This window comes from Zootoca vivipara, chromosome Z2 (assembly GCF_965207765.1).
Source record: "Zootoca vivipara chromosome Z2, rZooViv2.hap1.1, whole genome shotgun sequence".
In the NCBI taxonomy this organism is placed as follows: domain Eukaryota; kingdom Metazoa; phylum Chordata; class Lepidosauria; order Squamata; family Lacertidae; genus Zootoca; species Zootoca vivipara.
Genome location: NC_142585.1, coordinates 18,221,962 through 18,365,831, shown reverse-complemented (window position 1 = coordinate 18,365,831; position 143,870 = coordinate 18,221,962). Strand labels below are relative to the sequence as shown.

The following is a 143,870-nucleotide window of genomic DNA, read 5'->3' as shown; positions in this document are numbered from 1 at the left end:
GAAGGAGAGGAAGATAAAGGGTCGGGGACACCTGCCAAGAGATCACAGCCTAAATGTGAAGCCTTATACACAGTCACACGGGAGTTAGTCCCATTGAACTCAATAAAACTTTTATTTCCACAGGTGGTTGCAGTGTGAAGTTGCCTAATTAAATATGACCTCTGGTTGGACCCTGGTATCCCCCAGCCCCTAGCTTTGCAACTGACACAAAGCACACAGATTTCAGTAGAATTCGCAAGGAGGACAGTAGCAACTTACAGGCTGTCATCCGGAGAAAGGCTGTCGTTGTAAAAGGAGGAATTCTGGCTTTCCATCTCTGCAAGCCTACAGGAAAACAGAAGAGGGGCAATGAACTGCAGGGAAGTAGCGAGGAAAGACAGAAGATTTTCCAGAAGACCCCAAAAGGTACCAGGTGGCCACAGCAGGAGAGAAATTGCAGCTCTCACGAGGGTAGGAAATTCTAGGTACGAAACAAGCTCCTCCAAATTAGCAGTTTAAATATTGCCTTGCCTCTTACATTCCACTCTAAAGCATAGATGCCTAGTGCTGGTTGCACTCCTCTAAATTCATCTCTGCAATAAGGAGGTCCAAGCTGGATGTTCCAAGCTTAGACCACATGGCTTACACAAGCCACATTTGTGTTTCTATACAAATACTGTAACATAGAAACATTTACCATTTTGGAATCTAAGGTGTCCCACCTGTCTTTTCTTGCTGCTGTATGGAAAAGCACATGAGTTTGATGTTTGAAGAGTTTGTAAGTAAAACATTTTTAACTTACCAAACGTCTGGTCTCTTTCTATGCTAAGGGAAGTGGGGATATTTTAAACATCTTCTAGCCTACATTTCCATGTTGCATGTTTTGCAGTTTTAAATCTGTGCTGGAGCTCTCTCTCCAAAGAGTACCTGCCCCAAACCTGGATCTAGGCATCTAGAGAATTCTCCATTTATTAAAATACCCCTTCCCAAAGAAAAAAACCCACCACCCATCAGAAAACAGGATCACTGATAACCACCCCTGATACCACCATGAACAAACATAATCATGAATACACTATTAAAGGGACATCTGAAGAAGCCCACAGCTGGAAGCCATCAATATTCCAGGAATTTTAAGTTTCACCCTTAAATGGAACTCTTGTCTTCTTAGCAGTGCTATTGTAACCAGGTCCGTATAGAACTTGTCTAAGGCCCGGGGCAAGAGAATTGCTAGAATAAAGTTATAAACTCAAACAAAAGGAAGCCAGTCCCTTGCAGGGGCCCCTGGCCAGCTTAGCCTTCTGAGGCCCAGAGCAAGTATACCCAGCTGCCCCTCACCCTGCAAAGGCCTGATTGTAGTGGTTGGAGTGTTGGAGACAGTCACCTTCTGCCTTTGCTGCGGAGGGCTTTTCTGATGTACCAGGTTTTTCTCCACTCACTGAACCTGTCATACTGGCTGTGCCACCCCATACCACCCAACATCTTGGCCCGGCCTCTTTCTTAGGGGTGTCAAGTGGTACCTGCTGGCGAAGTGTTCTATCCGAGAGTGAGTATCTGCATGAGGTAACATTGGAGAGGAGGCTGGCCTGAAAGGAACAAGCAGAAGTCACGAAGGTATAAAATTGTCAGCTGTTGCCTAGCAGGGGTCTAATGAAAGTGTCATCTGCACCGGTCGTCCATCAACTACCAAGGCAGGTAAAACAAGGTCCTTGCATTAATTTACAAAGCCCTGAACAACTTAGGTCCAGCGTACTTATGCTTGAAATCTTCTGTCCCAGCTCAGTCACTGATATCATCTTCAGTAGTGTCATTGGTCACCTCCTGAGTTTATGAGGCTCGTTTAACATTGACAGAAAACGGAGGCTTCAGTGTCAACAGCATAGTCCTGTGGAATGCTCTTCCAGCAGAGATAATAATAGTAGTAGTAGTAGTAGTAGTAGTAATAATAATAATAATAATAATAATAATAATATTTATACCCTGCCCATCTGGCTGGGTTTCTCCAGCAACTCTGAACAGCTTCCAGTACATATAAAAACACAATAAAACATCAAACATCAACAAATTCCCGAGACAGGGCTGCCTTCAGATGTCTTCTAAAAGTTGTGTAGTGCTTTATCTCACTGGCAATTGATGGATTCAGTAGGTGTCGTCTATATTACCCTTTAAGCATCTCCTGAAAACTTTACAATGCTGTCAGGTTTATGCAGACTATTAAGAAAACATCTTTCTGTTATAGTAAGCTGATAATCTGTGATATTACTCTTTTTACATGGTGGGGTGTATGTGTGTGTGTAACACTGTTGTAAGCAACTTAGATTTTTTTTTTTAAAAAAATGAAATTGTGGTATATAAGCATTTTTATAAACAAATGAACAACAAGTCTGTGGGGAGACCCCTTGACATTTGGGAAGGGGGTGTTATCTGCTGTAACGGGTGGGGAAGCAGTGGCCACCCGTATGCTGTTGAGCTCCTGCCAAATCTCCCACTAACTGATATCTCCACAAGCCCAGCTATTACACCAGAGTAATCACTGCCAATGACTCAAGACTTTTCAAACACACACACACACACACACACACACACACACACACACACACACAGAGAGAGAGAGAGAGAGAGAGAGAGAGAGAGAGAGAGAGAGAGAAACGGCACAAGGATATGGCCCCTTTGATGCTGTTGGATTCCAACTCCCATCAGCCCCGAGTCACTCTGACTAATGTCCAGGAAGGATGGGAGTATTATTCCCATAACATCTGGAAGATCACAGGTTCCCCTCCCCATGGTTACTATGCAACTGTGACTTCTGAAAGCTGACAGCAAAGGATCACAGAAAGCTGCCTTATGCCAGGTCTGGGTATTCAGCTCAGTACCGTCTTCTCTGACTGACAGAGGTTTTCTAGGGTCTTGGGCCAAGTGGGGTCTTTTCCATCTTCTGCATGCAAAGCATTTGCTCTGCTCCTAACCTACAGTCTCTTCTCCAATCCGAGCACCAGTTGTGCATGAGCATTCCTAGAAGGAATGGAATGCTGGACTTAGTGGAGACATTGCTTCTCATCACTACTGAGCTGATGGCACCCTGATGTGGATTCTTTCACCTTCAGCTGTGATGGCAGATGAAGTTTGTACAAAGTTAGCTTTGGAATCTTATTATCCTAGTAGTAGGAGTAGCTGGTACTAGAAGATGGAACTGGAACTTTTTACAAGCACCACACAATATCCATTCTGCAGTTGTAAGGAAACAATGGTGGAACTCCTTGCCCATTGATACTAGGTAGGCCCCTTCATTGTATTATTTAAAGTGCCTACTAAAAACTTATTTGCTAAGGCAAGTCGAACCAGATATGGAAAGCTGACATACATTTCAATAGTTTTCTTTTTTTTATATAATGTGAATTTTTAACGACTGATTTTATTCATTTTTGGAATTGTTTAAAGTCAACTTGTCTTTAACCTCTGATTTCTATAGTGAACCTTAATGTATATTTTATGTAAATCATGTAAAGAGATTTCAACAATTACACATTTAATTACATAAACTTGCCACCTTCCAGTGACCCACACCAGGCCACCCATCCACCGTTGATGGGGAATTCTTTGCTTCCCAGAATTCTAGGTTTGGTCTAAGTTCTGTTGAGGCCAGAGATGGGGAACATGTGGCCACCCAGATGTTGCTGGACTCTAGTTACCGAAATCCCTGAGCAATGGCCATGCAGATAGGATTTGGGAGTTCAACACCTGAGGATTGCATGTTCTCCATCTCCTGTTTCTTCTCACCCAGCAAGCATCATGAAGATGTCCACCGATCAAGGAAGAGGGTGGGGAATTTGTAGCTAGGACCAGGACTTACGTTTCAATGAAATCTGCCTCCAGGACAGACTGGACCGGCAGGTACCCTCTTTGGGGATGCTTGCTGAAATACTGCTTTGACCGGAACTTGTTTTTCAGGGTAGTGGCAAAGTCCCTCATGTTCTCACTAGAGGTGGTCTGCCAGAGAAGAACAGAGGAGATTAAGGCTTCGTTCACACACCTGTTTACTGCACAATCACTATAGTGATTCATACACTATATATAGTAAACGTAAGATTAAAAAATAGATTAACCTGATAGAAAATATACAGAATACTACTGATCCTAACTTGAAAATCATTCTCATGCATTTGTTAAGAGTGTTTTTCAAAGTTATTTGGGTTGTATCCAGAATTCGTAATACTCAGATCTGGTCCCCTGAAATTAATTGACATTAATTTCTTAGGTCCCTTAATTGAAATGGGTCTACTCTGTGTATAATTTAATTGAAGAAACCCTTCCTTTGATTTTTCTTAAAAGCATAGTTGTGGATCCAGCATTGAATTCAGTTTGAAAAAACAGGTGCCCAGTTCTCCAGAAACTCATTTCCTCTTTAATAAGACTCATTTGTTCTTTAGAAAAGATGTCAATGTGGACATTACTGTCTTAATAATAATAATTTATAATTTCTACCCCACCTATCTGGCTGGGTTTCCCCAGCCACTCTGGGTGGCTTTCATCAGAGCATTAAAAACAGAATAAAACTTCAAACATTAAAAACTTCCCTAAATGTTACGACAAAAGCTCTTACCTATGAGTAAGAAAGAAAGCTTTATTCAAGACTTGCAACAGTACAGGTCAGGCAGGCTACAATTACTGTCAAATCCCACATATTTTAATCTCCATTATTCTATATATGGTGTTTTAGTTTTTTTTCTTCATATTTAGCATATTCTGGTCTAGCAGCTATTATATGACTAGTCAGTCCTCTATGCTCTTTCTGTATTTTTGTGTGCAGGCTGAATAAAAGAACATTGGGTCAAGTGTGGAATGATTGTTGTTGTTGTTGTTGTTGAGTCGTTTAGTCGTGTCTGACTCTTCGTGACCCCATGGACCATAGCACGCCAGGCACTCCTGTCTTGCACTGCCTCCCGCAGTTTGGTCAAACTCATGTTAGTAGCTTCAAGAACACTGTCCAACCATCTCGTCCTCTGTCGTCCCCTTCTCCTTGTGCCCTCCATCTTTCCCAACATCAGGGTCTTTTCCAGGGAGTCTTCTCTTCTCATGAGGTGGCCAAAGTATTGGAGCCTCAGCTTCATGATCTGTCCTTCCAGTGAGCACTCAGGGCTGATTTCCTTCAGAATGGATAGGTTTGATCTTCTTGCAGTCCATGGGACTCTCAAGAGTCTCCTCCAGCACCATAATTCAAAAGCATCAATTCTCCGGCGATCAGCCTTCTTTATGGTCCAGCTCTCACTTCCATACACCTTTGTCGGCAAGGTAATGTCTCTGCTTTTTAAGATGCTGTCAAGGTTTGTCATTGCTTTTCTCCCAAGAAGCAGGTGTATTTTAATTTCATGACTGCTGTCACCATCTGCAGTGATCATGGAACCCAAGAAAGTAAAATCTCTGCCTCCATTTCTTCCCCTTCTATTTGCCAGGAGGTGATGGGACCAGTGGCCATGATCTTGGTTTTTTTGATGTTGAGCTTCAGACCATATTTTGCGCTCTCCTCTTTCACCCTCATTAAAAGGTTCTTTAATTCCTCCTCACTTTCTGCCATCAAGGTTGTGTCATCAGCATATCTGAGGTTGTTGATATTTCTTCCGGCAATCTTAATTCTGGCTTGGGATTCATCCAGTCCAGCCTTTCGCATGATGAATTCTGCATAGAAGTTAAATAAGCAGGGAGACAATATACAGCCTTGTCATACTCCTTTCCCAATTTTGAACCAATCAGTTATTCCATGTCCAGTTCTAACTGTAGCTTCTTGTCCCACGTAGAGATTTCTCAGGAGACAGATGAGATGATCAGGCACTCCCATTTCTTTAAGAACTTGCCATAGTTTGCTGTGGTCGACATAGTCAAATGCTTTTGCGTAGTCAATGAAGCAGAAGTAGATGTTTTTCTGGAACTCTCTAGCTTTCTCCATAATCCAGCGCATGTTTGCAATTTGGTCTCTGGTTCCTCTGCCTCTTCGAAATCCAGCTTGCACTTCTGGGAGTTCTCGGTCCACATACTGCTTAAGCCTGCCTTGTAGAATTTTAAGTGGTATGATAGCCTATTTTTATTCTATCAAACAGTGTATTTTCTTCCTATATCTTTTTTAAAATAGTGTAGGCTTGGTAATGCTGGTAACATGCTATGCAGCCAAGCTGGGGAACCTGTGCCCTACCCCAAGTGTTGCTGGACTACAATTCCCATCATCCCTGACAATTGGTCATGCTGGCTGGAGCTGATGAGAACTAGAGTTCAACAACATCTGGAGGCCCAGGGGTTTCCCACCCTTGACCCAGGCCTAAGTAATGGGTCCAGAGCTTGTTCCATGAACAGCTCATTGGTCAAACATGAACAGTGTTGTTGGTCAAATACCAGTGTCCCCCAAACAGTTTTCTCCAGACAACTCTTTGCCTATATTACCATTGTGTAGTATTCCATAATGGGATAATGCAGCTTGTTGCCTTTGCTGGCTCTCCCAGTCAAGAAGCAAGTCTGGCAGATGTCCACATTGAATTGCTTCAGGCTTCGGTACCTGGAACAAAGGGCAATCAGGGCTGGGTCATAAAACCAGCAGCATCAAAATAATAAAGCATTTCCTAGATTCCACCCATGTCAGGATACAAGTAGGGTTTGTATGTTTGGGGAGGACCATTGCTCAGGGGTAGAGCATTTGCCTTGCACACTTTAGTTCCCAGATTCAATCCCAGGTAGGACTGGGAATGTCCCCATGACTCAAACTCTGGAGAGCACCTGCCAATCAGAGTTAACAGTACATACTGAGCTAGATGGATGAATGGTCTGACTCAGAGAGGCTTGCTTGGCACCATCATTACATGTCTTTAGGCGCTAGGCAAAAACATTCCTCTTTACCCAGGCCTTTGGCCATTTAATAATCTATGGTCTATTAAAAGCCATGTTTTGGAGAGAGGGGCGTTGTTATTATGATTATTTTATTATTATGCTTTTTATTATGTTTTGATTTTTGTGCTCCGTAAAATGTGCTCTAAATGTTATGCACTGTCCTGGGATCTTTTGAAAAGGGTGGTATCTAGATTGAATGAATAAATAATAATACAAAATAATGAGGCAGCTCCCGACGTTCTTATTAATGCCCACTTCCACTTTTTTTAAAAAAAGGCTTTCACATAGCACATACTAGAAAGAAGTGTTTCGATGTGCAGGGATGTTTTTGCTGTAGGATTGCATTTTAATATAGGAACATATGATGAGCTATAGAGGAAAAGATCTATCAGCAGCTACAGTGGTGCCTCGCTAGACGAAATTAATTCGTTCCACGGGTCTTTTCTTATAGCGAAAAATTCGTCTAGCGAATCCCATAGGAACGCATTGAATTTTTTTTGAATTTTTTTTGCCCATAGGAACACATTAATTGAATTTCAATGCATTCCTATGGGAAACCGTGATTCGCTAGATGAATATTTCGTAAAACGCATTCGTCTAGCGAGGTAACCTCCGCTCGAAAAATCCTTTCATTAAGCGGAAATTTCGTTAAGCAGGGCATTCGTTAAGCAAGGCACGACTGTATTACTTATAATAGCTAGGTCATGGGTAGGCAACCTAAAGCCCATGGGCTGGATGCGGCCCAATCGCCTTCTCAATCCGGCCCATGGACGGTCCAGGAATCAGTGTGTTTTTACATGAGTAGAATGTGTCCTTTTATTTAAAATGCATCTCTGGGTTATTTGTGGGGCATAGGAATTAGTTCATCCCACCCCCCCATATAGTCCGGCCCACCACATGGTCTGAGAGACAGTGGATCGGCCCACGGCTGAAAAAGATTGCTGACCCCTGAGCTAGGTGGTACCTCTATGTACAGGGACATGGGTGGCGCTGTGGTCTAAACCACAGAGTCTAGGGCTTGCCGATCAGAAGGTTGGCAGTTCAAATCCTCGCGACGGGGTGAGCTCCTGTTGCTCGGTCCCAGCTCCTGCCAACCTAGCAATTCGAAAGCATGTCAAAGTGCAAGTAGATAAAGAGGTACCACTTCAGCGGGAAGGTAACCGGTGTTTCCATGCGCTGCTCTGGTTCGCCAGAAGTGGCTTAGTCATGCTGGCCACATGGCCACAGGGACAAACGTCGGCTCCCTCAGCCTACTATAGAGTGAGATGAGCACTGCAACCCCAGAGTCGTCCGCGACTGGACCTAATGGTCAGGGGTCCCTTTACCCTTTACCTCTATGTACAGAGGGAATGGACCCGTGGACATCAAATGTCATGGGCCTAAAGACAGACGAAGAACTCCGCTGGATCAGACCAATGGCCCAACTAATCCGGCACCCTGTTATCATAGTGCATATGGGAAGCTGTCTACTGTAGCACACCCCGTACCTGAATCCTTTGATTGGGCATTGTCGGCAGACAGAGCACTTGGTCTGGTGTTTAACTTGTTCAGCTATAGTCACTCGATGCAAGACTGCCAGCCACACCATTGACTGTGGCTCCAGGTTAGCCCATTCCAGGAACTGGATAGCCTCAATTGCTGGTTTCCCATTACCCTAAGAGGAAGAGAAGTGAGGCAGGTGCTGATCGCTAGTCATATGAATGGATTGCAGGGCTGCACATTTGGTATATACAGTATATCCCCTTTCCCTTTCAAAATGGCCCTGTTCTTACTGACTTCCTTGCCCCTACAAATGTCTTAATTTGCTTAAAATGATATAGCGCATAAAATTTCCTTGAAATTCTATATTGTGATCTTTAATGACTTTTTTTTATATCACCCTTCCGATTCCCACTGTACTTTCTGTTTAAGAAGCAACACACAGCAAAGCAACCAACATTTCCAATACCAAAAAAATGTTAAAACTAAGAAGGCGGCAGATCTCAAAGCAGCATTGAAACAACCAGAATCAAAACGTAAGGGGGAAAGCTTGGTTCAAAACAAAAACAAAACACCTTTGCCTAATGTCAAAAAGATAACATTGTAGGCACCAGGAGAACTTTGCTGGCGAGAACATTCCACAATTGGGGTGCTACCAACCAAGAAGGACATCTTCCTGATATCCACTTACTTCATCTCAGATTGCAGAGTGTCTCATTGAAAACTCTCTACTGAAGATCTTAAGGACCTATGAAGAAAGGTGGTCCTAAGCCTAAGTCACAATACTTGATGCTAAGTGGACTTTCATCTGAAGGCAGTCTTTCCTGTAGTAGCTTTCTGTCTATGGAATGCTCTTACCTAGGGAGTCTTGCCTGGCATTAACTCTGCCATTGTTTTGGTGCCAGGAAAAGAAGTTTGGGTTTGTTTTTTCTGGGTGTTTGAGCAGCACCAAAGACTGGGTGTCTTCACTCCGACTATGCTTTCTATAAGCTTATATATTTTGATTACTGCATTTTATGCATGTCTTAAATTTCTTCAGGACTTTTTGGTTGTGGGAAGTGATTCATAAATTCGACAGACCTAAAACAAAGGGATAAGGCTGCCAAGAGGTGGCAAAGGCAGTTGAGTGCCTTCTTATTAAAAGACTAAGGCACTTTTCATGTTATGGTAGCAACATAATGAGCAAGTTACATGTGCCTTCAACCCTGCACTGTTGCTGGAACGTTAAAGGCTGAGTGCAATGTGGGTGGAACCATGAGGCCTCCGCCCCCCCACCCCCGGTTGTCCATTTGTTTTGGCTGCTGGGTTTTTTTTTGGGGGGGGGGAGCTGTGCAACTGGGTCCATCCATGTGTCAACAGGTCTTGAAATGTAACTTGCAGCTGTGAGGGAAGGAACCACAGAAAAGCCACTCCCAAGCCACCGAGAGACACCCAAGAAACGTGACCCACTGGCTCCCTCAACAACTCTCGTGGCAAAATGAATCTCTTCTCAAAGCACCACCTGTGTCACGTACAAATCGGAAGCAGCTGCGAACGCTGGGCTCCACGTTGCTCCCTCCAAAGGCTGCCACCTCCCCGAGCTGCCGTGGAACCTGGATGGCCTCGTGAAGAAGGATGCCAAGGTGCCGCTGGTCACAGAGTCCGCTGGCATTTGCCACCTGGCTGAAGAGAACTGAAAGGTGCGAGGGAAGAGCATGGGGGCCCCACAAAGGGTGGGATGGGGGGGGGCAAGACAGAGAGAGAAAGAAGAGAGACTCAAACTGCAGCTTTCCCCAGAGCTATGAAAACATGGGGAAAGACACGCATCAGTGGTGAAAGTCAAGCTTTTAAAGAGAGACGGCATCCCTCTTAACCATGGCCCATCCGCACTATAAATTTAAAGCAGTATCATACCACTTTAAACAGTCAAGGCGTCCCCCGAAGAATCATAGGAATTGCAGTTTGTTAAGGGTACTACAATTACCAGGATCCTTTGAGAGAAATCATGATGACTACAATATTATGCAATTAAGGAAGGAGGAATCTGTCAGTTTCGATTTCTCTCAGTTTCCTCCTTTTTATAAAACAATTTGCAGTTTTTTTTCCTGCCGCCCCCCCTCAAAAACTCATAAAAATTCAGCAGCAATTTAGTGTAGATTTCTCTTAACAAACATATTTTTGCTCTCTCTCACACATATATATTCTCCAATGTAATCCATCTTTGTACATATATTTTCACTAATATTTTGCATTTTATGCACCATTTCCCCCAAAACATGTTTTTTTTTCATCCAGATGGTTTGGTTGAAGAAATGTACCACAAAATTCAGGGAAGTGCAAATTCTGAATGACAGCTTTGTTTTGTTTTGCATATTGCAGGCATGTCCAATAGGTAGATCGTGATCTACCGGTAGATCACTGGACACATGCGGTAGATCACTTGTAGATCATTGGCTCCCCCCAAAGAAGCTGAACAACTGTGGCTCCCCTTAAAAAAGCTCAACATTTTACCTCCTCCCTGAAAAAGCTCAACAACTTTGACCTGAACCCCAAAAAAGGGGTTCGACTACGTCAGACCAACACGGCTACCTACCTGTAACCCCAAAAAGGGGGTAGTTCAATGCCAGTTTTTAACTCTGTGAGTAGAAACTGCAATCTACTCACAGGGCATATTGACTTGAGAAGTGTGTGTTAGTTTCACATTAAAATGCCAACAAACTTGCATTTCTACAACTATACCTGTAGTAAAGATATGCCCTAAAGCAGTGGTTTGAACTTCCTATCTCTGAGTAACCTTTTCAAACCAACCACCAAAGCTGGCTTTGCCATCAGGCAAATTGAGGCAGCTACCTCAGGTAGCAGAAGTTCCCAGTCCTGTGGGTGCACCTCAGGTGGCACTGAAGTGGCACCAGTATCAGCTGAAATTGCACCCGAAATTGCACAAGATCTTGCAAGAAAGCAAGAAATTGCATAATTTTGGTAATATCTCGCCGAAATAAGGCAAGATATTGCCCATAATCGGCACTGATGGCCGCTTTGCCCCTGCGCCTATGGCAAAGGCAGCAGGGCAGGTAGAGAAGTGGTGCCAACGGCAACAAATATGGCAGCAGAGGTGGGAGCAGAAGGGCAGGGCAAGGTGGCACTTCCTGTTTTACCTCAGGTGGCAAAATGGGATGCTCGGCCCCTGTAAACTAGTAAGCCACAGAACCCTTGCATGTTGCCAATTGCCTTCCACCCTGCAGGGGCAGATTCAGGGAATGGTTGGAAGCTGAGGAGTTGTGGCTTGATTTTGATGAATGGGCACCGGGAAAAAGGGTGTGTGTGTTGGAGACTGGCTTGGAAGAAGGGATCAGTGATCTGGGGGAGCCTTTAACAGCCAGGAGACGAGAGTCAGAGGCAGGAGAAGCTGCAGGATTGGAGAGGGGAGAACAGGTGCAGGAGGAGGGAGAGATAGGTCAGGCTGGTGTAGAGTCAAGGGCTTCCACATCTCCCCATCCTGCCCCTAGCTCTCCTGCTCCGCTGTCTCCCAGGACCAGAAGAGGACTGAAGTGGGAGGAGCAGAAGCTTACACGCAGGCAGAGTCTCCACCTGCTTGGGTGCCGCTTGGGTAGGGGAGATACATAAGCAGGGGCAGATCCTCTCTGTCACAGCAACTGCACACCTAGGAGTGGCTGAGAGACATAGGACTGGTGGTCCTGCCTTTTCCTAATTTGTAAGTGTACTTTAGACAACGAAGAGCTAATTCATCTCTCTGGACATTCCTCACCTGTCAGCACTGTGATAGGCAGGAGGGAAATAGCTGGTCTGCTTTAAAACTCAGTGGAGCACTGTGGAAGCCCTGGTCCTTGGAGCAAGGCAGGACTGGAACCGAGAGGGTGCCTTTTCTATCATGCAGAATGGCATGTGCAGGACTGTTTTGTGTGCAGGCCTATTCATGCAAGGAACCCATGAAAGAATGCTCTCTCCTCCGCTGCAGGAAACAGGAGCTTTGTGAGCAATATAAAAGGCTTCCTGCCATATTTCCATCTGTGCAATACTGGAAGGGATGCAGGCAGGTGAGTTGTGATGCAGCTTTGACTCCTCCTGCACTTGCCTCTCTCCACCTTTCCAAACCTGAAAGCCTCCCACACTCTGGTTTCATCAACCATCTCCCCCGGATGACTCACATTGAAATTTTTCCTTCACCTCCGTGCCACACAGACATGCTATGCCTGTCTTGAAGGAGAGAGCCCGCATCTTCCCGCTGCGTCCACTGGAAGACAAAAGGCGCAGGGTGAGTGGGGTTGGGGGGAAACCTGGAAACCCCCCTTTTTTGGTTCAGTTTACAAGTGTCCAATTTCTGCACAGCAGAGGAGACTCTGTAGTGGTTTCCACCCAACAGTGCTGGCAGAACCAGGCCCCCCAGAACAGGCCTGCAAAGGCATGGTGGCCCACTGGGAGCTCAATAAAAAAACATGCATTTCCAGCCTGCAACTGCAAAATCAGGATGCGTACATAGCACCTTGCAGGCAACAGTGCATAGCTGGTGGCCTGTGTCTTGCTTGGCAAACCCAACCTATAAAAAAACAGGCTTTTCCTTGCAATGCCACATCATAGCCATCCAGACCTTCATTGACAGAAGCCTCAGTGGAGATACCAAGCAATCCAATCCACCTTTGCCCCTGAAGACACAGACTTTATGAATATTCATGTTTAGAGGCAGTCTGCCTGCTTTTATCAGGTGCTTGGAACACAGAACAACCATCTCTACAATACACTGCTTGTGGATTTCCTATCATAATCATCATTTTGTTGCTTTTTTCAGAAAGGTGAACTCAAAGCAACTTACAAAAACAAACATTTATGTAGGAAAATTGAAAATACCCACAATAATTCATATAAAAGAACAACCCCATCCCATTAAGACAGGATTTCCCAAACTTGTATCTCCAGCTGGTTTTGGACTACCAGTGCTCAGGGATGATGGGAACTGTAGTCAGGGCCGTCTTAAACGCCCCTGCCGCTGTGGTGCGCCAGATCTCTCCGGCGCCCTCCCGCCCCGTTTCCCAGCGCAGTGGGCGGGTGGGCGCAGCGGCGGGCGGGCAGGCACAGCGCGATCTCTCTGGCGCCCTCCCGCCCCGTTTCCCAGCGCGGTGGGCGGGTGGGTGCAGCACGGCTCCCACAGGCGCAGCTGCGCGGCGGACCAGCCGCCACCGGGGGTCTACCTAGAGCCGGGCCTGACTGTAGTCCAAAAACAGCTGGAGACCCACGTTTGGGAAACCCTGCACTAAGAGAGATAAGCAGGAGATTAAAGTCAAAGCCCTGGGAGGATAACAATATTCAGATGCCTAAAAACAGATAGTCATGGTGCCTGCCGTGACAGCATCCCACAAGTGGGGAGGACCCACTGGCAAAGCCCATTTTCACGTTGCCACACTCTGCACCTTCCTAATGAATTTTTATACCCCGAAACTGGTTTCTAAGCAGTTTACAAAGTATAAAACCAGTTACGCAAGCATTAAAATACAAGCTTCTAATATTAAAATACACAATAAAACAATCACATTAAAACATTACTAGTCTGCTAAGGCATCTCTTATTGGTATGGATGCCTTTATGGGTACCTATCGAAAACATTGAGCAGCCAGTTCAAGGTCATGTCAACGCAGAGGGGGACGTTCACCAGGATGCCTCTTTCCTCCTCGAGCCGCTCGTAAAGGGCGGTCAGGCAGTGGATCACCTCCACCACATCCATCACGTGGTCACTGGGCTGCAGCTCATGTTCACTGAAGACCTCCAAGGCTGTTGGTAGCGTCACCAAGTCCACTGTGGGGCCCAGAGAAAAGGTGGTCAGAAACAGAAGTGGGAGATGAGAAAAACCAAAAAACCCCAAACCTGTTATAGATTTGTCACAGGAAGCAAGAAAGGTTCTCTCCACTCATGACAAGGATAATCAGGGCTACAATTAAAAAGGTACGAAGTCTTTGAGTTTGAAAACAACTCAAGGCACAGCAAAATGGCGTCACCCATGATACCAACTAATAAAAAAGAGGCACCCTTTGCAATTGACAGTTGTTGTTAATTTCATTTCTGTACTTCCTTATATTTTTCAGTGTGTGTGTGTGGGGAGACTTCCGGCTTCCTACTATGAAATATTTCGAGATGTGTTAACATCCCCACTGAAACACTTAATGAATGGAATCCTCCCAGGAAAGCAAATACCAACATCATGGGAAAATACATATATTACACTAATCTCTAAACAAGAGCAAGATATACTCCAACTTAAAATCTATAGGCCGATTTCCTTATTAAACAATGATTACAAGATATATGCAGCTAGTATAATGGCAAAAAGAATGAGAGCAATTCTAAGAAATTTCATACATGAAGATTAAACAGGTTTCCTGCCATTGAGGCAGTTAAGAAACAATAATAGGCAAATATTGAATATAACTGAACTTTTAGAGAAGAAAAAATGGAAAAGAAACAACTTTAATGTTATTTGATGCAGAAAAAGCATTTGACAATGTTTCTTGATGAGAGTTATAGAAGTTATGGATTTTGGGACTGCCTTCACCAAAGCGCTAAAAGCCATATATACAGAACAATGGGCAAATATAACAATATATGGCAACCTAAGCAAGAAGTACAGTATGAAAAATGGTACTAGACAAGGATGTCCTTTATTGCCACTGCTCTTCATTCTAGAATTAGAGGTCCTGGCAAGAAAAATATGAGAAGATACAGGAATAAGAGGAATTCAGGTGGGACAACAAATACTGCATGTTTGTGTGTTGCTCCTTCATACATATTGTAGCTCCAGTTTATAGAATGTGAAAACTGGCCCTAATTAGGCAACACGGCTGGTACAAGAGGAAGAACAGGAGGGAATTATGGGGCTTACATCGCAAGGCCTTCTGTACACGGCGCAGTTTCATGGCTGTGCGATACGCAGAAAACTTGATGTTGTTCAGGTCAGCTGTAGATAAGGACAGAAAGGAAAATGAAACCACAGGCTGTCCTTTGCCAACTTGGTGTCCTTCACCAAGGTTGGCACTATTTCCTTGTCATTCTTGCATTGCCAACTTCATGCACTGCAAGTGCTTTGAACCTCAACTCCCATAAGCTGCAGGTGACATACATAGTTCTCTTCCTCCACATTTTATCCTCATACTGTAACTACCCTGTAGGTTAGGCTGAGAAACAGTGACTGGCTCAAGGTCACCCAATAAGTTTCATAGCTGAGCAGGGAGTTGAACTCCGGTCATCCAGGTCTTAGTCCTACAGTCTGACCACAACACCACAACTCCTGCGGTTCTTGTTACAAAATTGGACCGAGAAACACCCCCCCGTCCTTCACTTTATCCCAAAGTGAGGGTGCTTCCTGCCTGTTGCTACTATTGAGTGGCATTTAATCACATGGGGGCAAATTCATGTTATGAAATAGTTGATGGGGAGGTCTTGCACAAACGAACTCTCTTCCCCAAAAGACTTGACTTTTTACGATAAGGAAATTGAAGAGGGAAATGCACTGGAAAGTGGGTGGATGACACTTGCTCCGGCACAATCTCAACTAACCCAAGCAAATCAGAATAAATAGCCAACATTATCTGATCTCCCTGTAAATAAATCTGGATGAATGCTCAAATAATAGGAAGCACCCTGAGAAAGACATCACATCCAATGCAGAAGCTTCTCCCCCTCCCCCCACTGGCAGACTGTCTAGTAATCCATAACAATAGTTGTGATGCAGACCTTTCAGGCTTTAAAGTCCTTCTTACCCAGTGTCTGGTATAACTCAGTCATCTTGGGATGGTCCCAGCATGTTGTTTGAGCCTGGTGGCTGAAAAGATAAAGAGGTTGAGAGGAATTCAGTAACAGGGAGTTACATATTATTTACATGTGTGTTCCACATATAATTTTTTTTTTTTACGAGTTGCTTACCGGTGCGACTGTAGACATTTTGTCATGGACCAATGGTACCAAATAGTATGGGAAATAGTATATGGAAAGAGAACCCGCACAAGTGACGCTGGCACAAAAGCCCACACATACACTAAGTAGAAAAATAGAAGCATTGCCTCCCCATGCACCCTCCCCCTCTTTTCTTCCAAACCTAACACTGCATGCAGCAGTAATGTCTCACAACAAATGAAACTGATCTATAGCAAACACAACTTGAAAAAACAGACCATGTACGTATTTTTTTTGTAAACTAAGAAATCTTTAATAAAAATTAATTTTTTTAAAAAAACAAAAACTGTAGACATCTTGTGTGATTTGGGATTGGGAGAAGGAATGTCCTGGAAAATCCCAGAGGATGCAGGTACGGATAAATAATTGTTTATGCTGATGTGCAAATCACAGCAATGCCAATCATGAAATAAAGCAATATGGTGGTTCAAACATGTGGGTGTTTTGGGGACCCCAGACTCCCACAGCGTCCCACAGAGAACTTACAAATCTTATTGACTGCAATGTGGGGGTAGGTTGTGGGTACGATGGTTGAATATGTGGCAAGAAAAACTGAATACTGCTCTCAGTCACAAGGGTTAGGACAATACCAGAAACTCATTCAAATGCAGTTGCACACTCACTTGATGTAGTATGGGACCTTATTGGGAGAAATTGCTCGTTCCCAGGGGACTTGGACTGAGGCTGCAAGAAAAAAATAGACAGAGGAGATGGACAGAAAAGGCTGATAAGCACTTTGCATATGATTTGAATGCCCCAATTATTTACCAGCAACTACTTCTATTTTCTAATCCTCATACCTGGAAAAACACAGTTATGCAACAAAGTTTTACTCAGAATGGACCCATTTAAATTAATGGATCTAAGTTAATCATGTTCATTAATTGCAATGGGTCTTAGTAGGATTTGCAATGGATACAACCCAAAATCCCTTCTTTTGGTTCCTATTTTTGCCTGTCTGGGCAAATGCCTTACTAAAATATTGTTGATGTGTGTTGTCATTCTTCAGGGTTCAGCTCCTTTCCCAGGGTAGCTAGAACAGGGATGGGGAAATATGTGGCCCTGAAGATGTTGCTGGACTCCAACTCCCATCATCCTTGACCATTGGCCATAAGTTTGAGAAAGCAATAGATGGTGCAGCTATTGCAAAGGAAATGAATGCATCACATATATCGCAGGCAGTACAGCTTTTAATTATGGACAGCAAACCGTGGGAAACCGTGGACTGAGTGGTCCTCACAAAACCATCTTCAGTATGAAGACATTCCAGCTGATTAGTTGCGCTTTCTCTCCAGATCGTCCATTCCATTCCACTTTTCCGTTCAAAATAAGCAACTAAATCATTGCCAGAAGAAAACTAGCAGGGAGTGGGTGGGGCTAAACCTTTTCCCCTGATAAGCTAGGGTATTTTTTTGTCTGTTTTTGTTTTTACTACTGGAGAGACCGTTTAAACATTAAAAATGGTATCCTCGAGGCTGGCAAACGGTAAATATTTTAAAGCAATTAATTAATTAATTATAATAACTGTATTAAGCATAAAATGTTGTCCCCACATCAGATTATTTTAGTCCCCTTGTCAAAGCTAAGGAAAGCTTTATTCAGGACTGTGGGAATGATAACCAGAAACGACGGCTAAAACAGTCATAAAGGAAGTTCACAGGCAAGTTGTTGTTGTTTCTTTAAGAAGATAAAATCTGGGCCCACTTCAAGTTTTGAAAATAAACCAAGCACATTTTAAAATCATTTAGGGGGGGTGAGACTTGTTTAACAAGCTTAGCAGTCTCAGGGCAAGTGAACAGATTCTATTGTCTCATTCAGCTGCACACATGAAACATGCTAAGGAGAAGGGAGAACATCTTTTCCCCACTAAAGTGAAAATGCCTTCGGCTGTAGACTTTGTCTACGTACTTGAAAGGAAGTGCTGTGATCCTGGCCCAAAGTCTCGGTGGGCGTCCTGAAGGTGCTTCAACCGGTCATTGATGGAGACCTATGCAGAGGTTGGAAATATTAAAGAATTTTCTTTTGGGGGGGACATGTAGCCTTTCAGCTTGTCCAGCACAGAACCCAGATGTGCCTCCTATCTTTACAGAGCAGGCTATATTCCATCCACACAAACATCATGAGGTTTCTACACAAACACTACCCTCCACCCAGGCAAGTATAAAGTTCTACACAAATATAAAATAGGAGACATGGATTGCCACTAGTACACGTGGAAATGATCTAGGGTTTTTAGTAGAGCATAAAGCTTATCCTGAATCAAGAGCGTGATGCAGCAGCAAAAAAAAAAATGCTAATGCTATTCTAGGCTTCATCAACAGAATATAGTGTCCTGAACAAGGGAAGTAATAGTCCCATTCTATTCTACCTTGATCAGACCACACAGTTTAAGAATGGAGACAAGCCATTCACCTGCGGAGCTTATAGCCAGGCCTGCTGTAATAAATAGCTGTGTAAGCCTTGGGGAGGCAGAGATGCGGGAAGGCATCAGAGGAGGAAGGGAAAGAAAGCGGGACAGAGGCCTGTGTTGCCCACAGTACCCCTGACCATCATTCAAGGCACCCCAGGATCAGTGACGGAGGAAGCGCTCAGGCACCCGGAGTGGCAAACATGACGTGCACCCGGGGGCAGGGCGTCGCTACGCAGCATGCATGTGCGGCATTGGTACGTACGACACACATGTGCGCTACGTAGTGGTTTGGTGGTGGCGGTGCTCCAGCACTGTATGGATGGTGCTGGGATCCTCTGCTCGTGGCTGCAGCGGCTGCAACCATGAACTGAGGATCACGGCACCATCCATACGGCTCTGGAGCACCGCCTTGTCACCCCCGCAGATGTGGCACCGGGAGCGCACTGCCCCCACCGCCCCCACTGCCCAGGGTGCCACAGCATACTGGTTGAATACCACTGTCTCAAAGGGTGACACATGAAGGATGGAGCAAGTTTTGTTTTCTCCAGAGGGTAGGATCCGAACCAATGGATTCAAGTTAAATGAAAAGAGATTATGACTAAACATCAGGGGTAACTTTCTTACAGTAAGAGCCGTTCAACAGAGGAGCAGACTTCCCTAAGAAGTGGTGGACTGTCTTTTGGACGTTTTTAAGCAGAGGCTGAATGGCCATCTGTCAGGTATGATTCCTGCATTGCAGGGGGCTGGACTGGATGACCCTCAGGACCCCATCCAACTCTAAAATTCTACAAGGTCCTTGTGTCTCCTCCCTCACCTGCAGCTGTTTCCAACGTGTGTTGATTTGTTCCAGGGCACGAGAGTTCTCCATGGACAGATGCACATCAGAGATAGCCAACTGATGTGCAAGGTCATTCACAAGCTTCACTGCATCTTTCATGGGGGACAGCTCCTCTTTGAACAACTGGAGATCCATCCCATCCCAAAGGAAAAAGAAGTCAGAAAGTCAGAAGGAAGGAAGGGGGGGGGGGAGAGCCAGCAACCAATGATCTTTGATTGTTTACAAATGGGGCTGAATGCACTCGACAACTCATGATGACCCAGCTCATATTGGAAGTGGTGGAAGAAAGCAATCAATCACAGACCTCTTAAGATAGATTGGAAGGTTGTTCCACTCACAAGTCCCTTGTGGAGCACTTTTTAAGTGCCCAACTTTTTAAGTGCCCAACAGCTCACTGGTGGTCAGATGTTGGTAACCACAGTTCAAGGGTCTTCGCCAGCCCTATGCTGAAGGATTGCACTTCATGGAACTGATAAAGTGGACTTTAACCCACAAAATCTTATGCGACAAATAAATTAGTTATGGTTTTAAAGTGCCACAAGGTTGTTTTTAGCAACCTCAGTGTCTGCCCACTCCCTCCCTCCAGGTCATACCTTGGTGGCCTGGATATGTTCTGGCAAAGAGTCGATGAAGAGATCTCCAATGGGCTCCCAAGTCTCCCTCACACTTTCAGCTTGGTTGAGGGTTGTGCTGAGCTCCTCCATGGTGGCCTTGATCTCCAGCAGCTGCTCCAAGGTCCTCTCGATGTGGCGGTGCTGGTCGACGCAGCGGGCAGTGAGCTTCTCCCACAGCTCACTGGCCACAGTGGCCTGTTTCCACACAAAACGACTGATGTTCTGGATCCGGTGTCTTGGGGAAACATCTAGAAACAGAGCAGGAAGAAGACTGAGGGCAACTGACCTGGAGGCTAAGCATGAGGACGGCAGCCCTGAGGAACTCAGAGAAGGTAGAAGCAGAAAGGCAAACAGGTATAGGCACTTTGTATTGCAGTTAAATGTTATTAGCACAACATCACCCTGATGTTTTGTGAGAGGGTGGTATATAAATACTTTTATGAATAAATAATAAATTGTGAAAGGGTGGGCTGGGGGAAGTTCAGAGGGCCTGCCTAAAGTTCCCTGTGCCTCTTGTCTACACCCAGGATTTCCCAAACGTGGGTCTCCAGCTGTTTCTTGGGCTACAACTCCCACCATTCCTACCTACCTATCAGGACCAGTGGTCCTGCACATGGGGAAATAAAACACTTGCGGGCATGAGCAATTCCACAACAACACACCTCTTTAACCTGGTTTTTTATACTTGAGATGTACATAAAGAAGGCTGATCGCCGAAGAATTGATGCTTTTGAATTGTGGTGCTGGAGGAGACTCTTGAGAGTCCCATGGACTGCTAGAAGATCAAACCTATCCATTCTTAAGGAAATCAGCCCTGAGTGCTCACTGGAAGGACAGATCATGAAGCTGAGGCTCCAATACTTTGGCCACTTCATGAGAAGAGAAGCCTCCCTGGAAAAGACCCTGATGTTGGGAAAGATTGAGGGCACTAGGAGAAGGGGACGACAGAGGACAAGATGGTTGGACAGTGTTCTCGAAGCTACCAACATGCGGGAGCTTCCAAACTGGTGTGCTCTGGTCCATGGGGTCACGAAGAGTTGGACACGACTAAACGACTAAACAACAACAACAACAATTTTTGGATCCAGCTTGCTTCTGTAATTTTATGTTGTTTTAAACTGTTTTTAACGCTGTGTTTTAATTATTGTAGCCCACCCTGGAACCTGGGGTGAAGAGCAGGTAATGAATTGTAATACCAATAGCAATACTAATGGTAACATCGACGACTCCAGTCTGGAAGACTCCAGTCTGGAAGCATGGTACCCCCCCCCCCAAATCTGACCACCTGACTTCCTTAATTGCTTTGGGGTGTCCCTGTCCATCCCATGTAGCTCATCACCACCATTTGAAAAGGGAATCGGTCCTTCCTGCAGCCTTGAAGACACCCATCTAGGAATGAGATTAACTTCTATTGTATCCTTCTGGAGGTCAGGAGTATATTATCCTCCAAATGCGCTCATGGAGTATTCAGGACAGGGAAGGATTATGGGATCTCTCCACGGGGACAAAGAAGGTCAGCAGGTCAGCCTGGAAGCATAAAAGCCATGTGCCAGTGAGCTAGCATTGCCTTTTGGCTTTGGCCCAGCAGAACGAGAAGAGTCTGTTTGAAAGCGCAGCGTGAGTGGACTGGGGGAAACAGCTAAAGTTATGTAGGAGTGTAAACCTTTGCTGTCGGAATTGGAGTCCTCCACTTCTTCAAATGGATGCTGAGTGAGGAAGGCCTGAGCAGACTCCAGGACAGAGTAAATGTAGGGGCCCCGGGACTTCACCTCTTCCATAAATGCCTGTGCCAAGGAGAGAGAAGCAGGAAAGATTAAGGGAGCTGCAATAATACACTGCCTTCCAGCGCCAGCTTGAGGATTTGGGGGTATACCCTCAGGAATGTCACCCTCAGTGGACTCCCCCCAGCCTGAAAGAGGTGAGACTTCAAAGTGGGGTGAACTAACAATTCTCTTAGGCTGCCTTGAATTTTTATTTTTTATTTTGGTGCAAGGTGGCAATGGTAGCATAGTTCAGAGAAGGAGGCCCCCTCTGCTGGTCTCGGGGGCCCTGGCAAATGCCCAACCTGGCCAATCTTGCAGCACACTCAGCTGACACAAGGCACAGGACAGGGGAGCTTATGTGCTTCCACAGATAAGGTGTCTGCTTACCCATTGCCAAAAAGAGAGGACAAAATGGATCTTACATACGATAATTTACATGTACAGATGCAAATTTAGAGAGAAATATTATAAAAGAGAACTAAAGTCCACCTCACCATATCAGGCAAGGCCCTTGCAATTGAAACCCCCCCCCGCTCTCCCTTCTTGGGGGGTTATCTATCTTTTAATTAGACTTGGAAGAGACAGCCTTTCAATACAGAGCACTCCTTCAAATAAAATTAGGTGGATGGTGCATGGAAACGTTTCCATGGTGAGCCCCTGGTTATGGAGTGTGATTTTATTGCAGGTTGGTTTAATTTGCAGAAGGTGACTTGAGGGCCTGTTAAGGTATAGGGCCCTCACTGCAGCTGCCCCAGCCAGCGTGGCTACCAGTCTGAGATGATGGGCTGTAGCCTAGCAGCATAATAAGAGTCCCACTGGATCAGACCAAAGGCCCATCTAGTCCGGCAGCCCAACAGATGCTCATGGGATGCCAACTTCAGAGGCATATTATTTCCTCTTATCCCAGTAGAGGTAGTTCGCAGACATTGTGCCTAATAACCATTAACAACTTTATTCTCTCTCCCCCCCCCCTTTAATGCCGTGCTATGCCCTCTGGGACACTTACCGCATGCCTCTCCTTCTCCTGCTGAACCAAGAGGACGTCCCCACGAAGTGGCAGCTGGGCAGAGAGCTCCTCATCTTTTTGGCCGAGCCAGTCTATGATCTCCTGCAAGGGAATCTGCAGCTTGCTGCTGTGGTCTGAGAAGGCTTCCAATCGAGCCCTGGGGAAACGAAGGTGGGAAGCAGGCAAAGAAGAATGAGACCACAGAGATGGGAAGCGAAGTATTTGAAGCAGAATGCTGAGAGGGTGACAAATGAAACCATCTCGGGAGTATGTGTTTTGGATACTCAGAATTAAACCCTTCCCTCTGTCCATTGGCCGATGTCACAAGTGATGTCAACTGCCATCACTATGGCTTGAGAAAAATGGCTTCATGACCTCCCACTTCTCTTCCCTCCCTCCATTGGCTGTGAGAGATAATTCTCCCTCACACCGTCAATGCTTGCAAAATGCAGGCTTCTATCTTCCTCTCCCCTTCAGCTAATGTGGGATAGGGAGAAAGAAACCTGCGTTTTGCAAGCACCAAGCATAGGGCTAGCAACGCCCCTTGCATAGTGCTTCCCAAGCATCCAACAGATTTTTGACAGGTGGGCAGGACAACCTGTCTGCCAGTTGTGTGACATCAAAACAACACTGTGAGATTGACAGGTAGGATGCCCCATCTGCTTGCCAAAGTTGGTTCGCAAGGTCCAGACCAGAGCCACAATGGTTTCCCACCCCTGTAGTGTCTATCCTCTCCCATGGGGATTTCAACTTTGGCTTCAGTATCTGTCAGACTGGCTTCTGTAAGCCAAATGAAAACAAGGCACTTTGCCACACATCTCTCAGCATCTCACCGAAGGCTGTGCGATTTCTTTTTAATCTCATTCCAGCAGAGATTCATCTCAAGAGGCATCTGTGGCCCAATGGCACCATTCAGAGGCTTTTGGCTCACACAGGCTGGTGTAGCACCATCTTGGGCTGTTTTAACCTGAGCATAAACACAGAAAGCAGGAAACACTATTATCAAATGAAGAGAAAAGGCACTTGGTACCCACACAGCAAGGGAGCGCAGTAAATTTTTTATCCTATTGCTCCTCTTCTTTCCTTGTTGGGGAACAATTGTGTGGGAAGGGATGTATAGGGAGTGTTCTAAAAATCTATGATTAATACTGGGTGCTGCTTTATAAAAGACATCTTAGTTTATTAACCACCTGATTTTTAGTTACTCAACTGCTTTTCTTTTGTATTTACAGTATCATGAAAAACAAGAGAAAAAGGGGGGAATCATCTTTGTTTTGTTTTTTGCCTTATTAACCAATTTCATTAAGCAATTTTTAAAGCTCACAACGACAACAAAAATAGTGTGACAGCACTTGCTGTTGTGAGTATTAATGGATGTTCAATTCTTATTTATCAGCGGTAGTTGGGATTTTTCAATCAGTACATATTAGGGAAGGAGAAGATGGTAACAGTAAACAAGCACCAAATCCAATCACTATGATACAACTTGAAATAGTCATAGCTTCCCACAAAGCATCCCGAGAGCTGTAGTTTGTTAAGCGTGCTGAGAGTTGTTAAGTGACTACCTATCCCCCTGACAGCGCTCATCTTGCTTTATTGGCTGAGGGAGCCGGCATACAGCTTTCGGGTCATGTGGCCAGCATGACTAAGCCGCTTCTGGTGAACCAGAGCAGTGCACGGAAACGCCGTTTACCTTCCCGCCGGAATGGTACCTATTTATCTACTTGCACATTGATGTGCTTTCGAACTGCTAGGTTGGCAGGAGCAGAGACTGAACAACGGGAGCTCACCCCGTCACAGGGATTTGAACCACTGACCTTCTGATCGGCAAGCCCTAGGCTCTGTGGTTTAACCCACAGCGCCACCCTCTGAGGGGAATAGGGGGTTGCTTAACAACTCCCAATACAAACTACAGTTCTCAGGATTCTTTGAGGGAAGCCACGACACTTTAAAGTGGCGCAATACTGAATAGTGCAGATGGGTGGGGTGGGGAGTGGGGTAACTGGTGATGGGAAAGACACAATACCTTGTAGAGCTACTGTCAGTCATAGAATCAAAGGACAGTAGAGTTGGAAAGGACCATGAGGGTCATCTAGTCCAACCCCCTGCTATGGAAGAGTTTTCCCCCCAGGGTTAATTGTATCTGCCTGGACCTTTCATGTGTTAGGTGAATGTGATAACTACTACACTGTGGACATCAGAAGTGAGAAACCTTCAAAGGAGTCTGTGCCCATTCCCAGTGCAGACCCCAGCTGCATCTTCCTCTGCCTCACACCTGATGTCAGGTGTGGGGTAAGTGGGTGTTATTTGGAGGAAATAGCTTTACAGGTCTAGTTAGGTTCCCTAGGAGACTCTTGAGAGTCCCACGGACTGCAAGAAGATCAAACCTATCCATTCTGAAGGAAATCAGCCCTGAGTGCTCACTGGAAGGACAGATCCTGAAGCTGAGGCTCCAATACTTTGGCCACCTCATGAGAAGAGAAGACTCCCTGGAAAAGACCCTGATGTTGGAAAAGATTGAGGGCACAAGGAGAAGGGGACGACAGAGGACGAGATGGCTGGACAGTGTTCTCGAAGCTACGAACATGAGTTTGACCAAGCTGTGGGACAGCGCCGTCTTAAGCGCCCCTGTCGCCATGGTGCGCCGGATCTCTCCGGCGCCCTTCCGCCCCGTTTCCCGGCGCGGTGGGCAGGTGGGCGCGGCGCTGCTGCGCGGCGGGCGGGCTGGCAGGCACAGCGCGATCTCTTCGGCACCCTCCCGCCCCGTTTCCCAGCGCGGTGGGCAGTTGGGCGTCGCGCGCAGCTGCGCAATGGACCGGCTGGCCAGCGGGCGGGCGCAGCTCGCGGCGCCCTCCTGGCGGGCCGGCGCCATGGTGCCCTGCGCCACCGGGGGTCTACGATGAGCCGGCCCTGCTGTGGGAGGCAGTGGAAGACAGGAGTGCCTGGCGTGCTCTGGTCCATGGGGGTCACGAAGAGTCAGAAACGACTAAACGACAACAATAACTACTACTACTACTACTCTTGGAGTAAATGGACAAAAAATCTGGACTAGTAGGAGGACACTTTCTATGTATGTAAGTGGGATCTGCAACAGAAGGTTACAGTGTGGAGTGTTGTTATTGAGAGCCTTCCTGCACAATGCCTCATTCTATTTCCCCTCCCTCCTAGAGCAGTTAGCATTTCAAGCCCATTGTGCCTGCTGGGGTCGCCCTCCATAGCTTCCTCTCGCCACTCCTTTAAATGTTTTTTGGTTGGTTTTTTTTTTTTGGTAATTCTGTAAATTCTGGAGTTCCCTCTCTAGCCTTCTGATACCTCCCTCTTGGGCCATTTTGTGGTGCCATTTTGGCTACATAGCAATCAGCACTCACACTTGAGCATTGCAAATACAGGGAAATATAGTGGGGGGGGGGGAGAAGAGAGGGTAAAATCACAGCTGGCTTTCTCATAAGGAACCACTAGAGGGCAGAACCTGGCTGGGCTGGTCACTCACAAACTGCCGCTTTTGCTCTGTTCTTGCTCCTGCATCACAAGGATGGTTTCTGACTTGTCTTTTATTTTTTTATGGACTAGAATCTTGGTTGTATACCAATAGTCTTTTCATGGCAGGAAAGCACAGTCTGGATCTCTTAATACATAAGGCATCGCTATTGGGATTAAGTGATCCTAAGCATACAAATTTCTTTAGGGTGCAAGAAATACTTTATTAGATTGGACCAAGCTCTGCACAATAAACCATTCTTTGCAGGAATCTAAACAACCACAGATAAGAGAACATCCCTATATTAGCAATGCAATGACAGTCCACAATCTAACAGAAAATTCCCCCTACTCTTTTTTAACTTCTGAGGGTTAAATGCCCTCCTCCAACCAACTACCAGGCATGTCCAACAGGTAGATCGTGATCTACTGGTAGATCACTGGACACCTGTGGTAGATCACTGGTAGATCACTGGCTTCCCCCCCAAAGAAACTCAAGAACTTTGGCTCCCCTAAAAAATGCTCAACATTTTAGCCCTTCACCTCCCAAAAAGAGGGCTTTCCTCCCACCTCAGAAAAGCTCTACAACTTTGACCTGAACCCCTAAAAAACGGGGCTTTCCTCCTCCCTAAAAAAAGCTTAACAACTTTGACCTGAACCCCCCAAAGGGGGTAGATCACTGCCAGTTTTTAACTCTGTGAGTGGATCGCAGTCTCTTCGGAGTTGGCCACCGCTGAACTATGTCAAAGTTGGGGAATCTCTGGTTTGCTAGTCAAACTTGAACTGCCAGGAGTTCAAATTTGGCACACAAACCATGGCCACCTGGCTCCTCACACAATAGCCAATTCCAATCAGTTTATTTCAGCTTTAAGCTCATAGAACACACAATAGCATATCAGGAGCATTAAAGTGTACCCCTAACTGTGTATTGGGGCAAGGGAAAGCAGGCTTCTGCTGACTGGAAGGAGAGCCAAAGCCTGCTTGGGAACCACTGGACAAGGGATCTGGGCAGGTAGGCAGGATATCACAGCATCATGTGATTGGTAGATGGCTTGACCTGCCCATCTGAGCCTGTTGACCTGCAGGGATGGAGCCAGATAAGGATCTGGTCCATAGAGTCATAAAGGTTCCCCACACCTGAACTGAGCAATGGGAATGGGGCCCATAACACGTGCTATTTCCCAATGTCATCAGTGGGGACTTTCCATTTATTCTGAACAGGATGCATCGGACAGCTGCATTTCAACTGGGAGCATGGCAGGGACAAGGGTGAAACCTCACTCCTCTGAGTCCTGGTCCTGTTTCCAAACAACAGTTACACTGCACTTAATTACATTATTAAAGCCATATAAGAGTCTAGCCTTGTGCCAACTTAAAAGACTTACATAGTGCAGGACTTTTGGGCTCAGACATTGTGTCCAAACGTTTCCCCCCCCCCCATTTTGATTAACTTCCAGCCTGAAGAAGAGTTAAGAAAACTCAAAAGTTGGCTTTCTGTTTGGTGGTATTTTCATCAATAGGACCAGTGCTTTCCCCCCTAAAAATGCTTAGGGGTACTCTCAATTTCCTACTCATATTCAAATACTGCCCCTCATTGAGGCCAAACTTGGATTCACAAAATGTTTAGGGATATGCGTACCCCTGCCTCCCCCAAGAAAAAAAAAGCACTGCATAGGACCCCTCCAGGCAGCCCATTTAATCAGCTTTCATCCTGATTTGCATGTGTGAAGCTTATGCTGAGGTTAGTTTATACCTGGTCTTTATTGAGCATTCATCCTGATCTTCTTGTGGGGTGTTGACTCTGCTCCCTGTTAATCATTTGTTCATCCTGCATTTTCCCCATCACTTTCCACAGATGTCTTTTTTAAAAATAAAAATTAAAAAGTGGGTTTGTTGTGCTACTTTAAGCTACTTTAAATCTGCCAACCTAAAGTTCTGGTATGTGCTTTAATCACTTCTACAAAATACTGAAAGTCTGGAGTCAACCTCTAATCAGTATATTACCCTACGGTTCCAAAAGTGTCCCCCGCCCCCTCGCCTTCCCTTCATGGACCAATATACTGTAGTTCCCCACACCTTCCCTTTCACTGTATCCTCATTGCAACAAGACCTGTTGAATTTCTACCAGTAACTCAGATATTAAAGGCACAGGATATTCTTTCCGGAGACAAGCCGCTGGGGCATATTAAGACCTGAACAATTTGGAATCAGTTACAGGTAGGTAGCCGTGCTGGTCTGGTGTAGTCAAAACAAAATAAAAAAATTCCTTCCAGTAGCACCTTAGGAGACCAACTACCCGGTAAGTTTGTCTTGGTATGAGCTTTTGTGTGCATGCACACTTCTTCAGATACACTGGTACAGAAGTCACCAGATTCCCACATATAGTGAGAGGGGTGGGGCACCACTCAGAAGGGTGGTGGGAAACCGGACTGTTTATGACTGCATTTGGTCTTACAGGAAGAATTTACAACTGTTTACAGCTGCAATTTGTCCCACAGGGAAAGCGAGGGGTGAGATGGCTAAAGATAGCTTTATCATGTATAATGAGATAAGAACCCAATGTCTTTATTCAGACCAGGTCTCTCCATGGTTTTAAGTTTGGTGATAAATTGCAGTTCAGCAACTTCTCTTTCCAGTCTATCCCTGAAATTCTTTTGTAATAAGACAAGCTACTTTGAGATCTTGTATAGAATGTCCTGGGAGATTGAAGTGTTCTCCTACTGGTTTCTCAGTCTTGTGATTCCTGATGTCAGATTTATGTCCATTTATCCTTTGGCGTAGGGTTTGGCCTGTTTGTCCAATATATAGAGAGCTGAAGGGCACTGTTGGCATTTGATAGCATTTGGAACCACATTACCTGCAAGACTGCCTGTCCCTACAGAGACCAATCAGATCACTTAGATCAGGGTGGTCCAATGCATGACCCTCAATGCCTTTTTCTTTTTTTGGCAGCCCTCAGTAACATGCCCTGGCCCACACCAGTCCTTGTGCTGCCTTCCAAAAGCCAGTGGGACAAGGCAGTGCGCAGCCCACAGGCCTTCTGTGTCAAAGTACTCTTGAAGCCCACTTGGTATGAAAAGTTGGGCTGCCCTGACTTAGATCATCTGGAGAAATTCTACTTGAGGCATCACACCCCACAGAGTACGAGAGTACAGTGACCCCAAAACAGGTATTTTCCACTGTTGCCCCTATAATGTGGAATGCCCTTCCCTTTGTCATCATGAAGCAACAACCATTGCTTGTTTTGGATGTCTTGTAAAGACTTTATTTTTTGCGGAGGCTTTTTCCCTGACCTGTAAGATTGAACCCTGTTTTATGCATATGAATTCCCGAAATTGCTGCTTTATTTGCTTGTATATGGTTTTTATATTGCTTTATTGGTATTAGGGTTGCATTGTTGTTTCAGCGGATGTTTTCCTGTTGTACAAAAGTGCATACTGCTTAGATTTTTTTTTTTAAAAAAATACTGAGTGGTTTAGAAATGCTTTTAACTAAGTAAGTAAATGAATAAGACTACTGAAGCATCTGAAACTGAGGCAAGGGAAAAAATGGAACATACTTCTGACATTTAAAAAGAGAACAGATACACTTGTTCTATTTTAAGAGAGCAAGGATTCTGGATAGCAATAACAAATACAAAATAATGAATCACTCCCAGAAGAGGCATGACTCTTCCATCCTTCTTCAAATGAAACTATAAAAAGACTTCATATGTTTCCTTAAAAATGCCCCAAAATATGTTTTCTTAACTAGATGTCTTTCAGACATATGAATTATTTTTGATACCCAAAATATGTATTTCATGATTGAGCAAAATGGTATGATCAAGGTCTCAAGCAGATATAAAAGCATTCTGTTTCTTTTCGTCTGTGGCCAATGGAAACTGGAACTGCAGAGATGTACAGGTTTTACATTGGTGTTGTTTTTCACAAAGCACAAGAGTGTTATAATAAATAAAACTTACAGCAGTGAATTAATAGTAATCATTCATATCCAATCTGCTATTGGTTGTATGAGCATCCAAATGATGTTGGTGACTTTGGTGATGAAGATCTGCCAGAGTCCCTCTTTACCTCTTTCTGCACCAGTTAACATTTAATGTATGACACATAGAAGCAGCAACGAAATGTTGCAGCGTGAATGGCTCCTGTTCAGGGTACTCCAATCCATCCCCTCATTCCAAACAATCCATTAGGATTCTGTAACCACTCTCAATCCCCACTGAGCTGTTTTTTAGGATCCACCCTTGGATTGCTCCCATTTGTTTTGTACTTCTGCAAGTCTTGGTGATCCCCCAAGTCCAAGCCTGCTGAGATGTTGTTTGTTTGTGTGTTTGTTTGTATGTGCATGGATGCATTTATGCCTGCATGTGCACACACCATTTTAGCTATACAAACAGCCACATGGAAAGCCTGAACATCAGAAATAGTAATACCTGAGTGGGATCTGCAACAAAATGCTGCAGTGTAGAGTGCTCCTTGTTCAATGTTCCATTCACTCCACAAAATCCTCTCCCCCTCCAGTTTTCATTTCCACCCTTAACGGTCTGCCTTCCAAGCCCACTGAGCATGCTCAGTTTTCCTTGGACTTGGGATGTTTGGCGGATCTCCCTCTTAGGATTTTATTTGCTAAATATTTTTTCATGCACTTGCAAACCCAAACCTGCTGATGTTCTGTACATGGGTGATGCTGTTTTGGCTATTTAAGGACCGGCACTCAGAGATTGGAAATAGCTACAGTATGCTGGGGGTCAATAAGTGTTTAAAGGTGGGCCGATGAAGCTGCACACAAACTGAGATTTGAGTGAGCAAGTGTCAGGACTGGGAGACTCACATTCAAACCCAGCATGCATGGCCATGGCACCAAAATGGGGAATTTTGTGGGTAGTTGGGCACCCAGGGTCCCAGGGAGTTGTCACCTATATCTCTTGGCTTAACACACTTCACAGGGGTTGTTGCAAGGAAGAATTAAGGGCTTTATTTGGAAAGAGACAGAGAGTATACCACCTTGATCTCCTGGGAGTATAGGAAATTGCCTTATGCCAAATCAGACTCATTGATCCATGTAGCTCAGTATTGTCCAAACTGACTGGCAGTGATTGTCCAGGGGTTTCAGTTGAGTGTCTCTTCCAATTTTACATCTGCGCATGCCTGGGATTGAACCTGTGGCCTTCTGCATACAGAGCAGATGCCCTTCTACTGAGCTACAGCATTTCCTTGCAAAAACCAGTATAAATGTGCAATTAAAAAAACAACCAGCATCCTTGGCAACATTGCACGGAGCAGCATCTTGGATCATTCTTGGACATGTGCAATGAGAATTGCAGTCAGTGAGCCCCTGCGGAGGTGCTCAAGGTGGCTTTAAAAACATAAAAGCAAGAATGACTCAACCATTAAAATATAAACCATCAAACTTAACACCAGGAAGAAAAAACCACACACCAAGAAAACACAAAACAAAACACAAAGTGAAGCATCAGTAATCAATACAGTAAGGCAGCAACAGAATCAAGGGTTTCTCCATTGTTGATGGGGCTGCTGTTTGTAATGATTTTGGATTATAGATTCCCAGTACACATGCCAGGAATTGGGAGTCTTGGGTGAGGCCCTGAAAAATATAAAGCAACTCTGAAGGCAGAAGTGTTTCTGAATTTGTACAGAATGCATTACTCTTGCTGCTGAATAACCACAGCCTGATCTCAGTACAGCTGGAGTGACATGATTAATTGATCATAGATTAATAAAAATGGATAAACACAAAGCAATTAGCATAAGAGTATGGAAAGTTTCACATAAAAGCAAAAAGGTAATTCTTACTTTACCGTCTTGTGTTCAAATTTGTATTGATGATAGAATTCAACTACTTTTTAAAAGTAACTTAGGAAAAGTTACTTAAAGTGTTAGATATTACATTTCCTAGAGTGTATTCCAGAGTGTGTTACAAAATGTGTTATATACGGTATAATAGCACAATCCACAGATTCCATCTCTCCAATTCAACAGGGACAAATAAAATCATTAAATGGAATTTTCTTAAACCAGCCAATTAGCAAGGCAAGGGGCAGAGTATTAAAAATGGAGAAGCATAAATTTGTGTATTAAAGTGAACAAGCATGCTTTTGTAAACAGCTAATGTTTGCAAGTGCGAAACTCAGGTAATACCTTAATTTTGGATATAAGAAGAGTAGAGAGCAAAATTTAGCCTCTGCAGTTTTCAGATGGTGCAAAAGCTAGATCTGTTAGCCTCTAGGTAACAGAGAGAAGGGTTATACAGTAATTGCCCAAAGAGATACATCAGGTAGGTTTTCCTAGGTAAAAGCCAAACCTTCTGGACAGGCTTGGGCTCTGCTTAGGACTGTTAGATATCCTGAGTTTACAGACAGATTAGAAACAGACTCTCAGCATATTGCAAAGGAGATGAAGCCAAACCCAACAGGACATACATGCCTCTCCTAGCAATTTAACCAAATAGTAAGTTTTATTAGATTACAGGTTTTAGTGTGACAAGAGTTTGGGGGGGGGGCAGATTGTCCCTTTGCTTCTGGCTCCTCATTACTTCCATCTGCCTAGTGTCCCTGAGAAGGAAGCTATAATCAGTGGGGTAGCATGGGTTGCCAGAGCCCGGGGCAAGGAAAGTATGTTTGGCACCGCCCTCTGATAGGCTGGAACAAAGGGGCAATAGCTCGGTGACCTACTCAAGTGGCAGCAGTGGCACCCTATAAGTGTCAAGCACAGCGGAGAGCAGGATATAGGGGGAGGTTGTTGTTGTTGTTCAGGAGTGGGTATCTTTCTAAAGCTCATGCAGAGGGCGCCCTAGCAACAGGCCGTCACTCAAATCCACTCCTCAGTCCTTCCTTCATGATCATCGGAAGATATTCTGTGTGAGCAGGAGGGTGCGCTGTTTTTAAAAAATTATTGTCTTATTTTTTCTTTTGGAATGTTGTGCCCCTAAGAATTTTGCGCCCAGGCAATTGCCCCTATGACTCACCCATAAAAAGGTTTTTAAAAAGGGTAAAGGACTCCTGGACTGTTAAGTCCAGTCAAGGGTGACTATGGGGTTGTGGCGCTCATCTCACTTTCAGGCCGAGGGAGCCGGCCTTTGTCCAGACAGCTTTCCGGGTCATGTGGCCAGCCTGACTAAACCGTTTCTGGCGCAACGGGACACTGTGACAGAAAGCAGAGTGCATGGAAACACCGTTTACCTTCCCACTGCAGCAGTATCTATTTGTTTAGTTGCACTGGTGTGCTTTCAAATTGCTAGGTTGGCAAGAGTTGGGGCAGAACAACAGGAGCTCACTCCAATGCGGGGATTTGAACTGCCAACCTTCTGATCAACAAGCCCAAGAGGCTCAGTTGTTTAGACCACAGTGCCACCCACCCATGCTACACCACTGGCTATAATCCAGGAACTGTATATCAAACCTTGAAACCTGGCTATCTTAACTTCTCATTTAAAAAGTAAATGCCCAATAAACGCACAGCCTGCTGTGGGCTATTTTGTCCAACTATTTATCTGCAGCATTTATTGGGGGGTGTATTGAGCAGTTAGCTTAAAGGCCAGGAATCACTGGATCAGGCTTGGGGAAACACTGCCTGAGGGTGAGATACAAGCATCTTTCTATCTGCTCATGATGCCAGCTAGGGAGGGAATAGAGATTCATTCCTGCTTGCATTAAAAGGGGAATTTTTCACTTTCTGAAACAATACTGCCCTCTGGGTCCTCTGGGAGGAATATAAATGCAATGATAATAATGATAAGTGGAATGGAATGCAGCCAACTTTTGAAATCTGCATTTCTCCAAACTTTGTGATACAGTTCTGCAAGCCAAGTTATGTGTACAAAAGAAGTGAAAATAACATTAAAAATGTGTCTCCTAGGCAAAAGTACACACAGAAATGTGTGTATTCTTATGTTGAAAGGGACTTTATATAAAAAAAGAAGTCATGCTGATGTAGAAATGTGGAGAGCTAAAGACTGGGAAAATGAAAAAACAAAATGGCCAGATTTGCCCATCCCTATTTTTCTCCATGGTTCCATTCCCTCTCCTTGAGTCTGCATCATACCCTCCCCTCCAATGTCTTGTCACAGTGTTTGCCTCTTACGCCACTGAATCAATACCACAAGCCTTCCTACCACGGCTTGGAACACCTGGAGAGCTGGTTTCAAATCCCTCCTCAGCCACACAGTAGGGTGACCTTGGTCCAGTCTCTATTTCTCAACTTTAACCTACCTTGCATATTTGTCATTAGGATGAAAGGGAGAGAACATACGTTCACCACCCAAAGTTCCTTGGAGGAAAGGCAGGATACAGACAACAATTACAAATGACTAGATTTATTAAATAGCTAGAAGCCTCAGATCTGTTGCTATTCGGAATTCTAAGAAACCAAACATGGGGTGCAGTTTGGAAATTCAGTTGCATCCAAACATAGATGAAAACCTGCTACTTGATCTCAGGAACTATCATGCAAAATTCGAATGTGTTATCTTAAGAGGTGTCCAAATGCAAACAATTTTCCAAATGTATAGTAGAACAGCAATACTTCTACTGTTGCTGCTGCTGCTACTATTGCTACTATCTCCCTCCAATATACCACCTGCAGAGGAACTGTCTTATGCATGCAAGCCCTTATGCCTGGTTTTGCAAAATGCTATTGTGAATTGACATGTGTTGCTGATAGGTTATCTTTTTCCTTCTTTGAGCTGTTATGGAAGAAACTTAAAAGCCAATAAACTGTGCATAAAAAGTTCAAAGCAAACTCACAAGAAAGTCCCACCAAGTCCCACAGAGTTTACTCCCAGGAAGGTGTGTACAGGTCTGCAGTCTCACTACGGAATAATGTTTGCTTAGATAGAAGTCCCACTATGCAACTCCCCAGAAAATGGTGAACTGGATTGCAGGTGACATTATCTGTTGAGCTCACTGCTGCAGAACAAATTTCCTTGATGGAGAAACCCACATGCTTTGAGACTGACTTATTTAAATTAGAATTGCCTCTTAGTGGTCCTGCCTCTTTCCTATTGTTGGTGTACTTCCCCCTTTCTGATTTCTTAACACCAGAGGTGGGAACCATTTTCAGCCTGAGGGTCACATGCCCTTGCAAGGAAGATTCCAGAGGCGAAAGTGGGCAGAGTATTGAAACTCTTATCTATGTACACCAGTTTATATATTCCCAGCCGTGCGAAAATCAGAAGTTTCCATAAACACACATACATAACACTCCATCCAGGGAAACAGGCTCAAGCACACTGTACTGGCTGGGGGATGATAGAAGCTGTAGTCTAAAACATCTGTAAGGTGCCGGACGGTGGACCTAGGACCTTCTGCATGCAATGCAAAAGTGCTCTACCGCCTAGATATGTCACTTCCCTGCACATAGAAAACTAGCATGTCAAGGGGAACTTGATTCTCTGGCTGGGGTGGAAGCAGCTGCCATATTGGGGCAGGCTGTTGCCTTCATGTTCTGATGATGGGCCTCAATAAGGCATCTGGCTGGTTGGCTGGCCACCATGAACTGTGGAAGAAAACAAGCCCCCCTTGGCCTTGCTCTTCTTCATTTTGGAGGCTCCAAGTACTGTATATAGACTGCATACCTTGAAGATAGATAATGGAGACATGGATTTCGACATGGTTCCACCCCACCCCCCCAAATCAAGAGTGGCTTGTGAGCTTCCCAGTGGCACTTGGCCAAGTTTTGCTGGAAGCAACTCCAATCAGGTCCAGCCAGCTTTGCCAATGGTCAGGGATGATGGAAGCTGGGAGTCCAACAACATGCTGAGGGTTACAGGTTCTCCAGCCCAGGTCTAGATGGATCTTGGCATCCAACAACCAACTCTCATACACACACACAGCAGCTTCCATTTTTTGCAACCCGCTGCTGACATTTTCACTAAAGAAAAACACCACTGTGACTTTATTTGTGCTGGCCATAGTTTCTCCCTCTGACTAATTAGCCATTAGTCCTCCAAAGCGATGTAGCATTTACTGCCTTCCATTAGAAGGCATCAACCCCAAGGGCTTCAGGAATAGCATACTCAAGCATCATAATGCTCTCCGCAGAAGGGCACCCTAAGGGAGCATTGTTGTTGGGGAGGGCAAAGACTACTCAGCAGCAATATTCCGTGGTCTGTTAGAGCAGAAACAAAAACAAAAAACACAACCTGGTGTGCGGCTGGGTGAATTCTCCAGGAAAATCTCTTTTAACACAGATTTGCTTGTAAAAATCCATGCATAGCATAATTACAGTGTCCTCTTGTTTTAATAAATCCGCAAATCCACAGGATGGCTTAGGAATTATATGGAAGAAATTCAAGTGTTAAGTATCGCATCTGGCAAACTAATTCTTAATATTTTGAGTCTTAAATTTTTTTAGTGAAGAAACCTTTTAATGTTTTGATTGCTTTTCTTAAAAAAGAAAAGAAAAGAGCTGTGCTAAACAGAATCTAATTTCAACTGGAAAACTCTGCAAATCTGCAATACCCAGTTAAACTTTCTGAGAAGCATCAATTCTGAAAGGGTGCAAAATTACGCACCTGTGCTAGGGAGCACATTGCAAGTACAGCAGGAGCTCATGCGCACACACACACCAAACAGTGCAAAGGAAACTTAAAAAGATGAGCATTATAAATCATTCATGCCACAGCTGCTGCATCTCACGATGCCTTCACATTGGGAAGCTGGTGCCTTTTCATGCGCTGATTCTCACAATGCTAAAGTAGGTTAGCCTTGCTCTGTCAGCCAGGAAGAACGTTTAAAGTTGGAAACCCTAAGTCCAGGAGGGGAAACCCCAGCGGAATCTGGGTCTCTTTTAAAGCAGCAGCTTGCATTAGAGTCACAGCAGAAGACAACTCCACAGGGTCCAAAATCTGCTGCCACGTGGAGCCGAAAGACAGCCCAAGCGTGCAAAGCTTGCACAAGAAGTTCACAACACAGCAAGAGCCAAAATGTGAAATACACCCACCCACCCACAGACACAGAGTTAGACATCCGAACCTGAAACAAAATCTTCTGGGATGGGGGAATCAGTTGTCTCCAGCTCAGCATCAAAACTCCAACTGCTCTCTACTGCAGGGATGTCAGGCTGGCTAATTCACTCCCACTCTGCCCAGATCCATGTGAACTGCTTTATTTTTAGATCCATGCCTGCACTCTGCCTTTGCAGACAGCTCTCCCTTACCTGGGCAGACACGAGGATCCCCAGCGGGCCTCCTTGGCAGCTCCATGGGAGAGCATGTGTTGTCGACTGGCACCCCTCCCAAAGCCATCCAAAAGGGAGATAAAGGAGGGACCGGGAAAGCAGGCAGGAAAGGGAGGGGAGTGCAGGAAGGAGTGGTTTGCTACCCTCTCTTTGCTGACCCCCTAGGAATCTTGCAGGGGGGTGGCAGCAACAGCCACCCTTCAGGCTGTGAATTGCAGCTTTGTCCATATGGAATTCCAACACTCTCCAAACCACTTGATTCTCTGGCTGGGGTGGAAGCAGCTGCCTGCGTGAGAGGGAGGCTGAATGTCACAGGCAACCTCCTGCCCTCCCAGAGTGGACTTGTGACAGTAATGCTCAACTGCAGCAAAAGGGTCGAAAGATGAGTGCCCCCTCCCCAAGATCAGAAGAGTCACCTTGCTATATGGATGACCCAGTGTAGGCCATGCCTGTCAGATTCCTCCTCCTTGGCCTCAATGCTTACCCTTGTAGAACTCAGTAGGGAGGATGGGGGGGGGGCTAAATTTGACTTGTAGGTTCTGCCTGTCACTGTCTCTTGTCTCTACCCACTGCTGGTATCCTTGCCTTCTGTCCCACCAGTTCTAATGGGCTCCAGCCACCAATGCCATGGAGTCTGTTTTCTGATGGGAACCGCTGTGAAACCGGTGTGGAGGAAAGATCTTTCTTTGGAGATTGGAAGAAGAAGAAGAGAAGAAGAGTTTGGATTTGATATCCCACTTTATAGGGGTGGGACCAGGCATTCCCTGGCTGCCAGTCTTCCTTAGAGACCAAACATACTTCCCGACTGTCACTATTTCCAGGTGGGATTCAACCACACACCAGCAAATCCAGGCTTCACAATCAACATTGATTTGTTTCACACTTGCACAATAATTTCACATAATCCACCACAGCAAATCTTTATCATTTTTGCAATAAAGGAATTGGCAGAAAAATGTGTAGGATAATCAGGAGGGGGGGGAGGGAAGATGCCATTTTTATTATGCATTAATGGTGACATACTCGTAATGTTATTGCGGGAGTTGTAGATGGTTGCGCTTTCAAAACTGTTCGTTTCTGCAACAGTTCCTGTACGGACATATTGCTTCATTTCCAATCAGTGCATGTTCTGTAGCTTCCTGATGAAATCCTGCAATTTTTCATATCACAAGGATTTCTACGGACTGTCAGGATTTTTCAGGAGGAATTTGATCATCTACCAGAACTTTAGGTGTGTGTGTTTTAAGTGGATTAAAGAGCTGTTGCCCTAGCACAACTAATCCACTTTTCAAAAAGAGAGACAGTGCTGGACTTTTTCTGGTTTGGAAAGTGATGGGAAAATGCACTGAAAAGTGTGGCATGAACAAATGACTAACAGGAAGTTGTATAAGCACCCCACAAGCAACTCAGGATGAGTGCTCATTGCCATAAAAAGGTAGAGGTAAAGGACCCCTGAACAGTTAAGTCCAGTCAAAGGCGACTATGGGGTTGCGGCACTCATCTCGCTTTCAGGCTGAGGGAGCCGGCGTTTGCCCACAGACAGCTTTCTGGGTCATGTGGCCAGCATGACTAAACCCCTTCTGGTGCAACGGAACACCGTGATGGAAACCAGAGGACACAGAAACACCATTTACCTTCCCGCCACAGCCATACCTATTTCTCTACTTGCACCGGTGTGCTTTCGAACTGCTAGGTTGGCAGGTGCTGGGACAGAGCAATGGGAGCTCACCCCATTGCACGGATTCGAACCACTGACCTTCTGATTGGCAAGTCCAAGAGGCTCAGTTGTTTAGACCACCTGCCACCTGCATCATATAACCACTCTGTAAACAAATCAAATACTCAATAAAAACGTACAGAACCTATTCCCTAACTTAAACTGTCTGGAAGCAAATCATAGTGAACACTGAATAAATGTTCTAGGTTTGTTTGGTTTTTATCCCACTCCTGTTGTGCTGTAGCGTAAGGGTGCCCTTCCAGTAGCATTGAGAAGCAATCATAGGACAATAAATGAAGTGGAGTGATGTATGGATAATCCAGTATAAATACTCCATTAATGCATTATCAATGTGCCAATGACATGTTTTAGGATACATGTTTCGCAAGGAGGAGGAGGAGGAGGAGGAGGATACCAGTTTGGAGAAACTATGACTGCTTGATGCCATGTCATGTAACCCCTGACTCAAACAATGAATGCTCAGTAAACAGGGGACTGTTGTCAAACCTGCCTGCAAACTGTGTGGAAACAAATAACAAAGAATGCTCAATAAACAGGTTGTCTGGAAGCAACCCAGGTTCCCCGCAGGGAATACTGAAAATTCCTGGGATTCACCACCCCCTTCAGCACCAAAGCAAGAGGAAGAATGTCTTTGTTTTGGCCAAGAGGATTCCGTTCCTGTCAGTAATGGTCTCCCACAGACTCCCCCCCCCATAAGCTAATGTTTCCATGCTCAGTCCCACCTACAGGCACATGATAGAAAGCTCCCTCTTTCTCTTTGTCTCTGCCCCATGTTTCTTTCCACCAGATGACCTCCTGCACTCTTGCATGCCTGTCCACCACCTCTGCCTTTCCCTCTCTCCCCCGCCCCACCTCACAGCTTTTAAAATTTCTACAGTGAGATGTTTGCAGGGCTGAAGCTTGCCTTGAAGCCATTGCAGAAGCCATGTTCTTTGTCGGTATCAGGAACCTCTGGTCCTGCAGATGTTGTTAAACTACAACTCCCATCATCATCATCAACAACATCATTTAATTTGTATGCTGCCTTTCCATAGTGAAAACCATGCTCAAGGGGCTTACAACATGAAAAGATTTACGTAATTGCAAACGTAACTTAAATAGAAATAAACAATAAATAATACATATCAAAAAAGTAAGGACCATAACTGAACAATTTCCACATAAATCGTAAGATCTAAATATGAAGATATGGAAATTTTATGTCAATAACAACAACAACCCCCCCCAACAAAAATCTCTAAATAGCCCAAGAGTATGCTCAGCAGTCTCAGTTTTTACAGCTGGAGTCAGGGCCCCACCCTTCCAGGCCAGGTGGGAAAAGACCAGCAAGGCAAGGAGTGTTGGCTGCAAGAAAACCACTTCTGCTTTACACGGAGGTGGTGTTGTGGGCTTGGCCCGACTGAAATCTCATGATGGGGGCTGAGAGATCAGCCCCCTCGCGAGGGGGGAGTTCCCGCCTCCGTCATAGCCGGGCTGGCCAATCGGGTCAGCCGGGAGGCGGGGCTTCCCCTCTTTTAAACTAAGCCGAGGCGGGAACTCAGCCTCTTTAGCCCCGGCTCCCAGCGCGATCGGATCACCCACCCACCCGGCCGTTAGGCTAGGCAGGCTAGGCCGACGCTGCTATGGACTTCGGTTGGTCGCCTTGGTTGGCTGGGGGGGCCTGGTAGGACCTTTTCCACTTGGACTAGCCAAACTGGTTTTTTCGCCTACCTCATAGCAATTCGTCACAACTTGGTTTGGCGGTTAGGCATTGGAAATTTGCATAAATGAAGAAAGGGGGGCAGATTACATCATCCTCTGCCCGAAATTGGAGATTTAATCCCGTTAAAGAGGTTCCGGGGGTGGTAGCTTTGTCCTGAGCCGGGGGTGGTAGCTTTCTCCTGAGGTCAGGGCCTTATAGCACCCCCCAACGATGGCCACAGGAGGTGTCTCAGTAGATGTACATCACTGGGCTCCTTTCTGGTGGTTAATTTCTCCCAGACTGTAACACACGGGTTACAGTCGGATATACCCAGTTAGGTTCCAATGCCTAAGCCAATACCGCTCAACATCCGAAACCAATAAAGTTGTGGCCTTTTCACCCACTTTAAATCAATTCACTGTGTCTTGCGTCTTATTTCCTGGGGAGGGAGGGACATTGCCACACAAAAAAATAAACAGAGAGGAGAATTTCCTGGATGCCAAGATACAGGTTTTGGGCAAGTACTTTTTGGTGACAGAACCCCAGCAGATATTTGAAATCACAAAATATGCTGCAAATTAAAGTGTGGAAATATAGGCTGTTAGACCTTTAAAATACCGTAGGTCCTTCTAAGTTCCATCCAAAGTTTCTCTCTTCCACCAACATAGAAAAAGACCACATGTTTGGTAAGTTTAAAAGAGTTTACTTACAACTCTCCAAAGATCCAATTCATGTACTTTTCCATATAGCATTCAGAGAAAGTTGCACAGGCAGTAAAACTTGGCTTAGTTGCAGTGGTGAAAGTTCCTAAATTAATGTGATAGGAACTCAAGAGTGGCTTGTAAGAGCCCTGCAGTCTGAGCTTCAGCAACCAGCTAAGACACGGGTTGAGGAGGAACAAAGTCTTGATTACATAGTCCCTTCCAAGGTGAGCTAAGCCTGGTGGTACAGCTTATTCTATGGTATTAACACCTTCAAGCATTAATTAGTCTTAGTTATACGAGGCTGGTTATCTCACAGGAACCAATTTCCAGGATTTATGGCCATCATCCCTGGTCAATTGAGGGCTAAAAGTTCCCCACACCTGCTTTCTGTGGTTGCAAAACAGGGACAGACAACATTTTTGTTTGAGGGCGGCATTCCTTGGGTGGAAAGTGGCTGGGAGCTACAAGACAGAAGTGGGTGGGCCTAAAGGTGGAAATGGGTGGGGCCAAAGGTGAGTGTGGCAAAAGCAAAAAGTGCCCCCCTCTTTGCCCCTAATTAATTTATCATTCATTCATTCTCACTCTCACACACAAGCCACACAGTTTTTGTTCCTTGGGATGGAAATGCCCTTCCCACATGCCAGAACCACAGCACATAACTAATATTTAATTAATGTGTCCAACTTGCTGCCATAGGACATAGGGAAGACTACTAGAATATATCGCTTTGAAAAGAGGGATCAGGTGAATTCACGGAGGAAGAGCTATCTAATGAGACAACAGCTAGGACAGAAGTGGGGAATTTCACGCCTGATCCCTCCAAATGCCCCTATTTGGCCCTTGGAACTCCCTGCAGCCCACACCCCCTCATTAGCCACCTGCTTCTCCCCACAATAGTAATAATATTAATATATTTATATGCTGTCCATCTGACTGGGTTTCCCCAGCTGCTCAGATATGTTGAGCTGTTGTTTTCTTTCACTGTATTTTTTCTTTCACTTTTTTTTAGTTATAAGCTTTTGCAAAAACAGTTTATAAAAATGTCACATATAAACAAAGACATCCCTACCCACCCTAAAGAGCACAGGAACCAATAAATATAAGGAGTTCTTACCTGAGACTGTGCAAGGGAGGTGCTGTTGCGGCGAGATTGGTGGGTGGCATGCCACTCATGACATCTGGGGAGGGTGAAAGAACATCCCTGCATGACCATTGGCTGCATTAGAACAGACGCTCATGAGGGCATATCAGCTCTGGAACGCTAGAAATGGAAAAGGTAGTGAGCAGGAGTTACTTGATCACTTCATGGATGAGCCACTGGCCTGATACAGCAAGACTCTTCTTTGATTCTTATGGGCTTTTAGAGAGTTGGAAGGGCACTCAGAGGTAATCAGGTCCAACCCCTCTGCTAAATGCAGGATCTGCAATGTTGGATTATCATCATCACCACTATTATCTTAACTGATTTACTGATCACTTTCAATCTAAATCTTTCCATGGGGTATTTTAGGCTGGGAAATAGTGACAGACCTCAGGTTACCAAGTGAACTATGTGTCTGAGGGAGGATTTGAACCCAGGTCTCCCAGGTCTTAGTCCGACACTTTAACCCTGTGCTTCTGAAACTTTTTTCCACACTTGCCACTCCTTCAGAATAAAATTTTGCTCATGCCACACCACAATTTTTAATTAATACCGGTAATAATAATTATAATAATTTGGATACTACACTGAAATGTTTAAATGTTTCCTTGATTGTCCTTATCTTCCAGCTAAAATTGCCATTCTCTCCTGCCGCACCAGTGTGGCGCACCACACCCTTTGAGAACAATGCTCTAACCACTACACCACCCACCACTGGTTCTATAACTAACTCCCCACTGCTATCATTATCCAGTGATGCTCTTGCCATTTTTGCTTTTTTTTTTTTTGTAAGGCTGTGCACTTGTCATCTCCAAGTGCAGAGCTGCAGAACAAGAACCCTTGTCAATAGCAGTGCCCTGATTTTGCTCAGTGAAGAGCAGGGCATTTTCTTAGCCCTGTAAGGGACCTGCTAGAAGTTATCCTAATAGTTCTGGAGCATTTTAGGAGACTTGCGTACAGAACTCCATCCCAATGTCACACTCACTGAGGTTTGTCATTGAGCAAGCTCTGGAGTTACATGGGCTCCTTTCCTGAAATGTGGAGCTTTGTTCAAAAAAACCCCTTGCTCTTACAGTTTTGAAAACCTGAATGCTTCTTTAACTCTGGTTTTTGTTCCTCACCGTTCAAGCTATGCCTATTGCTATAAAAGGAGCCACTAGCCTATTATGGAGGCAGAGAAGACATCTGACAAACTTCTGCTCAGGGCCTTTATTATGGAGTTGCCTTGGGTATCTCACTGCAATAACTGCATTTATGTTGGGAATATATAGATAATGAAACATCAAAAAATCTAAATCCCCTCTTCATGCAGAGATTGAATTTGGGTTGCTTCTACCCTCATGGCCCATTAGTGATGCCAAGGGATTTCTCTTCCACAGTCAGATGGAAGCAGAATTAAATCATTCAAGGTTTATCCTCATAGGCGAGGTCCTAGAATATGTTTACTCAGAAGTCTCATTCAGCAGTGGCTCCACTTCTCCCAGCTACTGGCCCTTTAGTTAATCATTTCCTGGTAGCTCTCAGCTAAAGAAGCTTTTAGTTATCTGTTTCCTACTAACATCAAAATGTTCCTAACCATCAAAATGTTTTCTTAAATTAAATATTAATTCATTCCACATTCGGAAACAATTAAAAGGAGATTATTGTGTTTGGCAAGACTAATTATGTCTTGCAGGACCAGGCATCGGACTTCCCATACCTCAACTCGTATAATAAGACACCAATGAGACTGGTTTTTGGTCAAAACAGGGCACAACTTTATTGAATACAGATGAAAGAGGTTTGGCTTGGACATGGGGCAATCTAGGCAGGGGTTCCTAAGACTTACATCCAATAGGGTGATCCCCACAGGGACCGCCATCTGGGGGAGCACCTTCGGCCCTGGCCCCACCAGGGCACGTGGATGGCCACTCCTCCTGGATCCCTTTAATGGGATACCCAGCGTTTGGAGGGGCAGGCGGAGACTACAACCTCCCCTCTGTGCAAAACAAAGGATTGCCCCAATGCCCAACCAGTTGCTATGAGGTAGGCAAAACCACTGGGTCAGTGCCAATTAGCCTGGTAGGCAAATTCCTACCTGGCTCCTTGAAGGAGGTCAGGGCGACCACCACAGCAAAGTCATTGACTATCAGCTTAAACCGAGGGTGGGTGGGTGGGAAAACCTGAAGCAGGAACAAACAAGCTGTGCCCCAGGTGTAGGCTGATTAAATGGGCAAGGGGCGGATCCGAGGGAAGCCCACCTTGGGCTCCATCGACTCCGCCCCTGTCAAAGCCCAAGTCCCAGCCTGCACCCTCATTTGCCAAAGCAGGGTGCAGGCTAGGATCCGGTTCCTGATAGGCAGAGAGGGCTTATGCCCCCTTCACCTATCAGGAAGGGCACAGCCAGTTTGAATTTCCTCACTGTGGCCCTAGTGAAAACTCCTCTCTCCCACAATGCCACCGTACGAAAAGGGTGAGCGGGCCTGTAATTATGCTATGAAAATATATTATTCAAGGGCAACAAAGGGACTTCAAAAACAAACAAAACAATTAATCTTTCTACTATTTTGTAGATTTATTTGGGTTGCTTTTTGTTAAAATAACAAATAATAAGTGCAATAGTAATAACAATAATGATATTACTACTGTTTTTGTTATTGTTAGGCCAGAAGCAGAGACAAGTGTCCATAAGGCTTTGCAAGGGTTTCCTGGATAGGTTGGACTTGTTACTAAACTTGCATCAGAAATCAGAAAAGTGACTGCAAACTGGATATTAAAACAGATGGGAGGGCCATGGGGCACCCCCCCCAACTGACATGCAAGGGTTTGGCAGTGATATCATCTGGTTTCCTCTGCAATAACTGCATAAAATTAATAATGTTACTTGCAGAGAAAATGCTTCATGTGGAACTAACCTTGTTCAAATGAACCAGTTTTCCCTTTGTGTACTGTTTAGAGGCTCTAACCACGAGGTCACATGATGACCCAGCTGTCCTTACTTCACTCTTGAATACAAGATTTTCAGTCTGGTTCACCCCAGATAAACCTTCAGAGCAAATCCAAATGGAAATAAGACCTCCCAAAACTACAACCCTTTAGAGCAGGTGTTATGTACTGAGCTGAATCCTAAAACAATAGGATTCAGAATCAGCGGGAGCTACCCAATCCAACTCCAGGTGGAAGTGAATCCGCAACCTGATTGGCCTGCTGGAGCAGCCAATCAGGCGGCTGGCAGAAGTGAATCTGCTACCTGATTGGCCTGTAGGAGCAGCCAATCAGGCTGCAGGCAGAAGTCAATCCACAATATAATTGGCCCACAGGTGTAGCCCTGAAGTAGCCAATCACGCAAGGCCCATTGTGTAAATAATGTATATAAGCAGATGGTTTTGGGAAAAGAGCCATTCGTCTTCTCTTCTTCTCCTTGATGAATATGAGCTGAATAAAGAGCATGAAATTCACTCTCGACTCCGAGTATATTTCACTGGCGACGAGGATGGGATCCTGCTGAGCTGACCGCCACCACGCACTGCACCGCAGCACCGCCACCTGCTGCACCGCTGCATCGCACCGTGCATCCAGGCTTCAGCTCCAGGACCCAAGGAACCCAGAATGGCAACCGACAGCAGCTTCTTGCCATTCAAACCAGCATCAGGAGACTGGGAAGGGTACGCCGCCCGTTTCAACTTCCTCCTGCAAGCGAAAGAAGTCACCAACGATGCCATGAAGAGGGCGACATTCTTCAGCGTCTGTGGAGAGGAGACGTTTGAAATCGCCCGGGCTCTCCTTGCACCTAGAGATGTCGCTACCGTCTCTTACAAAACAATAATGGAACGGCTGAAGGAGCACTTTTCACCACAGCCCTCGGTGGTAGCTTGCCGAAATGCCTTCTACGCAAAGCGGCAAGCCCCGGGGGAAACCATAACTGGGTTTGTGACCTCCCTCCGCCAAGCCGCCCGGTTATGCAACTTCTCAGAGTTGGATAACATGCTTCGTGACCGCCTCGTCGGTGGCCTGAGGGACGAGATGTTGCAACGACGCCTCTACGCCAAAAAAGACCTCACGTTCCAGATTGCTCTGGAGGAAGCCCTGGCAACCGAAGCCGCCGAGAGGTCAACGCAAGAGGCACGACCGGCCCCGCCATCCCAACCGAGGGTCTACCACGAAGACCTCACCGACGAATCCGAATCTGACAGGGAGGAAGTACACCGAGTACAGCGGCGCACTCAAGCAGCACACACACCACAGCAGCCTCGACGAGAAGGAGGGAACTGTGCAAGCTGCGGGGAGAACCACGAGAGGAGGACCTGTCGTTTCCGCAACGCAGAGTGCAGGCAGTGCAGAAAATTGGGACACATCGCCCGGGTGTGTCGGGCTCGACTCACCCGTCGACAAGCATCAGATGACCGACCCAGGAGCCCCAGGTCACACGGCACCATGCACCAAGGCAACTCGACGGAGATCACGGACTACCAGGTATTCCAGTTGCCCCATCCCAGCACAGAGAAAATTTATATAGAGGTACAGATAGAGGGAGCCCCATGCCGCATGGAGCTGGACACGGGTTCAACTCTATCCATAATCTCGGCCCGAACATTAAGGGAACTGTGCCCTAATGGGGGTCCCAAACTAAGGCCGGCCCCATTCACCCTCCGGGACTTCCAGAAACGTAAGGTCCCTACAATGGGGGTGGGGACCTTCAGGGTGCAATATCGAGGGCGAAAGCAACAATTGGACTTGCTGGTAGTTAAGGGCCCCTACGTTAGCTTACTGGGACTGGCATGGTTTGGACCTCTGGGGCTAGCCGTTACCGGGGTGAACCGCACTAGCTTACAAGTGGACGTGGACGCCATATGCAAAGAGTTTCCAGGGGTTTTCGATGGGGCATTGGGACGATATACAGGACCCCCCATTGCCCTACAGCTAGACCCCGCTGTACGACCCATCAGGCACAAGGCCCGCCGGGTCCCGTTCGCCCTGAAACCCCGCATAGACGAGGAATTGGACCGGCTCGTGGAGCAAGGAGTGCTGGAGCCGGTGCCCAACGCCCCCTGGGAAACTCCAATTGTCACACCCGTCAAGCCTAACGGTTCGGTCCGCATCTGTGCAGACTACAAATGCACCATAAACAAGGCTCTCACGGCCCATGCATACCCAGTGCCAGTGGTCAGCCATGTCCTCGCCACCCTGGCTGGGTCAAAAATCTTTGGCAAACTGGACTTGGCCCAAGCGTATCAACAGTTGCCTGTGGACGAAGCCACAGCAGAGGCTCAGACGATTGTGACGCACAGAGGGGCATTCAGAGTAAAGCGGCTGCAATTTGGCGTTAGCGTGGCACCAGGCATATTCCAGAATCTAATGGACTCTCTCCTTAAAGGGATTCCTGGCGTCACCCCCTTCTTCGATGATGTACTGATCGCCGGGCCCACACCAGAGGAATTTGAGGACCGCCTCCGCTCCGTCCTGCACCGTTTCCAGACGGCGGGCCTCAAGGTGAAGCGGGAAAAGTGTTTACTGGGAGTGCCGCAGGTGGACTTTCTGGGATTTAAGGTGGACGCAGAAGGGGTCCATCCAACCGGTGACAAGGTACGGGCCATTTGTGAGGCCCCAGCACCCAAGAGCAAGCCCGAACTTCAGTCATTCTTGGGACTATTGAACTTTTACCATGCCTTCCTTCCCCATAAGGCAGCGGTAGCGGAGCCCCTACACAGACTCCTAGATAAAAGGGCCCCTTGGGTGTGGGGCCAGCGACAAAGGGCCGCATTCCAGGCAGTCAAGGACTTGCTCGTCTCGAACTCGGTCTTGGCACACTTCGACGAGAGGCTGCCAGTGGTGCTGGCATGCGACGCCTCTCCCTATGGCATCGGCGCTGTCCTGGGACACCAACTCCCGGATGGAAGAGAGGTGCCGGTGGCATACTTCTCCCAGACGCTTGCTGCAGCCGAACGAAACTACTCACAGATTGACAAGGAGGGTCTGGCAATCGTGAAGGGCGTAAAAAAATTCCATGATTTCTTGTACGGGCGGCCCTTTACCATAGTGACTGACCACAAGCCGTTGTTTGGCCTGTTTGCCCCCGAGAAGCAGACCCCCCAAGTGTTGTCTCCACGTGTCCTCAGGTGGTCAATTTTCCTTGCCGGCTACCAGTATGCACTAATCCACCGCCCTGGGAAGGCGATGGGCCACGCAGACGCACTCAGCAGGCTACCACTACCAGAAACAGGCCCCGACCCAGCGCCTGCGCAAGAGGTTATGACCCTGGAGCTGCTTCCCGACCGACCCATTCAGGCACAAGAAGTTGCGCACCATTCCACAAAAGATAGGGTCATCTCCCGGGTCCTGGACTGGGTGTGGCGAGGATGGCCCAGCAGCAGCCCCGGGCCAGAATTCGCTGGCTACACAAACCGCAAACATGAACTGTCGGCCCACAAGGGGTGCCTGTTATGGGGAAGCAGGGTTGTTGTTCCCCAGCCCCTCCGCAAAAGGGTCTTCACAGCCCTACACGAGACACACCCAGGGGTAGTGAGGATGAAGGCCCTTGCCAGGAGTTATGTGTGGTGGCCGGGGATTGACAGAGAGATAGAGGCCTGGGTCCAACACTGCCAGACCTGCCAAGAATCCCGCCCGGATCCCCCAAGGGCCCCAGTCCAGCCCTGGGAGTCCGCCCGACATCCATGGTCACGCTTGCACGTGGACTTCGCTGGCCCCTTCCAGGGAAAAACATTCTTCATAGTGGTGGATTCCTACACCAAATGGCTGGAGGTCGCACTGGTACCGTCCACTTCTACGGCGGCAGCCATCCGGGTACTACGTAAGCTGTTTGCAACCCACGGGCTCCCTGACACCCTCGTCTCGGACAATGGAACCGCATTCACGTCAGAGGAGTTCCAGACCTTCACAGCGCAGAACGCCATCCGCCACATCCGCTCAGCACCATTCCACCCTGCCACCAATGGCCAAGCGGAGCGCATGGTGCGGACCACCAAGGACAGCCTCCGCCGCATAACACAAGGGGACTGGGAATACCGCCTTGCCGCATTTCTTCTAGCACAGCACAGCACCCCAAGCACAACGACGGGCCGGAGCCCAGCTGAACTACTCATGGGCCGGCGCCTTGCAACTAGACTGGACCGACTTCACCCCGACAGAGCTCAGGATGAGGTAGTGGTGGGGAAAGGCAGGAACCCCCGGACATTTGTGGCCCAGGACCCAGTGTATGCAAAGAATTTTGGGGCAGGCCCAGCATGGGTACCCGCCACAGTCACCAAGGTGACCGGTCCCGTGTCGTACGAGGTACTAACGGAAGGGGGGCAATGTTGGCGCCGCCACTGCGACCAGCTACGGCGACGATTCCCAGGAGGAACCCGGGAGGAGAGCGGGACAGAGGGGTCCCAAGGGGACAGCAGGGCAGTGAGGCCTGTAGAGCGAGAGGGGTGGGCAGGGGAAGCAGAAGCAGTAGGCACAGAGGGGCGCCCCGAGGCTGGAAGGACACCGGAACCAGAGTCACAACCTAGTGGTTCAGTGGCGCCAGACCAGACAGCCCCGGCACAGCCAGCAGCCTCGGAACACGAGCCAGAACCAGAACCCCTGACCAAGGAACACCCCAGGCCACAACGCACACGGAGGCGGCCAGCAGACCTTGGGGACTACGAATGCAACTTCCCGGGCAGGACTGGAACTTAGAGGGGAGGGGTGTTATGTACTGAGCTGAATCCTAGAACAATAGGATTCAGAATCAGCGGGAGCTACCCAATCCAACTCCAGGTGGAAGTGAATCCGCAACCTGATTGGCCTGCTGGAGCAGCCAATCAGGCGGCTGGCAGAAGTGAATCTGCTACCTGATTGGCCTGTAGGAGCAGCCAATCAGGCTGCAGGCAGAAGTCAATCCACAATATAATTGGCCCACAGGTGTAGCCCTGAAGTAGCCAATCACGCAAGGCCCATTGTGTAAATAATGTATATAAGCAGATGGTTTTGGGAAAAGAGCCATTCGTCTTCTCTTCTTCTCCTTGATGAATATGAGCTGAATAAAGAGCATGAAATTCACTCTCGACTCCGAGTATATTTCAGCAGGCATCCCCAAACTGCGGCCCTCCAGATGTTTTGGCCTACAACTCCCATGATCCCTAGCTAACAGGACCAGTGGTCGGGGAAGATGGGAATTGTAGTCCAAAACATCTGGAGGGCCAAAGTCTGGGGATGCCTGCTTTAGAGGTTATTTGCTCTGACCTGCCTAGCATACCCAAGGCAATGTTCACACCACATACATATAAAGCAGAAGACCTGCCCCAGAGAATTCTGGGAACAGACAAGTTTCTAGCCCTTAGTGGTAAGGGTAAGGGTGTGGACAATATCTGGTCAAAATTTGTAGCGGTGGATGGGAGGAGAAAGATCTTCAGCTGTCAGAAGATAGGCCATGTATAATGCAAAGGGGAGGGACTGTGACCGCCAAGTGTAGCTGAACTACACAACTCCTATCATCCCGGAATATTGGTCATGCTGGCTGGGCTGATGGAACTTTGAATCCAGCACATTTCCCATCCAATGAAGTGGGCTTGCTGCTATGTAGTGCAAATGCTTATGCCGCAATACATTTGCACTCATTTTGTTAGATTCCTAAAACACGCAGCCAGACTTATCTGACAAATTCTTCTCTTCCGTTTTTTAAAAATCCGTTGTACTCCACCCACCCTTTTTGTCAAAAGTTTCTATTTCCTGCTTGAAGTTCTGCCACTCCTGACATCTTGAACAATAGATAGAGTCCTCCCTATCTATCAGTTCTTATGCATTTCTCCCCCCCCCCCCCGATCTCTGGTCAGTTTTACCTGCTCTATGCACTGTTACATTCTTAGTATTAGGGAAGTATATTTAATTGTTTTGTATATCAAACTCACAAATCCCTTTGCATAAAAATAAATAAATGATGACTGCTTCATGTGCACATGTTATGGGGGAATTAAAAAGGAATAATAGAATCATAGAACTGTAGAGTTTGAAGGGATCCCAAGGGTCATCTAGTCCAACCCCCTGCAGTACAGGAATCTCAGCTTAAAGTATCCATAACAGAATCACAACAAACTTAACATCCACTGTTTATTTTTTCCCATTTTTTAATTGCAATGAACAAAAGTAATGGCTATTTAAAAAAGGAACAACGAACGCTTTGAAAGCCCCATAATTGTTGGACATTAATGCAGGTCAGATGGTCATGTTTGACTGTTAAACACAGGGATCTGCCAGTTTGATGGGCACACTTGTTAATACTTAGACCAGGCATCCCCAAACTGCGGCCCTCCAGATGTTTTGGCCTACAACTCCCATGATCCCTAGCTAACAGGACCAGTGGTCAGGGATGATGGGAATTGTAGTCCAAAACATCTGGAGGGCCGAAGTTTGGGGATGCCTGACTTAGACCAATTTCATTGTTTTAACTGGCAAAGTATGAGTGGGGCTTTAAACCTTGCACTGACCACCTTTCTCCAATTCTTTGCCTTACATCAGGGGTCTGCAACCTGCGGCTCCGGAGCTGCATGTGGCTCTTTTACACCTTTGCTGCGGCTCCGGAGCGGATACGAGGGGAGGAGGCGTCCGAGCCATGCGCCGCCTGAGCCATGTGGCGGCGCCCGCCACGCCCGTCAGACACTCGCGCGGTGCCCACCGCCGCCGGAGCACACAGCTGCAGCGGCGCGCTGTGTGCCTGCGCCCCACACGGCGCCCGCCGGAGTCCACAGCTCCGCTGTGCGCGTGCGCTGTGCAAAAAGGACGCAAGGTGACGTTAGCAGCCCGGGAAGCGTGGTCGGCCCCCTCCCTGCATCAGCCCCTCCCCGCCGCATTTCTGCAGCCAATAGGCTCACGGGGGGCGGGGGCGGAGTTATTTATTTTTTTAAAACGGGCGCGCTTCTTCCCGCCCAGCAGCAGAAAAGGCTTGCGGGCTCGGAGCGCGTGTTTGCTGCTGCTGCTCCTGCCTGCGGCCTGCCTGTGGCCTCCTGCCGGCCTGGTCAGGAGATTGAGGTAGATGTATTAATCAATGGGTTGATTCAATATGAGGAAATTTTATAAGTTCACTTGATGGGAGCAACACACATGAAACCATACAGGTGTCCTAATAAGGGAGTCAGAGTTTTGCCCATTCCCAGTAATCAAGGCAGCCCAAACTCATAAGGCAGTGGTTGCTGGTGCCCATTCCCAGTCATAGCTGCCAAGTTTTCCCTTTTCTCACGAGGAAGCCTATTCAGCATAAGGGAATTTCCCTTAAAAAAAGAGAGAACTTGGCAGCTATGTTCCCAGTAATCAAGGCAGCCCAAACTCAAAGTTATTTTTATAATGACGAGGATGACATTGGGCCCTCATTATTAATTATTATTTACATCAGGCACTGATTATGGTACACTGGGGCCCTGATTAATTTTCTATGGCATTTTGGGGCATTGATTATTGGGCATAGCAAATTTTGCTATGGGGCCCTCTGATTTCTAATTACGTCCCTGTTTTGCGGCTCCCAGTTTATTTTTTTTCTTCGGAAACGGGTCCAAGTGGCTCTTTTTGTCTTAAAGGTTGCAGACCCCTGCCTTACATTCATTAGCAATGTTCCTCTGCTTTGGGTCAAATAGTCCACTCCTGACTTTTCCCATAACTTCTCTTATTTGATTGCCAACTTTGGGTAGGTAACTGATGACCACATGAAGTCACCCAGCTCAGAAGCTTTTAGGCACACCATTAGGTTCCAGAGGCTCTCAAGTGTATCTGTTATCATAGAAGTAGGGAAACACGGATCTTCCAGGGTGTTGCCTGCCATAACTTCCCACAATCTCTTTGTTGTATTCTCAAGATGTTAAGCAAAGTTAAGGCCCTTCATTCTGCCACCAGAACCATCATCAACCCTCCACCTCCCCTTACCAAGACAATGATTTTGTTATTATAGCTTCTCTCTCTTGGGAAATTTGCAAGGAGAGGGGGAGAAGAGAGAGAGGGATGGTTACTGTTCAACAGCATCTGCAGGCAGAAAACAAAGAAGGGAGTCTTAAAAAAACAGAAGAGGTCTCATTTTCCTATAACAGAATCGTTCAGCTAGTCCTCTGGAATTTGTCAGAATCGGGAAGGGAATCAGCGTAAAGCTGTCACTCATCTAGGAGGAAATTCTTAAGAGAGAGAGGGAGAAATGGAAATGGAAAGGGTTCTTCGGACGCGGGGGGGGGGGACGGAGGGACGGACGAGGCGAATTCCAAGGTGAGAGGCCCCTCCCCACCTCAATTGCTGAGGACACAGAGAGATAAAGAGAGAGCAATTATGGCGATGGTGTGTGTGTGACGCGGGGAGGGGGTGGCATTTGTAAGGCTGACTCAACCTTGATCATTTATTATTGCCTTCTGCAAATAATCGGTGGTAGGCCTACCTTGTTTTTCTTCTGGGGTGGTCACTGGGGAGATGGAGCTGCCGGTGGCTGGCTCAGCAAATGAGGTGTCGGTACCCCCCGTGCTGAAGAAGCATGCTAAGGTTTGGGAGGCGATCCCATCTCCAATAGATCGGGGGGGGGCGGAGGAGGAGGAGGAGGAGAGACAGCGGATCACTTAGGCTTGCTGGCGGCGGCGGCGGCAACAGCAGCAGTAGCAACAGCAGCAGCAGCTGTGAAAGCGAAAACGCTGTTGCTGGACCAGGAGAGGAGAAAAGGATGGGGAAGAGAGAAGAGGGTGGGCAGCAAGCGAGAAAACCCCGGCAAGGAGGAGGGACCGATCCCCAGCGTCGGGATCGCCCCCCTGCGTGACTCTGGAGGTTATCCGCTCCCTCGGCTGGGAACTGGCTGAGCTCCCTTTGCATGTACTATTAGGAAACGAGGCGCTACATTGCCACTAATGCACAAGTTAGCTGCTGGTTCGTCCCCTGTGTCTTTAACATACAGAGACGGTGAAATCCAACAGGTGATGATCTCGTCGTTGTCACTTGAGCCTGGGGTCTATGAAAAGCTTCAGCACCTGGCAGCTGTGCACAGGAGCCCCGGCAGCGGGAAGAAGTTGGCAACTTTCGGGTACCTCGCCAGAAACGTTGTGATGAAAGGAGCTAAGGCACGGGGAGGACAGCCCGTGGCCCTTTCTAGACAGAGGCTAGACTCCCAGACTCTTTGCACTCATTGGCTAGAATACAGAAAAGGCACCATAGAGTTTGCTTCCTAGAGATCAGTCAGAAAGATACTCACACTTGATCTGGCAACCTCTGATGATTTTTAATCTTAAGTTCTTATGAATAAGAAGGCAGGCATCCTATGAGAAGAGGGATTCTATCTTCTCTTGCACTCATACAAGGAATGCCTCTAGGATACTGCTTGCAATGGCACAATCACACCTCTTAAATAAAAATAGATTTCACTCTGCTCCAAATTTTTATTTCACTGTAAATGTATACAAAAATTGATCCAATCAAGACTCAAGTTAATACTATAAATTTTAGCATGTAGATTGGGAGGGGTGGCTAATACCCCAGAGAACAGGATCACACTTCAAAATGACCTTAACAGATTAGACAACTGGGCCAAAGCAAACAAGATGAATTTTAACAGGGAGAAATGTAAGGTACTACACTTGGGCAACAAAAATGAAAGGCACAAATACAGGATGGGTGACACCTGGCTTGAGAGGAGTACATGTGAAAAGGTTCTAGGAGTCTTGGTAGACCACAAACTTGACATGAGTCAACAGTGTGATGCAGCAGCTAAAAAAGCTAATGCAATTCTGGGCTGCATCAATAGGGGTATAGCATCTAGATCAGGCATCCCCAAACTGCGGCCCTCCAGATGTTTTGGCCTACAACTCCCATGATCCCTAGCTAAGAGGACCAGTGGTCAGGGATGATGGGAATTGTAGTCCAAAACATCTGGGGGGGGTGTCGAAGTTTGGGGATGTCTGATCTAGATAAAGGGAAGTAATAGTATCACTGTATTCTGCTCTGGTCACCTGGAGTACTGTGTCCAGTTCTGGGCACCACAGTTCAAGAAGGATACTGAAAAGCTGGAACGTGTCCAGAGGAGGGCAACCAAAATGGTCAAAGGCCTGGAAACGATGCCTTATGAGGAACGGCTTAGGGAACTGGGTATGTTTAGTCTGGAGAAGAGAAGGTTAAGGGGTGATATGATAGCCATGTTCAAATATATAAAATGATGTCATATAGAGGAGGGAGACAGGTTGTTTTCTCCTGCCCCAGAGAAGCGGACATGGAGCAATGGATTCAAACTACAAGAAAGAAGATTCCACCTAAACATTAGGAAGAACCTCCTGACAGTAAGAGCTGTTCGGCAGTGGAATTTGCTGCCAAGAGTGTGGTGGAGTCTCCTTCTTTGGAGGTCTTTAAGCGGAGGCTTGACGGCCATATGTCATGAATGCTTTGATGGTGTTTCCTGCTTGGCAGGGGGTTGGACTGGATGGCCGTTGTGGTCTCTTCCAACTCTATGATTCTATGGCTTACACATCAGGATAAAAAAAAAACCTAATTGCTGTATGTAAAATGAGTAACATGCAAACAGCTGCTTGCCCTCTTCCCTGAATGCGCTGCTTTTAATTCAATGACAGCAGGCAGAACACATTATGCAATACACAATAATTGTGTTCTGGAAAACACAGTTATACCTGTTTGCATTCTGCAGTACAGTGTGTAAGAAAATGTAGCTTCAAAAGCAAAACAAAGAACTCATATAGGCACAGCCAAAAAGAACTGCCCTACCAACCATGCCACAGCTGGAACAGTATCCTTCAGTCCCCAACAATTTATAATCCCACCCCCACGGTTGAAATAATTGAAGATGGGGACATTTGCCCATCTCCAGTCGGCAGTAACCTCACCTGCTCGCCAAGGATTCTCAAAGATCATAGACAAGGGCTCTGAGATTATTTCTGCAAGCCCCTTTAGTACCCTTGGGAGCAGCTCATCAGGCCTTGGAGATTTGAATTCATTTAATGTAGCTAAGTGTTCCCTTACTACCTCATTTCCTATATTGGGCTGCATCTCTCTCCTTACATAACATCTGTTATTACCAGGTAGAGACAAAGGTTAAATAGGTGTTGAGTAGTCGACTCTCTGGATAAGGATTTAATTCGTTCTGGGGTCCATGCGCACCCCAAAAAACCCATAACCTGGAAATTTTTGCAACCCGAATATTATGTATCCAGAGAGGTACGTAACCCGAGGGTCCACTGTAGTTCCACCCTCTCTCCGTCACTCAATACAGCATTTCTTCATCTTCACTGCACAGAGGACCTACTATTTACTTGTTCTTCCTCTTGCTTCAGACATAGCCAAAGAAACCTTTTATTTTTTACCTCTTGCAATCCTGAGCTCATTCTGAATTTTTGCCTGCCTGACCTTCTCCCTGCAACTGTCAGCTACCGGTACTTGTATATACTGCTCCTTTGTGATCTCCCCTTTCTTATGCCCTTCTTAAATCTCAGTTCATCTGTAAGCTTCTTATGCAACCACACCAGTTTCCTTAGATGCCTCCCTTTTTTTCTTGTTGGAACTGTCTGCATTTTGCCCTTCAATATTTCACCTTTAAAAAACTCTCATCCATTTAGGATTCCCTTATCTTTGTGTATTTGTAGTCATGGGATCTCACTCAGTAGCTTCTTAAGCTTCATGAAATCAATCTTATTGAAGTCCAGACTACACTTTGACTACATGTCTGACTACACTCATCTATGCCTTGCCTCTGTATTATGAAACCTAGGACATGAACACTTCCTCTCAAGTTTCCAAGTACTTTCATTTTGTCCATCAGTTCTTTCCTGTTGGTGAGGACCAGGTCCAACATAGATGATCCCCTTGTTGCTTTTTCCACCTTCTGGAAATGCGATTGTTGAGTGCTTTTGCTTGGCTGGACCGTGTCCCTGAACTGCAATAATGCCTCTTGCTTTCCTGGAGAAGCTGTGTGTGCCTTTGAATTTTGTGTGGCTGGAATGTAGCCTACAGTACAAAAGTAAGAGCCACATCCATTGCTCTGCCAACTTCTGCCTCAGGCTTTATATACTACTCGCCCCTGAAACAGGGACCCCAGCTCCTGGGGGCCAAACCCTTTTGCCCCCCTATATTTTGGGGGGGTAGGTGGGCTACCCCCCCATGTCCAAAGTGCAGAGTCAACTGCAGAGCATCATCAGTGGCTGGCTCCTTCAACGTCACACCCGCTTCTGCAAATAAGTTGAGAGTGAGGCACAAAGACAAGTATCATAAGGGGGAGTGTGAGATATGGAGGGCTTAACTTAGGCAAGAGTGATTTTTACATTTTGGTATGTTTGCTTTGCTGTTGCTGTTGTTCAGTTTTAAATTAATTATTTGTATTCTATGCACCGTGACCAACTGTGACGGCTGCTAGCAATATTCATTCATTCAATCTACCTAGAATTGTCTTTGAATGCTGAACAGAGAGGCTGTGCCGTACAAAAGATGCTTACAAAGCGAATAGTTCAGTGACTTGTGAAAATAAACCAAATCATGTTACGTGTCAGGACAAAAATGAACACAGTTTTTATCAATGATTGTGGAATTATTGAAATGTATTGAAACTGAAAATCATGAATTTCCTTCTTTAGCAGGATGAGACTTCAAGAAGCCTCAATAATATATCTTGGAGCTATATGAAATATATATATATAGAAATCATGGGGTTTGGGAAGAATTTCAGTAGAGGCATTGAGACACTATATCAAAATCAGAGAGCGAAATTGATTATAAATAATGAAATAATAGAAAGTTTTAAAATAATGACAGTTACAGATAGGTAGCCGTGTTGGTCTGACGTAGTCAAAACAAACAAACAAAAATTACTTCCAGTAGCACCTTAGAGACCAACTAAGTTTGTCATAGGTATGAGCTTTTGTGTGCATGCAAACTTCTTCAGATAACTAGCATCTGAAGAAGTATCTATCTGATAACTATCTATCTGAAGAAGTGTGCATGCACACAAAAGCTCATACCTATGACAAACTTAGTTGGTCTCTAAGGTGCTACTGGAAGGATTTTTTGATTTTTTATTTGTTTAAAATAATGAAGGGAACTAGGCAAGGTTGCCCATTGTCACTGCTACTGTTTATTATGGTGTTAGAATCACTGGCAATTGCAATAAGACCCAGAAATAAAAGGAATAGTAGTAGGAAGTAAGTCATACAAAATAAAGGCCTTTGCAGATGATTTGATAAACTTGGCAGAAAGTTTAACAAAAATACTAGAAAGAATTTTTGAGTGCGGGAAGGTGGCGGTATTTAAAATAAATATAAATAAAACCAAACTGTTGGCAAAAAAATTGCAAGCACAAAAGAAAGAAGAATTGCAAATAATTTCAGGTCTGACAATGGTTAACATGGTCAAATACTTGGGAATTTGGTTTACAATTAAAAACAACAATCTATTCAATGATAATTATACAAAGATATGGAAGGAGATTAAAAAGGATTTAGAAATATGGAATAGGCTGAACGTGTCGCTCTGGTGTCCACAGTAAAAATGAATGTGCTCCCTAAGATGATGTTCATGTTTCAGATGATCCCAGTGATATGGGGGGATGGGATGTTTCAAGACATGGCAGAAAGACTTATCAAGGTTTATCTGGCAGTGCAAAACGAATTATTAATAGACAGTAAGAACAGAGCGGGATTCACACTGCCAAACCTGAAACTTGCTTATGTTGGTTAAAAGATTGGATGACATTGCAGAACTCAGATTTACTAGATTTGGAAGGTTTCAATAACCATTTTGGGTGGCATGCATACCTGGGATATGATATGAAAAAGTTAAAATTCATAATAGGCTTTCTGAATCATGTTATAAGGAAACCACTATATAAGGTATGGGGAAAATACAAATACTGTATTCATTGGAACCAAAAGCTCCCTGGTGGCTACCCCCTCTGGAGGCCATCATAGCGAAAAGATAAAATATGGAAACAAACTGGGCCACGTATAAAGACCTATTAGAAGAGGAAGATAATCAATTGAAAGTGATTTTTTTTTTGGAGAAATAAGACATCACCTAACTAGCTGGCTACAATATTATCAATTATACGAGGTTTTTAAGATGGACAAGGAAAAGGGTTTTGCAATGGGAGAATCAAAAGTAAACAAAGAATGAATACAAAACAAGAAAAAAGTAATATCCAGAATGTAGAAGCTTCTTTTAGAGTGGGTGGTGAAAGATGAAGAGGTGAAAGAAGGAATGATTAAGTGGGCGAAGGTTTTTGGTAAAAATCCAGCTATTGGCATGGGAAAGATTATGGAATAAAGAATGGAAATTTATGGCTTGTTATACATTAAAGGAAAATTTCCTGAAGATGTTCTGTAGGTGGTATATAACTCCCATAAAAGTGGCCAAAATGTATAAAACAAGAGCTAACATTTGCTGGAGGTGTAAACAGGCAGAAGGGACACTGTTTCATATGTGGTGGGGCTGCAAAAAAATAAAGAATTTCTGGGATTTACTTATAAGGAAATGGGAAAAAAATGTTCAAGCAAACCTTCATAAAAAAAGCAGAAGCCTTCCTCTAGGGCATTTTAGACTCAGATATTCCAAATGAAAAAAAAATGAGAATATTCTTATATGCTGCAACAGCAGCAAGAATATTAATTGCCAGAAAATGGAAAGGAGAATTAGTACCAACAAAAGAGGGATGGCAGGATAAATTATTTGAGTATCTCAAACTGGCAAAAATGACAATTAGGAGACAGCCAAACCAAAAGTTCAAAAAGGAGTGGGAAATTTATAAAGAATATTTTTTAAAAAACAGTGTCCTCAAGTCAAAACCTGGACATGCTTTGATTAATTTTAGCAAATTATAAAATAGATTATAAGTATAGCATTCAGATAACAGACGAAATGGGAAAATGATCAAAGAAGCACTTTAACAAATAGACACACTTTGAGGAAGACGGAAGTCTACTGGGTAAGTAATTGGGAATTAAGAATATGGTGGCATAAGTTTTGTTAAAACTAATGGGTTTATGGATGTATCTATGTTTCTCTTTTTGTTATTATTTTATTTTTGTTAATTTGTGTGTGTTTGTTAAGTAAGAAAACTAATAAAAAGCAGAGAGAGACTTCAGGAAGCCACCCACTGGCAGGTTTTGCTTAAGCTGTTGAGTTTTCCAAGAGGCTCCAGATGCACCCCCTTCCAAATCTGCAGGCTCCTGATTTATTCATGGCATTAGGAATGCACAGCACAAGCACTAGGAAGTAGGCCAACATGAGAAGAGAGTTAGAACACACAGCAAGTAGTTTTTGACATTCCAGCAGAAAGGAAAAAAAGGGAGAAATCATTAACTCGTTGAAATGACAAGGCTAAACAGATTGAAAAGGTCTGTCCAAGAGGAAGATGAGGCACTCCTCAGTAAGATAAAAACACATCTTTTCCCTCCCTGCACAGACTGATTAACAGATGGAAAGCGTAGCATGGCTTTGGAAAACAGTCTGTAGATGTCTTAGGGCAGAGTTAACCCATTTCCCAGATGCAGTGTGAATACCAGAAAAGAGAGGGGACTGATTCTCCAGACACTGCTGCTGCAAGTCAACCACTAATAGTCCACTGAAACAAATGGAAAACATGCAACACAGTAACGCTTGCTGGGAGGCATAATACACCTTCAGCTCAGCACTCTGGCTACTTCCTCTGGAACAATTGCAATTTAACAGCCTAGTTGTGCAGTGACAAACTGGCCAATACGGGCAGTTGCTTCTCCACAAAAAACTTTGTTTTTTTCAGCAACAGAATGTGGTTTACAGCTGAACAGCTGCTGCTGGTGCCTTCCTGATTACAATGAACCCCCACTAGGAGGTGAAGAACATAACATGAACAGCATCTGCACACGGTTTCCAGTGATGCACACTTGGTTATCAGCAACTATTATGTGTGGGTGAAAGCATGCGCTTGATTATATGTTGCTGTTGGATTGCTAAGGACAAGAACATGCTCGGTCTTCCAAGGCTGCTCAACCTTTGTTCCCTTTGCCAAAATACTGTCACGTACCAGGGAGGGCCAGATTCTACACTCTGAGTCAAATCAACAGGTTAGGCAAACATGGACGGCACTATATAAAATCAAAGTATTTTATTTTGACCCACGTACCGGGCAAGTTGAGGAATGTGTAATTATAAGAAGGAAGATGCTTACTGATTAAGAGAAGAATGAGAACTTGAAGAATTCAATTGAAGAGGCAAAGACAAAATTTCAATAAGCATTGGAACCAATTAAGCCCTGCCAGCTATTTCAGCTTTGGGGACTCTAATTTTTTGGTAATAATTTTAAAGGAACAGTAGCCCACATTGTCTGGCAGATACCAGTTTCCTTTGTATGTGTTTAATGCCAGTCAGCTGCTGCTATTTTTAGTTACTTCTCATTTTACACATTGCTTGTTACTTACTATTATTATTGTTTTCAAAAGGAATAAGGGAACATAACCCCTCCTTAGGAGTGCCTGGCGTGCTATGGTTCATGGGGTCATGAAGAGTCGGACACGACTAAAAACAAATTTTATTATTTCACCATTTATCTCGATGGTTTACTTCAGAATAAGTGAAAGGTCAGCCCAGTTACAGATTAAAAAAAAGCTATTCATACAAGAAAAGGGTTGTTCTTTTGGGGGCTAGCACTTTGGGGGTGGGCCAACCCCCTTGTGTCAGTTACTGTTTTAATGAGGATGGGGTTTTAACTTTGGGGTGTTTTAAAGTGTTTTAAGCTTGAGAAAAAGCTGTTTTAATTTTAATTTGTATTTTAGATTACCTTTTTACATTAAAGAAGTTATTTTGTTTTAAGGGCGGAGGGACAGGGCGGGGCAGGTTCCATGGAGGGGGGGAGGGTGTGTGCATTGGGATACCCAATCTTAGTGATCACAGGGAGGAGTTATGTTAGGACCAAACCATGTCATTACCGAGGAGGGAGGTTTAGTCGTCGTTTGAAAACCATCCCTGCCACTGCGGCTGAACCTGACCGGAGGGGATACTGGTATCCACATGACCAAAAAGTGCTGCTGCGCAATGCCAGGACAATCACTCACAAGATCACTGGCATCAATAACTTGATCGTGGATGGAGGAATTGACCCGCCATGTGTAACAGAGACTTGGTTGAACATGGCAGATGGGATTGTGTTGGGGGATGAGTGTTCGGACGTCTGGAAGCTCACTTGTGGGGTGCCTCAGGGTAGTGGTGGAGTTTCATGCTCCAGCACTGGGGGGCCCAGTGCAGCCGGGGGGGGGGGGTGCAGCCACGATGGCACCCCACGGGGATCGCGCTGCCGGGGGCAGTGCACTCCTCTTCCTCCTGTGGGTAAATGCCAGGATCTGTCCAGGTCTTCTTAGGCCCCTATGCCTGGGCAGGACGTCTGGAACACCTTCAGCATACACCCGGGAATCATGGACTCATAACTGGGCTTTATGAGCACCAAATCAGCAGTGAACAGCAGAAGCATTTGTAGAGGTTTCAAAACATTCCTCATTTATTTCTATTAACTACTGCATATTTACAGATCTGGCTTTGTGAGTGTTACAGCCTCTCACTTAGCCATCTTGTCTACAGAAGATATTAAACTGCACACAGCACACAGCAGAGAGCAGAGTCAGGAATGAAAAACAACAAAGTAACAATTCCTAACTGTTCCCTCCCAACAGCAGATATCACCAGATTTTCAGAATGGGAGGGGTGAAAATGCTCACAACCTCCCCCTTTTCATTCTGACCATTATGAAAATCTAGCACAAAAGCAATTTCTTTACATATATACCAAGTTGTTCCTTATTAACAGCTTTAGTCAAAGCATCAGCAGGTATTTCTTTCCCTGGCATATATGAGACTTTTACAACTCCTTTCTGAATGCATTCTCTGGCACGGTGCAATTTGATTAGCAAATGTTTTGTTCTTTGCTTGCACCCTTCTGAATGGATTAGTTCTATGCAGGCTTTGTTGTCCTGATAAACTTGAACTGGACAACAAATTTTTACTCTCATATCCTCACATAGTTGCAACAACCACTCTACATTCATGAGGGAAAAATTTAAAGCGTTGAGTTCTGCTTCACATGAACTCATGCTTATTGTTGCCTGTTTCTTACAAGACCAATCAAATAGGCACTGATTGTACAAATAACACACACCTGAGGTGCTCTTGCCATCAGTTGTATCACTACCAAAACTGGCATCGGCATAGATCTCAAGACCTCCAGATTTTTGGCTAGTAAGCTTCAACCTGTAATGCATAGTGCCTTTTAAATACCTAACTATGCGTTTCAGCGCCTTCCAGTCTTGCACTGTAGGTTTATTTACATATCTGCTGAGCAAATTTACGCTAACAGCAATGTCTGGTCTTGTGCACCTTGCTATAAAACTAAGTTTACCCAACACACTTCTGAACAATGTAGTGTCAGGAAAAACATTAGCATTAGTATCATGTTGGTACCCTGTGACCATGGGGGTGTCTACAGAATTGGCATCTGTCAGATTTAATTTTTCAATCACATCATTGATCTTACGTGATTGATGCAGCAAAACATCACCTTGCTTATTTCTCTCTACTTCCAGTGAGAGATAATTGCTGACTTCCCCTAGGTCTTTCATATCAAAATGCTTTTGCAGTTTTGCAAGAGTGGTTTTGTAAATATTTGCACCCTTCCAGAAAAACAAAATATCATCCACAAAACAAATGCAGTACAATTTGTGCTGGTTAGATTCTTTAACAAAAACACAAGAATCAGCCTTTCCTTGCTTGAAACCTAAGGAAAACAGCACTTCTGTCAGCTTAGTGTGCCAGCATCGAGCACTTTGTTTTAGACCATACAGGGATTTTTTTAATTTACACACCATTCCTTTTTTTATCTGCACTCCATCTGGCGGTGACATGTAAATACTCTCATTGAGAACTCCGTACAAAAACGCAGTATTAACGTCGTGATGAGATATGGTCATGCCCTCTTCTGCAGCAATTTTCATCAACAGCCTAACTGTCTCAAATTTGACTGTCGGTGAATATGTCTCATGATAGTCCTGATCAGGAACTTGAGAAAAACCACGTGCAACTAATCTGGCTTTATATCTGACCACTTTACCAGTCTGATCAGTCTTGGTTTTGTAAATCCACCTGCTGTCTACAAGTTTCATGCCTGGTTCTGCTGGAACCAATTCCCACGTGTCATTTTGCTTTAGGGAATTCAATTCAGCTTTCATGGCGTTAAGCCAAGGTTCGGCATCTTTTTCAGGTAAATTTTGAACCTCTTTGTAGTTAGTTGGTTCAAAAACTGAGTTTGTGTTGCTAGTGGCAGCCATATCTGAAATAGCAGCTTTAGCAAATTCTTTAGAAAATCGTTTAGGTGCTTGTCCCTTGGTAGTTCTCTCAGATCTACGCAATACTCTGGGATCCTCTGGGTCTGGTTCCTCCTCCTTGGGAGAATGGTGACCTGTATCTGGCAAAGATTCTACCTCTAGATCAGTGTCAGACCCATCTGATTTCTTAAAAGAGGTCTTTTCATTCTGATCATCTGTATCAGTGTCAGAATCTGTGCTACCATCAGCATCAATTACAGGTTTTGCCTCTTTGTTAATTGGTTTCACCACCTCATCATCTGAAATGGGATGACATTGAAAAATGCCAACTTTGTCCCATTTTGGATTACAATCCATGCTTCTGGTCAGCCTAATTGTGTTTGTGTCTGTCATCAGCACACGATAAGAACCTTTTTCATAACCTAGAAAAATGCCATGTTGACCAGATTTGCTCAGTTTGTCACCTTGCAGAGTGTGCACCCAAACTTCAGAACCGAAAATTTTTAAATGTTTTACAAACGGTTTCCTTTTGAACAGCATTTCGTATGGGGTGCAATCAATGGCTGATTGATATCTGCGGTTGTAAATATAGGTGAAACACGATAGAGCTTCAGCCCAAAAGGGGTTGGGTAGGCCTGAATCATGCAACAGAGTTTTAATTCCTTGTTGCAAGGTCTGGTTTACTCTTTCACATAAACCATTCTGCCATGGAGATCTGGGCGTGGCAGTCATGTGCTCTATGCCCTGTTCTGCAGTAAAGTTTTCAAACTGTTCTGAACAAAATTCTCCACCCCTGTCAGTGAAAAGACAACGTACATGCTCATCGTGAACATTCCTGAGCCATGCACAAAATTTTTGAAACTTAGAGAAGGCTTCAGACTTCTTTTGTAACATATAGACCCAAACATATCTAGAATAGGCATCTATCAGAACCAAAAAATAACATGAGTTTCCTCTAGAGAGCGCTAGAGGTCCAACCAAGTCTGCATGCACAATTTCATAAGGTTTCTTAACCTCCCTCCCAGATTTTGTACCTTTGGGAGCTTGCTTAATTTTGTTCTCTGCACATGAGACACATTTCATATGATAAGGACACTTTTGAACTTTCATGCCCTCAACCATATTTTGCATTTTACCTACTGCCTGGAAATGCAAATGACCAAACAAACGATGATAATCATGAATACAATGGTTATGCAATTTCTCATTCTTATCTACTGATATATTACAGCACGCCTTTTCAGTTTCTTTTGTTGCTCCAGCAGCTGTACCTGTAACAAAAGGCAATACATATAAACCATCAACACACTTAGCATAAAGAATGAGTTTGTTATCTCGAAGAATTTCACACCGAGAGTTTGCAAACACCACTTTAAATCCTTGAGCGTCCAGCTGAGAAACACTCAAGAGATTATCCTGCAAATGAGGAGCATACATAACATTTTTAACTGTTGCATTAAGGCTCTGCAAAGAAACCGTTCCCTGAGCCAAACTTTTAATAGTCGTTCCATCCGCTTGATGAATTGCTCCTCCCTGTTTCTCAAGATGAAGAAAGAGATTTTTATCATTGGCCACGTGCCTTGTGGCTCCTGAGTCGACAACAAAAACAGAACGTGTGAGTTGATTAGAACTGCGTGAAATCAAAGCCTTTGATGCAGCTGGCCCTTGGGGTTTTCGGCCTCCTCCCCCTTTGCCTTTGAAGTTGCCCTTCTTCTTTGAAGAGTTTTTACACTGATTTTTAAAATGGCCGACCTCTCCGCAAGAAAAACAGCGGCGCATTTTAAGAGCTTTTGCAACACTTTCACTTTCCCCTGTTGAAGGCTTGTAGGCATTTCCAACAGCCTTGTCCCTGCTTTCTCTAGCAGTCTGTCTGCGATCCCACTCATTCAAGAGCACGCTAGACACATAATCTTCTGTTAGACGGTCATTGGGCAAAGACGACAATTGAGCAGCTACAGCATCATAAGATTCATCCAAACTGTTTATGATAAGCATTGCAAAAACAGCTTCTGAAATATTTGAGTCTCGCTGGACAAGATCCTGTCTGAGACGTTTTAATTGGGCTAGATGGCTGGGCAAATCACCATCTTTCTGCAATTCCAGCCTACACAGCTTTTTAAAGAAAAGCACACTGGATCCTGCATTTTGTCTTAGATGCATATCTCGAAGTTTATTCCAAACAGCCCGTGCAGTCTGCTGGTTCTCCAAGTTGACCAACAACTGGTCCTGGACACTCAGAATAATTGTCCCCCTGGCTCTCATGTCTGCCTCATGCCACGCTGGCCATCCATCATCATCCTCATTAGGGGGGTCATCTTCTATAATATGGTAAAGCTTTTCCCTTTGTAAAAGTGCTTTCATTTTGACCTGCCATGTAGGATAGGTCTCTGGTGTAAGGAGAGGAAAAGATAGAGACATCTGGCCAGAATGTGCAGAAGCCATGCCTGTGTTTAGTTAACAGCAAGACACTTCCCTTCATGCACCCCAAATACTCTTGACTCTCTCAGCAACTTCTCTCCCCACTCAGCACAATTAACAGGCAAACTGGAAAAGCGTCTCTGCTGTCTTCCTGGCAGCCAGCAACATACCTTTCTGTAAATCAAACAGCAGCTTGAAAAACAGCTTCAGCTCACAGCTCAACTCCGATGTGCAGCATCAGATGGAAATGGATCAGAAACATCCAATTATCCAACCATCAATAGCCATCTGCAACCACCAGTCTGCTACCAGCAACCATCCGCCTGCTACCATATGTGGGTAAATGCCAGGATCTGTCCAGGTCTTCTTAGGCCCCTATGCCTGGGCAGGACGTCTGGAACACCTTCAGCATACACCCGGGAATCATGGACTCATAACTGGGCTTTATGAGCACCAAATCAGCAGTGAACAGCAGAAGCATTTGTAGAGGTTTCAAAACATTCCTCATTTATTTCTATTAACTACTGCATATTTACAGATCTGGCTTTGTGAGTGTTACAGCCTCTCACTTAGCCATCTTGTCTACAGAAGATATTAAACTGCACACAGCACACAGCAGAGAGCAGAGTCAGGAATGAAAAACAACAAAGTAACAATTCCTAACTGTTCCCTCCCAACAGCAGATATCACCAGATTTTCAGAATGGGAGGGGTGAAAATGCTCACACCTCCACCAGTGCCACTGTGAGAGATCATCAGGGGGTTTGGACTGGGTGTTCACCAGTATGCAGACGGTACTGTTATAAGAAAATATGTATTAATAAATATCAATAAAGGTCGATCCCTTCCTTCCTCTCACCCATGTTTCTATCCTGTACTGAACTATAAAATGTTGATCTTTTCTGAACTTGAATGTATGTGTTTATGTACTTTGTGCCAACTTGTATCTTTTCTGAGAATGCAGCTATGCTTAAGTCTTTTAAACACTTTCATAAATGTATCCACGTTTTTTGATATACCTGTTTAAATGAAAGCTACCTGTAACTCCCTGAACCTGCACAATGACAGCTCAAGCACTAATACAGCGCCACAGCTCCACCTACAGGGTCTGCAGTGATATAACACCAATTCACAAATGCAACTTTATTTCAATGAATAAAATAAAACACAAAAAAATTGTCACAGAAACACGCTTTGTTTCATTCATAAGGCGTCAGGGAACATCAACATAAGCTCCGGAATCACCCAGTCATTCTTCCCTGCAAGTAAGCACTTCAGGCAGAACCATCAAACTTCATCCTGCAATCATAAAATCACAACAGACAGACATCAAGCAAGACGGACGGGATGGGCTAAGAAATACCGATAACAGTCATCCGCAACCTTCCTCTCTTTGTCAACACCACTTAAGAACTTTGCATGTAAACATCAAAGTGTTACCGTAATAACTACCATAACAACTACACTTCACCAAAACGCTTCCCACAACTACTCACATGAAGTCTCCGAAATCTCACCTCCTTCGACGCCTTCCGCTGTGCTGTAAGTAAAAATAAAAATCTGTGTCTTCTTTTGTTTGGGGTTCTCCTTCCTTCGTACCACATTGGGCATTTGGGAGTGGGAACCCCTGTTCCAACTGTGCTCTATATTTTGCAATAAAGGATCAGGCGTAATCACCGCTTTGCTTTGAATTACATCTGGTTGATCTCTGTCATTTTATCTCTGACTGGGGGAACTTCATTGGACCTTATACAGGCCAGGGAATTCCTGGACCCTTACAGGCCAGGGAATTAATGGAAAATTAATTGCTCTTAACAATACCCAGCTCTACCTATCCTTTAAATCGGAACCAGTGAAGGTACTGTATGAGTGTCTGGAAGCGGCTGGGAGTATTGATAGCAGTAAACAGATTGAAGTTGAATCCCAACAAGACAGATGTACTGTTCTGGAGGGGTGAGGGGTTCCTGGTCCTGAATGGGGTAACTGTGCCCCTGAAGGACCAGGTGCGTAGCCTGGGAGTCATTTTGGACTCATAGCTGTCCATGGAGGCACAGATCAATTCTGTTTGTGGGGCAGCCGCCTACCAGCTCTATGTGGTACGCAAGATGAGACCCTACCTGCCCATGCACTGTCTTGCCAGAGTGATACATGCTCTAGTTATCTTAGGCTTGGACTACTGCAATGCACTCTATGTGGGGCTATCATTGAAGGTAACTCGGAAAGTATAACTACTGGTGACTGGGAGTGGTCACCAGGATCATATAACACTGGTCCTAAAGGATCTACACTGGCTCCTGTACATTTCCAAGCACAATTTAAAATGTTGGTGCTAACCTTTAAAGTCCTAAATGGCCTCAGCCCTGTAAACCTAAAAGAGTGTCTCCAACCCCATCGTTCAGCCTGGACACCGAGGCCCTCCTTTGAGGGTCTTCTGGTGGTTCCCTCACTGCGAGAAGTGAAGTTACAGGGAACCAGGCAGAAGGCCTTCTCGGCAGTAATGCCCTCCCTACGGAACGCCTACACAACTTTTAGAAGACATCTGAAGGCAGCCCTGTATTGAGAAGTTTCTAATGTTTGATTATGTCTTTAAATGTGTTTGAAGCTGCCTAGAGTGGCTGGGGCAACCCAGCCAGATGGTCAGGGTAGAAATAATAACATTGTTGTTGTTGTTGTTGTTCACATTCTCAGTTGAACCATTAGCTATTGAACTAACAGCATGGAGATAAAAGGAACAAAAATAAAAAGGAAATTCACAAAGCATAGCTGCCAAGTACCCCGTTTCCCCGGGAAACCCCTGTTTTTCGTACTGTTTCCCGGCAGTCCCCCGTATCGGTTCCTCTCCCGTTATTCTCCCTTATTCTGCTCCTGCCGGTGGCCATATTTTTTATTTTTTGCTGCTTTGCCCATCTATGGGCACCGGAAATGGCCGGCGCTGGAACTCACATCTACATATATCCAGAAGTGCGTAGACGCGACTTCCTGCACTGGTCATTTTCGGTGTCCATAGATGGGCAAAGTGACACTGGAAGTTGTGTCTATGCACTTCCAGACATGTGTAGACACGACTTCCGTTTCTGGCGCCGGCCATTTTTGGTGCCCATAGATGGGCAAAGCGTATACGCAACTTCCGGTGTCACACGGCTGCCGATCCCAGATTTTGCAGTCCAGGACTTGGCAGGTATGGCACAAAGTAATGCCTTTTATGCTATCCAAATCTAAAAGCTGCTATTATGCAATTATGCTATCCAATCTAAAAGCTGCAATGCCTGTATTAATGAAACAACTGAGTAATTATGGTAAAACACTGGATTAAAATCAACAAACCCAAATCAGAAATAATGTATATGGGCATTTCCTCTAACCAATCATTTAAAAACGGATGAGTTTTTAAATTTGCCATGAAGTACCGTGTTTCTCATATTATAAGACATGTCTTATATTTATTTTTTCCTCAAAAAAACACACTATGGCTTATTTTCAAGGGATGTCTTATTTTTTTCCTCCTCCTCCTGCCGCGGCCAGCATTGCTGCTGCGCCTATCACTATGTCTTATTTTCGGGGTATGGCTTATATTCCTTGAATGCTTAAAAATCCTGCTATGGCTTATTTTATGGGTATGTCTTAAAATATGAGAAACAGGGTAGTAAAATATTTGGGAGTGCAGATAAATAATAATCTATCAGCTGTAAAGAAAAACAGCTTCACATCATTATTTTTACAGATATGATGGGACTGTAGATCTCGGAAAGATGTACATTTATCAGTCAGAACGCATAGCTGCTTTAAAGATGGTTATCCTTTTGAATTTTTTGTTTCTCATTCAAGTGCTGTCAATTATGATTGCAGTGCTCAATAAACAAGTTTATTTAGGAAATTAAAACAGAGGGATAGCTCAAAAAGGGACATTTCTGTGAAAATTATCCTATATAATAATGTCCATGTTGTCCCTGCGTCCAGATGTCCCGTGTGTCCCTGGGGTACTGCGCATGTCCCCCAGAGACACAGGGATTGGACGGAGGGACAACCAGGGACACAGGGATTGGACCCGTGCTCTCGGGACACAGGGAACAGCCAACTGCCGCTCCGCCAACCGCCGCTCCGAAGCCCAGTCTCATGCTGGAGGTGCGCGGTGAGGCGGCGGGGGAGAGAAGCGCTCCCCCCCCCCGGCAGCCTTGCCGCACACCTCCGGCATGGGACGGCGCTTCCTCGGGGAACCCGAGGAAGCCGAAGCGGCAGCGGGCGCGGAGGGAGGCCCGCTTTGGCTTGGCAGCGGCGGGAAGAAGGGGAGGAATTCCTCCCCTTTTTCCCGCCGCCGCCAAGCCAGTCCCGGAGCCGAATTGCGGCGCGGCGGGGTTTTTCGCCGTTTGCCTCCCCCTCGAGGGAAGGCAAACGGCGAAAAGCCCCCGCTGCGGACTGGCTTGGCGGTGGCGGGAAGACCCGCCACCGCCAAGCCAGTCCCGGAGCCGAATTGCGGCGCGGCGGGGTTTTTCGCCGTTTGCCTCCCCCAGGGGAAGGCAAACGGCGAAAAGCCCCCGCTGCGGACTGGCTTGGCGGTGGCGGGAACATCCCGCCACCGCCAAGCCAGTCCCGGAGCCGAATTGCGGCGCGGCGGGGTTTTTCGCTGTTTGCCTCCCCCAGGGGAAGGCAAACGGCGAAAAACCCCCACTGCGGACTGGCTTGGCGGTGGCGGGAAGACCCGCCACCGCCAAGCCAGTCCCGGAGCCGATTTGCGGCGCGGCGGGGTTTTTCGCCGTTTGCCTCCCCCAGGGGAAGGCAAACGGCGAAAAACCCCCACTGCGGACTGGCTTGGCGGTGGCGGGAAGACCCGCCACCGCCAAGCCAGTCCCGGAGCCGAATTGCGGCGCGGCGAGGTTTTTCGCCGTTTGCCTCCCCCAGGGGAAGGCAAACGGCGAAAAGCCCCCGCTGCGGACTGGCTTGGCGGTGGCGGGAAGACCCGCCACCGCCAAGCCAGTCCCGGAGCCGAATTGCGGCGCGGCGGGGTTTTTCGCCGTTTGCCTCCCCCTCAGGGGAAGGCAAACGGCGAAAAGCCCCCGCTGCGAACTGGCTTGGTGGTGGCGGGAAGACCCGCCACCGCCAAGCCAGTCCCGGCAGGCCGCTTCCTCTAGCGCCCGTTTTTAAACGGGCTAAAATCCACTAGTAATAATAATAATTATTCATATCCTACCTTTCTCCCTGACAGGGACCATCCTGCTGAAACGGAGATAGGGAAAAAACATAAAACACACATATACACTATTGATTTAAAATTTACAGATCATTACAGTATAAACTACACAGCACCAGCCCTTTCCTTAAAAACATATGAAGTTGGTAGAGAATGACAGGTTGCTCGATTTCCCCTCTTTTTGCTCATTTGACTTCTGTGCAAACTACGAGAAAGAAAAGTTTCAACCTCCACAACCAGGCACAGCCACATAACACAGGTAGGGCTGGGCGATATCTGGTTTTCAACATTACGATAAATCACCAGCTAAACATCACAATATTTTGATATATCACAATGCTGAATTGAATTGATTTATTATGGTCACAGACCATAAATTATCACGATGTCTGAAAACAGTTTTGTTACTCATTAAAATGCACTTTTGTTACTCATTAAAATCTTTTAATAAATACATATTTTAATTTTTAAAAAATATTCCTCTTATTTTCTGAAGAATAGCAGTTCATAACAGACTGTAAGAATCAACCTATTGTTTCCACTAATGCCTTACTTCCTCTTGAGGAGCACGGCAAGTGCTACTTCCGATCATAAGCTTCAGGCCTTGTAATCCTTGGGAGTAGAGAAATTCCTGGTACCATTGCCACCTTTCCCCCTGCAGATAAAGCATTAGGAGTTACATATCTTCAGCTACACTGGCTTTTTCTTTTTTGTGTCCTCTAATTTCCTACCCTAGCTCTCCAGCACCTGAATTTGCAGACCAATCCACACTGCAAAAGCCCAGCGTACCCATGATGCTAATATGCTGTGACACAAACTTGGTGCTTGTAGTGAGGAATACGCTATCACCATGCAGCCTCTTCATGAGCCAGTTCACATAGGGCAATTTCAATTAGCTTTTAAGGGGCATTCTTCTTTGCAGTAGAGGAGAGCTCCTACAAAAAATGAACATCTCTTGATGCCAGAATGCCCCCTTTGAAATTTTATATTCCAACTGGTACTGGAAACCAAGCAACTAATTGAGATCCTCTAGCCTTGGGGAACAATTGCATCTTTATGCCAGTTCCATTTTCAGACCAGAAATAAAAACTTTTTCAGGTGTAGTACTTGCCACATTCAGGTATGTGGTACCAACTGTTTGCTACTGAACAATTCATTTTCATGGGAAAATACATGGTGGACAAAGATAGAAGATGTAGGTTCCTCAGCAGCATAGGTTATCAGCCTTGTCACAGAAGCACAAAATTCTAGAGTTGGAAGGTACCCTTTCCTAACCCCCCCCCCCGACATTTTAGTTCTCCCTTTTTCTGTGGTAGTGCCCCAAATCCCAGCTCCAACTGACAACCAGCTTCCCAAGAAACATAGCATTTTGACAAGCATGCCACTTTACCCGAATGAATCTGAAGTTCAGGGTTGTGTCCTCTGGTTGCATCTGAAGAGAAGGGGGGGGGAAGGTGTTAGAAATTAATGGCTCTCTAAGACAAGCGCTTTTAAAAGAAGAGTTATTTGAAATTATTAGAGATTAACTGTAGAATCAGCCTCAGACTAGCCTTCCTGAAGATGACATGGCACAACTGAAACACTAAATGCCACAAAATTACTACATCATAGGTCTTGAAAAATTCACATCTCTGACATTTTGTAGTGGGCCTGTACAGGTTGAAACAGCATGCACTGCTCTTTCAGTTCAACACATGGAAGTCCATCAAAAGAAGAAGCCAAACACATACCAGTGTTGCCTGGGGAGAAAATGGCTCTGATAATTTTGATACCAGCTAATCTTCAGTTGTACATCAGCACCCTCTGGTGAACTGAACAGCAAATTTCAGTCTAGTATGTCTGCCAAAGGCAGAAGGCCACATCAGCTCCTAGAGAAGAAGCCACACTTCAGCACATGCTATGCATGAAGATCCCAATTCAATCTCTGGTTCCAGGTAGGGGTAGGAAAAAGACACTAGAGAATTTGGCATCACGAGCAATACTGATAGATGGATTAATGATCTGACTTGGTATGAGGCAGTTTAACTTTTTGGATATCAGTAGAGCTGCCTGAGTAGGAGCAAGCAGTTACCAGGTCCAGATCCCAAAAGCTGCACCAAAGAGAAAAGTTCAGCTTCCACTTTCACTGAAGCACAATGAAATAAAAGCTTACATTGGAGACAAGTTTTACCTTACCTTCTATGCTACTTTTAAAAAGCTGTGGGCAAATACTTAGACACCACAGGGAGACCAAGGGGGGGGGGAGCTTGGAAAACAATGCTTCAGAGGCAGACTTGTCAAGGAAATGGAATCAGAAACAAATAAGGTGCAGGTTCTTGAACTATACATACCAAGCCTACTAAACTTTTTAAAAAGCCCGATGAAGCAAAGACAAAGAGAGAGAGAGAAAAGCCCAGTTATGGACAAAGTTACAAGCAGATCAAAGAAAGAGGTCTGGTTGTGGTATGAAAATGAATCCACAGAAGGGGCAACAGGTATAATAAATCCTATCACATTGTCTTTTGTTGCAACAAAGAATTGTACTGAAGTTTGGTACTCCCTGCAAACTGATTTGGGTAGCAGCGGTTGCTAACAGTTGCTAACAGCTTTCCAGGCCAGATGTGGGAGGCTGGTCTCACATTTTGAGAACTGCTGATCAAAAAGCCAAACAGGGATACTGTTTACCCTGACAGTAGAGAGTGCACCTACTGATGAACCTGGAACTTTATCTGGCAATTCCTTTGGTTTTATAGTTCACCAGACATTGTCCAAATACTCAGGCATTTTTTTGCAATGGCAAAGGCTGGAAACTTGTTTTTTTTTTTAAAAAAAGGAACAAACAAGATTGAGGTGAAGTCAAATTCTTCAGCCTCCACAAGAAGCTGCTATATTACTAAAACAGACCAATGGTCTATTTTGTTCTGCATTGTTTACATTGATGGCAACGGCTCTCCAGTTTTCTATACATGGAGTCTTTTCCTGTCCTATGTGGGGAATCCAGTTCTTGAAACTGGATTCTGCATGAAAAAGATGTGCTCTACCACTGAGGTATGGCCCCTTCCATATCCTATATCTTTAGTATACAGTGGTACCTCGGTTTATGAACACAATTGGTTCCGGAAGTCTGTTCATAAACTGAAGCGTTCATAAACTGAAGCGAACTTTCCCATTGAAAGTAATGGAAAGTGGATTAATCTGTTCCAGACAGTCCGTGGAGTACTTAAACTGAAGTGTTCATAAACTGAAGCGAACTTTCCCATTGAAAGTAATGGAAAGTGGATTAATCCGTTCCAGACGGGTCCGCGGAGTACTTAAACTGAAGCGTTCATAAACTGAAGCATGGGTGTAATTGGTTCTGGAAGTCTGTTCATAAACTGAAGCGTTTATAAACTGAAGCGAACTTTCCCATTGAAAGTAATGGAAAATGAATTAATCCGTTCCAGATGAGTCCACGGCGTTCATAAACCGAAAATTCATAAACCGAGGTGTTCATAAACCAAGGTTCCACTGTACTTCTAAGGGAGAGAGCTGGTAATGATTCAAGGAGAAGCCTTCCTTTAAACTTAGGTTCCAAAGACTGGAGCCACAATGACTTGGAACTACAAGGAAGGAGATCTTTTTTTGTCTCTGCTAGTTGTTGACAGAGGCTTGGCACTAAGCTTTCATGGTTAAATGGAGATGTGAACCCAGGTCTCCCTATTTCTTCCTGCATGGTACTCATTCTCAGTAAGCTCATGTCCAGCTTGACTTTATATGGCATGGTAGAAGATAGGCCATGGTGCGCCGACGACTGGAGTTTTAAAGGACACAATGCAGACACCATAGCAACCAATAGTGATCAACACACTCATGCTCAGTAGTCCTCAAGTATTACAGGGTTAAAAAGAATTGGAAATGATTCTACTCAAAAAATGCTCCTCACCTTCTTCAAGAAGAGCATAGCGTATCCTGTCAGTGCAGGGTGGAAAACTATATTGAAGCTCTTCCTGTGGTTCTCCACCCTTGTCACCTCCAGCACTTCTGGGTCCAGCTGAATCCCCTGAGGGCAGGGGGACTCCTGGAATGCTTGTGAGTTCCACAGATACCCAACTATAGTTGATAGGTATTGGTTGTATTCCCGGCAAATCTGGTGGCTGAACTCGAACTGCAGCAGCACATGGTAAGACATAACATGACAATCTAGACAATGTTTCAGGCTCATGATAGCTCCCCATCATCATTTACTAGCAAGAAGTATTGCTCCAACATGCATCCTGCCCACTCCATAATCATCTACAGAATACCACTGATCAATCAACTAAACATCAAGCCTGAGCAGCTTGTGACCCACTAAGACAAATGTAGCACCACCATGTGTGTACAATATTGTGGATTGTCAGGTACTTATGGTTGAAGCATAGCGGGGGAGGGGGGAGAGAGAGAGAGAAGAAAAGGAAAACATTTTAAATCTTTGTTTGATACTGAATGAAGTCAGATACAGTACATGTTATGTTTATACCTAAACCAGGTGCATAAAGTTTGGAAGCCACCTACTCTGGCAGTTTGGAAATAAGATCAAGAAGAAACAATGACTAGGGATGAAGCTTACTTGCGCAGGTGCCCCCCCCCCACCCCATTCCCAGCACCATATAGTTGGCCATTAGAATCACACAGAATCATCTATTTTCCTGAAGTCTGTAGAAGAGTTTTCTCTCTCTTTGACTAGATATGCATTGAATCTTTGAAGTCCAAGGACATCTCATATGGGAGAAGAGATGGGAAAGATAAGGGAGGCAAGTTTTGCCAGTGAAATTATATCAAATTTCAGATGAAGGAGCCATTGAATATACAGTATTTGTACCAATCCAAGCATTTGCCATTAAGGACCTTATCTGCTGTACCTTTTTAATCTCGGAGTTTTCTTTTGCAGCCACCAGGTTGATTCGACACCTAAGTAAGAATATAAAGACGATTATTTTGAATTGTAATATATAATATGTGCACAGAACAAAACTGTGTGGTGGCTAAAGAAATCCCTTGCATGAGTCTTGATTCTTCAATGAACTCACTAGGTGGTCTTTGGCAAGCCAGTTTCTCTCAACTTCTGCTCCCCCATTTCCTGTGAACAGTTCTACAGTTCTACAGCTAGATAAAGCACATGAAGCGCTTTGCAAACATGACAGTGCCATACAATTATTACTTTGCACAGGTGAGCAGTAACTATCCCAGAGTACATAGCTATCTTTCACTTAGCATTATGAGGCAGCAAGATAGCACATATCTTTTCTCATTTGGTTCCATTTCTTAAGTTATGTTACATAAATCTCTCTCTTGCTTACCCTGCATGTCCCTGCAATAGGAGAGCCATCTACAGAGTAGACTTAGAGAGGAAAACACAAGACACCATGCAAAACAGTTATTTATCACCCAATAGAGCATGCTGAATTTGGTTCTGAATATAAAGTTTCACGGAGTTCAAAGGGTACTTTTCACAGTTCAGAAGCAACTGTTATTTAGTAAGAAAGACAAACTTGAATGGATGCTCATTTCTGTTTACAGGGGTGCATGTGTGAAAAGAAACTGTTGCTTTATTGAGCACAAAAGGTTATGCATGAGCTGTAAGCATGAGACAAAAGCACTCCACCTCAAGCAGCAAACAGCAGCACTGACTCCTTGCTCAGTCACTACAGAAACTGGAAGGTAATAGAAGTATAGGTCCTGACAGCTGTTCTGTATAATAGACACTAGTTTCAGTGCATCTTCAGCAACTGCATCCTTCCATATTAATTACCCTGCAGCTTCCTCAAGCAAGAAGCTACACAGCGCTCTACACCAGCTGACAGTAATTGGCTACTTCTCACATCAGACACAACTGCTGGAACTAATGTTAAGAATGGCACTCTTATGTAGCATTTCCTACAGAGAACAGGGCATTAAAAAAAAATCATCCAGATGCATAACTGGCCTCAAAGGCTTGGACTTTTGTTAGTCAGTAATCAGCACAGCAATGCCACCCCAACACATACCACCTGTTTGAGACTCTGGGTTAAAAATTTGATTACTCTTAAGTAATTCAAAAATCAGAATAGCTCCATCAGTGTCACACAGGTAAGTGTATGGGTTATGCAACAGAGCTCAGTTCAGTTGGATTTCTGCACATGCCCCACAAATGTGTGTGTAATTTAGCTTTGCTCTGGGCGATGAGGGTATCATTGTAATCACTAAATAATATGAGCCAGTCTGATATAATCTGGCATGCCAGTCACAAATACAAGGTTCTCATCAGTTTTCCCTTTAACTGGGTGCACAAGGCACCTCCATTTCACCTGCTCCTTAAGTCTCTTTGCTACCAGCGCCCAGCGTGTCGAGGGAGAAACAAGCTGCAAATGGACGCTGGTTGCAGAGGGACTCAGGAGCAGTGGTGGTTTCACATGTGGTACACCGCTGGGTAAAACAGCCATCTCACTCTGGCCCTCATACCGCTGGGGCCGGGCTTATGTATCTTGTTCCTCCCTTGGCTGCTCATGCGGGCAGGCACCCCCTTTAGACTTCTCCGCTGAGGGACATGTGGATGCCTGCCCCTCAGTGGAGAAGTCTAACAAAGCCCCTATCCTGCCTCCGGCTCATACAAGCCAGGATGGGGCCTCCTTTACTCTTCTCCACTGAGGAGCGTGTTCACAACATATGGACGGTTCACAACATAAAAATATAAGATAAAAACACAAAGTACATAATAAAACAAAAGCAAACACAAACCACCAACCCCCATCCCACAAACACATTTAAAAGGTCTTATAATATTTATCAGCCAAAGGCCTCTTTATGGAGAAATGTTTTCACCTGGCACCTAAAGATATGTAAAGACACCAGGTGAGCCTCCTTAGGAAGAGCATTCCATACACAGAAAGTTACCACTGAAAAGACCTGATCTTGTGATACCACCCGCCAGACCTCTTGTGGAGGAGCCACACCAAGGTAGCCTCAGGACTTCCTGTTTGGCTGCCATGGCAAACGGCTGCCCATTACATCACAGCCATCTCACACGGAGTATTTTGAGGATGAGATGGGAGTAATCATCCTCCCAAACCCCCCACCCAGGGTCAAGGGGGGGCAGCTTCACCAGCAGATCGCCCAACACTTGCTCCAGGTCCAGAAGGAATGAGGGGGCAGGGGGCGCTGTGTGTAAAGCACCGTGCTTTTCTTTAGCAACTCTCCAAATCTGTCGCCATGAGCAATGAATACCTGCTTTTTAAGATGAAATTTGGACTTAATTAACAGGCATGCTCTGAGCGAGGGGAGATAAAGTATTCTGCTAACTGATTCAGCCATTTGGGGTGCCAAAGGATTTGAGTGGAAGAAGGATTACCATTATTATGGGACCGGTATATCAGAATGGTGAGCCTCCATTATTTCTTTTTGATATATTTTGCATTTGCTATCTTATTTGGCAAATCTCCCTGGAAGGACTGCCTGACTGTTTGAGTAAGCAAGCAGGACTGGAAAGAAAGAGTATTTCATTATTGTTATAATTATGGTTTAACTATAGAATTAACTGTGTGGAATTGGTTTATGAATTTTGCAATCACTTTCAATGGATCGATAAAAAAGAATAGGTGATGGAAATTATGGTTTCTAGCTAAAGTACAGGCTTATTTGTCTTGGAAGGAGATAAAACAAAGACGTTTAGACATATGCCTGGCACAAATGGTGGAATGCCAGATTTCCTCCAACTCAAGATGTGTCGCAGTGGAAAATTACAGGCATGAGAAAGTGAAAGTGAATTGCCACAGACAGACTGCCGGAGTACAAAGAAGAAAATAAGCATGAAGGAAACTTTTCACATAGAATCACACTATATTGGTTTAATCCACCTGCTAGACAAACTCAGAGGCTGTTAAAAATAAATGAAGGAGCAGCATCAGAATGTCTTATGTGAAGCTACCTGGACTAATTAAAAGAAGCAGCACAATTGTGAGATCATCACTCCCCGAACCTCAGAACATGGGAAATCAACCAAAGACTTATAATTTGGCATAAATTTGGACTGTTTTATTATTTTATAATTTGGAATGATATTAATGTGGCTTTTATTGGATTGCTAAAATGGAACACTTAATAAATTTTATTTAAAAAACAAAAACAAAGGTGGCCTCAGATGATAATCTCAGGGTCCAGGTTGGTTCATATGGGGAGGTATTGCATCCCGAGCCTGAAATGAGGACCCTCTCTGTCTATCATGGGAAGGACTTTCTCTAACAAGCAAAAACTCCTTTAAAAACTTAAACATCAGGGCCACAAACCCCCCCCCCGAACCCTACAGGGAACCCAAATAAATTTACAACACTGTGAAAGTTAGCCAATTGCCTTCATAACACTCACTAAATGTAAGCTCAACAAGTTAACATTCTGCCTTCTGGCATTATTATACTGTAGAGAATCAAGTGGGCAATCACAGATTAGTGGAGAAGTTGAAGTGGCAATTGGTAGTCTAGAACAGGTGAGATTATGGCCAAGCAGAAAGGCTTTGAGGAAAAGCACAAGGGGCAGAAAAAGGAATCTTCTCAATACCTGTACATAATGTAGCAGAGTTGGTCAAGTGTGGCAGAATTCATGCTGAGAAGTGCTGGATAGAAGACTCCAGCAGGAGGCAACATAAGCAAGGGGAGGTTGTACTTTAGATATATATCAGACACCTACAAGTAGGAAAGATAGTTGTATAAGCTTGTATTCTCAGCTCTCTGCCCTTAGCACATTACCTTCACAGGAAAAACAGAGGAAGAGCCTTGTTCTTGCCTACTTGGACATTATCTCCCAGTCTACAACAATATATGTAGACATTATACTTTAGAGGGAAACATGGGCTTCAAACAATCTACCCACTTTTTTCCTTTGGATTTCTCTTTCTCTGCCTTCCCCTCAAATTATCAGAACTTCCCTCAAGATTGTCAAATACATAACGTCTAAAGATATTAAACAAATTTGCAGTGTGAACAGCTTACATACTGTCTCATAGAAATCCAGGATAACATTCATCAACAAAGTAGAGTTGTTCTCCAAGCACAGACCAACAGTTGAGAGCCTGTTTACAAAGTGAATGAGCTCTGTCAAGGAGCTTATCAGGTCAAATTGGGTGGTGTTCCTGCAACAAGATAAGATAGATATCAGCTTTAGCATCTAGCAGGAAGGGAATGGTTGTACCCACGTGAGCTGCATTATTGCTTGATTGCCTGTGTTCTAGAGGTGTACCACTTTGTAAAGATTATACTTACAACACATCAACATTTGATTCTGTGGCCATGTCTGCTTGCATGTGGCAATTCAGCACGTTCAGTAACAGTTCCCTTAGGTTTTCAAGAACTTCATACTATGGAACAGCAAAAAAAAAATTTAAAAAAATGGATCCACTGTATTTCAGATTTGGGGGAGGTCCATACCAGCAGTACTGCAGTAATATGCTTGAAAGGGTTTTTTAAGCCCAGGTTATCCATACACACAAGTTTAAGAATTCTCCTAGGGTACTTCAGTAGCCTGCAGTTGTGATGTTAGCCCCAAGAGAGACAGGAGATAAAAACAAAGACAAATTATTGGAAACTTGCATACTTCCAGCTGAAGAAAGAAAAGCAGCAACCATTCTTCTTGTTATGTTGTTGTATTTGTAATTCGAAAGGGCTAGTTCACACATAATGCTCAATGTTATGTGCATCCTATATAATAAAATGCAAGTGTCTCTGCGTCCAGTTTTCCTGTGTGTCCCTGGGTTACTGCGCATATGCCCCAGGGACACAGGGACTGGACAGCAGAGACTGCACGCGCACACTCTCCCCCCCCCTGCCTCCTCCCACTGCCGCTCCCGGCCGGACACCGCCTCACTGCAGGGCACATCAGGGAAGCGAGGGTGGAGGCCGGCGGAGGCCTCCTCCTCACAACCCTCCCTGGCCCGTGAGAGGAGTGAAGCAGCGGCGGCGAGGTAGGCGTTTTTGTCCCGCGTCCTTCCTGTCGGCGGCTGGGGGAGAGGAAGGAAGGAGAAAGCAGCGCTTTCTCCTCCTCCGTTCCTGTCCCCTTGCCGCCAACAGCAAGGACAGGTCCCAGGGTTCGGAGAAGCGCTGCGCAAGCGCTTCTCCGCACCCCGGGATGTCTCCTTCCTGTCGGCGGCTGGGGGAGAGGAAGGAAGGAGGAGAAAGCAGCGCTTTCTCCTCCTCCGTTCCTGTCCCCTTGCCGCCGACAGCAAGGACAGGTCCCAGGGTTCGGAGAAGCGCTGCGCAAGCGCTTCTCCGAACCCCGGGATGTCTCCTTCCTGTCGGCGGCTGGGGGGCAGGAACAGAGACAGCAAGGACAGGTCCCAGGGTTCGGAGAAGCGCTGCGCAAGCGCTTCTCCGAACCCCAGGATGTTCTAGCGCCCGTTATTGAACGGGCTGAAATACACTAGTTATTGTTATAATGCACTAGTGTTATATGTGAAATAGGAATCACGGCTTATGGCAAACAGTTTGTAGCTATAAAAACCAGCTTCATAGCCCATAGTCTGAAGCGAGCATGCACCATTGATTGTTGCAAGCTAGGATTCCTAGTTTGTGCATAGCACAAAGCAGAGATTCTGTATGTCCAATTAAGCCTCATTCAACTAGTTTACATACAACAAGAAATTCATCTGAGTCTGACAAGTATTTTGTCTCCTTCCTTTAACAAGGATAGCAATCCCAAAGATATTCAAGGATTTGTCTTATATCAACCGCAATGCACCTGATATTTTGTTCCCAACTGCCAGTGGATGTTCAACCCTACTTTTGGGCATCTCAGACAAACATATTTCCTAGCTATATGTCAGGGATCAAATTTGGTAATTCTTACATGCCAAAGCAGGCATTCACTGTCCACTTTCTCTCCATTACCTTAAAAGAGAGAGATGAAATGGAAAAAAGCTTCAACAATGGCCGGTAGAGATAAGTCTTCATTTCTGAAAGGAAAGAAACAAAAAATGGAACAGAGACGTTGAAGCAGGCCTGTCTGGACCACAAAGCAGGATAAGACTGGTTAGGCTGCATCACATACCTGAGAAGCTGCTGGGAGAGATCCATCTTATCAGCTGCAGGACCTGTGACCGACAGCAGCAGCCATCCCAGAAGTGCAGACTCTTCCACAAGAATTCTTCGCAGGCCGAGAAACCCCTCTGAAAGGCACAACTGACACTGCTAAAGATTGTTGAAAGCCAGCCCTTTTCATGCATCCAGCCTGACAGTGCTCTTCCATAGCATAAAATACTTAAGAAGGCCAAGACATAACTTCTAAGATTCAAGGGATAAGCTAGCTAGTGAAGCAGATTAGTTGGGCTGCGATCTTAAAAGTACTTTGCTAGGGATAGCAAAAGTTTCTAATAATTCAAGTGATTTTCTCTGGCCCAAGAGCCTCTACCGTTCCTCCTAAAAAGCAGATCCCAACTTACTTTTGTTCATGCCACTCTTTTCTGCTTCCCAGTTTGCCTTCTTCAGGAACCTTATTTCTTGACTGCACAGATTTAGGCTGCGTCACTCACCACCTGCCCCTGGATACCCTCTCTGTTTCCTTCATCATGCAGCTCTTAGGAGAAAATACTGAGAGGTGCAATTTGGCCTCCACTGTCCTTTGATAAGGAAGCCCCACAGCTGTGTAATTAATTTGGATAGCAACATGACTTTCAATAGAATAGTGTTTTACTCATGGTTTATTAGGGTTTTCACATTACTACAACAGTAATTACTACAACAGAACAGTACAGTCTCCTCCCACCTTCTCTCCCTCCTGTGCTTTTTTTTTTTAAAAAAAAAGCTACAGTATTTTCATTTCTGACATACCATTATTTAACATCCTACTAACAGAATATTGATGTTTTAGTCAAGGCATACAATGGTGGTGGATAAAAGACAATGTCCAAAGAATGATGGGATGAGAATCACACCTGAACTAACCTGCAAGAAACACTCTGCTTTGAAGACTTCCTCTAAGAAAACCTTGAAGTTCAATTCATCTTCCTTGTTCATCCTCTTGTACCAAGGGCATCCTGAATCATGAGACACAGGGGTAAAACATTGCTTATCCTCCAAGTTTTTATTCTCTGACATCCCCAAGTTTTCACCTTTGTATATAGTCTGCCACCCATTTTGCCTTGGCACAGCTGAGGTACACGGAGATGGTGACCTGTATCTGTGCAGTACCAAGTCAAATATTTGGAGTGGGGATGGACTCATAAGATGAAATGCTTCTCTGTATAAGAAAAATGTTCTGCAGATAAAAAACTAGCATATTAGGTTAAAACCCAGCTCTCCAAGATCTATAATGCAGCAGAACAATCAATCATGTGAGCTCTCACATCTCAGACACAAGATTATCTCTGCGAGAACTAGGACTTAGCCTAGACCTAAGGCATCAGTTTCCTCCTATGTGGGAATCAAATTAGTCTCCCTACCTTCTTTTAATGTATGAGCCATCCAGTAATGCATCCTCATAGAGATGGATTTATCTTTGAGACCCAAGCAGTGGAGCAACAGAGGACTGCCTATCACCGAGCCTATTTGGACTGGAGGCTGGAAGAGAAGCCAGAAAAAACTGTTCAGAAGGGAACACAAAAACTCAGACTTCCGGTGCTCTCTGCCACGATGAAAGCAAATCCCATGTTAGCGGAGTCTGTTCGTGGAACGTAAACCAGGACTAATTGAAGAGTAATTGTCCTTGCAAGCCACCACCAGGGTTGGGGTGTATGTGTGAGCTCCACTTGCAGATCGTCTGATACCTGGCTCCTGTCCCGAAATGGAAGGCGGGGAGCAGGAGACGCTGAGTGCAAAGCATTTTGCATACTGGAAACCCCCTGATGCAGTATATTAGAAAGAACAATTTGGATTTAATTTACAGACATGTGCTGGATTAATGGGACAAGATAACCTGCTAAATGAATCAGCCACTGAGTGGTAACGTATTTATTTGGAGAGAACTGGGGTATGATGGGGGAGGGGAGCCTTTACCCTCTCTTAAAATATTATGTTTGCTGCTTTGATGATTTGGCAAACCTCCCCCTGAATATTAATGGATTGATAAATGGGAGATCAATGACAAGATAATATTAGAATATCTGAAGAAGTGTGCATGCACACGAAAGCTCATACCAAAATAAAAACTTAGTTGGTCTTTAAGGTGCTAATGAAGGATTTTTTTTTATTTTGCAGTGGCTGTTAAATTAAGGATTAAGATCATAATTGTTGTAATTGGATTAACCAAGATCAAGGAAGCAGAAAGAAATCAGACTGGAGTACCCTGAAATTCAACACATGAGAAGTCACTCAAAATTGTTTAATTTGGTATTTGAATAATTGGTCTTTTAATTGTATTGTAATTTGGTATTGTAATAATGCGGCTCTTATTGGATAATGGTAACTGGAAATTAATAAAATTTATTATACAGAAGGGAACACAAAAACTCCACAGTAGAGGCAACACTCCTTGTTTTGCTGCACTCAGCACTGAACCTCCTCTAACCAGCTGTCTCTGTAAACTGAAAACTACCACCAACTTGCAGTCAAATATTTTGATTTTAACAAAATTCCTCATTTAATCAGCAGTATTTTTTTTAAAAAAAATCTTTAGTTTATAGAAAAGCCATTGCTTCTAAGAGCACATAGACTAGAGATCTCACATAACCAGAATTGAACAGGTTGGTTCAAGTCAATGGGAAATTTAGAGCCCTCCCACCACACCCCAACCCATGGTTCTTCAATCCACTTGCTCTTCTTTGCCTGCCAACAGCACGCAGGTCCTCACGTCCCTAAGTGTTTTGCATACATAGCCAAAAGGAACCTTGCCTCATAGAAGTTGCTTGATCAACATGGTTACTGTACCCTGAGCAAGCAGAACATATGGCCCAACCAACTCCCCTACTACTAGCCATCCCACATCTGGCTGTAGTGAACAAATTGATGGATTAGGCAATAGGACTTTCACCATGGACTTGGCTGATGTATAAGTATCATTTTACTCCTCCCTGGGCTGTTTCCGTTCAAGCTAGTGCTTTCAAAAACTGGCATCAGTTTCCTCGTTTTCTTTTTGCATTACATCTTTTAGATTGCAAGTCTGTGGGCAGGAACTGTCTTGTTCTTAATCTGTGTAAGTGCTTAGTTCATAAGTGCAAAAGGATCAGGTCTAGTCATGTCTAATTAAAAATCCATAATGTAGCTAGCTATCCTACACTTTTAGTAAATAGCTCCAATGTGGCATTAAAGACACATATTTTCCCCCAAATATGTGCAATTTCATATTCTGTAGGTTTTGTTACATTATGCTTTTTGCCATATTTCAAATCTCTCACCTATTGTGCACACATACTGCCTCTTTTCCACTCTGAATATTTCATTCAAAGCAGTTTAGTTAAGCCCTCATTTTAAGTGTGGTTTTATTTTTTTGGCAGGTGAATGAATCGTTGCACATCTACAGTAGCAGTGGCTCAAGCAAAAAATTATGACTACCACAGTATCTCACTTAACTGTTGCACTGATGTAACATTTACCTTTAACCATTCCTTTTTGTTTAGAATTCATGCTTCCAGATTATGTTACGGGAAAAATTACATGAGTAAGCAAAGATCCTATGGCTAGAAATTAGGAGAAAGGCCATGATGGTTGTTTAACAGAAGGCTACAATAATCTTTACATTCATATTTTTATATTAAATTGGATTCATTGTCATACATTCTTAGTAATTTAAAAAAAAATCTTTCAGTAGCACCTTAAAGACCAACTAAGTTTTTATTTTGGTATGAGCTTTCGTGTGCATGCACACGAAAGCTCATACCAAAATAAAAACTTAGTTGGTCTTTAAGGTGCTACTGAAAGAATTTTTTTTATTTTACTTCGATCCAGACCAACACGGCTACCTACCTGTAACCATTCTTAGTAATTGTTTGACAGCTGTGTTTCATTTGGAGTCTATTTGACCCCTGCATTATATTAGTCAAGTGCTATTCACAAACCTACGTTCAAATATTGAATGTTCTCTAGAAGCTGTGGGAAGGTCTGCAGCTGTTCCAATGGAAAGAATTTATGCTTTTCACTCTCAGCCAAGCTTTCTGCACTGGAGCTGCATACAGGCGGAATCAACTTTGTATTCCTTTCCTATGGAGAAAACAAAATGCCAAAATTAAACGGCTCACGGCTACATTTCTAGATTATGCCTCTGTCAACCCTAATCCCAATTTCAGCTATCATACTGTGCCTTCAGTGATTAATTTTCTTTACAATTCTATGTAATTGTAATGTTCAGGTGGAGGAAAACCAAAGAATATTTCAAGATTGGTGAGCTTTAAATATTCAATAAAAGATCTACACTTCTCCTTAAAGTCTGCCTCTTCCTGATCAGAATTATAATAATAAATTTGTGAGCTTTGCATATTGCATTCCATTTATAATGTAATTGAAAAAATAAATGACCAGAGAGCATCTGTTGCTATAGCAAGTGTGAATCCAATAATAATCAGAACATGAGTCTACTAAAAGCGTCATGTAAGCTACTCTAAACCTTTTCAAATATGAAAATATAATAAAGTTACACTTACTCTACCATCAGGAAACCCTTTCCATATCTGTGAGTGGGCAGAGATTCTCATGCCATCACTGACACTAACTAGCTGTCACTAAAGTAAATAAAATTAGCATGCACAGTTGTAGCCCAATAACTGCATTCAAACTATCCCCAGCAACAAACCCTCTTCTGAGGTTGGGAATACTCCATGTATTTTAAAGTTAGCTGGGATGCAGATGGTGTTCCATGAATTCGCAGTTTTATGTTGTCAATTGCTGTTTTCCACGGGTGTAAAAAAGTCTTAAATGGCACCTGGCGGGGGAAGAAGAAGGAGGTTGTTGAGATTAAGTTCCCTTTCTGTGGCAAATGGAGGGTATCCTCAAATGGGTTGACTCTGCACTTGCTCCAACAGGCTACGCAAATCAAAGTTTTTACTGCCGCCATGTGTGGAAAAGAACCTCTCCACATTTGGGACATAGGAAATTGAACCATTAATGCTCAAACTGTCCTTGATAGAAGAGGGACTGCAACCCTTAATAGCAAAAACAGCAGACATTGGGGAAAATTGGTATGGGTGATATCAAAACCCAAACAGAACTGGGAGCATACAAGCACCCCCAACTCTTCCCAGCAATGAGAATCACCCCTCCAGGGCAGGTAAGCTATCCTCCATCCAGTGTAGAAGAGGAACTTTGCATACTCTGGTCTGGCTGAATATATTTGTGAGCTTGCCCTCTTCAAATGTTCATTGTGGGTTTTTTATTATTATCAGCAAACCTCAACAAAGTTTCTTGGCAGAGGAGAACTCAGTACAAGAGTAATAAATGTCAGTTAAGATGACAGCTGGCTGCTCAATTTAATTTCTGCTTTGATTTGGCAAAGCTATATGGGTACATCCTTACCATATTTGGAGCTGGCATTATTTCGTCATGGATCTTACAACAGGAGTAAAGAATCTCCAGTCTGTGGGTCCATTTTGGTTTGACAGGTAATTTCCCCCAAACAACGCCTACCTATCCAACAGCTGGTGTTGCAAAGCAATAGGATTAAACTTGGGCTCAATTAGCTAATGACTGGGTGCTAATCCTGCTCAGTTCAGCCACGCTCTCTGGTTCCTGCTGAGAACAGGCATAGGCAGCCAAAGACAAGCATTGAGAAAGGTAAGCTGTCCCTCTTCCAGCCATCTACAAAAAACAGCTTTCTTAAGTGTTGTTTTGCAGATCAGATACAAGGCTTTCTCATATGTGCAGTGATGGCTGTAAAATACTGTCAGATGGCTGTTAATTTGTTTTTGTGACTATGTGGAACCCAGTTCAGCTGACTGTGTGGCTGTGGAAATGGATAAAAGCACCCCCATCCAAACAGTGACTATCATCAGTACAGGTAAGACTTTTTTTTAAAATTGTTATCACCTACGGACTTCCGGAACAGATTAAATTTGAGAACCAAGGTATCACTGTACTTCAAAAGTAACTCATGAAGGATTTTTTTATAGCTATTATTGTCTGGTAGAAATTACAACAATCACATGACACCCTTGGCTTCACCTTCATTATTAATTTAATATTAGGCAATGTGATATGCAAAGTTTAAGAATGCAGTTATGTGTACATCATTTCCAATCTAACCGTTTCTTCCTCATCAATGAGTAGCTTAATAATTTGGCAACACTGAATTCAGATGCCTAGTCTCCCAGCGCAGATCTCACAGCACAGCACAGCACAGCACAGCACAGCACAGCACAGCACAGCACAGCACAGCACAGCACAGCACAGCACAGCACAGATCTCATTTGAAAGCATCCTCACCTTTGGTTTTTTAGGCAAAGTTACTGTTACCATTTCAGGAGCAAAGCTCTTGTACGTCCATAGCAGAGTCTTCAGAGTAGAAAGTGATGCCTGAAAAGGTGATGCCTGAAAAGAAATAAGAGTTTGATGTTGTTGCACTTGATAATGTTCAAACATAGTAGTTGAGAAACTATGAAACCAACTGCATCAGTGCTTTTTTTCTGGTGGGGGAATGCATACCCCTAAACATTTTGTGAATCTAAGTTTGGCCTCATTGAGGGGCAGTATTTCAATATGAGTAGGACCCTGAACATCTTTTTCGAAAAAAAGCACTGCACTGCATTAGACATAGCAAATCTCTAGCCATGACCCTACAAATTGGAGATGAAGGACTATACCAATGTCAAGCAAATGCTGTTGTGACAGACAGCAAGCCAGACCAGAATATGGTGATGCAGTCCCTCAGAATTCCACCACTGTTGGGAGTCTCTCCCTGATTAGCTACCACCACAACTGCCAGCCAGAGGGGCAAGTGTGGAGCAGCACTTTGCGAGGGAGAATAAAAGGGTTTCTGAATGAGTTTTTAGATAGGGATAGCGAAGGGAAAGAGCAGGAGTGAGATAGGGATTAGTTTGAGAGATAGGAGTTGATTTGAGATTGGAGATAGGGATTAGGATAGGGCTTTTCTGAGAGAATTGGTTCTGATTTGAGTTGAACATCCGCTCTGAGCAGACTATCTATAGCAAGAGGAAGGAGCCTCAGTTTAGATAGGAGGACTGGGTTGGGTGTCTGGCAAAGGTACCATATTTTTCGCTCCAAAAGACACACTTTTTTCCTCCTAAAAAGTAAGAGGAAATGTCTGTGTGTCTTATGGAGCCAATGCATGGTCCCTGGAGCCGACTTGCCCAGGGGCGAAAAGCAGATTGTGCTTTTTTTCTTTTAGAAAGAGCTAAAGGCTAACAAGAGGGAAAGAGAACCTGCTGAGCAGCTGATTGCAAGATATCGGGGAGGGAGATAAGCGCTAGCTCCCTTCCCAGCCCCACCCCCTTGCCCAGGCCTCCACTGTTGTGTTACCCCAGCGACATGTGACTGGCTGATTAGATTATCTGTCTGGAAACTGTATAAATGGCTCCCTTTCCTTTCCTAAAGAAGCTACAGAACTGAGTTGAACTCCATAAAAACAGGATTTTTTCCCTTTGCAAGGTAAGCTCAACAACTTTGAGATGATCCCCAAAAATGGAGCTTTTCCACTTTGCAAAACAATTGCACAACTGTGAGCTGATCCTTAAAAAATGGAGATTTCCCCCTTTGCACAAAAAAAACACCAACTGCACAACTGTGAGCTGATCCCCAAAAAACACAGGGCTTTCCCCCTTTCCTCCTCTAAAAAATTAGGTGCGTCTTTTGGAGCAAAAAATATGGCATACAGACAGGAGTTAACTGGAGGGCTGAGCCACATTGGAGAAGCAACTGGCCCAGCTACCCCCCCAAGATATGCCTGGGGTATGCGAGGGAGAGGGGGGTTTGGCGTGGTGGATGATGTCACTCGGGAGGAAGATTACACCACACACTGGGGGACCAGAGATAGGGGTGTCGTGACGTCATGAGCCTGCCCTGGGAAAGTGGGGCGCTGAGTGGAGGAGGGACATGCCTTTGCAGAGGACGAATGGGGCGGGGTGGGGTTTCCCCACCACTTATTTTGGGGGTGGGTAGGGTGGGGGGGATTTTCCAGAACATGTGTGGGTGGGGAAGTCTTTTTTGGAGACCAGAGAGAGGGGTGACATGACCTCATGCCACTGGGGTGGGGAACGGGGGCGGTGAGTGGTGGAGGACCGTGGCTTTGGTGAGGATGAATGGGGTGGGGTGGGGTTCGTCCAGTTTATTTTGGGGGTGGGTGGGGTGGGGTAAATTTCAAGAACACGCGTGGGAGCCTTTTTTGGGGGGAATGGTTGTCTACAAAATGAAGGGGGACTCTGAAGGTAGGGGGGAAGGGGTGCTCTCTGCTTTCAATGGAAGCCACAGCAACGCGTGGCCGGGTACAGCTATTAATAAATAAATGAATCACTCCTTAACTAGGAGGTTCAGAAGCAGTCTACCAGTACCTGCTCACTCCGTTGCTGCAATTGCAAACCGGGGGGAGAACATACAGCTGAGGAATAACAACCCCAACTCCTGCCATATCGTGGATCAGGACAGCAGTCAATTTGAAGTCTTATGAAGCCTTAAATGATACAGAAAGGCTGTAGAAATCACCAATATGATTGGTGATATGGAGCCAGCAGCCACTGAAAGTGAGCAGTGATTGCAAAAAGCCTCAGGTAGGATTTCCTGCTTATCTTTAAATCTGAGCAATAAAATGGTGTGCGGCAAAACGGAGCCACAGCGTGCAAAAAACTAGCATATTCAGCAACCCTGGAGGAGAGCAGTATACAGGGACGCTCTGCAAGAAAGTTAACTAAAAAAAGAATAACTAAGGTTGATAAGGGAAACAACCAGGGTTGGGAGGGACATAACTCAAAGACAGCAAGTAAGTTGCTAAAACTAAGGAAGACTAGATAAAATAAAGCAACAATAAAATGAGATCAAAATTGAAGAACTTATTTGAAGAAGCAGGAGACCCAGGAAAAACATTCTGAGTCAGGCAGGAGAAAAAACTGAGGAAGTGCCAGCCTGCCTCCCATAATTCTTTGCTCCTGCCTGAGGTCATGTAAGAGGATATACCCAATCCACTGTTCCCAGTGTTCCATGAAATAAATTGTACAATCTGCTCTTGTAAAATTGGTGGGAAACCAAAAAGGAACAGATCAAATGTGTTATGATAAAATGGACGAAAGATGTGGGACATAATATATGGTACTACTGATGGATTGGGAATGGCTTTGGAAGTCAGATATGAAATTTACTGCATGTACTTTACTGAAAGAGAACTACATGAAAATGATGTATCGGTGGTATTTAACCCTGGTTAAATTAGCAAAAATGTATATAGAACAAGTTCTAATAAGTGCTGGAAATGTAAAGAAACAGAGGGTACATTTTATCATATGTGGTGGGAATATAGGAAATGGTGAAAAAATGTTTAGAGTAACCTAAAAAACCAGAAGCCTTTTTATTATGCACTCTAGAAGTGGAGATTCCAAAAGAACAGAAAAAAAATGTTTACATATTCTACGACAGCCGCCCGGATACTGTTAGCCCAAAGATGCAAAGAGGAAGCAGTCCTGACCAAAGAAGATCAGCAAACCAAGTTAATGGACCATGCTTAAATGGCAAAACTAACTGGAAACCTCAGAAATGAAGACGACAATAAATGGTAAAAAGAATGGGAAATGTTTATCGTGTACTTACAAAAGTATTGTAAACAGGTTAATACATTGGCAGAATTTAAAGAACACTTGTAATTATAGAAATAATATAGGAAATTTGAGGTAGAAGAAATAATTTGGAGTAGAAATTATATGCAGTTGAAAAGGAAATCTAAGGAACCAGGGGAGGGGGGGGGAGGAAAGTCATGGGATTCAGAGAACCCCATTTTATGGATTTAATATTGCTTTTATGTATATTTTTTCTTTGTATGTGGTTGTTGTTTGTTTTTTATTTTTGTTGAAAATCTAATAAAACATTATATAAAAAGTTTTCCTTCACATAAGACAGTCTGTGCTAAATTGTAGAAATTCATTTAATAGGCATACCAGGCAGTTATAGTTACACTATAGTTAATTAGGGGCAGTTAGTGGGGTGAGGCCACTACAGCTGCTGTAGAGACAAACAATCCAAAGAGATGAAAAGCTAACAAAAGAATCTCTTCCATCTCTTTTGTTCATTTATGCTGTATTCCTTTTGCTTAGATAGCAAAGGACAATGCTTGCATGCTCTCAGATGAGCTCAGCATCAGACCTACACCATCAGCAGGTTATAAAGAATAGTAGATTCTACTATTTAGAGCTTTGCTTTATGTCTTAGAATGCAAGATAATGCACCATTTAAATTACATCAGATATTTGTCAGCTATCCAAATATTAAACTTTCATGCTACACTGGAGTTCCTATAAGGATTAGATTCCAATGTTTTAAAAATAAGTTTTGTCTTGCTTCAACTTACTTTCATATCTCAAGTGTAAAGGTAAAGGGACCCCTGACCATTAGGTCCAGTCGTGACCGACCCTGGGGTTGCGCGCTCATCTTGCATTATTGGCCGAAGGAGCCGGCGTATAGTTTCCAGGTCATGTGGCCAGCATGACAAAGCCACTTCTGGCGAACCAGAGCAGCACACGGAAACACCGTTTACCTTCCCGCTGTAGCGGTTCCTATTTATCTACTTGCATTTTGATGTGCTTTTGAACTGATGGGTTGGCAGGAGCTGGGACCGAGCAACGGGAGCTCACCCCGCCACAGGGATTCGAACCTCTGACCTTCTGATCAGCAAGCTCTAGGCTCAGTGGATTAATCTCAAGTGACTTACCTGTAAATCTAGAAGTTTCCTCACACGGAAAGGTTTCACTAGGGAAAAGAAAACAAAACAAATCAAAACTCAACACTTATTCTTTATTTGAAAAAGTTATGTTCTGCCTTTCACATAAGACTCAAGGCAGCTGTAGGTAAAACAGCAAGGGGATTTTTATTCCAAGTAAAGCAGCATATCAGATCTAGAAACAAGATAGGTCATATTCTCTTGCACAAAATCAGCCAATTGAATAAAAGGGCTGAGCACACTTTTGGAGGGTGGCAAATCCATAAAGTGGGTCCCCAAGACTGGGCGGTGGGGATGACTTGCCTCCTGTGACAATTGACAAAAAGCTTGTGATGCAATCACATAACATGTACCATGAATCTAATTAAGATCTCACCATTCTCCATTCTGGTCAGCAAACACAGCATATGACAGGCATAGGGGAACTACAGTAAGAAAAAAAAAATTACATAAAAGCAGTTAACAGCTAAATTCAGTTCTTTCCATCTCAACACAATCATGAAAAGCAGATGGCATTTAATTCAGCAAGTATTTTAGTATCCAAGTTACAATGAGTTCTCAATTACTAGCCTGCTTATAGACAGTATTTAACTGCCAAATGTTTACTTAGAAGTCTCACTTTATTCATTGGAACCAGTCTGTGCATAGCAGGGTGGGGGTGGGGTTTACCATGAGCAGTCTCACTATTGCAGCTGGATGCTAGAATGCAGTGGGGAGGGCCTGGCATGAAATTCCTTGTTGCCTATGGATACCAGGCAAGTGCTTAAATAGAAGACTGATTTAACTATTTGGCCTCTGCACCAGGCTTCTTGTGAAAATGAAATGTTTTTAGAAAAACCATCACTCAAGTTGGTATCACTGAAGCAAGATGGCATTTCGATCTGCTGCTCCTTCCTTCCCTGGAAGCAAAAATAGCCTAGCTTGGAATTAGTCACATCCAGAACCTACTATTCTCCTGATGCTGGACACAGTCAGGGCATTTGATTGTTTAAACCTGCAAGATCGCTTTACAATTCTATGTTCCTTTGGCATTAGTACATCCTGGGTTGATCCACTTTTTAATTTATACTATGGGTCAGTGAACTAATTTTTGCTGAATGGGGAACACACTCTGATATTTCTCATTGGCTGGGGCACAAAGCAGGGTTGCTCACTGCCACCCCTGCTTTTTGCCATGGCCATGGAACCCTTAAGTAGAATTGTCTTTGTCATCTCAGACCATAGTTAAATATACTACAGGCTATGTAATGTCTCTGACTGCTTAGCATTTATGTAACATTCTGTCTTCCCTTAAATGTAGGAGCAATTATCTACACTTTAAATCATTTAGGTGCTGGTACAGTATTGTTATTTACATTTGGCGGGAGGGTGGGTATATTCGTATCCAATTAGTTCTAAAGTGGGATCAAGTCAAATAATGTTTTGTTATCATTGTATCAGAGATGATAAATATGCCTAATGCATGACTTTGTATGTATGTTTGTTTTCATACGTGAAATGAATCAAAATTAAATACAGGCAAGCCCCATTTTGTGTACGCTCAAAGAATGTGCAACCCATTTTTTGGACCTGGAAGAGGGAGGAGCAGGGCCGGGACGTAATGGGCTTATGCATGCTCCGCCAACATGCACGAAGACCCGGAACACAATCCAGGATTGCCTGTACAAAAAAAGATTGGCGCAATGAAATTAATGGATCTATGTTAGTCATGCCGATTTCAATGGGTCTGAGTATGACTAACATTGGATATAGCCTGTTACAGTCATACCTTGGAAGCTGAACGCCTAGGGAGTCTAATGTTTTGGACCCCAAACGCCGCAAACCCGGCAGTGAGTGTTCTGGTTTTCAAATGTTCTTTGGAAGCCAAATGTCTAACGCAGCTTCCTATTGCATGCAAGAAGCTCTTGTAGCCAATCGGAAGCTGTGCCTTGGTTGTCGAACATTTTCAGAAGTCGAACGGGCTTCCAGAACGGATTCCATTCGACCACCAAGGTATGACTGTATATTTTATTGTTGTGTTCAGAATTCAGTATTCAGTAACGTTGAGGTTTTTTTAAAGTCCCCACTTTTTACATTGTGTCCTGTTGTGTGATTTTGGTTACTGTCAGAGAACAAAAGCTAGTTCCTTCAAAATAACACGTTGATTTTTATCTTACCAATTTGTTATATTGTAATAGGTTGAAGAAGAAACCATAGAGAGCATTAATATTTTCCATCTGATCAATGAAGTCAAACATTACAATTAGCCATTTTAGAACGAGCACCTGTAGGGAGAAATAGATATCAGTAAGCAAAAGCAAGACCAAGGTAACAAACCCCTTCTGGAATATGTTCAGCATTGTACAACATCTAGCTTAATAATCACCAGGATAAATAAGTCAGACTGGGAAAAATATCATTCTTCAGAACCAAGACATCATTACCATGCTTTCCAAGTTACCTGAATGGTACTAGAACACTTTTGAGCACAGAGCGAATACACAGCTGACATAACAGAATCCTCTGTTATTACAGAAATGGGAATCAGATTCTTCAGTAGCCCCCTGCTTATCACTGCACCTGCAAGACATTGAAATCACTGCTTAACATTCTTAACATCTTCACTATTGATAATTTGTCACAAGTTAGAAGCAGCAGGTTCTTGTTATGGGAGAAGCCATGGCAATGCAGCTACTCTGACATACTTTACTGCCAAGGGGAAAGAAAGAAACATTTTTTTCCTTTACCAAGCTTGCCACTGAGTACGATGTTCAGCAAGTTATGAATTTCTTCTGGTGCCAAGCCTCTCTCTTGTGCAATCTTTTCCACAGTCGTCAAAGGACCCTGCAAAGCTCTATTCTTTTGTGAGGCAGTACCTTTAATTAGAAAAAAAGTCAAAGTGTGATTAAAATACATTCAAAAACCCATCCTCATGCATGATGGCCTGTCAAATGGCTTGCTTTACCATCAATTGGCAAGGTAGCCCCATTGAGATGTCATGGCATTTGTAAAACTATGGAATTCTTGTTTAATTTGCCATCTGCTTTCTTGCTATTTGGTTCAGTTTTTAGGTGTAGGTAGGGGCAAGTCTAAAGCTTTATTGAAATTCATCAGCCCCAGCCAGCATTGCCAAACATACAAGAGCAGATTTACATGTATTTCTCTTCTTTGCTGGATTGGGGAATAAGCACAAAGCCCTATCTTTGTTCTTACCGGTACTTTCATTCAAACAGGTCAAGACTTCTTCAATGGAAGTTCGGTCATTTTCTATCTCTTTAGGGTTTGTGACACTTCTGGTTTGTGTACTACCAGTAGCTGGCAAAGCTTGTTCTGGAGCCTCGGAATTCCCACGTCTCTTCATTTTTTCTTATTCCAGGAAAGAAACACAAGACAAGGTCAACTTTTTTTGGTTTTCTTTTGTTAGTATTTTCCTGTCCAACAGGGCAATAGCAATATGACGGAACCAGTGTCTCAGCAACACCCCCCCCCCAAAAAAAATTCTTCTTTTGAAGAGTTCATAAAATATTATACAGAGATTTCGGTTTTGTTTTTTTGTTCCAAGTGGAATCAGAGGGGACAGACGTGGAGCCCATGGACAACAGAAGACCATAAACACCTCCTTTCTTGCCATAGTCAAAGACACATGGGCGAGGAGGGGGGTGGGGTTTGAAAGTTTGGCTACCTGTAAAGTGAATACTATAGTTAATTTACGGTGTCCAAGTATGGCATCCTCCACAGCCTACCTCTCTTCACCTCAAACAGCCCTTTAAAGAAATATTTCAAAAAATAATTCCTCCCTTCCCACCAGCACTCCGCTCTCCTTTCGCGCCATTTTCCAGTTTCCGAGACCCACCTACCTCTTGCTCCTTCCCACCGTCAAAACCAGCGCCGCCAAAAAACGCCCTCCTCAGTAGCCGCCGTTCAGTTTAAAAAGTATTTCCCTGCGCAGGCGCAAATCGCGATCGGGGGCGGGGCCGTTGGAAGAAGGAAGGAAGGAAGCGGCTGCGCTCGGGAGAAAAGGCTCGGGTTTCCCTTTGGCTGCGTCACTTCCCACCATTGGCACAAGCGGCGCTGGTCTCGGTATGAGCATGCGCAAACTGCTCGCATGATCTCACCACAGGCTCCCGAAGAGTAAGCGGGGAACGGAACTGGAGAGCCGCGCATGCTCACAAATGAAAGGGTGAGGGGAAAGGGCGGGCTTTTGGTTTCGCTTAGTGGGTCAGAGCGGACTTGTTTTTTTCTGTCGTTATTTCACGAATAAATCAAGTAGTTTGCACCATTATAAAATTCAGAAGAATAATCCCATGTGTAAATAAGGTCCTCGCGTAGTTGCACGGAACGCAGGTCAAAGCATACGAAGTGCTTTTGAACGTTGGAAGTCCCCAAATATATGTTTTTAACTACTGTACTATCGTTTTAAAAACGAAACACTAATTAGTAACAGTTTTGGGAATTAAAAATTGGTTCGTTCTTGGGGCACATAAGCTCTGTTCTGGGTTGAAAACCGAGTGAGACCACTGGGCCATCTAGTTCTGTATTGTCTGCCATAGCCAACAGCTGCTCCAGGATTTCAGAGAGCAGGTTTCCCATGAATGGATTTAAAACTGCAGCTTTTTGCATAATGTGCCTCTACCAGTGGGCCATCCATAAGTCATTTCCTGTATAGGGTTCTATATCCCATGTTGTCCTAGTTCTTCTAGTACAGGGGTTAGCAAACTTTTTCAGCAGGGGGCCGGTCCACTGTCCCTCAGACCTTGGGGGGGGGGAGGACTATATTTTGAAAAAAAATATGAACAAATTCCTATGCCCCACAAATAACCCAGAGATGCATTTTCAATAAAAGGACACATTCTACTCATGTAAAAACATGCTGATTCCTGGACCGTCCGTGGGCTGGATTTAGAAGGTGATTGGGCCGCATCCGGCCCCTGGGCCTTAGTTCGGGGACGCCTGTTCTAGTAGTTCAATTCAGTTAATTCTGCAACTGTGCAAGTTAGACCGCATCTGCTTTATAGATTCAAAGCACCATCATGCCACCTTAAATTATAACAAATTGCATCTTTGTATTCAATCCCTTCAGTCCTTTGGACAGCAGTCTCTCAGGACTCATCCACAGTTACCTTGTGTCCCATGCTTCCTAGGCACAGGTGCATGCTTTAAAGGCACTGTGTCCGAGTGTTTTGTTTTGTTGTCCCAGTGCTTTCTAATTTTGACTAATTTTCAGCATCCCTTTCCAAGGCAACTTTATTTAAGGAGTCCTCTGTGCATGGCAGTGGGACGCAGGTGGCGCTGTGGGTTAAACTGTGGGTGGCGCTGTGGGCTTGCTTATCATAAGGTTGGCAGTTCGAATCCCTGCAATGGGGTGAGCTCCCGTTGCTTGGTCCCAGCTCCTGCCATCCTAGCAGCTCGAAAGCACGTCAAAGTGCAAGTAGATAAAGAGGTACTGCTCCAAGCGGGAAGGTAAAAGGCGTTTCTGTGTGCTGCTCTGGTTCGCCAGAAGCGGCTTTGTCATGGGCCACATGACCAGCTGTACGCTGGCTCCCTCGGCCAATAACGCGAGATGAGTGCCGCAACCCCAGAGTTGGTCACAACTGGACCTAATGGTCAGGGGTCCCTTTACCTTTTACTGTGCATGGCAAAGGCTTGTTGCTGGGACAATAGGAGGCTGCCTTGGCTCCATTTAGCTCAGTGTTGTCTACAATGGATGGCAAAAACTCTCCAGAGTTTTAGACACATTCTACCTGGAGATACAACATATTGAACTTGAGACCTTCTGCATGTAAGCAGGTGCTTTACCACTAAGCTATGCCCCTTCTCCCATTGCTTCTGCCCTGAATGAACTGCAAACTTGTCCTACAGTCCTCCCCAAACTCTTTTGGGGCTACACTCTGCAGGAGGTAATTGGTAGTAGTAGTCAAGCTGTCTGAAAAAGTGACTGAAAAAGTCAAGATCCCCATAAGCTTTAAACCCCAGAGATTCTAACAAAATAGTTCAAAATCAACTGGTCTAGAGTAAACATTTGAATTCTTTAATGTTATCATCTGGACACACATGAAGTTTGCTGTGAATGCATATTCCATATTTTCCCCATCCAACAGTGAAAGGAAGGAAATGTGGACCATGTCTCTCAAGCTTAGCCCATCCCTGCTGTAGATGAATGACCATGGCTTATGGGGCCTCTTCTACCTCTGCAGCATGGAGTCTTAAGAGTTGGTCACACAGTCCTTTCACATAGTCATTTTTCAGGCGGAAAATTCACCAGAAGCATTTATTTTGTTGAAGCCCTGATTCTTCCCTTATCCAGGAATATCATCTTAAGGGCTTATTCTAGTATAACAACCCCAGAACTCAGAGAAGTCAAATCAGAGCTCATGGCAAGTTGAAAGAATCCACGGCCCCATATAATTTGAGGGGTTCCTGGCTTACTCCCTCTGTCATCCAAGAATAAATAATTATGTTACTAATAGCAAACTGGAAGCCACAGGCAGATGCAAGGCATTTCAATCCTAAGTATGTTTCACACACATGAATGAATATTCAACTATTTACAAAGACATTTTCCTTCAAATTTCAAAAAGTTTATTTTTATAAATTAATGGGGAGAGCAAAAAAAGGGCGGTGGAGGTGGAGAATGCAAACCAGACAATACCAAAAAAGGCAACATACCATTTAAAAACTTTATTTCCCAGGACAGTTTAACGACCTTTCTGTTTATTTGCCCTCCAAGCTCAACACTAAAACAATTGAAGCAGCTTCTTAACAGGGACCTGACTATGTCTTGGCTCATCAGTAGATTCCCATGTTGGATGGAAAATAAAATGAATCCTGTTCTTAGCATCAAGCCCTCACCCACCCACCCACAGTAACCTGTCACTTATTTAAAGTCAGAGTGAATGGAAGGCTGAAAAAGCAGTTTTATGTGTAGGCAGACAGTGAGCAGTCCCTGATCTTTTGACAGCAGCAGACAGTGAGAATTGGGAGTAGGAAGGGGTTGGGGAATGACTGCTGGGTTTATTCTTGGGTATACAGCATTCTCTGCTGTGATAGGTGGGTGGGATGCACCACTTGGCTCATTTGAAGCAGGAAAAAAAAGTTTGTCACTCCAGTGCTAGATGCTAGGCAAACAGGGGCAAAGTACTGGGAAGGTGAGCAAGCACAGGGTTGGAACTTCCCATGCCTTTTGCCTCTAAAGAATACAGAAGGATGCAGAGGCAGTTCAAGTTAAGCAGTTCAGTCTCTCTCCCTCTCTCTCTCTCTCTCTCTCTCTCACACACACACACACACACCTCTCACATGGTACATTTATTCCCCTCTAGAACCATTAAATTAAGTCATGTCTACATGTGTGTGGGACACAGGAGAGAGCAGCTCTAGAGGTTTGGAGTGCACAAGCCAAGCTGTTGTGGAGCCGGCAGATTAAGGTTTTCCCCATGCTCCAAAAGGTAACCCTTTACAAAAACCACAAAAAGAAAAAGAAATGCAAATCTTTTCAGGTTTTGGAGAGAGCTGCTTGGAGGGTCCCCATGTGTCCCTCATAGGCTTCCCACTAGGACACCTTGATTTTTCCCTTTTCTGGGGCTGTCTCCGCAAGAGGTGGCTGCTCCTCTCCATTCACTGAAAGGGTCTTCTTCTCTGGCAACTGCTCCTCAGGCTGACGGGCAATCAGCAAGCGGCAGGTAAGCAGGATCCCAAAGACTAGGGCATGGGCATAGCGTTTGAGTGGGTCTCCCACCAGCTGGTGGAAGAAAAGCACAGCCAGAACAAGCAGCAGCAGCAGAAAGTTAGCCACATCCTTGGGGCGTCCTGGGACGAGTGTCATGACAATACCGCAGGCCACCTCTAAGGCTCCAATGCTCTTACGGAGAATGATGGAGCTGACCCCCATCTTCTTAAGCATGGGCAATGCACGGATATAGCTCTTGTAGGCTCGTTTCTGAAATAAAAGCAGCGACAACATGGGATTCAGTACTGATTGGGATCTGACATACAGATTTCCCCCCCCCCCCACATCTGAACATACAAGCTCTAAATGGAGTACAGCTTCTACTTGATTAAAGCTGTGAGAGGAAGATCAGTCTTGCCCATAATGAAGCAAAGCCACTTGTCAGATAAAAAGAAGCTGTTAGCACAGGCAGAGATGGGATTTCCCATCTTATATTCAGTTTCTTCCTCCATTGTGTTGAAAAGTTCTCAGTCACCTGTGTCATGCACTGAGTCTAAGTCTTTCTCCCCAGACTATTAATAATTGACTATAAAATGTTGCACTGATTAATACAATGAAAATATGTAAGCAGGTTATGTAAAAACAATAAAAATAGAATAACATTCAATAACATTTCCTAAAAACAATATGTCACAAATATATGCATGAAACAAAACAAATTAAAAAGTAAGAGTCAGAGTTTAAGAAACCATGTAAGTTTTTATGAGGAATTTAATAGTCTTTACTGCCTGCAACCTGAAGGAGGGCATTCCAGAGGTTGGGTACTATCATTGAGAAGGCCCATTTCTGCACTGTCACCAAGTGACAATCCACCATTTGTAAGTGACCTGCAAGATCTCCCTGGAATATATGAAATATAAGCTTGTTCTGTAACAGAAGAAGTAGCAAGCTAGGTAGTGTGGGCCCAAGTTCTCAAAGACTTCAAAAGTCAACAACAAATATTGAACTTGGCTCAATAGCTGCGGCTGCTTCTCCTCCTCCATGTTTTTTCACAAAAGTGACTCAAAGTGACTTAGAGAAACAAACATTGTAAACATGTTTAAAAGCAAGCGTAAAAACATCCTTACATGGTCACCAGTAACATGTAAATCAGGGCCAATCTAGCCCACCTCACTAAAAAGATGAGCAGAAGAAGACACTGCAAACATACATTACCTTCCAAAATAGGGTTCAAAAGCTGGGTGAATAAAAACTGATAGTGGTGGAACCAAGCATGTCTTCTTAGGGAGAATGTTCCATAAAATGGGGAAGCACCACTGATCTCTCAGTGCTGATGTAATAATGTTTGCATTACACTAAACATTCTAGCAGCTACATTTTGCACTAGCTGGAGCTTCTGAACCAAGTACAAGAGTAGCCCCTCCTATAGCACATTACAGTAGTCTAATGATGAGGTCACCAGCATATAGTCCACTGTGGTAAGACTATCCCTGTTCCGAAATTGTCAAAGTTGGTAATGGAAACTTCAAGCCACTGGGGTCACCTGAGCCAATAGTGACGGACATGAATGGAATGCCCCCAAACACCTTCTGCAGAGGGATTGCAACCCCACCTAGAGCACACTACCCCCTTTTGAAACCTGAAAACCGCCCATTTGTAGGGTCTCCTATCCATCTTTTCAAAATTTAGTCCCATAGCACTGAATCCCCATTCACTTAACTACTAAGAATATAAAGGTTTCAGAGCTAGAGAAGTGTTTTGAATATTTAGGGAGACAGCATATAAATACAAAGTGCATCATCATCATCATCATCGCCATTCTGCTTTTCTACTAATGTATTCAGAGTGGCTAACAACAAATAACAGCAAAATAAAAAAATTCCTTCAGTGGCACCTTAAAGACCAACTAAGTTTTTATTTTGGTATGAGCTTTCGTGTGCATGCGCACTTCTTCAAATACACTTGAAACAGAAGTCACACCCATATGTATATACAGAAGGTGGGGGTTGGGGGTTGGAATGGGTGATGGGCTGATGGGAGTGGTAAACCTGTAGATGGCTGTTAACGACTGCTGATGACTGCAATTGGTCCTGCGGGGGGAAAAGCAAGGGCTGAGGCGCTAAAGAAAGCTTGATCATGCATAATAAGATAAGAATCTAATGTCTTTGTTCATCCCAGGTGGCTCCATGGTTTTAAGCTTGGTAATGAGTTCCAATTCAGAAACTTCTCTTTCCAGTCTGTTCCTGAAAATTTTCTGTAATAAAACAGCTGCTTTGAGATCTTGTATAGAATCTCCTGTTCTCCTACTGGTTTCTCTGTCTTGTGGTTCCTGATGTCAGATTTATGTCCATTTATGGGGAACCTATAGCCCTCCAAAAGTTGCTGGACTGCAACTCGTATCATCTTTGATCACTGGTTGTTATTGTTAAGGCTGATAAGAGTTGTAACCTAGCAACATCTGGAGGACCTCAAGTTCCTTTTAGAATAATTGTTTTTGTCAGATACCAATGTATGCAGATTTAAATAAAGAATCCCCCGATTTAAAATAATTGAAGCTCCTACAATTAAGCAACTAACAGTACAAACCTATACATGTCTACTCGTAAGTAAGTTCAGTAGAGCTTGCTCTCATGTACGTGGAACTAGTATTGCAGCCTAAGATTTATTTTGCTGATTTACGGTAACCAGATTATCTCCCATATTCCCAAAACAATAGATTTCCCCCCTGTCCTTAGTTTGCAATATTGTGTTTCTCTCCTTGATTAATTTTGTCCCCCCCCCCAAAAAAGAGGTACCAGTTTCTAAACTGGCCAGGAAAATAATCTTTTGATTGGGGAGCCTTATCCCCACTTCAGGAAAAAGGACACTGGCTGCCCTACAGTTTGTTGTTCCTTCTACACATGCTCAGAATCACTAACACCCTCATTTCACATTGCCAGGTCAAAGAAGATGCAGACACACAAACCCCACAGCACATACACAACTGAAATTATTAAACATCTACCATGTGTGGGTTCACTATCCACCATCCAGGTCTGAAAACAGAGGAAGGAGATTAGAAGTTTAACACTTTACCCTGTAGTGTACTCCAAATCCACGCCTGGTAGAATCTGTCTAAGTTCGCTCTCTCACACATACACACACTATCACCTTGGGGGGAGGTGGTCAGATGCTTTCAAGTTGGTGTGCAAGTACAGGTAGGACCACCTTGTGTGGCAAGGTCCCAAACCCTCCCAGGATGTTGGAATAAAGACACATGAAATAGTATTTTGGGTTAATGGGTGAAAAAGGCCACACCTTTATTGGTTACAGAATGTGAGTGGTATTGGCTTAGGCAGGGTTGGGCAACCTAAGGCCCGTGGGCCGGATGCGGCCCAATCACCTTCTCAATCTGGCCCACGGACGGTCTGGGAATCAGTGTGTTTTTACATGAGTAGAATGTGTCCTTTTATTTAAAATGCATCTCTGGGTTATTTGTGGGGCCTGCCTGGTGTTTTTACATGAGTAGAATGTGTGCTTTTATTCAGAATGCATCTCTAGGTTATTTGTGGGGCATAGGAATGCGTTCATATTTTTTCCCCAAAATATAGTCCGGCCCACCACATGGTCTGAGGGACAGTGGACTAGCCCACGGCTGAAAAAGGTTGCTGACCCCTAGACTTAGGCATTGGAAACCACACGACTAGATCTGACTCCTGTCCATCAGCAGGAAGTCTAGGAAGGGTTAACCACCAGTAGGACAGGGCTCAGCAAACTTTTTCAGCTGTGGGCCGGTCCACTGTCTCTTAGACCTTGTGGGGGGCCGGACTATATTTTGAAAAAAAATATGAACAAATTCCTATGCCCCACAAATAGCCCAGAGATGCATTTTAAATAAAAGGACACATTCTACTCATGTAAAAACACGCTGATTCCCGAACCATCCATGGGCCGGATTTAGAAGGCGATTGGGCCGCATCCGGCCCCTGGGCCTTAGTTTGGGGACCCCTGAACTAGGAACTCCCCCAGGGTCACCACTAGGTGTCGTGCCATGGCCCTAGCCGCCCCCCCCGGGCTTTGGACAGAGACCATGCCCCTCGGATCCTTTAATGGAATACCCTTGAATTAGGAGGGGTAGGTGATGGCCACTACCTCCCCTCCCCTTCAACAAAATACTCCAATGCCTAACCACCAAACTTTACAAAGCTGTGACGATTTGCTACAAGGTAGGCGAAAAACCAAATGGCCGGTGCCAATTTGCCAAATGGTAAAAATTTCAACCAGGCCCCTTTGACAGACGACCAACCGAGGTCCATAGCAAGGTCAAGAGATAATGAGTCTAACCTAAGGGAGGGAGGGAGAACTGAGCGAGCAGGAAGTGGGCAAGTCCTCGGTCGCGGGCAGCTTAAATAGCCCATGACATGGCCGAGGACGCTCCCCCACATGGCACAGGGGCTATCCCACCCCCTGCACGTGAGTAGGGCTTGCTCCCAGCCTGCAACATCATTTCCCCGGCTTTCCCAAATCTCTCTTATTTTCTCTTGCAAAGCTTCCTATGGCTCCTAAGAGTTAAGGTGTACATTTCAAACTATGGCGTGGAAAGTCAGACATCTATTGAGGCAAGCTTTTCCGTTTATTCTGATATGGACACTTTTAATTTTTATATGTTACCAGTTATATGTGAAACAAAAACTTCAAAGCAAATGGACATAGCAACATTCCTGAAGTCCGAGGGTGCATATTTCTGCCTGCCCCTGACTTCTCCCTACAGATGCAAGTCACAGAGGTGCCATCACAAAATAATGTGAGGTTGAATTTAGTAGAGGGGTGTCCATTTCATTTTTATTATTAAACTCTTAATTTTGTTTTATTATTTTTTAATATCACATTTGTTTTGCTATTCACAGTGTTGCTTAGTATTTTTTGTTGCTGCTTTTTGCAACAACATTAACTAGATTATTAATATATTTGGATGACTTTGTATGATTTTATTGTTTAAACTTATGCTAATGAAGGTAAAACAACAATAACAGAGGTCCTTTGGGAGGCTGTCGTATTCTTTTCCCAGAAAGCCTTGGATTTTTTGATGGTCAACACGCACAAAAATGGTTGACTGCACTGAAGGCTGCCATTCCCCACCCAACCCCATCTCCAAATGCCCTGGAATGACGGAATTGTGGGATAACCAGCCTCATATAACCAACATACTTACAGTAAGTCTAATTAATGCATGAAGGGGTTAAGACCATAGAGTAAGCTGTCCTGCCAGGCTTAGCTAGCTGAACTTCCCTTACCTTGGGAGGAAATGGGCAATCAAGCCTATCGTTCACCCTCCAATCTACCTGAGAAGCTCACCATGTGAAGAGGTCTGAGCTGGTTGCCCCCATTTAAGACTGCATGGGTCTCACAAGCCATTCTTGAGTTCTGATACCAATAATTTAGGAACTTTCACCACTATAACTAAGCAAAGTTTTACTGCCTGCACAACTTTTTCTAAATGCTGTATGGAAAATCACATAAACCTGATCTCTGGAGAGCTTGTAAGTATACTATTTTTAACTTTCTAAATGTGTGGTCTTTTTCTATGCTGGGGGAAGAGAGAAACTTTGGAAGGAACTCATAAGGGGATATTTTAAAGGTCCAACCGCCTATATTTCCACACTTTGCTTTGCAGCATGTTTTGTGATTTTAAATCTCTCTTGGGGGTTCTCTCATCAAACTTGGATTTACCCCAAACTTGGACCTGGGCATCCAGAAATTCTTCTTTAGGCCTATATTTTTTTTCCCTTGAACCAACATGACTATCTGCAGAATCTGGGGAAATAGATTGGCAGCTACCTGAAGGCATTTGCTGTACCAAAAAAAGGTGAGGCGCAGGGATGAAGTCACAAAACCCAGCACCATTAGGCCTCCTTTCATTCAACTGTCACCTGGGAGCAGCCATTCCACCAGCCTGCTCAATGGGAGAGATGAGAAGCAGAACTCCCCAAGAGCTCTACTGTGACAGACAGGCTCCATCAGGCACCTCCAACCCCTGAACTGGGCCAGCTACTAGTTATAAGAACAAGTGTTCAATAACTGATGCCTGAATTTGATTCCCCATCTCATCTTCTCTCCATGTCCCCTTTCTCTTGTGTGCTGTGGGTTTTTTATATATATTGTAAGCCTGTGGGCAGGGGTTCTCTTGTTTAGGGCCCATCCATGCTTCTATTTGTCCTGAATTCTGAAGTGACTTTGGGTCCTAGAGGTGGGTTGGGTTTTTTTGGCCTGCCACTTTCCTCTGGAAGAACCCACTATTTACTGCTGAATTGGAAAAACTTCATTCTGCTGATGGATGCTTGATCTGATTCCGCAACAAACACGGAACAAACACAAGTGTGCATAGGTTTTAATTAGTTGTAAGCAAGCCGGCCTAGGAGCCTTTTTAACTAAAGAAATGGGGCAATGAATGCTATGAATGAATGAACGAAATGAGCTCTGTCTATTACTCTTGTCATTCATTTAAGAAGAAAATGGCACTGATCCCGCTCAATTCTTCCTTAGTTATGAAACAATGCATACCACTGATTTGGGGAAACCTTTGACTTTCTCCCTTGGAGAAAGCTCCCCAAATGTAACACACACATAATAGGAGTAATCAGAAGGAAGAAGTTATCTGAAAGGAGAGTTAAGGGTCATAGTAAGAGTAACAGTCAGAGGAATCTGCACTCTCTGCCAATGTTCGAAATTAGCCAGGTGCGAGGAGCATTTTGCACTTGGCTTTGGACCACTTGCGACTGAGTGAAGATACCTGGGTGCCAGGATGGCACCTGACATCTTCACCATTTGAGGATCATTGTATCTGGGCTGTTTTTACACACCAATACTCCATCCTGTAGAGTTCTATCAGTTATATTTTTTCTACACAATCAGAATGAATTTCTGGAACGAAATTGCTTTTTCTGTGCAGCCAGAGCAGGAATAATCAATATTAAGAAAAAGAGGTTGGAATAGGCCAATATATATGTGGACTATCCCTGGTTCAAGTGACTTTTCTTCTTTAAGTTCTCAAAGTTCTTAAACTAACTCAAGATTGTCATCTGAAATAGCCAGTTGTTTTACTGAGAATCAATCATAGTCAGTCCATCATTTGAAAAAGAAGATTTCAGAACCGTTTTGCTCAAACATGGCAACTAGACACTCTGTTTTAGCGACTGTAACCTTGGTTTAAGGTTCTAACACTGCTCTCTGCCACCTTTCTTATCTAAAAGTTACAAGTTCAAACTGAAAAGCAGACCATGTTGCAAATTCCAAACATCTGTTAATTGGGTATCTTGCTTATAAGGAAAATAATGGGCGGACAAGGATTACTATTCCAAGAGTATTATCATTATCATTATTTCTATTAATATTGATATTATTACTGTATTATTTCTATTAATATTGATATTATCATCATTATTAATGAGATTAGGATTATTAGTAAAAAGCAAAAGCAAACTAAGACATATGTTGCATGATTTTAAAAATAAGATACAAAGAGGGGAGATGCAGAAGAATAGGAAAGCAGGGAGATGAAATCTGCAGCTGGCTCTTCTGAGATATTGTTAAAACCAAAGTTGTCTAACAATTATTCTAGATGGTAACATAACTGATGAAAAGGGTGTTTGTGTGTGCATTTGTTTAAAGGGCCATCACAAAAAACCCTCAGTAAACCAAAGACTGTTGATGAGGTCACTGATGCAAATGATACTGAAATCTCATTAATAAGAGGGTAAGGGTAGAAAGGGTAAGAAATGAAGTACAGTACAGTACTGATGAGATTTGTGCTTTACAGCTGCCCTTTACTCGAGGTTTCCAGAGTATTTTGCCAGTCCTTCAAGGAGGCGGCACAAGCAGAGTGGATGAGATCCATTAATCCCCCCCCCCCGATATTCCAGATTGTGTAGCAAGGCAAGGAAAAATTAGAACATGTCAGAAAGTTTCATAATTGTTTCTTAGGACTTCCAAGAAACTCTAGCCATTTTCATAAAGAAATAATGTATCTAGGATAGATGAGCAAAACATAGCTGAGGTGGTAGCAGCAGGAAGACTAAATGATGGGCAGTAACACTTTGGTCGTCTGCATCGCAACATAGGTGGGGCTCGCTGGTGGATTAATTATAGGCAAGAAACAGGAGGAAATGGAAGCGTTGACTAACTGGAAGACTGGCAGCATCTCAGCCAGAAATCCCAGGCTTATGAAGGACCCACTTTTGTCATTTTCCAGAACCTTCTCTTGGGAAAGAAATTAGAGGGCAGGCAGCGGACAAAATCATATTACCCTTTGACAGAGTTGGCCCAATATATTTTGGTACTTTCAGCAAAATATCCACAATACCCCACAGAGTAGCAATACGCTAAATGATTTTACAGTTTGTGGACTTTAAATGGTACTCAGAATTCACTCCCTGACATTAGCTGCCTCGTTCTGTTGGGCTGGTTCTGTCCTTCGCCTGGGAAGGTGATCCACTTTAGATCATTTTGAGGAGAGGGGACAAGGATCCAGGGCCCTATGTTACCTTGCTTACAATCCTAAAAAAACACTTGGGACTGCCACCCTCCACCCCACTTCACTTGATGGGAAAAAATGCACCCATGTTGTGATCAAGCCTTCTCAAATCAGATACGTTTATCTTTTTACATAGCTCTTCCCCATCCTGTTCACCCCTGTTTTGGCAGTCCTTCTCAATTTATAGGTGTTTTTGCTGTGGGGGTGGAGCGGGTGGGGTGGGGTAGGGTGGGGGGGACAGCCTTAGAAATACATGCCACAGGACCCAAACCACCAGCTAACAAGAAATATGATTTCAGCAGCTGCACGGGGAGGTTAAGGCTTCTTGATCTGGATTCCCAGCCAAATGAGGATGAGGATGAGGGTGTCATTCTGTGGTACCCATTTGTTTCCCTTCTCCCACCCTTGGCACATTCACAGCAACAGCTGCCTTCTCTTTACATGGCTGATGCTCCTTGCAAATAGAAACAGACAGCAGCAGCAGGAGGAGGATGAATGCCAGCCAGTTCTGGCAGTAAGATGTCTCCCCCCCCCCCGATGTACTACTCACCATCTCATTGTAGGCATCTCTGCTGAGCCTCGGGGTCAGTTTGATGGTCCCCATAAAGACGAAGAAGAGCCCCAAGGCTACCGAGAGGGCTACAATTGTTATAGTCCTGGGAGAGGCCATCGGGTCTGGTTCTACCGCGGTTTGGCTCCCTGGCTGTGTAAAAGATGGTCAGTCACCATTGAAGGAGATCAGGAGAGGAAGGCTGCAGAGGCAAGGGAAGATGACAAAAGAGAGAAGCAAATCTGCCTCTCCTGTTCAGCAGCCTCTGGGTCCTAATGTCCCACGTTCCCGACAACAGCAAGGGGGCAACTGTTACGGAACGGGCAGGAAAATATCATGGACAAAAAGCCAGGATGTTGCTGTAGCACTCCTGTTCCAAAGCTATTGGCAAACCTTTGTGAAATCTACAACAGCTCCTGTCCCCAAAAGGCAATATGCAAAACAGCCTAATACACACACCGAGTGCTGCATTACGTTTCATAGCAGCAACCTCTCCTCTTTCTAATTATGTGATGGTTAGCTCTTGCATTTCCAAACCTGTCTCTATTCCAAAAAAAAAAAAAAAAAAACCAACAAAAAAACCCCGATTGTAACATGTCGCAAATGTCTGCTATTCAAAGCTCTCTCCACCCCATTTATTATTTTTAATCCTTGGGGGAACCTCAGGAGCTATTCAAATCTAAGGTGCAGTACAGTATAGACATGAAAGCATTTAGGAGCTTCAACTAGCTAGCAGCTCAAGAATCTCTGTCTAGCACAGGGAAATTGTCTCACGATTTATTCTCCATCTTCCAATACCTTAGCTGGCTACTATGCTCTTCCCATCTTCCCACAACGTTGAACAAACAATCACACCTCAATTCCTTATCCATGCACATATTTGTACTGAATACCATTTGGAGGAGCGATTTTGTTCTTCTTTAAATTGGCAGCGTAACAGCTCCCCTACACTGAGCCCCAAATATCTTCAGTATAGATTATGCAGGGCTCGGGTGCTTTCTACAGCTGCATCATTACTGAGATAATGAACTCAAAAGTATTATATACACATACACATTAAGTATGATGATGATGATGATGATGATGATGATGATGATGATGATGGTGATGATGGAGTATTGCAGCAGGGAAATCCCAAAGAGTGGTTGGAGATATATATGAATGCTAACAAACGTTTCAGTTTTGCCACACCTCTGCAACCCATAAATTCTTGAGGACCAAAAGCTGATGGAGAAAAAAGAGAAAGAGAAAAACATCTACCAGACTTTTAGAAGACATCTGAAGGCAGCCCTGTTTAGGGAAGCTTTTAATGTTTAACAGACCATTGTATTTTAATATTTTGTTGGAAGCCGCCCAGAGTGGCTGGGGAAACCTAGCCAGGTGGGCAGGATAATAATAATAATAATAATAATAATAATAATAATAATAATAATAATAATAATGGATTTTCAGTACATTCAGTAACAACCTGACTGCAGTCTAGGGTCTGCTGCAGCTCTTTCTCCCATTTGTTTTGGCAGAACTTGCACAAGAGGGTGATGTGTAAAAAATGTTGCTTGAAAGAGAGAGAGAGGGACATTACACATACTTTTGTAAACCAAGAAAATCTTTAATAAAAATACATTTTTAAAAATAACTTAGAAGCCACCTTGCCAATTTAATTTCAAATGGGTATTATTTCTGATTAGTGTGTTCAGAAAAAGATTGTTGGTGAAGAATTATTACAGGGTCGATTGCAGCGGATGATAACTTTTATTTATAAAGCTCCTAAAAAACAGGGCTAGCGACTGCACTGACTTGATATTTTAAAAAAGAGGCTTTGCCCTATTTTACAACCAATATGATCAAAGTTATCTTATACAGAACCAGGCTACTGGCCCACCTAGTCAGTACGGTCTATTCTGGCTTATTATAGTGGCAGGTTTTCCTATGTCTTCCTACATGATCTCCTTTAATTGGAGATCCCAAGATGAATTTGTAATCTCATACATCAAAGGAAACTGTCCAGGCCAGGCCAGATCTGTGAGCAGCCTTAGCTACAGAGATATCCAGTCTGAAGCCACTGTAGTCAAATGTAGTCTGTAGCAGGATCTGCTCTGTTTTGCTTTTTGTTTTTGTTTTGAAATATATTTATTAATTTTACAAAAGGAACAAAAACAATCAATTCACATTAATTATCCACCCATACAAAATAGTTCACCAACACATAAAAAAGCACAACAACAAACAACAACAGCAAAAATACAAACAAGAAAAAATAAGAAGAAGAAAAGAGAGAAAAGAATATTACTCTTAACTTTTTCATCACATTGTGGACTTCCTCAGATCCAGGCCCGGCTCTAGGTATAGTCCCGGTGGCGCGGGGCCGGCAGGGCGGGGGTGCGCGCAGAAGCTGTGCTGCGGGCTGCGAGGGCAGGGGCTCCGGAGCGATCTCCGCACCTCAGCGCCAGGGCGCCTGACCTGCTTGAGACGGCCCTGCTCAGATCTCCCCTCATTGGGTCCCTATTAAAATTAACCTTTAAGCAGTTTTCATATTATTTTAAACCTCTTATTACAATTTTCTCTATACCTTTCAATTCAATATCAATCTATAAGCCCACAATTTATATTATTAACATTAAAACAATTAATTCATATCTATAAAAAAACATTCACTACTGTATCTAATCTTGCTATTATTTCTCCCCTTAGCTTATAATTTTTACCAACAATGATTCACAATTTATAATATTACAACTTCTCTCATAATACCTTTAAACAAACTAAAAACAATTTCATCCCCCCCCCTCTCCTGGATCTAGATTTCCCTGGTGGCTCAGCGAATTCTGTAATTCATTCCAGTATCGGACCTTTCCAATCAATCCATCCAACATCAAGCATTTAATTTTTTTAACCCACTCCCACCCTTTCCTGAAATCTGACTTTTTAAAGACTGGATCTGTTCTGTTTTGATCATGTATGGACAGGAAACAGGATCCTTCCTCCAGTGAACTCAAGGCAGCATACAAGCCCCCCCCCTATCCACATAACAACCCTGTAAAGTTGGTTAGGTTGTGAGGTGATGACTTGCCCCACTCAGATCCACAGCTGATTTTATACATAGCGCCTCCCCTCAAGACCACCGTAAAGGAGGCGTGGGACACAGCTTCATGACCCCCCCCCCGATTTAGGAAGATAGACTAAAGGATTCCGCCCAAGGCCTGAAACCGCCAAAGTTGTGACGTTTTGCTATGGGAAAGGCGAAACCTGCCAATGCAGGAAAATTCATTTCCGGCCCTTCAACAGCGACCTTGACATAGCGGCGCTTGTGTACCTGTGGAGAAGAGGTTAACCTGCAAAAGAATACTTAATTGCGGGAGTGGAGGGTGGGAGAAGCTCTGGAGCCTACTGCAGCTTCCCAGGTAAGCTACACCTTCTGTTGTATGGGCAGGGCGGTCCCTCCCCTTACCTGGCTAGTCCCCTCGCTACGCCTCCCCAGGCAGGATTGGGCGGTTGACTGAGGTAGGCAGAGACCCCGAGTATCCAGCCTGGGGAGGATGAAGCCAGTCCGAACTACTGGGAGCCGCACTGGAATCCAGGGGGCTGCATGCAAAAGTCGCCCCCCCCATTTGATGTGGGGAGTGGTCATTTCATACAATCATAGAATTGTAGAATTGGAAGAGATTACATGGGTCATCTAGTCCAACCCCCTGCAATGCAGGAATCTTTCTTGCCTAATGTGGCACTTGAACCCACAACCCTGAGATTAAGAATCTCATGCTCTACCGACTGATCGATCCAGCATATTACTGGAATAAATTATGCAAAAAGGTATGATTTGCATGCACTGTACAATCTGGTTGCTTTTAAAAATATTAATTCAGGGGGTTATTTCCTTCCACTCATTCTGAATTTCCTTTCTCTCTCCCATCCCCCAGTTCTCTCCTCTCCTAGATTTGCATTCAGAGGTGTGCTTAGGGTCCCTTGCGCCCTTGGCAAGGAGCTGTATTGATGCCCCCCCCCAATGAAAAAAATCTTTCCTGCAACAGCTGCATTATTTGTCTAAAAATTACTGCTAAAATGAAATTAATTACTGTTGATTTAGTTGTGAATTCTTTAATTCCAACAACAACAATCTTTATTACGGTCCATAGACCCATCAATTCGTTACCAAGCGATACACAGCTGGGACACCCCGCCCTCAAACTACTCAGACATCTTACTCAAATTCGGAGTAGGAAACATTAGTTCTTGTGACCACCGATAAAAACTTTGCCACTGCTAGTGTTCTGGCATTTGACCGGTCTTCCAATAGGAACCTGATATAGAAATCCTCTGATTTTCCTGGGAGCAAGGCTAGCAGGGGTGAAATCACTTCAGCCCTAGCTTGCTCAAACTTCCCACAGTGCAGCACAATGTGTTTTATAGAATCTACATCATGGGTGCACGAGCACAGTCTTTCCTGGTAAGGTACTACTTTAATTCCATTGATTAAACATGCCATGCAATTTAATGGTGCAAAAAATAAATAAATAAATAAATACATAAATAAATACATAAATAAATACATAAATAAAGCTCATGGTCCCTGGTAGCGTTAATCCATACATGTCTAGCACCCTGTTTTTACACTCCAAGCCTTGATTAAATTGTTAACACCTACTGGACCCAGGAATTTAGGGTGTCTGGCACCCGCAAACTCATAACACTATAAATTCTGTATGAGGAAATTGTGGTTTTCCAGATATTGGGACTCCAACTCTCATCAGTCCTAAAAATCATGTCCAGTGATGATGGGAGTCCAGCATTTGGAGAGCTACGAGTTCCCCATCCTGGATATATACTAACAGCAAATAGGTTTCTGACTTCCAAGCCTCATGTAGCTAAAATGACAACATTTCCACACAAGAGGGAGGTGTGAGCAAGGAAAAGCAAGGTTCGCAGAAGTGCAAAAATTTGTTTTTAAATCCCCTGGAAAAAGACTGAGCCAATCAGAGCTCATGGAGTGTTAATCAATCAGGAGGGAGTGGAAATTTTTTAAAAAATAGAACTGGACTGTTAAACTGCCAGATAGGGCGACCTGGATTATTTCCCTGAAAAGAAGGAAAAGATCCTAGAAGGGGCTGTTGTTGGACTCAGAGACACAGTGGATTTTAGGAACCATTTACAAACACACAAAATATTAACTGCCCAAACAGCCATTAGAAAGCAACACAGAAAATATATTTAGTTTTCAAAGTCTAAACTTTATCATGGCTCAGGATTCAAGCCACCCTAATGCAGTTCTTATAGCCATTCCAAAAAGACACTTGTCAGGGTGTGCTTTAACTGAGAGGTTGGAGGATCAGGGTGCAGGATCCAGACTCACCCTAATGGTAGCCACCTGCCATCCCAATGCCAACACTTTCTTGCCTGGCTGCTTGTGGAAGGCCCCTAAAGACCATCTTCTGGGCAGCCCCAATTTCTCTGAGCTGCACGCATCCTGAAATGCAGCATTTACCTGTAGCCAACCAGAAGGGCACCAATGCCTTTCAATAGCCATCTGGCATCATTCACTTTCAGCCTGTCTCCTTGCCCCAAATGTCATTGGCAATGCAGTTCTGGATTTATCTAGGCAGAGCTCCAGATGAGCCTTGAGAGTGATCACTCCCAGCTACCAAAGCATGCTTCCCTCCAAAGCATCTTGGAGACTAGCTTTATCTCCTTGTGGTGGGTGCTGAGGCACAGCAACCGCAAAGGCAAAGGTGGTGTGGTCCCAGATCTGCAGGGGGAGGGTGGTGGCAGGTCATTTTGTTTCAAGCTCCAAAATGTCCTGCGCTGGCCAAGAGACCTTTGGAGGAACTGGGGAGGGAGAGTGTTGCCCATGGGCCGTTCTATGCATCATTTTTTAAATTGTGCATTCAATGATGGCCTGTGCTCATGATCCCACTTTCAATACTGTTTGTGCCTGCAAGTGTTTTGGAGCAGACATACTACTTCACTACCAATCAGTGCCTATCCTGGAACTTTTGGTTCTTATCTTGTAGTCTTCTTCTTTGGTGATCACTCGTAGCCGAGTAAGATTGTCTTCCATAAACACGATTTTAACAATGGGTCCGTAAGTGACTGTGGAGGCCAATTCTGGATCCACATGTCCTTCCACAGTATAGTGCAGGTGGCAGTAATGCAATAACACTGGAGAAGCATTGTAGGACATCTAATAAAGTGAACAGGTGTGCAGATGGTCCAGAATAAATCCACCATTAAGGCATTATATTTGTGTTAATCCCATCCTGCAAAATTTAACCATGAGAAAACAACAGCCTATCACCAGATTGGAAGGATGCAATTTCATGAGTCTTTATTGAGTTAGAACAGGACTCACCAGATGTCACTTTACTAAGGGTCCCATCAAACCTGGGGCCAGCTGTGGAGTACTGTGTCCAGCTCTGGGTGCCACAATTTGAGAAGCACATTGACAAGCTGGAATGTGTGCAGAGGAGAACAACCAAGATGGTCAAGGGTCTGGAAAACATGCCTGATGAGGAATGGTTGAGGGAGTTGGGTATGTTTAGCCTGGATAAGAGGAGACTGAGAGGAGGTATGATAGCATCTTCAAATACTTACAGGGCTATCATGTGGAAGATGGAGCAAGCTTGTTTTCTCCTCCAGAGGTTAGGACCCGAACCAATAGATTCAAATTACAAGAAAGGAGATTCCGACTAAACATCAGGTAGTACTTTCTGACAGTAAGAGCTGTGTGACGGTTGAACAGGCTCCCATGAGAGGTGGTAGGTTCTCCTTCCTTGGAATTTTTTTTAGCATGGTTGACCACCTGTCATATATGATCTAGCTGAGATTCTTGCATTGAAGGGGGTTAGACTAGATTACCATTGGTGTCCCATCCAACTCTACTGCTTTATGATTCTATGTTCAATCAAGCCACAATTGTGCTGTTTTAGGCTTATGGAATCCACAGAGGCTCTGGCAGTACTCCAACAGAATAATGTTTCAGCCTCTGAGTACCCCCCATAGTTTTACATTTACTTTTTAAATTTATATAACAAGAGTTATATCCCAAATAATAATAATAATAATAATAATAATAATAATAATAAACCCTCTCTAAATAGCTTACACAAAATGATATAAAATATTCATAAGAAAATATCGATAAAATTGACAAACTTTAAAAGTAGACACAATAAAATTATGAAAGTACAGACAAAACCAACAGTTTTGAAAAACAATATACAAAATAAAATATCATTTGGTACAGGTAATGGTCCTAACGGAGTGCCCACTTGTCAATCACAGTTGGACATAAAGGATAAGGCAAGGGTATCCAGAACATTGATCCTTTCTTCTTTTCTCCACAAATATGATGCCTGCAAACTCTCCCTCTTTATAGGATGAGGCAGGAAGGTATATGCACACATTGCTGGTTTAAAGCGTACAAGAGCCATTTTAACTCAGTTTTACTCAGTGAGCATTTATGTAAACTCATTTCCACATTTGTGCTTTAATGTCAGTTTCAGGTAGACTAATGATGGTTCATGCCATGCACATCTGTCGTCATGGTGTGATGGCTTAAATGGCTTCGGTCCTGTATACCTGAAGGAGCGTCTCCACCCCCATCATTCACTGAGATCCAGCACCGAGGGCCTTCTGGCGGTTCCCTCATTGTGAGAAGTGAGGTTACAGGGAACCAGACAGGGGGCCTTCTCGGTAGTGGCACCCGCCCTGTGGAACACCCTCCCACCAGATGTCAAGGCAATAAGCAACTATTTTACTTTTAGAAGACAACTGAAGGCAGCCCTGTTTAGGGGAAGTTTTTAATGTTTGATGCTGTTCTGTTTTTAATATTCAGTTGGAAGCTGCCCAGAGTGGCTGGGGAAACCCAGCCAGATGGGCAGGATATAAATAAATTATTATTATTATTATTATTATTATTATTATTATTATTATTATTAAGGATGGATAAGAATTGTTTCACTGACATTCACTCCCCTCAACTAGCCTTCAAAAGTCTGTTACTGCTTTCAGAAGTAATGTGACCCTATCTGCTTTCCACACCTGAACAATTGTGAAACCATCCAACAACTAGGTAGTCACACAATGTGCTTCCTGATGTCTACACGATGGAGTGATGCAAATTTATATTGCATTTTGCCAATGTTCTCAACTTAAAATAAGAATGAGAAGAAGTGGAGAATAACTTCAGAACATGTGTTGGATATGTATGATGTAGTGCGACAATTTGGAAAACGTCCACACTTGCTGTGCACAGAATGCTCTTTAAAATTTTATGTCTACACAGCCCAAATCTTGTTGAATTCTAATTTCACAGAAGTGTCTGGGAGAGAGGGAGAGAAGTATTGAGTGTGTGTGTGTGTGTGTGTTTTATATGTGAGAATAGATGCATGTAGGTATAATCTGTGCATGTGTATGAAGGCAAAATTGTATTTGTGTGTGGATGTGTGTGTGTGAAAGAGGGGGGAGTGGCCCCACCCACCTTTTGCAATGGCTCTTCCCGCTACTGGCATGTGGCTCATGGAAAGTTAGCCATCAAGGAAATGAAAAAGGTTCTCCATCGCTGCCCCAAAGCCACCCAGGGCCAACTCAGCTATTAGGCAGAATGAGGCAACCAGCTCAGGCAGGAAATGCTGGGAGGCAGGGAGCAGCAGCAAGATTCTGGGGAGCTGTGTGCACATGTGGTCTACAATGTGCTCCCTAGGCAAGTCTGCTACCTTCAGGCACGGTGGAGATGCTGTTCTGTTGTCAATGCTGAAGGCAGAGATTCAACCACCAGTCTTGTTCGGCTTCCTGTGTAGAATAGGGGGCGGCGGACACACCATCTTGTCTTCTGCCTCAGGTAGCAAAATGACTTGGAGGAGTTCTGAAGGCACCCTGCTCTTCTGCTTCTAAGACCAGGGATGCTTCCGGTTGCCTTGTTAGTGGAGCATTCATCCTGATTTCATTGCAGGGAAATTAGCTGCCATTGGCTATTAATGAGGATTAGTTATGATTTGCTTCCAGGAAGTTAAGATGATGCTTGTGTCAAAGCTAGCATTATCCCACACATTCCAGTGCCTTTCCCTTTCCTTATTGCAAAAGAAGTTCAGTTTTTTGAAGGAAGCGGATTTGTTGTGTAAGACCTCTTATAAATGCACAACTTTAATTTGCCAGTATGTGATTGAACCCCCTCGAAAATAGCGGCAGACAGGAAGCACCCTGGCTTTCCATTGGGGGATGGGATCTTTCCATTGACTACCAACTGTATGCTAACACCTGCCCCTTTAAACACCTTGCAACATCTTGCAGAGAAAGATGAGCTTGGAACACCTCAGAATTAGGTTTGGCCTCGCTGCTGCAGTTTCTTCAATTCTCTTAGTACCACTTTGAATCCCCAGTCCCAAGGGAAAGTGTGGAGCACCTCGTTTAGGGAGTGGTTGTAGACTGTGACTTCCGGCCCTCTGGCTGCATTTTCAGAGCCAGCATGGCTCTCCGATACAAATCTGTGGAAGAAGGAACCATGGATGAAACAGGGTGACCACTTTCAGATTGCCAGAAAGAGGAAAAAAGAGGACATATTTGCACAAAGTGGGGAAGATTGTGACCAGGAGACCTGTGTGCCTGCTCAGTCTGCAATCCTGCTGCTAACTGTTGATGGAAAACTTCACTGGTCTCTGAAAGTTCTCCCTTTTTATGGCTCTTTAACTTTAAAGAATTTTGAAGCAGACAGCCCTTCAAACAGGAGACCATCCTCTGTAAAGTAGGACACAGCCACCCTGGGCTGATCTAATTCCTTTTTCTTAACTGTTATGCATACAAAGGAAATAACATAAGACCTTTAGTCCTACACAAATCAAAAGTGGGGTCCCTAAGGCAGCTAGATGGTCCTTTGTCCGCCTCCTTCCAGCAACTCCTGCAGCCAAGCTGGTGCCAAACATACCGGTACTGCTCAGCTTTCCTTTGGACTACATCAGGAGGGCTGAGAGGGAGGGTCTTGTGCTCTGGGGATCCCAGGACCTCCACACTGCCCAGGCTTGTGCCCTGGGGAGATCACTTTGGCACTGCTAATGCAGTGCTCTGGCTTCATGCCCAGAGGTGCACACTAGTGCCTCTCAAGACACATGGATGCCAACAACAACAGGTGCCTCAGCATGTGGGGTCATATAAATCTGACAATTATTTAAGAAGATGCATTCCCTGGTTATCCACCCAAGGATGAACAAGACAGCTAAGTAAATAGTCTAAAGTAGGAATGGGCAAATATGTAAAAGCTGGGTTCTCTCAGTTTATAATTTTTCTAGCCTTGAAAATTTATTTATCCACATTTCTACATAACTTGGCAAGTCCTCATGAACATTTTCCAGCATTTTAGTGAGAAATTCTCCCTTATACACGTTTTGTATGCAATTTTGCCTAATCCTGCATTTCCACAGGACTTCACATTTGTCCACAATCTGGCTCAATAAAGACCCTAAAATATGCAGAGCTTTTGTTTTCCCCCAAAGCTAATCAACCTTATTTGTTGCTTTAATGAGTATCCTTCCCACAAATCCCTTTCCTAGCTGAGTAAGATGTACCAAAAGTGCTTGATAAGTGCTCGCTTGGGTGGGTCTGTGATGATTCCTGAGATTTGACTTTATTTTTCAGTCTTTTATTTTTCTTCTTTGTGCTTTGTCCTGAAAAAAGAGAAGTGGGGAGGGGGGGGAATGGAAAAAAAATTATGGTTTGCAAGCCACAGTAAACTATGGTTTGACCTACAGTCATACTTCAGTTTAACTACGCTTCGGTTTGAGTACTTTCAGTTTAAGTACTCTGCGGACCCGTCTGGAACAGATTAATCCACTTTCCATTACTTTCAATGGGAAAGTTCAGTTCAGGTTAAGTACACTTCAGGTTAAGTACAGACTTCCGGAACCAATTGTGTACTTAAACCGAGGTACCACTGCATAGTTACTGGTTAAGGAGGACAGAATTAACCAGAACCCCAGATTTGTGCTACAGACTCAAACCTGATTTCAGAGCCACATCATGGTAACTAGTAGGGAATAGAAGGATCTGTCAGTTGTGGTTCTCTCAATCTCTCATTTTTCCAATCATAAATTCAGTTCTCCACATATATGTAGCATTTACACACATATTTTTTTTAAAGGAATCCTCATGAAAATTCACCATGTTTGGGGAGCATGGCTAGCTAAGGAGCTGGATGGCAACATAGTTTAGTGTCTCTAATTGCCTAAGTACTACTTTGATGCAGAGTAGACACATACAATTCTAAAACTTTATTCCTGCCTTGGCAGACTAAAGCTACACAGAGTCCAGGGTCCAAAAAAGAAATAAGCAAGACTCAATATTCAAGAAGAAATTGACGAATCCGTCTTTCAGGCCTCAGATTCAGAGATGGTCAAGGGAGGAATGAGAACACAAATAGGCATGAAAACTCTAACAACCATGGAGGAAGACAAAGAATCAGACTACTACATAAGCAAGATAAGGAAAGCTCCTATCACAGCTTTCAACAGAAGTTTAAATATCTATCTGGGCAAATTGCAGACTGGACTAATAAAAGGACTAGAGCTAAACCTAGAGCTAAACAACCAGGTGGACATTCAAATGCTACAAATGGCAACAGAAGATCTGGCCCTAAAATTGGAGGAACAATCTGATTGAGAAATGAGATTATTTTTCAATGGCAGCATAATGGTTCATCCTTGTCCACCTTCTCTATAAAAGGTGGTGTGAAACAGGGCTATGTTCTCACCTCGACTCTCTTTAGCATATTCTTCTTCCTGTTGCTCTCCAATGTTCAGCTCAGCTGAGGACAGTGTGGACTTCCATTTAAGGAGTGATGGAGGCCTGTCCACACCAAGATGAAAGCACAGCAGATCCTTTACCTGCGAGGTGTTGTTTGCAGCTGATGTGGCCATGACAGCGCACTCTGAGGAAGTTCTACAGAGACTCACTCAACCCTGAAGCTCACTGAAGTGATCTTGGGCCAGTCACTGTCTTTCAACCCTAACCTAACTCACAGAAATGGTGTGAGGATAAAATGGAGAGGGGACCACTACCTATGCCACCTCAAGCTCTTTAGAGGAAAGGTGGTATGATAATATAATACTGCTACTTCTTCTTCATCGTCATGCTTCTATTTTTTAAAAAAAGCCTTTATTTCGTATTTTATAATTACAAAACAAGATCATAAATCATAAATTATATATCAGAGTTACAAAACAAAATCATAAATCATAAATCACACCTCAGAATTACGCAAAAATCCCAGAAAAGCAACTCCAAATCAGTAAAGTAGAAGAAAGAGAGGAGAAAGAAAAAAAGGAAACGGAAAAGGAAAGGGAAAAAAAAGAATATAGCATATATATATATACATACATATGCCCATACACATGCATACGCATATGAGATATGTGTACACATACATACCAAATAAAAACAACACATACATAAACATAGGAATATAATACAGATAAAAAAGAGCATTTCCTATTGTTTGAACATCACTTCCGTTTGTCAGTTCTTCCTTATGCTGCTTTATCTCATGCTTCTAGTGTTTCTATCATGTTTCTAAGAAATCTATGTTTACCTGCTGGGGTTAGAGTTGTTTCCAGATCTCTGGGGTTCTCTTGGGCAACCTTGTTGCTGGGGCGGCGGACAGTGACACCTCCCACTTTGCTCCCACTTGCTGCTGCTTTAGCACCATCATCTTCTGTCAAGGTATTCTCCAACTGCACCAAACTTTTCTTCTTCACCTTTGGCTTTAATTTCCCTTTCTTTTTTTTGGAGGCCACCGGCATTTCTTCTTGCTGAACAAAAACAAAGTGCTTGCATATGAGGAAATGCTCTGTCTCTGGGAATGCTTTCAGAAAACGTGGCACAGAAAATGTCAGGAACATAGAAAGCTGTATAACTGAGCCAAACAATTGGTCCATCTAGCTCAGGCATCCCCAAACTTTGGCCCTCCAGATGTTTTGGACTACAATTCCCATCTTCCCCGACCACTGGTCCTGTTAGCTAGGGATCATGGGAGTTGTAGGCCAAAATACCTGGAGGGCCGCAGTTTGGGGATGCCTGATCTAGCTCAGTAATGGACTGGTAGCAGCCCTTCAGGCTTTCAGGAAGGAATTATAAGTTGCCCGGGCCAATTTGTAAGTGCCAAGGACTGAACCTGGGAGTTTCCGCCTGGAAAGCAGGTGCTGTACCATTGAACTATGGCCCTCCGCACTAGGGATGCTGGAGAATTCAAATGAAAATGGAAACTGCCAATGTTCACCTATTCATCTCATGTTCAGAACAGAGATCAATCCAGCAAATACAATTGGCATTCATTGTTGCTGCTCCTTTCAGCCTGCAAACATATGTACCCCCTCCCACATTTGCATTGCATTTCCTTTGCACTGAAATGAATGTGGTGGAATAGCATGACGACAACATAATTTACGTAATTTATGGAATTAATTACATAAATCACATAAATTATGTAGTTTTGCCACGGCGGACAGTGAGATAAGCAACAGCAATTTTGATGGAATGTGAGCTGCTAAAATGAATGCAAGGTGTCTTTTTGCATCCCCATTGCCCACACATGGATTGTTCTTGACTTCCTGATCATGAGTTTGTTTGAGTGAAACGGCCCATTATTTCTGGTTCAGATGTAATGCTAAGGCAGGAATTGTGATCTGTTTCCCCCCAGTGCTACAAGGAGTAAACTGGGTGCAAATGGTTCGTGCGTGGTAAATAATTAACTGTGGTTTACCATGATGTCTAAACCTGCCCATTATGTCACTAATTAATTTTATGAAACAATGCATCTTTAAAAGTGTAAAATTCCTGGCATAAAAATATAGCAGAATCACCAGTTACCTGGGAGGGGATATTCTGGGGCAGCTTTGTGGGTTTTCTTTCCTCCATCTTGGCATTTCCTCCATGGCTGCACTCACTTCTGGCCAATGACTCCCTAAAGGCAGATATAATAAATTATTCAAAAGATGCACATATGTACATATTATTCTATTCCTTCAACTTTGAAACTAAGGAGTGGTGCTAAAAACAGCTCTGCCATCTTCTATGTCTATGTGGTACAACAAATAAATGTAGTTTTTGGAGAACTTGGTCTCTATTCAACTACAGATCTACTGGTGGACCCTTGAGCAAATCAGGTGTAATCCCTACTATATATTTAAAGCACGTGGGTTCCCTCAAATAACCCTGGGAATTGTAGTTTACATAACTACATTCCAGCACCTTTAACAAAGGACAGTTCCTAGGATCCTTCAGGAGAAGGTGATGTGCTAAATAAATTTGTGTTAAATATATGGTGTCGATGTGGCCTCACTGTTTCTCAGCCCCAGTTTCCCAGCCTTAGTCAATGTCAAGTAATTGCTGCTGTTTGGGTAGTAGTTTCTGTCTCTGGTCTTTCAGTTTGTCCCATTTACTCTACGTTTTAGGTCTGTGGGCACATGCACACACTTCATTTTACCAGGAATCAGATCCAATAGAATTATGCTGAGCTTTGAAAACCATATACAGCTGAAAAAGGAAGTGGGAAAGAGCATCACTCTGTCAACTTCCTTCTTAATCTCTATGTACTTTTAAAAGAAGAAAGAGCCAAGCACTCTCTTTACCTTATGACCAAGAGGGCAGAGTGTGTGTGGGGGACACAGAGGTTTTGTTGGCCCCAAGGTAAGACCTCAAGGGTGCTATTGGAACCTCGGGTGCCATGTTGTTGACTCCTGCTTCAATTTCTGCTCTAATTGTTCCCTTCTTGTATTTTCACCTTGCTCTTTTCCCTTCTCTCTTCTTCACCACCCTGCACTAAGCAATCTTCTTATCAACTGACCTTTCTTTTCTTTTCTCACCATTCTGTGCCCCTCCCATTTGCATTCTAGGAACATAAAATGTAAGTTGCTTTATACTGAGTCAAACTATTGGCACATCTACCTCCATATTGTCAATATTGACCAGCAGTGGCCCTCCAGGATTTCATACAGGAAATCTTTCTCCACCCTTATATAGAAGTGATAGGGATTGAACCTGGGACCTTCTGCTTGCAAAGCAAGATGCTCCAGCACTGAGCTATGGTCCAACCCCCTCTAAGATCTTAGGAGTGGGCATTACACACAGCATAGGCTTTCAGGAAGAAGGAGGAACCTGGCTTCTGATGTCCTGTTCCTGGATTTCTGTACTTTCTTGGATACCTCCTGCTCTAGTGACACTTGCTGTTCAGGACTGTCTTCCTGGATGCGACCACACAGTACACTGTAGTTGATGGCAATTGTACGCAATAACCAATGTAGCCCTTGAACGATGGTCCAGCACTGGATTTTGGGAAGCCTTTTGGAAGCTGAACATGGTTCCTGTAAGATGAAGATAGAGGACGGCCAGTCTGAAAACCCAGCTGCCCCATTCAAGGCAAAGAAAGTGGGGGAGTTTAACATATCAGATGGGATAGAAATAATAGTTTAGCATATTATCGGAATATTTTTAAGGGAAAAATTAGAGGTTAAGTAGAAATAAATAATGAGTCAATGATTAAATAATGTGAATTATATTAATAGTGGATGAATGGCAGAAGAAGTTGATAGAATATATGGAATTGTCTGGGGTAACCGGGAGGCTTCGAGATCGGACTGAAGAAACAGTGGAAGAAGACTGGAAAAAATTTAAAGTTTATCTAAAGAATAAGCTTATAAGAGAGTAGAACCAATGGAAGTGAAGGAGATACAAGGAGGTTGTAGATAATAACAAGTTAAGAAATAAGTATTGTTAGAAGTACGGTAGTTATAGGTATGTAGAAAGAAATGGAATAGTATAGAAGGTAAATATCAAGGAAGATAAGATATAGAATTAAGTCAATTTTTAAGTAAAGTTAGTTGTTTAATATGATTTTGAAATTACTAAAAGGGATTTACATTGTAACACAGAAGGAGGAGGAACGAGGAAGTCATTAGATGAGATAAAAAGTGAGATTATGAAATAAGATTTTTTTTGTTTTTTTTGTATTCTGGTGTTTTTGTATTTTTGAATTTTGAAAGTTTTTTGTTTTGTTTTTTGTCGTTGTTATTTTTGTTGTATTTGTTGTCTGTTATAAAAGTCAATAAACATATTTTTTTTTAAAAAAAAGAAAGAAAGAAAGTGGGGGAGTTTGTGAGTTGGCAGATAGATGCCAACAATAAAACCATAATACCTAAGGGAGGTCTGTTACAAGAAACTCTGGCAGGCCCTCTCTGGTGACATGTTGAGACCAGCAGGCAAAGGGGAGATTTCTTGGTGCAATGCAAAATCTGCTAACTGACAAGGGAAATTGATGTAGATGAACCGGCTTGCTACAAGAAGCTGCTTTCTGCCAAACAACCATTAATGTATTTTCTATGCATCAGGAGTTGTTAAGGAGCAAACTAGACCTTATGTGAGCTAGATACTGCTAAGATAGTGCCTAATTCCAGGGCCAACCCACCCAGGAGGCAAGGGGAGGTGTCTGTTTGCTCTCAGTTAGCCCCTTCCTGCTTGCCTTCTTACAACATGTGCAGGGGTTGTCACTGGCTGTTATCTTTTTAGTTTTAGGGTTGCCTTTGTGCAACCATAGGGAGCTGGATGGGGGCAAAACTAGAATTATTTGGCTCCATCTGTCATGGCTTCTAAATGTGCTGACTGATGTCTTACCAGTCCCAATGGCCACCAGCCTCCATTATTCCAGGTGTTGTGGGACTACAACTCCCATCATCTCTGACTGCAAGGACTTCCTGTCCAGATCTCTCTGACCCAATTGCCTCAATTCCATTTGGCAAGAGATTAAAATAGGATATGTAACCTTACCAAGAGGAAGTAACAGTCTGTATAAACTCAATGGAAATGATCATCATGAAGGGCAGAGAGGACAAAAGGGAGACTTCTTTTTTCATCCCTTGTGAAGACTAGCCAACCTGTGCGAAGGGGGTATTATTTTACTTACAATTCGACACAACGACTTGTTTTCATTCACCAACTTTTCCAGAGATAGGCACTCAATGATCTCACAGGGCAAGAGAGCATCCAGCTTGTCCTGCTTGTTTGCCAGCCTTGAACCATTCACATAGAAATTGGAAAACAGAACAGATGGGAAGACAAGATTCCATTAGCAAACAGCACACTCACTGTTGTAGCTATACCAATTTAAAAAAGCAATGTGGAACCTTTGGCCATTCAGATGTTGTTAGACTACATGTCCCATAATTGCTGTCCATTGGCTATGCTGGCTGTGGCTAGTGGGAGTTGCAGTACAAGTGTGAAAGGATCTGTCTACTTCTCAGTTTCTCCTTTTCCCAATCTTACATCCATCAGCATTTTAGTGCAAATTTATCCTAATAATATAATACTAATTTGTATACTCCCCCTCCCCACAATATCTCCATTTTTATGCGCACTTTCCCCTTATATATGCATTTTCATAAACATTGTTTGTTTGGAGAACTGCATCCCAAAATTTGGATAAGAATGGATTACGAATAATTGCTGTGTTTTGGTTCGCACATTGTTTTAGAAAGTGCAAACTTGATAGACTGAGCTTTAAAGCTTTAAATGTGTGCTGAATCAAATTTATCCTCTAACCCAACAACATCTGGAGGGCTCCAGGTCTACTATGCAGTCTTGAATCGGCAGATCCACACACTTAAAGCACATTTAACACACATTTAAAGCACATGACCTCACTGAGCTACCATGCCCAGCACACTTAACAAACTACAGTTCCCAGGATTTTTGGGGGGTGGGGGAGCCATGTGCTTTAAATGTATGGTGTCAAGGTGACTTTGTTGTTGTTTAGTCATCTAGTCGTGTCCGACTCTTCGTGATCCCATGGATCAGAGCACGCCAGGCATTCCTGTCTCCCACTGCCTCCCGCAGTTTGGTCAGACTCATGTTGGTAGCTTCAAGAACACTGTCCAGCCATTTGACTTTAGGCTTGATGAAAGACTGCTAATAGCTCTGATATTCTGCCGGTCAGGGCCGTCTCAAGCAGGTCGGGCGCCCTGGCGCTGAGGTGCGGAGATTGCTCCGGCACCCCCGCCCTCGCAGCGCGCAGCACAGCTTCCGCGCGGCTTCGCCGTGCAGTGCCCCCCCTGCCAGCCCGGTGCCCTGGTGCTCCGCGCCACCGGGACTACACCTAGAGCTGGGCCTGCTGCCGGTGTTATGCCATGGGTGCTAAGAGGGCCCAAAAAGATGAAGTAATGGTCAGAGGAGATAACTCATCCCAATATACCCCTTCTAATTAGGAAAAGGGTTAGGAAAGTGCTAAACTGTCTAGCCCTGGCTCCAGACTGTCATTGTTTTGCGGGAAGGATTCAAGCACATAGTAGCAAATTAGGCAAAGGTAAAGGGACCCCGACCATTATGTCCAGTCGTGACTGGGGTTGCGGCGCTCATCTCGCGTTATTGGCTGAGGGAGTCGGTGTACAGCTTCCAGGTCATGTGGCCAGCATGACAAATCCGCTTCTGGTGAACCAGAGCAGCACACGGAAACGCCGTTTACCTTACCTTTATCTACTTGCACTTTGGCGTGCTTTTGAACTGCTAGGATGCAGGGCCATCTTAAGCACCTTTGGTGCCCTGGCACCGTGGTGCGCCTGATCCCTCCGCCGCCCCTCGCCGCCCCGTTTTCCAGCGTGATGGGCGGGCGGCCGGGCTCAGCATGCAGCGTGGTCGCCGAGGGCGCTGCTGTGTGGCGGGCGGGCGGGTTTGTCGCGCAGCGGAGCGGCCGACGGTAGGGCAGGCGCGGCTGCGTGGCGCATCGCCTGGCCGTAGAGCCAGCCCTGCTAGGATGGCAGGAGCTGGGACTGAGCAACGGGAGCTCACCCCGTCACAGGGACCTTCTGATCGGCAAGCCCTAGGCTCTGTGGTTTAACCCACAGCACCACCCGCATCCCAGTAGCAAATTAGGTCTGCACAACTAAAGTAGATTAAAGCACTCTGCTTTAAAATAAATCCATTTTTAAAAAAAGAAAGGAAGGGAAAGGGGTGACTTTTTTAGTCAGGAAAGTGATGGGGGAAGGCACTGAAAGATGTGGGATGAACAAATTATTAATGGGAAGAAGATATATAAACATCCCACAACCATATCAGGATGAATGCTATTTGTTGTATCACTGCCTCATCAAACAAATTAGAATGGATGCTCAATAAAGAGTAGATGCTGTACAACCTCCACAATAGCTTTGTGCAAGCAAACCAGGATGGATGGTCAGTAATTATCTGGAAGAGCTCCAGAACTCTGTAAGGTAACAGTATTTGGCTGTAGGGAGCGGCACCTGTTTCCAGTGAGACCTACTATGGGAGTAATGGACTTTGGCTGTCTTTTGGAACATTTAACCTGCACCTCCAACGATGCTCTCTCTGTGTGTGTTTATAGATAAACACAGATATTACAAAACACCAATGAGCCTCCAGTGGCCGCCTTCCAAAGGGAACTAAAACCTGCCCCCTGGAACTTTTCACTGATCACAGAAGTGGGCTGAGTGTAAGCTTATTGAGATGGCTTGAAGATGCATCATTTTCCCTGTAAACTGCCTTGTGGATCTGATCATGCATGACTTGGAAGGTATAACACCACTCCCTTTACTGCTCTCTGTGGCACTTTGCAGGCGCCTCGGATCAGTTCTGCCTGCAACCTCTCTTTCATGTCAGTGGCTCCAACATGCCCAGCATCTGATGTCATATATAATGTCAAGTGTATGGCAGGTGGATGTAGCTTGGCTGAAATGGCCTCATGGGCCCAAACAGGAATCCTAGTGGGTCTAATAAAATGGGGGGGGGAGGAGAGGAATCTTATACCCATTCATTCACCACAGGGTACAAAGGAAGGAAGGAAGGTGCCAGGAGAATTAGTATCTCACAGTAACAGAGGCTTTCCTGAAACTTTGGGGTCCCCCAGAACACGGGAGAGAGTCTTCTTGGCCTCTTCCATCCTTGCCACATCGCTGGAGTCAAGCACAAAGATAATCCCATGAGCAGTGCTGTATTGGTCCTTCCAGCTTCCCAAGGACCGCTGTCCACCAGGCAGGTCAATGAGGGACACCTCAAACCTGTCCACCCTGAGTGCCGTCTGGTTTGGCTTCGTGATGGGAAGCACTTCACAGGAGAGGACTGCAAAAAAAAAAAAAAAGTAGCAAGAGCAAGCGAAACAAACATCAACAGTGGGTATCAGTCTCAAGTAAAAATACAGGTAAGCTCATACACCACAGCAGCTTTCTTCTAATATCCAGAAAAATTATTGGAAATTGCAAGGAGAGCCTGATATAAAATGTTGCACAGTGAAGCATTCCTGTTCAGGTCCTTCCTCTAGGATACACCATTGTATTTGCGTGGACAGGCAGAGTCCCCCAAACCCGCAGGCGACCCCCCCCCCTGAGCGGAATAAATACACGAGACAACGTGCTATGGGATTCAAATTGGCACAACTTTATTCAAATTCAGATGTAGGGAGACCTTGGCTTCAGGCATTGGCCGTTATCCTTCCCAGTCCCCAGCCGGGGTTCTGGGAGGCTTCGGGGTCATCCACATGTATGGGGGTTGGGGCTAGCTCTGGAGAACATATGTTCAAGCAGAGAGAGCCTGCCCCCTGTTCGCCACCGATGACACCTATTGGCATGGCATAGGTGATGACACCTATTGGCATGGTCAAGGCTTCCCCCAATACCCCAATCTTGTCGCTGCAAGGGGGTGAGGTCTCCGCCTCACGCCCCTCCCTCTAGGAAAATCGCCAAAGAATTCCGCCCAAGGCCTGACACCACCAAGTTGTGACTTATTGCTACGGGAAAGGCGAAACCTGCCAATGCAGGGAAATTCCTTTCTGACCCTTCAACAGCGGTCTTGACATAGCAGCGCCTGAGAACCTGTAGAGAAAAGGTTAACCTGCAAAAGAACATGAATGAAGGGTTTGGAGGGTGGGAGAAGCTCTGGAACCAACTGGTGCTTGGAGGTAAGATTCAAATACTATTGTCCTTCCCCTTACCTGGCCACCCCCTGGCAACACCTCCCCAGGCAGGATTGGATGCCAGGCTTGGGTAGGCGGAGACCCCTGGCATCCTACCTGGGAAGGCGGTGCCAGACCTGAACTTCCGGGGAGCGCCTTCTGGGATTAGGGGGCTGCGCGCGTCCACGCAAAAAGCGCCCCCCCATTGATGTGTGGAGCGGTCATTGCCCACTCAAGCTCTGTTTCCCATTATATTCCCTTGACAGTCAGCATACACTCAGGCTGTGTATGCATCATGCATTTAAAGCACATTTCTTCCCCCAGAAAATACTGGGAGCTGTAGTTTGTTAAGAATGCTGGAAATTGTACCTCTCTGAGGGGTTAACCACAGGCCCCAATATTCTTGGTGTGTTTGTTTGTTTGTGTGCTTTAAATGTATGGTATGTATGTAACCTAAGTCCTTATTATATTGTTTTGGTAGTCTCCCACTTTTCTGTTCTTCTGCAAACCTCGGGGTTTTCCCAAGCCTACAGATACTACTCTCTTGGCCATAGGTATTGCCATTTTGGCGGTTTGAGCAATGGTACTCACAGCCCAAACATCAGAAATTAAGGGAATTATAGAGCTTTACTATTTAAGTGATGGCTGTACAGCAGGCACCCCCAAACTGCGGCCCTCCAGATGTTTTGGCCTACAACTCCCATGATCCCTAGCTAACAGGACCAGTGGTAGGGATGATGGGAATTGTAGTCCAAAACATCTGGAGGGCTGAAGTTTGGGGATCCCTGCTGTACAGAGTAATGTGTCAGGTCATCTAGTGCGTACTGGGATCATAGGCAGCTGAAATCAGCAACATAGGTTGTAGGTTGATGCTGAGACTCAGGTCTACCACACAGCCAGTCTCCTAGAACTAAACTATGTAAGACTGGCTGAGGAATGTTATATGAAAGAAAGGTCTTCAGCACAGACTGAGGACTCATTCACACTTTCTTTTGCACCGCATTTCTAGGCACAAGTCTGGGCCTCCCAGGTCTATGTCCCAGGGTGTTTTATTGCTGAATCAGAGCAAATGGATTGCTGTTCACTCCGATTCAGTGGTAAAACATGAGTTTTCCTTGGGAAAGCACCAGAACAGAACAGAACACAGACCTGGAAAGCACGGACCTGTAAACTCAGAGCAAAGGTTAAGTGTGGAAGAGCCTTTAGAGACACTCCTGTCAGCTCTACTAGGCACTGAGTTCAGGTTCTGGAGTGGAAGAGCTGGAAAGCTTAGCTGACATTAAGTTCTGCTCAGCGACTCACCTCTCTGGATTTCTTTCACCAGGGAACTTTTTCCTGCACTGTCTAGGCCAAGGACAAGGATGGTCACTTTCCTGATGGGAAAGATAAGGATAACGTAAAGATGCAATCTGGTAACACCTTTGCAGGGAGGGAGGATTAGAGTTCCTATGGTAAAGGGAAATCCAGATGAAATGTTTAAAAAGCATGGGCTGGCCTTTTGATGATATTTTGTTGCAGGGGACACTGTGAGAAACTATTGCCTGGAAACACCTTTAAAAAACAACAACTGCTTTGTGCACACATTCCACCCTTCCTCTCCATCCATATGGCTGCTTTTTTTGTTAAGAAAGATGCATGGCAAGTCCTAAGCACGCCGCTTCAAAAATGTAATTATTGTAATGAGTACTTTGGCCCTGAAGGTTTCCACCGTGGGACTAATAGTTCTTCTGAAAAAAATGTTTACAAGCCATTGTTTTGTGAGGAGAATTACCAGGGATGTGAAGGGTCTGTTTTCTTTCTCTCCTCTTTCCCCCACCACACCACAACAGGTGGAGGCGTTCTCTGTTTAAAAACGGCAGGCAAAAATTAATCAGAGCACATCTTTCCTCATCATTGCATTGCCATTTCTGAGGGAACATGGTATACCCAACCCCTCTCTTTGTGAAAATGTGACATGCGTAGCAGCATAGTGCAGACCTTCTGTGTTGCTATAGTGATTTTTTGTGGGGCGCAGGCCTGGTTGAAAGGGCAACATATACTTGGAACAGAAGTGGATGGAAACAAGGAGTGGATCACTTGGCAACCAGCAGGCCTTCAGCTGATTGCCTTAGCAACCTTTGTTTGGCACTATGCAAATAAACCAGAATTCAGTGGTCATATAAAGCTTGGAGAGAGATGTATGGTGAGTCTCTCATTACCCAGAATGCTCTGCTTACTTAGGCAATAAATGCAGCAGTTCATTAAAAAAAAGAGGAAAGGCGAAAGATTTATACGATCTGAAGAGAAACCAGAGGAATCATAGTATCGTAGAGTTGGAAGAGACCACAAGGGCCATCCAGTCCAACCCCCTGCCAAGCAGGAAACACCATCAAAGCACCATCAAAGCAAAAGAACAAGATTGTGCCGTCTCCCAGTTCCACAGAAGTCAACGCTTTTCATTGTGACGTTAAATCACTGCTGTTCTCTCACCAAAGAGCACTTGCCTCAAACTTGGGGCTTGATTTCCAGGATTACAACCAACTAGCCACCACATGTTACTTTCATCCTCCTTAGTATGTTACCCTTGTAGAAATCCATAGGAATGAGGATGGGGACAAAGTTAGTTAGCTCAAGCTGTGGCTCCATCTATAACTGGCTTTGCCTTCACCTACCACCAGCTTCCCAGCCTTCTTCCCCACCAGTCCCACAGGGCACCAGATACCCTTGCTCTCCAGATTTACCTCAATGGCTCTTGGAGAGCCTGCAGCCAAGACCAGCAGTAAGAGAAGAGGTGAAACATACTCCAGCAAAACACAGAGATGAACAGGGGCAGGGTGAGTCTCTGGCTTTCCCCCGCTGTCCTTGAAGAAAAATAACAAAGCAACAATAATCCCGTTGTAAGATTTTCGTCCCTTTAGAAAAATGGGGGGGGTGCTTTACTGGTGGCTATGTGCGTACTTCGGTATAGGACAGGTTGATTGCTTAGAAAATGTAGTTTGTCCCTGTTCAGTGACCTGATTCACTGTTTCTGTCTCCTATGGGATATTTGTTAAGCCAGAAGTTAGTAGTTTAATTATATCATGAATGTACTTGTCTGTGTACAGTTTTTAGAACATTAACAAGGGTTTATTTGCTTAGTTGAAACAACAAGTTGTATATATATATATATATATATATATATATAGGAGGCATTCGACAAACCATCTTTTAGATTTGGGATCCTTTGTTTTAATATGTTTAAAAATGCCTAAAAACAAAGCAGTTAGTGAACTTCTCAGGACAACGATTTCCCCCATTTTTCTTTCTATGCCACACAGTGCATTGTTTTTTCTACCTTCTTGTCTTATATTTTAGAATAATTTAATAAAGTAAAAACAGTTTCTCCTAAATAAATAAATAAATAGCAGATCTTAGATTTTAACTAAGACCCCAGGATCTATCAACGGAACCCAGTACAAAACACATGCTTAAAATCAAAGATTTTGGGCCCCATGATTTTGTTTTGAATAGCAGAACTGAATGGCGCTTTCTCAGTCCTTCTACACACATGAGAACATAAGATCAGGCCTGCTAGATCACGCTAATGCTTCATCTAGTCCACCACAGTCAGGTGCCTGTGGCAGACATGCAAACAGGGCACCAGTCACCTGAGCACAACAGCAGTCTCCCCTCCTGAAGTTTCCAGCAATTGCTATTCAGAAGCATTACTGCCTCCAGTTGTGGAGGCAGATCATAGCCATGAAGGTGAGCATTCACTGGTAGCCTATTTCTCTGTCGAATCCTCTTTTAAAGCCATCGAAGTTGGTGGCCATTGCTGTCTCTCATGGGGGTGAGTTCTATAATTTAACTGTGAGCCAGGTGAAGTAGTACTGTACTTTTATTTTGTCTGCCCTGAATCTTTCAACATTCATCTTCATTGGAAACCCATGAATTCTAGCGTTACAAGGGAACCCGTTTTTCTCTATCCACCTTCTCCATGCCGTGCATAATTCTTTATATACTTGTATCATGTTGCCTCTTACTCAGTTCTTCTCTAAGATACCCCCACCCCCAAGTGCAGTGAGTATACCTGTATATTATATGGTTGTAATCTATCCTGGGACCTTACAGTAAAGTGCAGATTTATTTATTTAAAAAAAAAACACTTTATAAATAAATACACCCTTTCCTCAAATCTCTCTTTAAACAGCTCTTTACATCGACTTTGATCCAGGATTTGGCTCTGTAAGAGATTGAAGATCATCTTGAAGATCATCTCCCAAAACAGTCAATTAGGCCTAACCTAACAGAAAGCCATGGCCAGGAATATATTTCAAATATGTTTCAAATATGGCTAGCAAACCAAGGCACGCTGAAGAGTTCCTATTAGGTCGGGAGGGTGAAATTAAAACAGAAACTCTCACCTGTTTCTTGCTTTCATGTGCTGCTCTTCCCTGATGATGGCTCCACTGCATCCAGCTAAACCTAATCTGGATTTAATGTATTCACTATCCCTTGTTTCTTTAATCCCAAGGACATTCAAGGGAGGGGAAACGGCAAATCCAAAGGACTGTCAGTTTGAAGGCCTTGCTTCTTTATCCAGAAATGACAAGGTGTGTGTGAGAAGATGCCTACGATTTCCTGAATGGGCTATGCCCTGAGTGTCTGAGGAAAGGAGCAATCAGATTTGTCACTTGTTTTAAATGGCTTGAGAAAATGGAACACACCAATTGGGCAGTTCAGCAAATCTCTTGTAATGGATCGCATCACGGTTCAGTCAGTCATGTGTTGGTTTAATCCTGGGATTGACCTCTCTGCACCTGCAGGAAAGCACAGCCATTCGTTCTACAACCATTCTGAAACTTCCTTATTTGCAGACAACAGTCAGCCAGTGTCCTGGATAGATCAGAGATGGGGAACTTGTTGTCCTACATAATTTGTTGGACTACAATTCTCATTATCCCTGATAATTGCCCATGCTTGGCTGGAGGTGATGAGAGTAGAAGTCCAGCAACATCTAGAGAGCTGCAAGTTTTGCATCTTGGGAGAGAGAGACTTGGACAAGCGGGCAATGGCAGCAGGGAGAGCCACAGTGATGCAATTTAAAAAGCAGAGACCGTGACAATACATCGAAAAGCTTCAGTGTACGTGAATTCATAAAGCAGCATTGATGACAATACAAACATACTGGCAAATAAATTTTAATAAATGAACCACACTTGGGTGCCCTTTTACATGATTATTTTAGCAAGTTTCATATTAGATTCTCACTCTGGGAAGCTCAGGGTGGTACGTGGTATTATCCTCTTTATTGTGCATGAGGCCTTGGGTGGCAAATCTGACCCCCTCCCTGCCACCACAGTTGTGCAGCTGACAGCCCTGCTGGGGCTTTGCCTGTGCCACCAACAAAGTGCCATTGCCCTCACCCCTGCTGCTGTGCCCTCGTTGCTGCACCCTTGCTTGCAGCAGCAACTGGATCATGGCAGCTGCAGGTGAGTTGCGGCAGGGTTGGCAGCAGTGTGAACACAGCAGCAGAAGCAGGGAGAGGGTGGGGCAGGAGCTCAGATCTGTGGGTATCATTGGGGCAGGGGCATTGGGGGGGGGATTTTGCCTCCAGGGGTGAAATGTATTGAGCCAACCCTGCAAACTACAAACTAGACTAGTCTGGCACTGGAGAAAGATGGTGAAATTAGAAAAGCTAGAAGATAAGTGCTATAAAACTAGTTAACGGTGAGGGATTTGAGCAGATTAAAGTTGTGTCCTAGATAAAGTCTGCTGTGCTGAAGGGCAGTGAGAAGGGGGGGGGACGGGACAAAAAAATAGTGGAAGACTGTGGAGTAGTATAGTGATTAGAGTGGGGGCAAGGGGGAAGTAGCCTGTGGCTCTCATGCCAAAAGCTCTTTGAAAGGAATCATGTCAGACTTTTGCAAAAACAATATTTCCTTCTCCCAGCAGAATGTTGGGCAAGGAGGGACTGAGAGAGGAAGAGAGAGGGTTGTCAGAAAGAGACAGGTGTCAGGAATAGTGAGAAAAGAGAGGTGACCCCCACTCCTGGATCTCACCCTGCCCAATACTGTCTTCAGCCCCACAGAATGCCAGCATGCAGCTGATATATCACCCCACAAGGTAATGTGGGCTCTGAGAGATTAAAAGGTTGTCGACACCTTGCTTACAGTGTTTGGCTATAAATCTTCCAAGAAAAGTAGTTTGAAAAGCAAAATGAAGTCCCTACACAGGTGGGTGACTTTGGTGGGGTAGTCACTTTCTCTCACACAGAACTGGTGTATATTTAAACAGTGTGTGCGCGCACACACAGAGTTGAACACAGTGCACTTTATGGGAAACAATTTAGATGCATTAAAATCTGCTGGGAAATGAGTTCTGCATTACACAGGAAGAAGACTCACACTTTGGCTAAACGCCAAACTAAAACCAGAAGCCAATAATGGTGTCACATTAAACCATGGTTTATTTTAAACTGGGCTTGAAATGTGAACAAGCAGCATGCTGGTAAACACAGCTCAAAAGGCAATGCTTTGGTCCTCCCCGGCTTCTGTATTTAACGAAGCAGTAAAGGAGCAAGCCAGAGACAGGCTTTATGTGCAAACCAGCCCTTGCAGTTAATTTGGGGAAAAGAGCTATAGTTGTCGGTGCAAATTATAACATAGATATTTGGTTGGGAGGGGGTTCCCCCTGTACTTCTCCTTTCCCCTCTCCCAATTAACCTCTGTCTCCAGTGACCGCCTCCATGACATCACTGGGGCTTGCCTCTGTGACATCACCAGTAGCCGCCCCTAGGTCTCAGGTTTGGAACATGAAATCTCAGTGTCTGGGATGCTCCTTACCTGACAACCCTAACAATAATAGAATCATAGAATCATAGAGTTGGAAGAGACCACAAGGGCCACCCAGTCCAACCCCCTGCCAAGCAGGAAACACCATCAAAGCATTCTTGACATATGCCTGTCAAGCCTCTGCTTAAAGACCTCCAAAGAAGGAGACTCCACCACACTCCTTGGCAGCAAATTCCACTGCCGAACAGCTCCTTACTGTCAGGAAGTTCTTCCTAGTGTTTAGGTGGAATCTTCTTTCTTGTAGTTTGAATCCATTGCTCCGTGTCCGCTTCTCTAGAGCAGCAGAAAACAATCTTTCTCCCTCCTCCATATGACATCCTTTCATATATTTGAACATGGCTATCATATCACCCCTTAACCTTCTCTTCTCCAGGCTAAACATACCCAGCTCCCTAAGTCGTTCCTTATATGGCATCGTTTCCAGGCCTTTAACAATAACTGGTTGTGAAAGTTAGCATGCAAATGAACATCCAATATCTTGTTTTATTGTTATTAATATGCTTGCTTAACTGTTTGTTTTCTAATTAACTGTTATTTTTAATATTTGTATTGCTAAATGCTTGTGAAAGAAAGAAAAGTAAGAGGCATCGAAAGAAACCAGTTCATCTGCATAAGGAGCTTACAAATGAGCTGAAATTTAAGAAGAGTGTATATAACAAATGGAAGAAAGGAGAAATCACAAAGGAGAAGTATATACAAGTAGCCAGCAGTTGCAGGGAGGTCAGGCAGGCAAAAATTCAGAATGAGCTCAGGCTTGCAAGAGAGGTTAATAATAATAATAATACAGTAACAAAAGGTGTTTTTGGCTGTGTTCAAAGCAAGAGGAAGAACAAGCAAGTAGTAGGTCCTCTGTGTCTAGAAGATAGAGAAATGCTATTGGGTGGAACTACTCAACACCCACTTTGCCTCTGTCTTCACCCAAAAGGAAAGCAGTGCCCAACGTGATGATAACAAAATAAATGATGGACCAGATGACCTTTAGGATCCTTTCCAACTCTGCAATTCTACAACTCTGTGATTCTGTGAGTGTGTAGAAAGATCTGGTTTTTGCATGGCTGGAATTTAGCCTACTGTACAAAGGAAAGAGTCAAATCCATTATACTGTGCATTTCTGCTTCTGGCTATGTCCACCACTTGTATCTGGCTCCCAGATGGCTGCCCACAAGGGCAGCTGCCCCTTGGGCGGGAAAGGACTGCTGTGCCAGGAGACAGACAGTCGGGTCCTGTATCCACAGCAGTGATCAGAGGAGAAATGACCACTAGGTGGAGCACAGAGAGAAGAAACGCCATAGTGCATCTGTAACAGCAAAACTGGATGCTTTCATGCTTGAAGAGTCCTCTTCAAAATTTGTCCTCATCTTAATGCTAATTCATCCTAATAAAAACACTTTTGGGTATTTTCAGTAATACATGAAGTTTTAATGCACACTTCCCCAAATGCAAGCATTTTTGTACACATTTTTGTGGTGTCACAAAATAGAAATTTGTAATAGTATAGTTGCTGGGGTCTTTTAAAAAATAATGATGATGGCATGCTACCAGACTATGTCATCATGATTCAGCTTCTGTTCCAGAATAATGTATTAAAAAAACCACCCCTGCTTTATTTTCTACTGACCTTTGTTGGAATGGATCCTCAGTATTTTTTCATTTGTGTGACATGTATACAAACATTGTCCTGCTTTTTGTTTGTAGGGGCTTGGGATTGGTGGGTGTGTTTTGGGATCATCTGTTTCTTGCAACCTCCCTCTCACTCATGTGGGCTGTCATTTTGCGAGCTCATTCCAGACGTAGCAGACAGAGATGATGGTATTAGGTCAAAGTACTGCTCATGATAGCAATTGTTAGCTGCAGGCAAAATTACATTACATATAACCAGGTTTGCCATAGGTCAGGCAGGCACGTAATTTCCCTTCTGATATCCTAAACTCCCACAAGATTAGAATTATTGAACAGCAGGCATTAAATGGAAAATGAAATAGAAAAAAGCTCTGAAAATGCTAACTCAAATTCATAACACAAACCTTTGCTGGCTGGAGGAACAAGAAAGGTACCTAAGGGATGTGACAACAGCCACACAACTTTTATCAATTCATTAGTGTGCGAAGGAAACACACACACATCCCGTCTCCAATATCAGCAACATATGGCCAAAGGTGCATACAAGCAGCTAAAAATTCTTTTTGAAAAACATCACATCATACAGCTGTTTACTTACTGCATGCAGAAAGGCCCAGAAATGTGATTTTGGAAGGATAGTTTCTTTTAGTTTAAATGTTGATTGACATCCACCTGTCTCTGGACACAGTGGAAGAGCGCTGAAGTCAAACCGTTGGAGAGTTACAGCGCCTGCTGTGGCTGTAGAGATTGAAATGGGAGAGACATGCTTTGTTGTAGCATGGGCAGTGAAAGTGTATGGTTGTGCTGATGCAGGTGTACCCTGGATTTGGACGTTGGCTCACATTAAATTGTAAACCAAACTAATTTCTTCCCCAAGCCTAGCTGTAGTGCACTAAAGTAGTATGCCACATTATGTTTATTAGTATCTTAGATGCAACTTGACTCTTGGTTGGTTTGCTTGCAACCAAGACTGCTCAATATATGATTAGAACAGGAGAAGCGGTGTTGGTTTCGCTGGTGACCTTTATCTGGCTGGCTGGCTGAGCAGGCATCAAGTCACACAGCTGGACCTCTTAGCTGAGAGCAACGAGATAAGCATCTCAAGTTCAACAGTCTCTCGTTTACACAAGTGTACAGATATAATAATCCACTCTCAGGCTGATCCAGAGGAGCCTCATGAAAGCAAGCACAGTTGTTGTCGATTTACACTTGAGTAGTCAGCGGAAGATCCCAACCACAGCTTCCTCATGAGACCTATTGTCTGGACCTTTGAACTGGCTTGGTGATGTGAGACCAGTTCCATGTTTCCATGGGAACAGTTGCCCAGGGATACGCTCCGTGGTAGAATTTACACCCTTAGGTGATAACAGAAGCTGCCTGTTAACTAATTTAGATGAAAAAGAGAGAGCCTCTGTGTGTTCCACTGGGCATTCCTTAGAGGCCACCCGCTGTGGAATGGTTTCAGAGATGGGACAGTCGCATGTGAGTGCTTTGGGGGGGGTATAGTTGGCTGTATTCATGCAGGCATCCTTTTAAAACTTTGCATACATTTTAAAGCATTTCCCCAGTTACCGCAAACATCTATTGGTGTTTCTTAAAGATCAAAGACAGAGGACTGCTGATGACAGGCAAGGCCTGTCCATTTGTTCTTGTGCCAGGTGAGACATCAAAAATGAATGGGAAGAGCTCAGGTTTGTCAAAATTAACATGACAAAAAGGGAATAGGCTATGACTGGAGTTGCCAGTGTTTTCACAGGCCCTGCAGCTGGTGCCTCTAAGACTGGCCCAAGATGTGGGCAAATTAAACTGGTGGCCCATCTTCCACCACTTCATCTCAATGGCAGGGAAATGGCACACCTGTTACATTTCTGCTTGTCAGGCTGTCATTATAGGGCAGGGCCCTGCCAAAAGAAAGAAAAAGGAAGGAAGGAAGGAAGTTAGCCATCTTTATTAGCAGCATTTGATTTACCAGGAAGTAAACTCCCTCTGCCAACCTAGCAGTTCGAAAGCATGTCAAAATGCAAGTAGATAAATAGGAACCGCTACAGCGGGAAGGTAAACGGCGTTTCCATGTGCTGCTCTGGTTTGCCAGAAGCGGCTTTGCCATGCTGGCCACATGACCTGGAAGCTATACGCCGGCTCCCTCGGCCAATAATGCGAGATGAGCGCGCAACCCCAGAGTCGGTCACGACTGGACCTAATGGTCAGGGTTCCCTTTACCTTTAAACTCCCTCTGAATGGTAGGACTTACTTCTGAGGAAGCATATTAACACAGATCATGAAACTTTTGTGAACATCATTAATGCGGTATAAAAAGTGAAAGAGAAACAGTCGTTTTATACTCAGATCACACATTTTCACCAGTGTCCATTTCTCATTCAATTTACAAATGCAAGACAGAGGCGGCGGGGAGTGTGTGTGATTGAAGTGACAATTTCTGAATGAATGTTTCCATATCTTCACCTGTGTGGTATTTATATTTATAAGTATGTATCAGTAAGGTGCGGTAACATTTTTCATAGGGGAACAGTTAGGGCCAGAGGCACCAGCTTGCAAAGGATTTTTTTTTGGGGGGGGATGTTGTGCCTGTGAGCATCACGCCTCCTTCCCTAAGCCGGGCAGAAGCTTTAGGAAGGAGGCACCAGGGAAACATTTAGTTCCTCTTGCCCAATGACTGCCCACCACTGTTTAGTAGGGCTTTCCCTATAGCCTATGCCACCATTTCATAGAATTGTAGAGTTGGAAGGGGCCATTGGGGGCCTCTAGTTCAACCCCTGTGCAATGCAGGAATCTTTTGCCCAATGTGGCACTGGAACCCACAGCCCTGAGATAAAGAGCCTCCTGCCCTTGCTGACAGAGCTATTTTGGCCAAGCCACACCCACCTGCCTGACCCTTGCCATCAAGCATGACTTGCTTCTGATTATCTGCTCTTGTTATCAACTCATGCTAGTTAGGGTACAGAATCAAGACGTTTCAAAGCTACCAGCAGAAATTAAGGAGAATAAACAGCTTTTAAAGAATAACATTTAACAATTTCCTTAAAACCCTTTTATTTAATTGAAATGCACTCATGCTACGATTGTACTTAGAAATGTGCGTGTGCGTGTGTGTGTGTGCGCGCGCACACGCACACGCACACGCATTCCTGTGCCTTGACACAGCTGCACAAGTATGGGGACACTCAGTGCTATTTTTCTAGAAAAAGAGGTGCCAGAACTCACCACAAACACCTCCCTTGTTCTCTTAGAAGGGCAATGGCACCCACCTGGGATGTGCCAGAACTGAGTTCCAGTAAGTTCTGGCTGAAAAAATAGCCCTGGTGACACTCAACCCATCACGTTATGTAAAATAGCACCTGTTAGGATTTCAGGTTGTT

The 143,870-nt window shown here is 44.3% G+C and overlaps 4 protein-coding genes across 19 annotated transcripts in view; all 4 read right to left on the bottom strand.

The window, feature by feature from the left end:
• Positions 1-54,340, bottom strand: part of DRP2 (dystrophin related protein 2) — a 61,200-nt gene extending 6,860 nt beyond the window's left edge. For 6 of the 9 annotated variants that reach the window (XM_088664521.1, XM_088664524.1, XM_060270458.2 and 3 more), the window contains exons 1-19: positions 54,202-54,340; positions 42,807-42,953; positions 23,728-23,861; positions 22,895-23,051; positions 21,789-21,909; positions 20,105-20,373; positions 19,488-19,634; positions 18,172-18,250; positions 16,887-16,947; positions 16,071-16,132; positions 15,194-15,268; positions 13,911-14,112; positions 12,474-12,559; positions 9,843-10,000; positions 8,337-8,503; positions 6,409-6,520; positions 3,830-3,966; positions 1,500-1,565; positions 259-324 (exon numbers count right to left, since the gene is read on the bottom strand). In XM_088664521.1, the coding sequence (XP_088520647.1) occupies positions 259-324; positions 1,500-1,565; positions 3,830-3,966; positions 6,409-6,520; positions 8,337-8,503; positions 9,843-10,000; positions 12,474-12,559; positions 13,911-14,112; positions 15,194-15,268; positions 16,071-16,132; positions 16,887-16,947; positions 18,172-18,250; positions 19,488-19,634; positions 20,105-20,373; positions 21,789-21,909; positions 22,895-23,051; positions 23,728-23,861; positions 42,807-42,914 (2,207 nt within the window). In that variant the 5' untranslated portion in view covers positions 42,915-42,953; positions 54,202-54,340. Of the gene's footprint in view, positions 1-258; positions 325-1,499; positions 1,566-3,829; positions 3,967-6,408; positions 6,521-8,336; positions 8,504-9,842; positions 10,001-12,473; positions 12,560-13,910; positions 14,113-15,193; positions 15,269-16,070; positions 16,133-16,886; positions 16,948-18,171; positions 18,251-19,487; positions 19,635-20,104; positions 20,374-21,788; positions 21,910-22,894; positions 23,052-23,727; positions 23,862-28,124; positions 28,274-37,364; positions 37,515-37,548; positions 37,621-42,806; positions 42,954-54,201 lie in introns of those variants that run through there. The other 3 variants (XM_088664526.1, XM_088664523.1, XM_088664525.1) reach the window with 3 other exon arrangements.
• A 14,284-nt stretch (positions 54,341-68,624) lies between these two features.
• On the bottom strand, positions 68,625-98,471 carry CENPI (centromere protein I). Of its 8 annotated transcripts, none has more exons than XM_060270217.2 (24): positions 98,271-98,471; positions 97,627-97,779; positions 97,161-97,289; positions 96,875-96,993; positions 96,591-96,698; positions 94,811-94,859; positions 94,426-94,463; positions 89,985-90,089; positions 88,360-88,488; positions 87,633-87,770; positions 85,079-85,196; positions 84,582-84,673; positions 83,689-83,806; positions 83,529-83,593; positions 81,909-82,003; positions 81,643-81,778; positions 81,208-81,332; positions 77,541-77,589; positions 76,583-76,804; positions 74,072-74,113; positions 73,235-73,336; positions 72,682-72,707; positions 68,993-69,036; positions 68,625-68,795 (listed from the first exon to the last, which is right to left on the bottom strand). In XM_060270217.2, coding segments are annotated over exons 2-24 (2,199 nt in total). In that variant the 5' UTR covers positions 97,775-97,779; positions 98,271-98,471; the 3' UTR covers positions 68,625-68,793. The 8 variants fall into 8 exon arrangements, with proteins under 8 accessions (XP_060126200.2, XP_060126202.2, XP_088520641.1 ...); XM_060270219.2 differs by having other exon boundaries at positions 69,014-69,036; XM_088664515.1 differs by having other exon boundaries at positions 72,682-72,704.
• A 2,498-nt stretch (positions 98,472-100,969) lies between these two features.
• On the bottom strand, positions 100,970-111,514 carry TMEM35A (transmembrane protein 35A). The gene is made up of 2 exons (XM_035131618.3): positions 111,136-111,514; positions 100,970-102,346 (listed from the first exon to the last, which is right to left on the bottom strand). Exons 1-2 carry the CDS (start codon positions 111,253-111,255, stop codon positions 101,960-101,962), a joined length of 507 nt encoding a protein of 168 aa, XP_034987509.1. The 5' UTR covers positions 111,256-111,514; the 3' UTR covers positions 100,970-101,959.
• Positions 111,515-117,432: 5,918 nt separating this feature from the next.
• On the bottom strand, positions 117,433-134,899 carry ARL13A (ARF like GTPase 13A). The gene is made up of 9 exons (XM_060270398.2): positions 134,782-134,899; positions 133,364-133,434; positions 130,983-131,232; positions 128,069-128,174; positions 126,268-126,473; positions 124,981-125,074; positions 123,704-123,923; positions 121,686-121,784; positions 117,433-120,611 (listed from the first exon to the last, which is right to left on the bottom strand). The coding sequence occupies exons 1-9, from the start codon at positions 134,838-134,840 to the stop codon at positions 120,535-120,537; spliced, it is 1,182 nt and encodes a 393-aa protein (XP_060126381.2). The 5' UTR covers positions 134,841-134,899; the 3' UTR covers positions 117,433-120,534.
• Positions 134,900-143,870: the final 8,971 nt, after the last annotated feature.

Bases quoted from the DNA above. Each gene is read 5' to 3' on its own strand.
- CENPI (XM_060270217.2), bottom strand. From the start codon at position 97,774: ATGAAGAGACGTGGGAATTCCGAGGCTCCAGAACAAGCTTTGCCAGCT. The intron at 96,699-96,874 runs GTAACTTGGAAA...TTCTCCCTACAG, and splicing joins AGTGTTCTAGTACCATTCAG to GTGCTCGTTCTAAAATGGCT. The intron at 69,037-72,681 runs GTAGGATATGAA...TTTTACTTACAG, and splicing joins GGTCCCTGTCAGGGAGAAAG to CACAGCGGAAGGCGTCGAAG.
- TMEM35A (XM_035131618.3), bottom strand. From the start codon at position 111,255: ATGGCCTCTCCCAGGACTATAACAATTGTAGCCCTCTCGGTAGCCTTG. The intron at 102,347-111,135 runs GTGAGTAGTACA...CTTTTATTTCAG, and splicing joins GAGATGCCTACAATGAGATG to AAACGAGCCTACAAGAGCTA.
- ARL13A (XM_060270398.2), bottom strand. From the start codon at position 134,840: ATGTTTCACCTCTTCTCTTACTGCTGGTCTTGGCTGCAGGCTCTCCAA. The intron at 133,435-134,781 runs GTAAATCTGGAG...CTTTCCCATCAG, and splicing joins GCTCTCCAAGAGCCATTGAG to GAAAGTGACCATCCTTGTCC. The intron at 125,075-126,267 runs GTTCCTCCTTCT...ATCTGCCTTTAG, and splicing joins AACAGGACATCAGAAGCCAG to GGAGTCATTGGCCAGAAGTG.